At 38.4% G+C, this 123,928-nt stretch overlaps 4 protein-coding genes across 4 annotated transcripts; 1 reads left to right on the forward strand and 3 right to left on the reverse strand.

Moving 5' to 3' along the window:
* Window positions 1-477: 477 nt before the first annotated feature.
* RAB36 (RAB36, member RAS oncogene family) lies at window positions 478-9,864 on the reverse strand. Its single transcript, XM_008502787.2, has 10 exons — window positions 9,796-9,864; window positions 8,824-8,912; window positions 6,231-6,296; window positions 5,267-5,368; window positions 4,154-4,218; window positions 3,511-3,562; window positions 2,033-2,114; window positions 1,410-1,500; window positions 767-886; window positions 478-542 (listed from the first exon to the last, which is right to left on the reverse strand). The coding sequence occupies exons 1-10, from the start codon at window positions 9,862-9,864 to the stop codon at window positions 478-480; spliced, it is 801 nt and encodes a 266-aa protein (XP_008501009.1).
* A 4,508-nt stretch (window positions 9,865-14,372) lies between these two features.
* RSPH14 (radial spoke head 14 homolog) lies at window positions 14,373-76,169 on the forward strand. The gene is made up of 6 exons (XM_008502789.1): window positions 14,373-14,571; window positions 16,002-16,104; window positions 16,281-16,399; window positions 73,264-73,489; window positions 74,855-74,988; window positions 75,928-76,169. Exons 1-6 carry the CDS (start codon window positions 14,373-14,375, stop codon window positions 76,167-76,169), a joined length of 1,023 nt encoding a protein of 340 aa, XP_008501011.1.
* Window positions 21,441-44,663, reverse strand: GNAZ (G protein subunit alpha z). The gene is made up of 2 exons (XM_008502788.2): window positions 43,797-44,663; window positions 21,441-22,680 (listed from the first exon to the last, which is right to left on the reverse strand). The coding sequence occupies exons 1-2, from the start codon at window positions 44,517-44,519 to the stop codon at window positions 22,336-22,338; spliced, it is 1,068 nt and encodes a 355-aa protein (XP_008501010.1). The 5' UTR covers window positions 44,520-44,663; the 3' UTR covers window positions 21,441-22,335.
* An 8,696-nt stretch (window positions 76,170-84,865) lies between the features above and the next one.
* Window positions 84,866-110,592, reverse strand: SLC5A1 (solute carrier family 5 member 1). Its single transcript, XM_008502790.2, has 15 exons — window positions 110,506-110,592; window positions 108,323-108,394; window positions 101,100-101,204; window positions 99,079-99,138; window positions 98,624-98,728; window positions 93,634-93,739; window positions 93,326-93,406; window positions 92,002-92,222; window positions 91,131-91,266; window positions 90,256-90,363; window positions 89,045-89,195; window positions 88,283-88,451; window positions 86,739-86,954; window positions 86,328-86,430; window positions 84,866-85,514 (listed from the first exon to the last, which is right to left on the reverse strand). Exons 1-15 carry the CDS (start codon window positions 110,590-110,592, stop codon window positions 85,291-85,293), a joined length of 1,944 nt encoding a protein of 647 aa, XP_008501012.1. The 3' UTR covers window positions 84,866-85,290.
* Between the last annotated feature and the right edge of the window lie 13,336 nt (window positions 110,593-123,928).

Raw genomic sequence — 123,928 nt, forward strand, 5'->3', positions numbered from 1 at the left:
TGGAACTGGTAAAAGCAACTCAGAGCTACTTTATGGTATGATCTTAAAAAGGCAAGAAGATATGGATAGCACCCTTTATTCTGAACTGCCATTTTTTTTTCTACTCCCATGAGGAAGCAACTTCACTATCTAAGATTTCTTGAGAACTATCAAAAAGCAGCACACTAAAATTACATAACTTTTGACTGTAACTGTTTCTGGCAGAAAGGTGAACACATTGCACTGGCAATGTCTTTTTGCATTAAGACAAGGATGTTACATTTCCACTACACAGAGAAAGGTTTACATAGCAATTGTGCAATCCTGCACAAGTGAGCCTGCAGGGCAAGGGAATTCTCAGAAATGAAGTTTGGATAACTTTATCCTCTCTCACTTCCAAAAATAAAAGCTTTCATTTCTGGTTTGAGAGCTCTCATTGTTGCAGGTGCTCTGTGCTGGACTACAGAGAATCACAGTGCTTGCAGAAACACTTGACAGTTAGCAGCAATTCATGCTCACTGGAGTGTTGCCTTCTGGGATTTCCAACATGTTCTTTTCCAGTTCTGTAGAAACAAAAAAGTTATAAAAATGGTAAGAAATTATACCATCAAATACTAAGAGTAACAAAAGCTGGATGCAGCCCCAGTCACTCCCATATGCTAGAACTCAGACAATAACATGAAAATGCTCACAGGTGTTTGAAACAGGCTTTGCAGCTTGAAAAACCTCCCCAGTTTATCAGAGAGGAAACAAAATAACAAGACACAAAAAGAAAAACTTAACATACGGTTGAGGCTTCCCACCCCAATTTGGGTCATGCACTCTGCAGTTTTCTCCAGCTCCTTTATCATGGACTGTTCAAAGGCCAAGGCAGCAACTCGGGAAAATAACTCTTTGACATTTTCCCCTGGGAAACAGGACAGGAATTGTGTGTTTTTACAACTGCATATCAACACATGACTCAGCATAATAAGCACATAGGTGAACAGATCAGTGCTCAATACTGGGACAGAACAATCTGCCCTCTATTCTGATCAATGCACAGAGAATATCTCATTTTCTTAGTCTGGAATACTGTACCTTTATTTTTAGTCAGCAACAGAGAGAATTAAGTTTGTGGTATAATCTTTTTCCATTGCTAATGTTGAGTAACAGTGCACACGTGCATTTATGTAACTACCTATGAATTAAACATACTTAAGACATTGTGCAGAAGCTCAAGCACTCCTTTCCATGCACATGACAGTGGAAGCACACATACAAGCACTTTAATAAAACCAACCATTAACAGACCTCAAGATTGCAATAATAAAGTGCAATAACAAAAAAATCCTGCACGAGAATTGGGGGATAAGGAACTTTACCTTCCTCCTACCTTAACACAAGCCTGTGTAGGTTAATCTATTTTTACATCATTTGCATTTACTTACCTGTTCTGGCTGAAACTGACCAATATTCTGCCTGCATCTCATTGGCAAAGCGGATGGCATCCAGCTCTGTCCTTTCACACAGAGCATCTGACTGAGAAAATAAGATAATAACTCTAACATAAGAAGTGTGTCTGGGCTATTACATATTGGTAGCTAGAGAAAGACAAACACAAGACAAATATTACAGCATGAGTGCATTATAGTCTGTTCTTCTGAAAATGCTCACAATTAAGCAAGAATTCTTCTCTGTTCCTGAATAATGAATACAAGATCCCATTAAAAAACAAACAATAAAAAATACCCAAACCTAAAACAAAATTAGCACCAATCTTCAGGATCATTATGTACTCTGTTCTTTTGGGCACCCAAGTTTTTTCTGCCTTCTCAGTTGTTAGTTAAGTGTTTGGAAAATTGTAATGCAGAGAATGTAAATAGTATTTCACTAACTATCCATGCAAGTGGTTTAAATTGGTTCAAATGTCCTTTTCTATTTACCTGTGAACTTCTTTACAAGTTATTCCCTCAAGATTTTTTTCTAAACAAGATTGTGTAAAACTTGTAAGGGAAACCTCTTGAGGAACAAGGAGAAATCTGGTTTCCTTATCTGCATTCAATTTACTTACCACCAGATCTTTTTTTGTTCCAACTAGAAAGATGAAGCTGGAATCTGGCTCATTCTCCCTCAGTGCATCTTCTAGCCACTGTCTGAAATATAAAAGAGAATCAGTCAGAAGGACTGACAAGTACAGGAGAAAGTGGCAGATAATAGGGTCACAAGAGAAGTGAGAGGATGAATTTATGTGAGTGTCAAAAGCCTTTTATTCTAGCCAGAAAGAGACCAGGAGCTATTCCACCTCCTTTCAATACATATCTTCCACAAACGAAAAGTTCAAAAATGCCCACTACAGAGTGCAAACTCAACAATTATTTCAGCTCCCAGGGAGAGTACTTATTTATCAGTATGATGGAGGGGGCAAAGTTTTGATTGAGATAAAGAATATAAAACCAAGAAGCAGAGTTAAAAATATGAGCATCATAGCAGATTAGATACCAACAGGAACACAGAAGAGTGAAATAATCTATTCAGCATTATAAAACAGCTCTCTATGAAGGCTGCATGATTCTTGTCTCACACGCTTTTATAGTTTTGTTACTCTGGCAATCAAGTTCCTCTTGAGTCATCCAACACAAGCCAAGGAAGGAAGGGAGTGTGTGTGTGTGTGTGTGTGTGTGTGTGTGTGTGTGAAATCATGTTCACAGGCTTCAATTATTTTCAGCCAAGCAGAGACACTAATATAAATATTATTTTACAAAGTCCTATGTAAATGAGCTAAGTACCACAGTAGTACTCCAAGGAAATAGTCTCATACACATTCAAGTAAGACAGAGTACAGGTTGTAAAGAAACATGTACCTGCATTACAGTCAGAACAATGTGCTAGAAACACACACGTTCTGAGTTGGTGACAAGAAGGTGTAGCATAGTTTTATGTAGAATTTTGCAGCCTGCACTAAAAGCAGAACACTTTAAGAATGAGCATGATGTTGTAACCAAACCATTTCAAGTATCTGAGCCAGTAAGTTCACCTTTATCTACATATATTGTTTGTAATTTTCTCTCCTCCTTTTGACAGCCTATCAACCAACAGAATCACTACAGAAACTAGAAAATCTTTTCAAGCTAGCAGTGCACTTAGAAAATAAGAGGCTCTTGAGACATTATGCATGAGCTGCATCTCATCAATTTTAGCTTTTCTATCAGATGCCAACCTGTTCTTCTGTGCAAATGGAAAAAAAATAGAACACTTTTGGGGTACACTTCACCTCTGCATCCCTGGTTTTGGAAGGCTCAAGCTCTTACTGAAGTGTCTTTCTCTCTCCACTGACTACAAAGGAAGTCAAGGCTAAGTAGTTCAATTTTGTATCTTTGTTTTCTTCAGAAAAATCCCACCCTATGTCTTCAAACAAGTGTCTCTCTTTGTTTCTTAACTCAATGGGAAATACACTCATGATCCAGAAAGTTCTCAGCAACTACAGGCTATCCAAGGCAATTAAACCTGCTGTAAAAGATCTAAAGATTAAGTCAAAATAAAAAAACTTACTTGGTATGATCCAAAGTCTGGATATCAGCCAGATCAAACACTGTTATTATAACTGCAATAAAAGACAAGAATAGAAAAAAAGTAATTAAGTTAGAAAGTGTGTCAGAATTCTCTCCAACTCATCCCATTAAACAGAGCCAACATTTACATATAAAGCGTATAAAGTGCAAGAGCAGATTTAACACAGAGCAACTGGAAAACTCCATTTTAATTATTTTTCTGCCTTCTCTAGCACATAAGACTGAAGTGTTCAGTCTTCCACTTTGGTCTTTACCAGTAGTCTGCAGTCTGTAGTGCCATTACTCCTCTTACTTCGGCACCACTTTGATTCCTGCATAAATTCTCTCTTAACAAAGGGAATGACAGAAATATCCATTCCTAACTTCAGCAATAATCTTATCCAAACCCAAAATCTTTTTCCCCTAGATACAAGTGCCAACATTTATCATGGCTCCATTTGGGGCTTGCAGGTGCAACAACATATCAATTCATGAGCTTTTTAGTCCCTTCTCTCCAGTAACAGACAATCCATTCCTCCATACTGAGTTTACAGGTCCCCTTCCAAGGAGCACATATGCATATATGTTTCCATATAAAGTGAAACCTCCTGTCACAGCCAGGATCAAATTAATATTGTTCTCACCCTCTGCTCCTCTGTAGTAGGCAGATGCAATGCACTTGAACTTTTCCTGACCTGCTGTGTCCCATCTGTGCAATGGGAGAGAAAAGGAAATTTCAGGTTAATGAAACCCAGAGTAACCTGAGTAAATGCACTAATGAAGCAGCAGCCTGGTACAAGTTAGAGAAGAATGTGATACCAGAGAAGTGTTATCAACTGGAACATGTTATTCATTAACTACTGATAGAAATATGGTGAAGCTCTCTTACTGAATGAAGACACTTGAGCTTGGTTTTTATGTTTGTTTTTTTTTTTTTTTAAATACTGATCATTTTGGAGACACAACTAAAATATTTGCATTCTACATGGTAATAGCCTTTTCTTTAAGTATTTTTTCCTCATGTATGTCATTTGTATGTATTTCTAGGGCAATCTGATTTTGAAAATTTTCTGTGCTAATATTAGCTAAATCATGTATTACCCCATATTAGAATCTTGCAACTGCTAGATCTATCCATATCTATCTATCTAGATCTGGCCATAAATGACAAATTAGAGACCTACAGCTCTGTCCACCACACAGTCATGACACCACTGAAGAAAATCAAAAAACATTTCCTATTAATGAACATGATATGCAGTCCTCTTGACTGCTGCTTGCACTAGAGAGGTTTGGGGTTTTGTTAGAACCTAGAACAACCAATCATGGGTACTTCCAGATTTATCTCACACAGAAGTCTCTCAGCAAGAAGAACCACTAATGCTTATCATATGGAAATTTTCTACCCAGCCACTGAAGATTCTGCAGATAATGCAACCTGACTTTTAGTAGCTCATGAACATTACTGCATCAGCTGGCAAAATACTGACACATTAATCTACATTTTTAGAGAAACTCAAGTTCCAAAAGGATAGTGCCTGGCAAAATTATTTTTTAGTGAGAAGAAATCCATGACACTAAAATTTTTAATAAAACTTCAAGTCCAGGTACAGACCCTGTTTTTCAGATCAGATTATTCTTTGTGTAATTTTCTTATTTTTAAAAAAATCTCTATTTCACTAGAGCCTGCAGCAATTCAAGAGATTGTACAAGAGATTGTACTCTGTGCAATTCTTAACCACACTGTTTCAACTTACATCTGCAGACTGTATGGCATTCCAAATATTTCAAAACGTTCAATTTCAAAATCCACTCCAATGGTTGCCTTGTAGTCTCTGTCAAAATTACCTTTACAAAATCTGCAATAAAATAAACAGGCACTTGGCTTCAAGTAAATGCAAAACTAACACTATCTAAGGTGAATTTTTAAAATCTGACATACTGGCTAACAAAGTAGGGAGCATATCCATCTAATAAGCTCTCAGGATGAGATGCGAATCAGAACAAAATATCTTTGGACTGTCAAGGAAGATACAGTATTTTATAGTTTTCCTTACAAGGAAATATATTTTTCTGTAAAAAATAATGACCAAAATGATTAAACAATGGGATAAAAAAGCTTACCATATCTACTTAAGAACATGGAAGAAATAATGAAACAACAAACATAGACAGAATGCTGTCATGGTGATCATTAGCTAAAGAAATTCAGTGATCTGTTTACTGGACTTAGATACAAAAAGAATAAGAATTCTTTTAAACATCCACTAAATAATCAATTAACAATTTTTAAGGCATTCTGCCTTTACCTTTCTTATAAAATAAGGTAGGTGGAAAAACTGAGCTTCCTCTACAGTTTCAGAGCTCTAGAAATTAGTCCCCACACAATGACGACTTTAAAATGTTTCAGCAAACAATCCTACAAGTAAGGAAAAATCATGAAGCCAAGACTCAGCCACTGGAAAGTTTGTGGAGGATTGTTTTTGGTTTTTTTTTCTTTACCTTCTGTTTGCTTAGCCTTTAGCCTGGCTTTCTTAAGGAAACACTATCATATTTGACTGGATAAAAATCGTTCAGAATACAACAAACATTGACTGAATTGCCAGAGCATGACTTTCAAATGAGAACCATTAAGCACTACCCTGCAGGGACAGGAATAGAAACATTGCAATGTTTATTTGAAAAGGGGAGAATCAAACTATCTGCTGGGATGTTCTGTACCTGTTGATTAGGCTGGTTTTCCCAACATACAGGTCTCCCACCACAACCACTTTGGATATTTTCAGCCTGTTATAAACATTTGAAAACATTACATGGTTTTAGTAACAATTTCAACATTCTCTCTCCTAAAATTGTGATTCATATCCTTAAATTGCAGGCAATAACCACACTTACCTGTTACTCCCATTCACCTAAATGCAGTTGTGTTTCTTAATTGTAAGAAAAAGGTGGTCACAAAAAAAAACCAACTCTGGAGCAGAAAGAGTCCATTTCTTACTCTGCATATTTTTTTTCTTAAATATAATAAAATAAGACATAAATTCTATTCTATTAAAATTGCTTTGATTACAAATATATACATTTGGCAGTTTGCACACAGAGAATCTGTTAACATTTCATTAAAATTAATCATAAGTTTCTCATTGAGTTTAATACTACAAATCAATTTCTAAGTGTATAAAACCCAAGCAATTGCTTATAATAAAATAAACTAGTGTAAACTTGTTTCTGGGGAAAAAAAACCCCACATGGTTAGAGCTAATACATTTTCTGACTATCTGAAATAATATTAAGCTGAAACTGGCTTCATACAAATAATCCTCTTTGCTCTGGATCCTCCCACAGGGTACAGCAGATGGGCCTTAGGTGACTCAGCCTGCATTCTTAAAATTGAAATGCAGTGTCTCTTTTAGGAGATACAGGTGGATAAGTGAATGTAAGTGTATTTGTTGTCTTAAACTTGAATTGACATCTCCTGTGCACATGCTATAAAAACAGCTTAAGAGGTTTAATGTTCTCTGGCTTAAAAAAAAAGCAATGGCTTTTTAAACAAATAAATTAATCTTCTACTGAATACTATTTCTGGTCATGCCAGGCTTCTGTGTGATACTGATTCCAAATTACCTATTCTAAATAGTCCAAACATTGACTGGTAAGCTGCAAGACAAATATTTGGGGGGAAAAAAAAAAAAAAAGGCATTTTGTGTGGAAGTCAATGCTGCCCAGGTGGCCACGGGACTCTAAGCTGCTGACCTGTACCTGCCTGCTTAACTGTTACTGATAAAATACTGAATAAAAAATTAATAAAATTAACAACCTTAAGAGAAAAGCAAAAATGGAAGTAATGGTTTAGAAGTATGTGTTCCATTAATTCACACTGAAGCAAAAGTGTCTAGATTAGACAATTTAATACACTGATGGAATATCAAGAGTCTGAAACACAGCCATTAGCTCCTGAATTTCTCAGATTACCTTTTCAATTGACAAAGAAATATTCCATTACTTGGGATAATGGAAAACGAAGATAATGGCTACTCCTGTCAAGCTTTACAATTACTGTACAAAACACTCAGTTGCCTGTCACTCTTATCCATGCCCCATCAAAAAGAATTAAAAAAAAACCACCTAATAATATCTCAAGAGCAGTAACAGTGAAAAGTTTTAATTTTATTCACAGAGCTAAACGTAAAGCTTTTGAGCTATATTCAGTTACCTGAATAAATTAACTGAAGAGCTGGTTTACTTTAAAATTAAAGGACAAATACATCTTGATTACAGAGCAGGAAAAATGCCTCAAACTTAAAGGATACCTTGCTAACAAAAAAAGTCTGGACACCTGTAACAAATTTGCATGTAACTAAGCATGCTTCTAAAAAGCAGCAAACTCACTGGTGTCTCTCAGGGCTTCAGTTTTTTGGTATCAAGACTGTCTCATGAAATTAATAAAAAGTTGCATTTAAAGATGGATATGATGACAAGTGTTGTGGCATCAGCAACTTCAGATTTGGAGGAATAGTAAGGTATTTGTCAGTATTCATAGAAACTCCACTCTGTGAAAGATCCTTTACACTGGAATACAGAACCATTACTCACTAAAGTATACAGCTATTAAACTGAATAGTGGTGATTTCCAGCAGTTTAGCTTTCCTGCTTTCTTTCAGGAATAAAATTAGCACAAGAATTTTGCTCCACTTTTAAGGAAACATTTGAAAGAACTCAGCTTGTATATTTCTAAAAGACTACAGCTAGATTCTTACATGTTTCAAACAGTGTAAAACTGCTGTATGTTTAAATTCCTCCAAAAGTCTTTATTAACTGCTCATGTGGAATAGCAACAGAGAACACAGACAGGCTGGATCTGCCCTATTCCTTGTAATTGCTTTAGAATTTGGTTGGTCTACTTGAGCTTCACATGCAAAAGTCACCATGAAAAGTCAATTGAACTAAATTCCTAGTTCAAAAGATTAAAGTTGCTAAACAACTATTTATTGCTAAGCAACTCCACTATTTTTTCAACACTACTTATGCCAGCAGAAAAAGTATGTTTGACACTAATGGGAAGAAAAGGCACTTTACTAATTTACTGTGAAACAGGTTGGAGAACTCCCACATGCACCCTAAACATACTGGAGTGAGGCAGATAAGGAATGAAAGAAGAAAAGCCTATGAAAGAAGCAGGCTATGAAGATCTTCAATACTTTTTTCATAAAATACTTTCTTTTTGTAAAGGGAGGGTTAGACTAGATGTTCTTTCAAGGTCCCTTCTAACCTGTAAGCTTTTATGATTCATTGCACAGGTTTATTATAAACTTACCCAGCTGTTCCAGTGCTCTGCTGACAAGCAGTCCTGACCTGTGCATGGAAGTGCTCTTTGAACTGCAGACAGGCCTCAGGTGTGTACCACTGAAAGTAGGAGAGAACAGCTCCTGGAATGAACTGTGTGATGTCTACTTTGCAAATAATCAAATCAGCAAGGAAAAAATAGCTAAGATTCATTCAAGGAGTCTGTCAAGCACATGGATATCCTGGCATAAGAAAAAGGACAGCCTGGTTAGAAGGAAGTAAGGCTTCCTCATAGTCATGTTTGCTAACACTGCTTTGGGCAGCACCATCAACTGACCACCTTTCTGAGTGCCAGCATCTGAGCACTTGCTAAACTTCCACATTTGCTCATCATTCCATACAGTAGCAAGTACCCTAAATTATCCCAGTAATCTGAAACATACAAGACAAACACAGATGGGAACACACTACCAGTAAGTCTTTTAGATCTTTCAGATTTTAGATGTATGAAACACGGTTTTTCCTATTAGTTTTTAATTAGGCATTACTTAAAAATAAGGAAAATGTATTTTGTCATGTATTTGCTTAAAATAACTGCAGTAGTTTACATAAAATTAAAAAAAAAAAAAAAAGTGGCCAAGATCATGCACAGAAAAAATGCTAACTCTCTTAAAAAGATCTTTTGAACAACTGAAAGAAATGGCAGGATCATTCCTGGTCCTTCCTCATCCTTAATTCTATCACACTTCAAGCACAAAACTCTCTGGGGACATGAGTGATCTTTTCTGCCTGTTTATACAGTGCTGCCTAGTGTATGACTAAGGTTCCTATACAAACAGAAAATTAAAGTTGCCTCAAAAATGAGGTCACATTCACCTTTGAAATAAAACCTTAAATAATTTGTGATTTTAGCAGAAGACAACTGTACTTGAACCTAAAATACTATTAGGACAACTCAATGTAGCAGGTGCCACAAACTGTGGCCAAGATAAGGAATGCTCACCTTGGGAAACTTGGAGATTATTCTGTCCCTACTCACGGGGGGAACCAAATCCATTAGGTTGGCTTTCATCCTCCAAAGACAATGAAATTCTACCAGACAGGAAACACATGAAGAGAAACACAGTATTCAGGAATTACCTCAATAGAGGGGAAACATGAACAAGAAGAAAAGTCAAAAAAAGCCAGTTCTTAAAGACTCAATTTTTTTGTTGTTGTTTGTTTTGTTTCAATACAACTGGCAGTTCTTTCACTTTATATGTGTTAAAGAAAAACCTTTTTCTGAGGTAAAATGAGCCTCTTTGGGACGCATAGCTATAGCAGCAAACAGTGGCTTCCTGAAACTACAGAGCATCAACTCTAATTCCATGGGAGGGCAAAGAATTGTTCACTTAATTCAACATAAGTTCTTGCAGTTTACCCTTCAAAGAATTTTGCAGTCTTTAATTTAAAAATCTTGCTCATTGTTTGAAATGCCTCTGCACTAAGCTCATTATTAAATATTATGGGATACCAGATTTCATTTGGTCAGAAGAAAGGAGGAAAGATGAAGCTGCCACATTTCTTGGCACAACATCAAACTTCCATCCAAGATCAGCTCAGAAAGAATTAAATCAGTAGATAGTCTGACTTGGAAAAAAATAATGTTCACATGAAAATCACAAATGCATTTAGCTATCCCACTTGAGACATACCAATTTGGTTATGCAATGAAACCTCGTGGGTTGTTGGGGGAGGGGACCCTTAATAGGGTACCAATTTCTTACTGGCATTCAAAAGAATGTTTCTAATAAGAACGTTCATCATGTAGCGAAGTGTAAGGAAGGACTCACCGCGCAGCAGCTGATGCAGCAGGATCCCAGCCACACAAACAGCTCAGCCTGCTGCTGCGTGGCCATAGCAACAGGCTCGAAACGCTCCCTTCCTCCCCTTCTCTTACAGCTTGGGAAGGCGGAGTTGCAGTCATTTAACCATACACAGGGCCCTGGATTTGAAAAACAAACTGGTTTTAGTGACCACACAGATTCCCTTGATCAGAAGCTGCTCCCTAATAAAACAAATGATCTCCTAATGCTGTATAGGAAAATAGTTTCATTTTTTAAAAAGTAGTTTGTATATATGGATACAAAGAACAAGATTAACCCAGCAGACAAGAATCTAAAGGAGTGGGGAACTGCTACATTGCTGATGTTCAGCACAGAAGCAATGATAAAGAAACTCCAGAGGGTCATTTTTTCAGAATTTCAACTTGATTTCATTTCAGGTTTAACACCAGGATGTGCATGCCACCAATGAAATATCTGAATTATATAAATGTCTTCCTAGTCATTAGTGATCTTGCTTTTTAGCATAAGAAACACTAAAGACAGGAATAAGAAACCACATAGCTCTTTGATACTGTCTAAGTATTGTTAATCAACTCATTAGTTCAGATAGCACTTAGTATGCTAGACTGTAATTCATAATGCTAGAAGATTTTGCTATTTATTTAATTACATTTAAATTTCCAAATTTCAGTACAAAAGGAAGCTCCCTCATTGTAATATTCATATTTTTTTAAATGATGAAACAGGTTTGGCCCTCTTAAGAACCAGGAGAGAAGCCTCAACCCTTCCTGCAGCAGACTAAAAATTCTACAGGAAAACTCAATATGGACAAGGAACTATAAACAGTAAGTAAATATGTAACAAACCAAACAACAAACCAAACCCTACAGTTGTGTTTTACAACCACATGCTAAGAATAATGCTTAATAAAATTGCTAGTCCACTTCTCAGAATTAATGTATTTTCTCTTTTGTGAGGCACTTCACTTCAGGCATTCAAGTAATCTCAATAATAATGAAACACCCACTTCTCCCCAAAGAATCCAGTTTGCAGCTGATGGGTTATTTACCAAAGAAGGTGACATTACAGATTTATTTATTACCATATGCATAGTTCTATTTATCATGGTACTTGTGACATTATAAAATTAGAGAGACTAAACCTTTTTTTATTGTGTGCTCCTGCCCTTTTGGCAAGTTAACATTGCCAAAAAAGCATTCAAATGTCATAAAAAACAGTTCTGAAAACAAAAAGGAAACCCCTGCCAGCTAGTAAGGTTTTCAAACACTAACTTGCTCTCTCCACATTCTCCCACTTCTTGTTCAACACATCCTAAGCATGTAATAATGATGTGTCTCCTATAGCTCTTTCACAAATTAAGCTTAAAAAAAAAAAAAATCAACTCAACAATCACAGTGAATCCAAAGTCCAGGAGGGACCAAGGCAACCAAACAAACATTTTAAAACAGGGAGGCCATCAGCACTTTCATTTAGCATATTTAATCTAAATCTTACACACAGAAACATAAACTGCCTTATCAAATCAACAAATTAGCCACACCATTGGAGGAAAAAGATAAATTATTTAAGAAATAACAAGTTGCTAGAAGTAGTGAGAATTATTAGTCCCAAGATTTATGCTTTCTCTTCTGAGAGAGCTGAAGGGCATTCAGTCACCAGGGAGGACTAGGAATATAGTGTCTCCATGGCACCACAACCCGCCTTACATCAGTGTTGCTGGAACAGAATTACCAGCAGATTCTGTAGGTAGACAATTATCTAAGGAAGGTATCCAAAAGCTGTTCATAAAATAATTTCATGTCATTAACACTAAAATCAGTATTCCAGATTATGATGAAAGACAAGACAAAAAACTCACACCACAAGGACTAGAGATAGCACTGAAGGATAAGTGCCTGAACCCACCCATTCTACACTGAGAAAAGTTCACATTCTACTGAAAAATAGGGTGAAACTTTAAATATATAGTTAGTGGGAGTCTAATCAAATTCAGGAAAATAATGCCTACTTTAAATAATCTGCTCTAAGGGGCTGCAGAAAAATGAATCCTTTCCGGAAAATACTTATTAAACAAGTAACTTTTCTTTTATGGATTTTGAAGATCAACAAACCAGAAGCTATTCCTGTGTTTTATTTTAATCTGGTCGATCAGAATGACTTTGGCTTTGTAAAATCCAGTTTAAGAACTTTGATTATCGTAATTGTCACTCAGAAATAATGAAAAACATCTCAATGACTTCTCTACTTACACAAAGAACCTTTCGTATCACAAGCTGTTCAGAGGGTTGTTTTTCTTATGTTTTATCACATCTGACAATCCAGAACTCCCTTCAGTTGTACTAACAACGTTGCAATGATACACTCTCCCCATCCTCTGAGCGGCACCATACTTTCTGGTAGATTCATGCTGAAAAAGATGGTAAATCTTTAATTACAGTTATGTGAAATTACCTGATGACATGGGAAGCCTCTGCTATACATTCTAGCTGTTTACAGCGACATTCTGGAGACTAGGAAAGCAAACCTAGTCCAACACTACCAAGCTCCCTTCAAGCCCTGTACCTCATGGAACTCCCCTGCTGACCTCTGCCATCAAATCCGCCACCATTTTGTCCAATCTGAATTTTTTTCAATTTTGTTGAAATTACTTTGAAAAACGGGCGTGGGGACAGAGCCACCCTCCACGCTTTAGCAGAGAAACGAGGTAAAACGGCCTCCTCACTGCAAGCCCATAACAGCGTTACCCCCATTTCCTCACACGCTCCCTTCCCTGAGGGACCGCGCCTCAGCTCCAGCTCCCGCCGCTCTCCTCAGCAGCGCTCCGACTGCCGCGCAAGCAGCGGCCCCGGCTCCGTATTCGCCAACTACGCCACTAACGTTACTGCCCAACGAGCACCACCGTCAAACGCGTTTCTTACGCTGTTGGCGCAGGGGAGACTCAGTATCCCGGGGCCCGTAGTTTTTATTCACAGAGCGGGGCATACGCAGAGGTGGTTGCTGTGGCATCGGGAGCAGGCGGGCGCGAAGAGCGGCAGCGTAGCTGACAGGGGCCGGGGAGCGGGAAGAGGGGACGGCCTGAGGCGGCGGCGCGTTGGTGGAACAGGGCACCTTTGGTTATTCACTCTGTTTCTTCTGTTCTGAAGAGGGACTTGTGGTTGTTTAGCAGTGGTTTTAACTTTGTAGCTCGTCTGTTTGATGTGTTTTTTCTTACGTTGTTTTCAGCCTTGGCGGTTGTGTGCTGGTCAGTCAGCGCGCCATGTTCCTCACTGAGGGAAGCGGGAGGTCAGCGGTCACCGGTTCTCTCAGTAGTTAAGGGATTCTGAGGGCGGGCTAAAACTAGTTTAAAAAGAATGCCTTTTTGAAAAGTGGAGTTTTGTTTGCTTTTTGCTTTAGCATTATTTTGAAACCCTTCTCTGGTTCAGGACACTGGACTACTTCACTTTAACCCTCTGAAGCACATTCCCACTCTTACCTTGCAATTTTAAGCTTCCTCTCTTTTTTTATTTTTTTCTCTGTTCATTAGAGAATTGAGCCAGATCAGACAATTCAGCTACTGAACAGGCATTAATACTCATGACCATGAACCATTCCAGCCTTTTTCCTAGCTTCCTAACAATGAATGTGTGCTAAAATAGCATTTCTGGAACACAGAGCACTGGAGTTGTCTTTTTGGTACATTAGCTGTCCAGTTGGCAGGTACAGTCATTTTAGAGCATTTTTAGGAAAAATTGGGATGGCACATGCTCGTATCTCGGCCAACCTCCCTCCTGATATAGATCCCACAAAAGCTCCCATTGCCTTTGGGACGAGGGCCCTTCCTAAACTAAATGAGGAGTTGCAGTCTCCTGAGCTGCTGACGCAGCAGCGGGCACTGATGGCACTCTGCGATTTGGTCCATGACCCAGAAAATGTCTACCAGGCACTGAGAATAGGTAAGTAATCTGCTGTTGTGAGCTTGTATGCTACTTTCTTCTTTGCAATATCTTTGATGACACAAAATATCCCTGAAGATTCTTTTGGGTTTACCCTCTACTTGTTTTGACTTAAAAAGGTGAATATTACCATGTCATATACATGGACAGCTACTTTAAGAGTATCCTCACTTTAGAGTTTGTCAATGGCTGTTGTCTTTATCAACCCCTAAATATAAAACTAGCACAGGATCTTTGTCTTCTGTGTATTCTGAATTTTAGGTAACACCTATCATAGACAAATGAAATTTTAAAAGCTTAATTAGTCCAGTTAGAAAATTACACCTCCCCCACCCACGTGCCACTTAGTTGAATTTCATCTGCATGGAATCTTTTCTAATCCTATTATATGTGAACCTTTCAATTAATAATTAATAAATTAATATTTAAACACAGTTTAAAAGTTAATTTGCGAAATCCATGAAGTCACCCTTAGCCTTTGATTCCTTCGTCAGTGGCTAGCACAGCACATTCCAATATAACTGCATATTTCAATATAAGTGCACCAGAGAGACAAAACGTCAGAGATTTTTATGCAAAACTTCTCAGAAGTAACTTAATTGTAGAATGAGTCTGTAACAAAAAGCCCCAAACCCTGAGACCCAAACTTCATGAGAAATTAGGATACAAGACAATATAACCAAATGTATCATACTCATCAGGGTGCCAACTGGGCACTACTATTTTCAAAAGCTTTTACTCCAGCATTTGGCAAAGTTCTAAGTTTGGATTTTGAAAACAAACAAAGCAAAACCAAAACTCTCCACAAAAAAACAAACAAGTTTATCTAATTTTCAGCTGGTTGTTGGGTATCAACCTAGCTCTATGTAGATACTGTGTAACTATGTATCTATGTAAGACTGAATGAGTCCTCAGGTTTACAACTGATTTTTTTCTCTATTTACTTCCTTCATATTTTTTTCCTCATAAAATATAGCAATAATAAGCGTTCAAAACAGTAACTGCTGAAGCAATGCAAGATTGTTGTCCAGGTTTTGGTTTTTGTGCTATGTGTGTAAGCACATCATCGTTAGTGGTTTACTAAATTTGTTTCCTTGTGTGAAAAGCACCACTACATGTTTTTACATGGCCTACAGAAAGTTTTTAAGAAATGTAGGTGTCAGCCTCTAAAAACTTGAAGGAGTCATGTCTGTAGGATGCCATGACTGTAGTGTGGCATTTTTGCAGTAGGCTTTGACATCTGCAAGTTTCTTCCCAACTTGAGCTATGATAACAAGTCACGCTGTAAAGACAAAACAAAAATTCTGATTCTTTGCACTTCAAATTGAAGTGCAAACTAATAGAAAGATTAGTATTACTATTACTAGTATTACTATTTTCAATTAATGCTAAAGCTAAGAAATAGTAAAATGAACCATTGTATCCCATAGGATTCTTGGATACCTTGAAGACTTTGGTGCAACATCATGACAGCACTGTTCGACAAAAAACAACAGAAGTCTTCTCTATAATGGCTATGCATAATGTTGGCAGGTGGGTTTCAGAGTTTACTGAATGAAGCAATAAGGATGTTTCAGTGAGAAATAGCAACAGGATTCTGTTTTGCAATTGCAATGTAAATAAGCATATTTAGTTAAGATTAAGCTGCTTGCAAATATACTTGAGTATTATTAAGCTTAGTTAAACCTGTTCTCCAATGTTATCTGTAGGCAAGGGCTGATACACAATGGAGTAATTGCTGCCCTTGGTGACCTCTTGGATGACCCAGTAGATATCTGTCGGAAGAACACACATAAGGTTTTTGAAATGTTGGCAAAATTACCTGAAGGTAGGGACTTTTTCAGTAATTAAGTATTCAAAAAAGCAAAGCAGATAAATTTTACCTGAATCCATATTTAATATCCTCCAGATTTATTTTATTCTGTTTTCCTTGAAACTAATCTTTTTAAAACAGTATATTTTCTCTTTTTCAATCGTCTTAATTTTCTTCAGTTAGTTTTCTTATGAGAATTTATTCTTTTGGTTCTTTCAAAGGTAATATCTTTTATTCATGGAGACAAATATGTTTTCTAAAGATGTGTTCACTCTTCTAAAATTGGCAAGTTACTGTAGTAATAGAATACTAAGCCAAAGTACAGAAAATGCTTTGCACAGACAACAAGTGCAATATCTTGGGTTAAAATAATACATCTGTGAATAGTCCTTTCTGTGTACTAGGGGTGTGATCCTGCTAGATCTGTTGATTTTCATAGCTCTTACACAAGTTAAGGTGACCTGCTCAACACAGGTTGTGTGGACTGCACACTTAAATTTGTATTTCAGAATGTTGCATCAAAAATTCCCTTTGTCCTCTTCTATTCAAATGCTGTTCATCATGGTGCACTGATTTCACAGCACATGGGGTTTGTAGAAAGTTTTTTTTGTTTCCAGATGTAAAAAATCTGTGAAATTTGTTTTATGCCTTCCCTGCTTCTTACAAGTGCTGGTGTAAGAGGAGACAAAAGAGCATGTAAAGGCACCATCCCTTATGCTGTGGGTTCCACAGATTACCTGTTTCAATGTGTCTTTGACCTCAGGCTCATGCACAATAGTTCTTAAATATACACTTTGACATTGCTTTCAAAGTGATAACATTTTTTAAAAAGCAAACTTGTGTGTTATGCAAGAAGTAATGAATAAGTTCACATTTCCTGATATTTTAATCAAATATTGCCTTGGGTAAAAATTGTTAAATAGAATTGGTAGGCTATGAAGTTAAAAGTTTTGCCTCCAAAAAGCAAAAAAAGAGTAAGTGGTATGAAATGAGGTCATGGAAATAATTGTGAAATTAGTTACTTGTTAAATTTTGTGCACTGATGCACAGAAATGCAAAAAATGCAATTTCCTTTTATATCCAAGTAAGGAGAATTTTATTAGAAACCTGGAATTTATGGTATTAATACTTCCAGAAGAAATAAGTTTACTGGCAAGAATTAATGGGCATAAGGACAAAAATAAGACCTATATGTGTTCAGTAGAGAATAGAAGAGGGAGAAGAACCACCAGCAGGGGAAACTTAAGTACATTGGAAATACTAACAGCAAAACTTTCACTCTTGTCAAAATAATTAGTTGGCACACAATGTTTAACAATGTTAGTGAAAGGCTGTTATGCAATGAGAAATGAGCTGGGCAATAACAACAGCAAAGGTAGATCTAGGAAAAAAAATAAATTAAACTTTACCTAGAATATGGTTAATACTGGAAAAGTTTAATAATTTTAATAATTTAATAATTATCTTGTCTTCTATGGGCACTTAATTCTTTTAGGCAAAGATTGAGGTGGATTGGATGGGGCAATGGATTTTTAAGCTTGCCAGAACCTCTATTTGGGTTTTGGTCCAAGAGATAGTATTTCTCCTACTTTACTTACCCTTGGTACCTCCACTATTCTACCCTTGGAAAATCATAACTGAATGGATCTGTGGGTAAGGACTGTTGAGGATACTTATTCCTTTGAAACTTATTTTGCTGTATGGAGTGCAAAAAAACCCCCCACAGATGGCATTTTTATTGCAGCAGATGGAACATCTCTTCTGTGAATGTCCTTGTTACCCAGGTGAACTGTATTAATGCAGTTCTTTCAGGTGGCAATGTGCTGCATTACTGATAAACCTGAGAACTGAGAAAATAGATGCAAATTTAATTGCATGATTTATCCAGGTGAACAACTAAGACTCAAGGGTTTTCATTACAGCACCTGTCCTTGGACCAGTTTTTTAAGTTTTAACATGCCTGGGCCTTGAGTTTCTTATTCAGTCAGAAAATAATTATCTTACTTCTTTGTAAACCATGATTTATTTTAAATTTTGAATTCTTTTCATAGAAAACAGAGTAACCATGAGTTATTCAGAATACCAAGATGAAAAAGGAATTACATAGGTAGTTAATAGCAGAGAACATGATTATGTGAACTGATTACATTTAACTATTTATTGCTTTATTCTTTCTTATACCTATGCTTTTTTTAAGTTAAGTAGGAACACATGGCAGTGCTTCAATTTCTCTTCTCCTTCCCAAGCTGGCCACCATTCAATGAGAAATATAAATCCCTCCTTTTCCTTAGAAATACCCTGAGGGCTTTGTTAAACTATCTGAGGTTCTCTACTTCTGTTGTAGGTTGCCTGTAATACTTGTATTGCAAGGACCTTCTTAGTTGAATAGTCAGTTTTTAATGTAAAATATTTCTCCCCATCCTTATAATTGACTATGCTTTTGGTTTTTAGTTTTCTTACTACACTGTAATGGATGCTGGTGTTTTCTTGCCACTGCTTTCACTACTCTGCAAAAGCCACAGTCCCATAAAAACTCAAGGAAAAGAAGGTTTATCATCTAATAGTCCGTTCACTGGAAAGGAAGCCCTGACTCATTTTATACATTTTTCACAATTCAACTGGTTAATGATAGCATATTACACCATAGAAAGCAATTTAGACAAGAAATACTGTGCAATTTCTCAACTAAATGTTAGCAGCTTAATAGTAAATGAAGTTTATAGAATCCTGTAATAGCTCTCTGGACTGTACTAGCAATTACCATATATAGCTTTTTGTAAACTCACCAGGGTCAAGAGGCTTGGCTGCAGACATCACAAGTGGGCAGGAGTGTCTTCTCATTTCAAGTAAAACCCAAATACTCCCTTTGTGGCATGAAGAACCTTTATTACCTTCAAGGCACAGCCTCATTGGCTCCCTTGCCTCTCCTTCAGGTGAAACAGTTAGCAGGGCCTGCTTAAAGGGGCCCTGTATCTCCAGTACAGACATAAAATACCTCATTCAAATTAGACAGTTTTTTCTCCTTTATCAATTATATCTGAAGAGTTTTGACCCTCAGAAAATACTTTTGATTATGGTTGCATTAAGCTAGCAAGGCTGAAAATGATTATTGCTTGAGCCACTGCCTTCAAAAGTATTGTAGTTATCTTGGCAGCCCCACATCATCATTAGCTTAAGTCTCCAGTTACTTAGAAAAATCCAAGCTTAAAATTTGACATGCTTAAACAGACCAGAAGGATTCCTAAAGATGAGGTAAGAAAAATTAGGAGGTTTTGATGCATTCTGTAGAAACGCTGAGAACCAAACAAAGGAACAAAATATTTTCAGATGATCTCAGAAATGATTAATGGTGTGGAGGCTTCTTAGTCAAGTTCTGCTTAAACTTCAGGGATATTATTTATCTAGTACCCCCTAAGAAGTTTTTAAGTTTACACTGCTTGTAAAAGAGTTGAATCTTTTCTTAATGTACATCCAGACTTTTAAAGATTTCAGTAAGAGAATGTTCTGAAGAACCTTGTTACAATCTGAATGGATTTCAAGAAAACTTCAATGAAAATCCATCAGTAAGACCTATGGGGATAAGATCCCCTTATATAGTAATTTAAATTTTTTCAAATTTTCTTATGGCCTAATTTTTCACAAGCATGAGCTACAAAGAATTTCATATTGATTCTTGGAGACTTGCTGAGAGCTCAGTAGTAGAAAAAAAAAGTGAACCTATTTCTCATGGGGTTTTCCCAGTTTTTAGATAGAAGTTTAGGACATCAACTTCAGACACTATTAAAAATTTTCCGTCCTTTACCTATACATGAATTTCTAAGCATAGACATCTGTGAAAAAGTGTCTGTTTGTGTACAGCAATATGCAGATAGGCTTCTTGTGTACTTTGCAGATTCCACAGAAGTTTCTTTCCTGATATTTCCTGTAGATTTTGATCTATATTCTTTCCTATAGTGGTTACTGACCACCTTCCAAAAAAATATAACAATAACATTTATTCAGAATTTGTAAAGATACTAAATGGAAACACATCCCTTAAATCTGAGACAATCTTACTTAAGATGTTACTCTCTCAGGCAATCTGAGAGAATCTTAAGTTTGAAATTGGTGAATGTTGGTGAATAAACTGTGGAAAAAGCTCTTGAGGAAATAAAATTCAGTAGTCTGTCATGAAGGAAAGGAAACTTCACAAACTTCTAATTAACTCTCAAAACACCTATTAATGAACACATTAAAGACACGTTCAGTATCATTTGAATTATTTATTTTTTTAGTGAACAATTTAAATGTTGGTGGTATTAACCAGTTTGTTTTAAATTTCTTAGAGCCCTTGGCAGAGATTTCTTGCACTAATCATAGTACATAGGGGGAACAAAAGTAGAACATTATTTTCCAGTGTGCATGTGTCTGTGTCTCTGTGTACTTATGTGCTTTACAATTATCAAACATATATTTACACACCAACTTTACAATTAAGTCTTTAAGTAGTCTTTTTTTATGGCAGGGGAAAGAATCAACTGACCAAAGACTTAGGTCTGTATGTTCCATTTGAGATTTTCCAGTATAGTCCCACAGAGCTTCTTACGAATTCAAACTTTTGCTGGGATGTTACTCCATCCAGTAGTGTTTCTTTATGAGATGAGACCTAGAGCTGAGGAATGCATCTCTTCAGTTTCCTTAACATCACTGAACTGTAAATAATTTAAACTATTAAATTGAAATATCCAGACATTTAGTTATTGTTCATATCGCTCATCTTTAACCTTCTAATAATACATCACATTTAAAAAATAATTTTAAAAAACAACCAAAAAAAATACTTTGGAGGATATATACTACACAATCTCCATGGCTCCTGTTTCTTGGGAAATCTGTTACAATATTACAGTTCTCAGAATGTATTTGGAGCAGCAAACACAATTGTCCCTTGGCAACTTCCACATTAAGCAATCCAGACAAGACAATACAATAACTTTAAAAATTGCATCATGATTTACTTTTTTGAATGTATTAAAAAAGGAACACTAACCTGCTTCATAAGTATAGTTTGTTGTTTGTGAACCACAAGATTTGGCAAAAAAAAAGATGTAAAAGAAGACTGTTCTGATGTATAAAACTGTTTACCAGTAGAAGAAACACTGACCTTAATTTGGCCTATCCATAGACTCATTTCATGTAGTATTACTGCATATTTGAAGCTTTAAGGAGCAGACAGAGCTGCTGGTCAATTTGGAACTCACAGAACAGTTGTGCACCATCATTCAAGGTGTCCATGATCAACAGTAAAGCAGAAGTGTGTACATAGTATATGCTGTGAGTCATGTGCATACATGATGTATGTGTATATACTGTTTGGCTGGGTGTACCAATATTGTGGGTGCATGCCTATTCCCTACAACTTTAGGTAGCACTTTGCTTAAACTCTCCTGTTCTGTAGCTTTTGGTTTCAACTAGCTTTTCTCTCCAATCCAACCATTCTGCTCCACACCCTCCTCACTCACCAGCTTTAAATCTTCATGTGAGCAACATTTTAGGACAACTGGATGAAGAATTATTTCTCACACAGAATATGATTACACTCCCACTGTAGGAAATGGAATGAAACAAATGGAATAAAAGTGCAGTGACTGTGGTGAAAACATCTCCACAGACTTATGCCTCAATCTTTTTTTTTTTGTTTCTTTTTTGTTTGGGGTTTTTTACTTGTTGGGGGATTTTTTCCACTGGGTGTGTGTAGTTTCCTGGAGAGAAGGCTTTCCCTCTCCAGTATATATATTTGTGAAAAATTATGTAGTGGGTTAAGGGGGCATAAGAGGAAATGTATACATACATCAGATTCCCCCTTTTCTCTCCTTGGGCTACTAAGCATTGCCTCATTTTTTTCCACTAGAAATGGATGTTGTTAGCCCCTTTTTTATCACTTCAGGAGAACAGATTAAGCTCAAGGATTCTTAGCAGAGGCCAATGTATTTTAGATTGTTCTGAATGATGACATCTGTCACTGCATCAAAGACAAACTGGATGTTACTGGTATCAGTGGCACAGGTGAAGTGTGAGTAGATTTCCTTGGTCTCCTTGTTACGATTTAAGTCCTCGAACTGGCGTTGGATGTAGACTGCTGACTCCTCATAAGTGTTTTGGCCTTTGTATTCAGGAAAGCAGATTGTTAAGGGGATGCGTCGGATTTTTTCTGCCAGCAGATCTTTCTTATTCAAAAAAAGGATGAGGGAAGTGTTGATAAACCAGTTGTTGTTGCAGATGGAATCAAAGAGACGCAAACTTTCTGCCATTCGACTCTGTAGGGGAGGAAACAACAGTGTCAACTACAGTGTTTCAGCATAACTTTGGAAAGCATGCAAAATACATTAGTGAGAAAAATCTGCTTTTAGAAACAGCTTTTGTTTTATTTGGTGACTGTCTCACCTGATCATGAAATTTCAGGGACAATAATTCACTTCCTTTGATACATTTCTCCACAGACTGTCTCTTTATTTTAAAAAGTATTTGGCAACTATGCAGGAAAGTCTAAAACTGAAGATTTAGAAACCATAGGTGTAAGCTGGAAAAACATGGTTGTGTTCAAGCTTAGGTTAGCACTAGAAACAAATTCTTTAAATAAAAGGGATAAGTAAGGATTTCACACTATAGAAATATTCTCCAGTTAATTTTTTTAAAAAAAGATGAAACTGCTACAGCACAACTGCAGCATTGCATCATTAGATGTATAGTTTTTCACACCATACACAATGAGAATTTTTCTCTTTTGTTTGTTTAATGGCGAGCTGGAAAGAATACATTCTGCTATAGTGGGACAACTTGTATGTTTATAGGTGCAAGCTGGCACATTTAAATTATTTTTATCTGCTGCTTTGAGCAGACAGACTCCGTTTATGAACAATTTAGGATGACCACTACAATTATATGTTTGGAAATAACAATGCAGTGCTGCTATAAACCGAGGGCAGGATCGGGGCCGCTCAGAGCTGTCCTGCTGAGTCGCTGCTGGCACAGCCGGAGCTGTCCATGGTACCCAGGGCGTTTGGAGGGCTGGGTTTATTGATGGGTTTACACCTAGAAATAGGTGTAAATAAATGTAATGTTTTGAACAGAAAATATAGATTATTAAAATAAATATCACTCAAGTACTTTCAAAGGTAGATGCAAAAAGATTATTGTGTGTTTTTGCCATGGTTAATCAGTATTATCCAGTTTTTACAAGAAAATAATATGAAAATATAATTTAAAATTTACTTTTGATTCGGTTCTACTAGGCAATTAAAACATATTTTACTGTTATCACTTCAGAAGAGATTTTCAAGAGTGTTGATCATTATTGTTACACTAAAACATCCTGAAAAAATTGCTCATTAAAAATGCTGAGTTGCTGGAGTATAAACAGACTGTTTTGCCTAAGACTTTAAAATTTCCCCTTATACTTTCCTCATTTTGTGTTAATATTCCTTTTTATTTGCTATGTATTGAAATGGTCAGTTACATCCTCTGCTCTCAGAGTTCCATGAAAGCACAGACTTATTTATTTTAGTGAGTAAATCTTTGTTTATAGATTAAAACTAGGGGTTTTTGGCAGTTTCTGGCTATTTCAAAAGCCCCAGGAGCACTGGGGCACACCACCATGGCTGGCACTGCCACAGAAACAGCATGTTGCCATGTTGGAAACTAACACAGAAGCCTCTTGAGGCATAATGTCATATAAGCAAAATGTTACAGTCTTCCCTTGCAAAGGTGGAGTTTTTTGACTTTTGAGCCTACTTTATATATAGGTAGATTTAAAGGTGTAAAAACAAGGCTTTAAAAATCTCCTTGAGGGATTGTTTTTTTATTTTCATAATGCAAATCCTAACAAAACACATAATCCCCCTAAAAACTTGATAGATCTGTTTCCAAATGATCTTGCTCTTCTTTCCTTCCCTGAATTTGTACCTAACAATAAAACCATGAAAAAAAAATTAGCTCAATTGAAATGCCACTAATTGCCTGGAAAAAAGGTGTTCTAGAGCTAATACAGGTTTTTGGCACAACTCTCAGAACATTCATGCCAAGAGGATATTGCATTTTAAGAGGTTTGTGTTTATTACTGTATTTTGTAGTGAATCATAATACTGTCCCTCTACTACCAAATCCTCAGTTGGAGTCTGCAGTCCAAGGGCAAAAATCAGAGGGATAAAAACCTTCCATAAACTGTGAAATGTAATGAGCATCTACAAGAGGACTGATAGTTTTAAATTAATATAAACTTGGTCATCTCCTACATACATGAAGACAGGCTAAGTAAACTCTTGTAGCTGACACCAATGAAATATCCTTTTCTATGTAATATCATTATTCTATTGGTGGGTATTTGAAACACATAAAAGTTAAACTAAACTAAATGGAATTTCTTTTCATTAAAATGCAAATAAGGAATGATTTCCAACAAGATGCAGGCTATATTACACCGGTGCAAGAAACTACAGTTGTGTGGTATAAATGCATTGAGAAATGAACCCCTGATATCAAGTTCATAATTTAACTATAAAAGTAGGAAAATACATCACTAGACAATGAGGAAATTAATCAGAAAACAAAAGTCTTCACATAACAGTAAGATGACATCCATATGATTATTAGAGCTCTAGGGAGAGAGAAACAGGCAGCATCTACTTCCATTTGAAGAGCAGAACACTAATTGAAGTAATTCTCAGAATTTAACTGTTAACAAGGAGCTACAAAATACACTGTTCCATCTCACTTTCTATGTGGAATTAAATGACAAACAAGTAAATCCAAAGAGAAAATAATATACATTTATAAATATTCAGGGGTGGCTTATGATCTCAGTGCATCTCTTGCTTTTTATAGCCAGATAACATCTTAATATGGCTGAAAATCTTAAATAAGTAATATGTCCACAGTTCTAAGATGAAGACTGACACTGAAACTGAACTTAAAGATACGTGATGTACAGACTCATGTGCTCCTGTCCTAACATGACAGGCTTGCCTCTGGTGGTCTTCAGTATTGTAAAACTACTGCACATATTGCAGGGGAATTGAACTTGAAAGGGTTATGGCTTATACTAAAATGTAATTTACTGTACAACTCCCAAAGGAGTTGAAGAAAATTCTCTTAATATGAAGGAAAAATAAAGGTAGGAAAAGGCATTCTTCTCTGCAGTGTCTTTTCCAGTTCAGGAATCCTGAAGAGCGTAGCTAGTCAGGTGGTTAGGAAAATGTGCTGCTGTAATTTCATAATTATACACAAACTGGGGTATAAGAAAGATAATGTCACTGACTTATCCAGATGGCCTTGGTGGGGGCTAATTGCAAATTCTTCTCTGAGCGTGAGAACAAGGAATTGGTTGCTTAAGGGAAAGAACATGCTAAGGAACAGATGGCTGCTTCTCTTCTTCCAATAATTTGCAAACATACAATCATCCTTGGTCATCCTCTGGAACAGGAGGAGTGTGCTTAGCAGCAAAGAGTTCCAGAACAACTAAGAGTTTTCAAAAGGGAAAATTCTATTATCAAGATAGCAAGTAATCAGAAAAATCACTTGGCAAATAAAGCCAAGTTGGAATGTAGGAACTCCACAGGTTTCACATGAAAGCTTTCTGGTCACAGGAAAGCTTGGAACTTAAAAGAGAGAAACTATCACAGATAAGGGAATTAACTGTCATTTCTACTAAATACCTAGGATCTTTCAATCGTTATTTTATAATAATGATTTATCTTATTTTCTACTATTTTAAAGCTGGGGTTTTTTGGGACTGTGAAACCTAAGCAAAGTCATATTCCTCTTGTGTAAAAGTTAAACAATGATGAATCAAATTGGTGCAGTATTGGTAGTGTTTGCTTTCCAGAAAATCTTTAAATGTCAGTAAATCTCAGAAGACCCAGTGGAAGCTGTTGCTGTTTCCCTGTGATTGTGGTTGGCATTTAGCATATGCAGGTAGCTAGGGGCTATTTCACCAAGTGGCATGAATCTTTTCTTCCTGTTTCAAACGTGGTGTTCAGACATCCATGACTCAATGCTTTCTAAGGAAACCAGGAGAAGCTTAAGTATTTGATGAAGGGATGGTGAGGTAAGAAAGTAATTGAATCCATTGGATGTAAACATTATTTTTTCCTTAAGATTATTATGCAAAAAAATCAAATCAATCCTGAAGTAATGACAGTCTACAAAATAAACAAAGGAAATACCATTTCCCAAGACAGTCATAACCAGAGCAATTCAGGAATGCAAACTATGTTTGAATAAATACATAATGGAAGGCTGGAAGAAAGAAGAAGCATTTTACAGAAAAACATACAGAGAAATAAGATAGCAAGAGGTAGCCTGGGTAAATATATAAAAGCCTAGGTTGGATGCAAGTTGAAAGATCCTTTCAGCAGTAATGCATTCCTGTTTGAGTGCAGGATGAGAGACACTCAATTTTTTAGAAGAAGACTATTGTATGATTCATCTTTTGTTCAAAGAAAGAAAACTCCTACAAAAATGCTCAGGTGGCTGTGGGTCTAAATGGGGGAAGAGGATGATAATTTCATGAGTTACAAAAAATAATTGCCTTCATCTAAAAATCAAAAAAGAAGAAGGCACATCTGTTGGAGAGAAGTTAATAGAGTTAGTCCAATCCACTCTCAATATGTATTCTCAAAGAAAGCAATTAAGAAACTCACTTAGGTAAGAATAAAAAGATCCTGTGTATATAGATGTTTCTGGCACTTCCCAGAAGGCTCAGAGTAAACAGACAGAAACAAGACAGAATTGTTTTGCCTTTTCAAGTCCTTTCTTGCCATTCCTAGGATCCCAGGATTTTCCTGGAATATGCTGGCAATTCTAAAATGTAAAAAATAGAAAGGGTGACATAGAAGGGTAAGTCTCGTGTTACTAGCAAGTAACATTTATAAACTACTGATTTAATTCCTCACGATTTTAAAGATTGTTTATATTTACAGTTTCTATATGAGAATGTATAGCAGGTAGAGGAGCCAATAGCCAATATCTCCTCAGAGAAGAAAGGGAAAACAAACCTGGCAAAGTGGTTCTGCAGCATCCTCTCCTTCACTGGTTTTCTGTGGAGTATTACTACTGTCTTTACAGAAAACTTTAGATAATCAAGTCTGGCAATATGAACAAGAAGTATGTGAGGACCTCTAGTCTTGGCTATTGTATAGGATGACAGTGAAAGCATTATGAGTATTTTATCATGTAGGAGCTCTGACTGGAAAAACAGTGGTAGTGTTACTAAGGCTTACTGTGGACTAGACGAGACAAAGCAGATTTAATTGGGAATATTACTTAAAGAGAGACTTTAAAGAGAGACTTAAAGAGAGACTAATTGGGAATATTACTTAAAGAGAGAGAAAGTTTATCTCTGAAAATTGATCCCTGCAACTCTTCAGGAGTGCACTGAAACAGCAGGTTGTGTCTGGAGGAGTACCTGATAAGTGCCAGTGCCAGAGTAGGGTAAGCCACTCTTTAATACTACCAAAACTGTTTAATATTTCTGTACCAGGAACATTACAGATTTGATAATCTTAGTAAGTACAGTCTGACACCAGGCTATGATTATACTAAGGACAGTGCCTGAGCTGGGAAAGAAATCTGATTAAATTTCCTGACAGAAGAATTAGAGTTTGAGCCAGGTGATTTCCAAGTAAAAGAGCAGAGCAACAGATGCTTCTGCAAGCACTTATAAACTAAAAGAAACCTAAAGGAAAGATATATAGAAAACTCTTGGAAGAAAAGAAGAAGAAGTTACTGAGTTCAAGGATCATGAAGAATGGGACACTTCATCATTTAACAGAAATGTTAGAAGATCCAGATAAAGGCTACTCCAGTGTGTCTGCCCACACAGGGTTTTAAAGGCTGTTCTACAACATGGAATGGGGCAGAAAAAAAGTGAAGTAGTTGGAGTTACTGCTTGTGACCAGCTACACGTAGCTTCTAAACAAGCTGAAGTACAGGAAGTCATAAAATGTGCAGAGGTGTGATATTTATAATTTCTCATAAGTGAATTACAACTCCAGAAGAAAATCCTAAAAAAAAAAGGTGTGTTCAGGAGAACAGAGATACGGAGCAGTCAGTGTTGGTCCTGTGCCTGATAGGAAAGCAGCAACGTTTCTGGGAAACAGCAATAATGATAGACTGGCAAAAGAGATGCTGCTGCAACTGAAGCAGGCCAAAAGAAAGTTAAGGTCACAATGGGCCAACATTTTGAAACAGGCCTCCATTTAATCACTAAACTGGGTGGATAGCTTGTTTTTTCTCCTTAAAGGAAGCTTGCTGTGTTTCAGTTGCTCAGTAAACAACTGTTACCACTCTCCTACTGCCTCACAGGTCAAAGCTCTGTGTTATAGAAGCTTCTTGACATAAACAGATACGAGTGCCTGCATTGTGCTTCTCTGTATGTTATTTTGAGCAAATAGCTTTAAGAGGACAGGTATGCCATACAATGAATTTAAGAGTAAATCTTCTGTCTTTGACAGTGACAGAAAGTTTTTTCTGACTACGAATTAAGATAGTTACTAATTTAGTTCTAAGAAGTAAATTAGCAGCATATAATACCTGTACTTGCCTCAGGGAGTGGGGTTTTTTTTTTATAATTGTACAGTATTCTAAGCAATTCTATTATAAAATAGTTTTGTATTAGATCATGCTCATTTACAACCCCAAAGTTCTTGAAAGTATATCCAGGTAGAATGAACATCCATACTTCAGTTGTAAATACCTGGATTTATTATCCTTAAACTGAGTAATATATATGATAATAGAGGCCAGCTTTTTTATTCCTGGCATCATATTTCAATTGACTTAAATGCTTACTCATTGTTTCCAAGTGAAGTGGGTTTTTGCTGTTGTTTCTTTCAGACTTCGAATTATTTGCTTAGCTCAAGGGCAAAAGGAGCATGTCAGGTACATATCCAGCATAGCTGAAATGTCTCACAGTTTTACAAATAAAATAGTCCAGGATTTCTGCTGTCCACATTTGAGACACTTGGCAAAGAGGAGGCTAAAGGATGATCTAGTAACAACCTACAATTACTTGATGCATAGTTCAAAGGTGATAACACTAAACTCTTCCAAGCAGTATCAGATGAAAGAGTTAGGAGCTATGGACATTAATTGCAGTTTAGTTGGTTCAGGTTAGATTTTTTTTCAGGGAAAAAAAATTCACTAGAAGACTAGCACAGCACTGGAACAATTTGCCTAGAAATTTTGTGAACTCTCCATCCATAGAGGTTTTTCTCACCCAAACAGATAAAGCCATAGCTGGCCTGATTCACTGTTGGCAATATTCCAGTATCCTGGAATAGGATAAGTGACCTTCACAGATCACATCCAGACTACATTTCTATAATTCCATTAATTGAAAAATCATATTTATAGATGAATCCATAAGTGAGAAGTCAATTTTATGCATGCAGTTCTGAGCAGATCTCAAACTTTTCATCCTAAGGAGGCCAACTCAAGCATAAGGGCCATCCTTTTTGTGGAAAGTTAGTCTATGCTGACACCATCCTGTTAGCGAGGTAGGATAAAAAATAAATGGTCAAAGAATGGAGTTGTGGCCTATGTGGAATAACCACTTTTTATTGTTTTCTGTTCTCTGCAGCTCCCTGCACCTTACAGTAGCCCCTAAGCTATTAAAATAAAGCAGAAATCTGCATGAGGACTACATAAGGATATACAAGTAAAAAGAAAAATGTTTACTCACTGTTCCAGCCTATCTACTAACCTACCTTTTCTATAGTTTATGCATAACTTAAGCTTTGGCTGATAGATTATGTGTAAAGAAACAATGCTTTTCATCACACCTTCTTTGAAGTGTGCATTTTTCTTATACATTGGAGCAGCAGGGGAGGGAAGGGTGTTAACAGGCTGAATATTCGTTGTAGTCACCCAGGCAATTGTTTGCCTTAATTGAAGAGAAGGAATTCATTGCATACATAAGAGAAATTGTTGTGGGTTTTGGTTGGGTTTGTTTTTTTTTAATGAGAGAACTCCATTACTTTTTGCCACTAGAATGCACTAGTAAGCTTAATAATTTGTTGTAACAGAATAATGGCAGGGGGACAGAGTGCAAAATCCAGGGCCTATGAAAGCTCTTTGGATAAAAAAAAATATTTGCAATCTGAAACATCAGTGAATCAAGAATCCAACTTGATATCCTATGTTAAAAAGAGGAGTTTTCATTTCAACACAGTCAAGTTCAGCTTTAAAGCAGGCTTCTGGATATTTAAGACAGCTAATAGGTAAGACAACTAATAGGTAGAAGTAAAATGAAGGATCATTTGTAAAAGTAGAATTTGAAGACACAGAACTAAAAATCAGACAAAATAGGTTTTTCAGCCTGGAAATAGAAATAGCTGAGAGAGAACATCACAGAGGTCATAAAATCATGAATGATGTGGAAAGAAACATCCAATTCACTTATCTGACAGGAGACAAGTTTTCCTTTCCTACAGGGCATAATTGAATGTAAAACTATCATAAGGTGTTAGAGAATAATAATAATAGTGAAAGCCATACAAGTGTAATCAGGTTCAAAAAGCAATTAAATGAAAAGAGCATTTAAACAGAAAGATGCTGATGCCTTCCTTGGCTCAGTTATCTGGTAGGGCATACTGCAGGAACTATTTGCTTGATCTGTTCCCATATTCTGTTCTAAACTTAAATGCTCAAGAGTCAAATGCTGAAATGATAGTTGCCTATATAGTGTTACTCCTGTAAACCTCCTGCTACATGAACAGTTTTTTCTTCACTAAACTGTCTCATTCATTTTGCAAGACAGATAATGTCCTGCTCTAGTCAGGATTTTTCATTATTGTCACAACTCAACTTACAGACTCATGCTTTACTATAAATTTACTATTTATGAGCTACTCAAAATGCAGAATTACCAGTTTATTATCAAGCTTATAATTATTGTATTTGAGTATTTCATTGGCTACATTTGTCTCCACAGCATGTTGTCAGATCAAGAGGTGCTGTTAACAGCAACTTGTACATAGGGAGCAATACAATGTGTACCATGAGAAATCCTAGTGAGAAGGAACACAGCAATTCCAGACCAATTTTCTAGAACCTAATTTTTCAGCACATGTACCAAGACTAATTGGGTTATACATGTTGAGGGCCTGTTCATAAGGAGGTGTCTCATGGGTCTCTTCTGCTCTCAAGAGGCAATAAAAGCAGTGCTGTTATCTTATTTTAAAAAAATAAAATAATCCCTGTTGCTTGGATTGCTACTTGTGGGGTAAGAGGAATTATGGTCACATCATAGGAAGTGCTGGTAGAGTTATGGCAGTGGCAAAAAAAATGGAAGAATAGGGAAGAAAAAGGGGAAGTCGTCTGAGCATCTGATCTATTCCATTATTGCACAATTACAAGTCATAGATTTATTTATTTTTTATAAGGCTTTTAACTTTTTTTTAAGGCTTACTCAGTTCCAACAACAACGTCTTAGCACTCTGCCTGGTGCCTTTTCCAACAAATCAACTTTTAGTGTTGTCTCTGTAAAATAACTGCTGTCTGGCTGGTGAGCTCTTAATGGATCCTCGATTCAATCAAGAAAGAGACTTTCTAAGAATGAGTTATACCAGAACAAGAGGGATATAGTAACAAAGTTAATAACTTTTGCAAGCTTGAAGGGACTTCATTTATTTGCATGGCTCCTTATCACTTACTTGTCCATTTCTTGGATTTCTTAAAAAAAACTTAGTGTAGTTTTCTATTCAATACATTAAAATGGAGAAAGTTATCTTTTGAATTTTTGGTACTGCTTCTCTATTTTCAACTTGGTCTTTATACATTAGGTCAGAATTGCATTGGGTATGCAATTACAACAGAGAATAATTTTGGTCCAGTGAGTCCTGAACTTCACCTAAGCACAGTGACAACTCATAGATGCCTTTTCCTCTAACTTCTCTTTTCCACTGCATTCATTTTCAGTTCATCTTCAGGTTTCCATGGAAATAGCAGAGAAGTGGGCTCATAGTCTTGGCATTAAAATATTCATAAAGAGAGATAAGGAGATGGTTTATATGGCAGATGCTGTATTGCTAAGCAAGCAGTTAAAAACTAATCTTATGTGTAAATGATCATATATATAAGTGAATGTATTCTGGGGAGAATAGGCCCAAAATGTATTCTTCACAGGGAAAGGAGGAGGAATAAGTACTATAAACCTGACTTGCAGAGAAAGCAAGTATTTCCATCTGCAGTGTAAGACTTCCCAGAACAATGCAAAATAATATGCTGCTAAGATATTACCATTAGAAGTTGAAATCTTTCTCAAGGGAACAGAAGATGATTTGAACTTCCTACAGAGGCACTTTATACTAACATCACATATTTTAACCAAAGCCTCTTCTCTAATAAAAACCAGTATGATACTTGAAAGAGAAATTCTGTGGTTGCTGTCAACAGCCAGTACATTAAAACCTCTCAACCCAAAGTAAAATCTATCTTCTTCAGAAAGAAAACTATTTTAAAAACCTGATGTTTGAGTGGGTTTGGGTTTTTGTTGGTTGGTTTTAAGGTAAGAAGGGTACTTCTCAAAATATAGATTTCCTTGAGTGCTCTATTCACCTATTCACGTCAAGACTTTTTGCCAGTGCATTTTTCTGCTTTAAATATTCATGATTTGGAGAAGGAATTGAATGATCTGAGTATAGAATGGCTTTTCTTTTTCAGGGCAAGGTAATATTTCTTTGACTTACTGTGTGGCCTTTTAATTTTAAATTTTTTCTTGAGCAGAATAGCAATGGTAAGATTTTAGAAAAGCTGCATCATTCTTTTTTTATTCAGGGCACCTCCACCTAACTTCTGGTTAACTGTCATCTTAACAAGAATTTATTAAATGACTTATTTACAACTATAATGGACCACTGTGGGGCATAACTCATGTCTCAGCCTGGATAACTGGATGTGTTGTGGAATTTAATGTCTGAATGCAGTAGACCCACTCTGGTCATTGAATCCCATGGATTAGCCAATTTAGCAGAGAGTATCAAGAAGAAATTACAGTAATGTCTGTGTTCTAGTCCTATTATGGTGTGCATTTGTTGGGGGCTGTTTGTTTTTGGTTTTTAATAGATGTCCTATCATTTGCATTAATATTGAGGAGAGGAGCTAGTACATATTAGTTTCTGAAATACACAGTTTATTTGGTGACTACTAGTTTGAAAACAGGAACATTCAGTGGCCTAGAATTTCTCACTCCTCCCTCTATTAGCAGACAGAAGGTATAACTGCATTCAGGGTAGTAATATCTCCAGTCTCAATTGCAGATTAAAACAGCAAGGGCTGTTTAAACAAGATAACAGGCTGAACATGAAAATATAATTCAAGAGCCTAATATTTTTATGGAATTGAATTTTTCTGCTGGAAAAAGACCAAATAATTATTTTTCCTCTTATACTACATTTCATGTTGGTATTAAAACTTACCACACCATTTCCTCTCTTAGAAATGCTTGCAGCATACAGTCAACAGCTAAACATCACCAGGAACAAATATACCTCCCATATTTTCATGTCTCATTCATAAACTAGTGTTTAAATTTCATAGAATCATAGAATCATAGAATTAGCCGGGTTGGAAGGGACCTCAGAGATCATCTAGTCCAACCCTTGATCCACCGGAGCAGTTGCTAGACCATGGCACTGAGTGCCACATCCAGTCTTTTTTTAAATGTCTCCAGGGACGGAGAATCTACCACCTCACCGGGCAGTCCATTCCATAGCCTGATCACCCGCTCCGTGAAGAAATTCTTTCTAATATCTAACCTAAACCTCCCCTGGCACAACTTAAGACTGTGTCCTCTTGTCTTGTTGATGGTCGTCTGTGAAAAGAGTCCAGTTCCCACCTCGCTACAGCCTCCTTTCAGGTAGTTGTAGACAGCAATGAGGTCTCCCCTGAGCCTCCTCTTCTTCAGGCAATTTGATACCTAATTAAGTTTTGTTAGACTTATTCTGCATTTTCTTCAGTTTTTAAGCTTGTTTTTTTTTCATGACATTGAACTTCATTTTATGTCTTTGGGAACTAAAGCTGTCACCATAACCTGTGGAATACAGATCCATGGCAATCAGCTTCTCAGAGCACTTGTCTTCTAGCTACAGTCAGAGCTGCTCCATATCAAGGACACATGACTTTGATCAAGTCCTTGTTTTCATAGTATGATAATAATTAATCTTGTATTGAAAGGGTACTGGAAAAAAGCTGTGGATGTCTGTTTCATCTGAGGCTAGCTGCTAGCCAATGACAAATTAAAATGTCATAGTATTGGATTATAGCTCCCTGATAAGCTGACCTTGCCAGTGAAACTGGAAAAGGAATTACCCTACTCCTGCAGTGCAGTGGAATGTCCCTCCCTTAAGCCATCACATCTGTTTGTGAGGTCACACTGTAAATGCGATCAGCAGGACTGATCCAACAAAGAAATAGCTCATTTTGGAGGAAAAAAAAAAGAAAGAAGGCTTGGAATTGCCAGTTAGACTTGTTTGCAAGGCTCTGGTCAGGCTGCTTCTAAGCAAGGCATGAAACACATTGGTACATAGTAACATGAACGTAAGATTAAAATCAGGTCTCTGCTGTGTTTGTACAGTGTGGTGATAACTGTATTGCATACATAGTCAGCAGAGAAAAAAAAAAAAATCTCACCTTCCACCCACACAACCAGCAGGATTTCTTCATGCTTCTGAAAATAATAACTGGGGAAGAAACAGCCTGTATTCCCACTCTCACTTGCACCAAGTACAGATACAAGATATGGATTTGAAAAGGAAAAGTTGTTCCCCGAGGTCTCTGCTGCATAATTGATGCACTTTTGGAAGGAACTATTATAGGTCTATGTCAATGAAAAAAATGTAATGTAGTGATGATGCTACAGATTAGGTATTAATTCAGTGTACTGCAGTCATTACAATAATCATATCAATGAGAAAGATTGGCTTTTCCCAGTTTGACTGGTAAATTAATTTTTTCTTCATTTTTTAGCTGTATGATGCCTCATTTATCCTGAAATGTCTGTATCTTTAATACATTCTTAAATACTTTTTGGCACAGTAATGATTTTCATTTTTTATGGTACAGATGTGACACCATAATTTAAACATGGCAGTGTTTCTATTCACACAGTCTACTTGTTGAACACGTGACAATGAACTGAGAGTTGTAAGATGCATGTTAAATATCTCTTGAAGCACTATGCTAGATAAATGCAGGAAATCTAGAAGGTGAATTTTCTAGCAAAAATATTGTGTAGAACTCCCTAGTGAGGTTTTTACAGTGAGTTGCTGTTGTCTTTTTCTAATCTGCTTTAGAAAACTAAATTTAATTCCTTTTTGCTGTGGGCATTATTTTGTCTAGAAAACAACCAAGACTGTCAGAGGATCTTGAGGAGGAAAACCTCCCAAAGCATTCTTTTTTTACATTATTTTACATTGTTTCTTTTGACTAGATGGGCAGCAGAAGAGATTGCCAGTTCACACCATTCTAACTGAAACCTCATCCTATTTCACTTAGTCAGTGAACAAACAAGCTGATATGCTATATTAAGCCTGTTCTAAATATCTACACAGGCAAATGCTTTTTAAAGTGCCCTTTAGAAGCATTAAATAATTTGAAAGGAGCTCTGTTACCCTGAAAAAGAGTATCAAAGAAAAGTCTGCCAAAAGAAAAGTAAAAAGTACAAGAAAAATAGCAATTAAAATTATCCATATGCATTGAAATTCCAATTTAGTATAAGAACTGAAATACAAATTTAAAGATAAAACTTTTTCAGGTTTTTGTATTCTTCATTTTGGGGGAGACAGGGCTGCATATTTATGTTTGCATAAAATTAAATCATCACCACTGGCACCTCCCCTAGTTTCTTTAAATAAAAAACGAAGTGGTTTGTGTCAGGCTTATTGAAAGATGATGTTTTAGAAAATGTTTGTAGTATCTGACATGATTTCTCTGACTTATAGATTTATAAGAGCTTTGCCTCATGAACTGTACAGAAATTGTAGAAGGCTGTTGAATACAAGAAAACTATTTTTCAAGACAGAAAGCTATAATCTGTAATGGAATTGTGTAATGGAAAAGGATTTTGAAAAGAATATAGAAGTGAAAAAGAGGAGATTGAGGAAATAATATGCAGGGTTACCAAAAGTGAAGATTTCTCTGCATAGAATAATACATTGCAAAATTGTGAAAGGATGAGCTTGTTTCAGTGTACTTTTCTGTGAAGCAGCTTTCTCTTACAGTAAGATTCAGTTATACAGGAGGAGTTCAGCTGTTCTAGTAATTCATATATCAGAATGGGGAACTCTGACTCATCTACCTTTTGCTTTTCCTCTGCTGAACATGGGATCCTACTTCTGCCTTACACTGATCTGAAACTCACTGGACTCCTCTGCGAGTTACATACTTGGGATTCCAGCAGAAACTCAACCACACTGAAAGATTGGATTATTTTATAATAGGTTTGTAGTTACATTTGTTAGTAAGGGCCCAAAGAACAGTAGAGCTGGCACAAGTAATGAGGTAGAACCATGCAGAAGAGGTAGCAGTGGTTGACAGAAGAGCTGAAGAAAAATCAGGAGTGAGACCTCCCTTTCTTCCTAAGCAGGGAGCTTATAGATAATCTCAGCACACTTATATAATTTAATATATGCATTCAATATGCAATTTCTCCCAATGCCTGTAATTCTGCTTTCCATATCCTATGCTGCTTCAGAGGAAAGAAAAAAAAAAAGCCAACCCCACACATAATCACTTTGTCAGAATGGGAGATTTTAAAATGGAAGGAATTTGCAAAAATGTGTTAATTTATAAATTAACAAGGCTTTATTTTGAATCTTTATCCCTGTATAAATAGGTATTAAACAGAATATCATGATAATTGGATCTTTTGGTCTAACTTCTGTTTATCACAACAGTGGTAATTTCCATCTAGTGGGTTTTCCCTGTTTTGAGCCTGTAGCTGATATCTGTCTGCCTAAACCCTGTCTTTCAGAAAAGCTACTTCAACTTGCTCAGCCTCCTTCCTCAGTTTTTTAAAAAGAAGCTATTTCAAAGATGTATCTATCTGACCTAGCTTCTACCCAACTGTTCTTATTTTGTGTCTCACATTACGTGTTTCCTTAAATATGAGCATTTTTTTCTCCTTCAGGTACTTATGTCCTAAGCAGGATATAAGTTAGACTTCAAAATCTTTTTAGTGAAACAAAACAAATTAACCTTTTGAAACCTTTTTAAATGCTGTAAGTCTCAGTCTGGATGTCTGGATAGCAATGGCAGCCAGATGCTCTGCAGAACACTGCCTCCAGGACATTTCAGGCACAGCCACACTGCATTTCGTTTTGTCAGCCTTTGATTTCTTTTCTTTTTAACACATCTTTAACCTCCTTTATTAACCTTTCACTTTTCCAGTTCATTCTGATTGTTTTTCTTTCTCCATGTATGGGTTGCTGGGTTTTTAAGTTTGTTTCTAATTACTGCTTTCATTTGATCTATCAAGAACAGCAAAGGCACAATGCAAGCTGCTATTAGAAACACCCCTCTCTGTATCACTGCCAGGGCAATTCATACTATTGGATTACACCTGGTCCTAACAGGCATTGTAAAAATTCATCTACTTTGACAAGTCCAATGACATCCTGAGCCAGTATTTTTAGGGTGCTACTGCATGTACATCTACACCAATGGAAGTCCAACTGATTTTGGTGAGTATTAATGGAAAGAAACTCTCATGACTACGTCAGAGTTGGAGTGAGAAGGCTGAAATTGCTAGAAACACTGCTAGCTTTGGCAGGACACAGCTGAAGCACAGCTCATTGTTGACTGATATGACACTGTACCATGCCACGTTGCCAGGGAAACATAAGACAAGAACATAAGGTTGTTAAACTGGAGGGGTTCTTAAAAAAAAAAAATTGTAAAAATGTTCAAGACCAGACTGTCCTAAAGCAAATGTAGCACATGTGTGACATACCATCATGTTATCCTGTAAAATTAGTTTAGTCATAGCCTTTCTCCCCCACACACTGATGGACTGAAGGGTTCTTGCTTCTAAAAATGCTACTTCTGTTACTATTATTATCTATAATTTATATCTACTGATATGAAATAGTTGGGGGTTGATTCCTGTTTGTAAACTGAAGTATGATAATCAGTAAATAATGAGGAAAAGTACACAGAGAATTACTAAATTGTGTATTTTGAAAGCAAGTTGTTCCAGTTACTTTAATAATGAGGGAAGTATCAGGATTAAATATCTAAAAAATAAGTGACAGGAGTTAGAGTACTGAATTAATGGGAGTAGAAGAGTTATTAATTGTCTGCTAATTTTAAAGTATAATCAGGGGGCACTGTCATTGGTTGACAGGTTCAAAATTTAACTAAGCCCATTAATAGCTTAAGAAGAATGAGTCTGTGCTAACAAGGACATCTAAGTAGTGAATCTTATCAGCACACAATTAGATATAAACAAATAAATCCATGGAACATGCACATACATATAATTTGTGGAGGGGTAGAAAATTAAAATCTGGGGAAACACAAGTATTTCCCTTGTATTTTATCCCAGCTTCTCAAGATTTGAACTCAGAACTTCCAAGTCAAATGAACTATCATGATATTTAATAGTCCTTAATATTTATTTTTCTTCTATACATTTTTCTATTCCTTCTGAGCTCGTGCAGAGTTTTGGCACCATGACATAATCTGCAAGCTCCAAAATTCCACTGGATATTGTGTGGAGCTTCACTGCCTTTACCTTGTTCTGACCAATTTAGCTAATGGTGTCATTCAATATCCTGAGTTCTTAAGAGAGACTAAATGATTTCTGTATTCCAGTTATCACTTCATGAGACCATCACATTGCCCTGCCTAGGACCATTTTTTTTATCTTTGGGGAAAATGTTCCCACCTATTTGTTATTTTTATAGAAAATATTCAGTACTTTGTCATGCTTTGCTCTAGTTCTAACATATTTTCTACAAAATGGAAGAACAAGGATCTACATACCCTTCTGAGAACAGACATGCTTTGTATTTTATATGATTTTCTGGTGTTTCCTTAGGCCTTTTGTAACATTGTTTGCTTTTTTGACAACTATAGAACATCAAGTTGATATTTTCAGAGCTGTTAAAACTCCAGAATCTCTTTCTGATCTGTGCACTGTATGACAGTGAGTCAATGTGATACTGAAATGGACTAAACCAGAATCTTTAAAGAAATTAAACTTCCCATAAAGGCCTTGTCACACTTCCAGAAAGATTGCAGTTACCTAAGCACTCACAGGATTAGTTTAACAATCTGCTGGAATGGCAACAGTGTAATACAAACATAGAATTATTTTTACTTGCATACGATTTCCTAGCAACCAACCACCTCAAAAGAGGGAGAAATACCACATAATCAAAAAAGTTATGATACAAAAAGAAATATTAAAAGAGAAAAAAAAATAGAAAATAGGCTCCTTAAGTATGTGGTTTAAGGAAAAAAAATTACTTGATAAAACATTTATTGGCAGAAACAGGATTTCTGTTCAAAATTCATACAATTAGTGTATGAGAGAGATCTTTCTAGGTAAATTATTATTATTAATTGAGAGGTTCCATTATGACCATTATGTAAATAGTTTTACTTGAATATTCATATTTATAAAATTACTGAACTAGTGCCATTTTTAGAGGAAAGCAGACATGTACTGCCTTTGCTTGGTCTTTCCTGCACTATGTGGATCTGTTGTAACTACTGACCCCAGGAATTCTCAGTCACACATTCATCTTTAAAGAATCTTTCTAATGGTCTAGAACCTGGTTGCAGCAATGCACTATGGAAGGAAAATGAAATCTGCTCATCAGAATGTACAACAGGTATAAAACACAAAACTGAGTGCATACAGGCAGACAAGTAGGGAGATTTGCAAAGAAACTGCAAGATTTCTTTTCAAACTGAAAGGGGGGAGGGCTAACATAAGAGAACAGAGATTATTAGCATTCTCTAGCACAGATTAATTTAGGGAGAAATTTAAGTAAAGATGAGACACTTGGTATTTAGAGGCAACTCCTCCTAAGTGCAGGGTGCAACATGAAAGAAGGCCAAAAAAAAGATCACTGGATAATTGAACATTATTGAAGGCCAGAGATATCATCTTAATATGTAATAAAATACAAGATGTGTCAATCAGGTGCTTAGTACCCTGAAAACTAAAACAAATTTGACATAATAAAGAAGAAATGAGCACAGGGCTATAGAACCTAGGGCACCCTCAGAGTTCTGGTCAGGAATAATAATCTTATAATAAATCAATAGCATTCCAAAACCAATTTTGCAACTCTGTCAAAAGAAGAGGCAGCTGTTACCTAGTTGAGTCATGCTAGCTATGTGCATGGAAAGATAAAGCTATATTTATTAAGTTAGGCAGAAAAAAAAGTGTAGGACATTGTGGAAATGAAAACAGACACAGATCACATTTGCAGATAAGATAAGCAGGGAAAGTATTGTTACAGACAGATAAAAGAGGAAAACACACATGGTGGAGGAAAAATAAGTGAAGAATTAGAGTTTTCACTGTCTTGCCCTTTGCTGAGCAGCTGAATATCTCACATTTTGAACAGAAATGTCAAAATACTGCTTATGCCAGATCTACAGATTTTTAACTCGGGTGATTTTGTACCTGCAAGTGATGTTACTCAGACTAAATTATAGCAGGAGAAAGACAAAAGCCCAAGAAAAAGATAGGTTTTCCCTTCTCTCATTTGCTTCCAAGCATCATAAAAGCTTAACTTTTTTTTTTCTCTCTTAAAATTACATACAAAGGAAACATTTTCCAGGCATCTGGCATTTTGAGCATTATTTTTATTCTCCCTTCTCTACATTAGTGTCACTACTACACTCACCCTGAACACACTTCACAAATAAGCTATATTTAGGACTAGCTCATTTTCCCCTCAATTTTTACCATATTTGTCAATCATTATTTTAATGCACCTTCACTCAAGCCAGTGCTCATGCAGAGCCTTCAGTCAGTTCTGTCAACAGAAAGTACAGAAGTCACCAGACTTACATCGAGCGTTTACTCAGCGTTCACAGTTTATGAATCAGCCAAATCCTTACATGCTCTGTCAAGCAGTAAGTTATGCTTGGCAGTGGACTAGTTTTATTTAATAATTCTCTTCACTGGAGATACTACTTCAGGAAGCATTTTAGACTCAGCAACACTATTATTTGTAGGGCTTTTTTCACAAGTGGCAGTCTCAGAGTTGCAGTTCAAGTGATTTACCAGTGTTGGTAATGCTCATAGTTCAGCTACTGCAGCTGTTTAATCCTGTATCTTCAGCATGCCTGGAACACACTGTGCTCTCCACAGGAAAATTACGGATATGTTTATGGATAAAGCATAATAGTCAAAGGAAGATGGGCCACAGGTAACCTGTTCTTTCTGATGATGCAGTCTGGTTCCTCCTGAAATGCTATTAGTGTCCCTGTCCTTTTTGCCACGTAAGTAGGAGTGTCAGGAAGATGACTCTTCTTGCATATTTAATCTGTGTTCTAATTTCTCAACATGTAATAAAGATGTCTGCAGAATTTATTTTTATAGATAGGCAAATACTTTGACAGTGGTTACATACACATGGAAGCTGAGGGATGATAAAAGTCTGACTTTCATTGTTGATTACCCTCTTTATTTAGTAGTACCAAACAACAGCAGACTGCAAAAAAGTACAAACAACCCTCCAGGTTGCTAAAAAGCACTGTAAAAGTGGGCTACAATGTCACTCATAAATAACCCAAGTTATTACTTAGCTTGATTTTAGATAAAGGAATCAATATCAGCATACATAAAGTTTTTTTTGCTATTATATTATGGGTTTTGCACCCTTTGGCCTACTTCCTTTTGGGTTTTAAATCTGAAGAACAAGCAGGAAAGGTCTAAAGAAAGCAACTAACTCCTAGTCAGGGGCTGGATATAAATAAGATTCATTTTCCTAATGCTTCTGAAAACAAATCGAAAGAACTAGGGACAATGCTTCTTGCTTGTCAAGTGGAGGTTACTAAACAAAAATCAGACAGAAATCTGTCACAATAGGAAGGCACCAATGCCAAGTCAAGAGAGTTGAGATAATGAAACCTAAGTCCATATGTGGGACTGCAAATGGTGAATCAGCAGAGTAAGTGCAGTGAATAAGCTGTAAAATGACTACAGAGGATGAGAATATTATATGTGATAATCTATAGCAATGAAAAAGGGCCAGTGAAACAGTGCCAACAAGGATTATTGAAAATACTGTATCTTTGCAAAAAGTATTTAAGACATAACTCCATACCTGTAGAGTTGCCTCAGCCCCTTGCCTGCTGCTTCTGCTGTAAAAGAACAATGATTCTGGTGTTCTGGGCTACACCAAGAGCCAATACTGGTGAACAAGCTTTCTAAATAAGTGACAACTGAAGCTTTGTAAGGGAGTACAAGAGAAATAGGAGCACTTTAAGGTTAACTTTCTGGGTTTACATTAGAGATTTTCATTCTTCCTGAAGGCTGTTTTCAAACATAAATACACTATGTTTACAAACTGCCAGAAGATAAAATCATTGTGTTCCTACCCACAAATTCCCATCTCTTAAGCATGATGTTTTACAAGGCTGACAAAAAATGAGTTCCAATTAAAACCTGTAAAGGTTAATTCAGGAACTTAAATGTGATAGTAAGCACATAGTTGCATATGTGTGTTAATGTATTTTTCTGTAGTTACTATATTTGCATTCTGTTAAAGCCAGAAGATTAAAGAGAATTAAACAAGAGTAGTTATTCATTGAACAAGACAAATCAGCCATATAATCAAAAAGAAAGTCTTAAATTTAATAATTCCATACTAGTGAAAAATATTCTTTTTTTTTTTTTTTAATTAATTTAATTCCAAATTCCTATGGACAATCCTCAAAAAATTAGGGAGAAAACAGTTAACTTACTACTAGTTTTAGCTTCAAAAAAATTTGAGGACTTTTCCAGGACTTGGAAAACATGGTGTCCAAATGAACAGTCCCTCTACTCCAGGATGTCACTGCTGTCTGCCTTTTAAAATCATGTTTGGAGTAACACTTAACCAGGTAAACATCAAGCAGAAGGGCACAAAAAAAATCTGCTGTCATGTGAAGAATGACAGTATTTCCCAAAAGTATCATTAAATAAATAATTCCCTCCAGAGCAGAAAACTATCCAAATAAAATAATCATAGCTGTGTTACAGCTATGGAGCTACAGCTTCACAGATTGGAGGTGGGAGAAAGGAATCACATTCAGTACTGGGAACACAGGGATTGCTGCCTTGAGGGTGAAGGGAAGTGAGGTAAAAATGAAGGCCAAACAATGTGGTGAGGGAAAGGAAGGGAAAAGAGGAAGTAGAAGGTGTACTTACTGTTTGATTATCTTCATACAGCTTCAAGTCATACCCACTGAGCTCCACACAGAAAATTATTGCTGTAACCCCCTCGAAACAGTGGATCCATTTTTTGCGTTCAGATCTCTGTCCACCCACATCCACCATTTTGAAAGTCAGCTCTTTGAAGGTGAATTTATTTTCTACAATCCCTGTGGTCATGTCCCGAGAACGCAGAATATCTTCCACTGTGGGGATGTAGTCCAGTGCTGCAATCCTTTCTAGGTCATTTAAATAGTAGGCAGCATTATCCTCTAGGTGGTACTCATTGGAGCGGCAAAAACACTCCTGCACACCAGGGTCCACCCAGAGCCGTTTCATGACTCCCAGCAGCTCAGGAGTGATCTCGCCTTTGCTCTCAGCTGGGCCTGTCAGAGCAAAAAGCTGCACAGCATCATAGGCTCTGTCAGGATTGTGGAATTCTATCTTAAGTGTGGCTAGAGCCCGGATGATCCGGGTGAGGGAGTCAATTGCGTTGTAGATAATCAGAGGTTTGTATTCCTTGCAAGCCTCCAAGTTAAAGCCACCGCTATGAATGATTTTCATCTGCTTTACAATAGTGCTCTTCCCAGAATTGCTGGTACCCAGGAGAAGGAGCTTGATCTCTCTTCGTTGTCGCTGACTCTCAGAGCGCAGGTGGCGGTCAATCCTCCGGGACCGCCGCGCTGCCTCTTTCTCCTCAGAGCTTTGCCGACATCCCATGGTATAGCAGGCAGGTACAGAAGGGAAAGGTTGGAGACTGTCACGCTCTTTTTGGGACTCTGGAAAAGATCTGTGGTGTCTTTCAGTCCTCGTGCCAGGTACGCCTTGAATAATAAAAAAAGTCACTATCCAATACCTGATGATCCAAGATGCCTGTACCACCTAATTCAGTCCCAGCACGGGTGCAAACACATGTAGATATGCAACCATGGAAATAGTCTCTTCAGTAGATCTCATGGCACTCCCCTTTCCAGTGTATAAACATTGGCACATTCCTGTTAATGAAGGGACGCTTCCCTCTGCCACACTTTGGCTAGATCCATCAAATAGTCTTTTCTGTTCTGCATAATTATTTTGCTGCCTTCTGTCCGGAGCTAAGGAGCTGCACTTTCACCTTCTCTTCTGTAGCCCTTGTCTTTTAATTGCGTTTTCTGGTTGCTGTGGTGATGCTGCTAGATAAAGCTGAAGCTCTTTTCAATGGTGCTGTACTTGTTTTGTTTCTCTTCCCCCACTTCTTCAGCTGATCCAGTTCAGCTTTGTAAATCTGTGCCTTTCACCTGCCAAACAATGAGAAAAGAAATGAATGAACTGGGTCTCTGCTTCCTTGCTGCAAACGACTCACTCTCTTCTGTTCTAGACTCTAAACCTTTTATTACCCCAAGCAGAAAATACAGGTGGAAAAAATATGTCAAGAAAAACAAAAATCTTCGCAAAAACTCAGGGACAGCTGAGGCTTGCCAACCTAAGAAAATGTGGTTTCTGAACAATGGTAAATCAAATCTCCCTTTCAGCCTTCTGTGTTTTATTATCTAAACCTACATGAAAACAAACAGTGCTGAGCTGTGCCCCAATTTCTCCCTCAGCAAGAGCTTATGGCACTGCTTTTTCTGCACAGTCCTGTTCTGGCTGGTTTTCCTAAAGTAAAAAATGAAAGAGACAACTACTTTTCCCAGTCTCTCTATTTAAAACAGTACACTGTTCTCAGACAGATGTCCTCCTGAGTTTTCTTTCATCTTTTCTGTTTGCTCTGAATATTTAAATAACTAAATTAGGAACCAAAAGGTGGTAATTAACTTTGCTTCAATTTTTTTTTAAAGGGAGAATTACTGATCTGTGCAGAATACAGTAACAGATCTCTCCCCTTGGAGAGCAGTACTGTTAAACATAGTACCTGCATCCTGCTGCATTGATGAAGGGATGCACTACAACAAAATTCATGAACTTCTTTCTATAGCCAAGCTAAGCATCAATAAACCTCATCTCTTCCATTTTCAATACAGGAAAACCTGAGATGCAGTAAAAGTGAACAGTGACTACTACAAGGCAAATGTTTAATAAAAAAGCACAGGAAACACCTTTCCAGGGCTGAAAGCTTTTCAGTGGCTGTTACAGCAATTATTCTTTCCCAGAGCAGGGGTTAAACCACTAGTTGGAGCTCAGCAGAAGGCAACAGCAGGAAGCATTTACTTCTCACAGGGGGAAAACACATTACTATTAGCTGATTGGTGATAACTTGCCTCTTTTCTAGGAAGGCCTTGCTGCTCCCACCAAGCTCAGAGCACAGTGGGCAGCAGAATCACAGATGCTTCCTCACTGTACACAGGTCTCAGCCCCTTTCTCACTGCGTGTTTACTTGTGTCTAGAGGGTCTTCAGTGAGAACTTTTTACAAATTAAGTGTGTGCCACCGAGATACCCTTAGAGGTAGGCTTGAGAAAAACTTCTGAGCCAACTAAAGGAATATAACTTCTATTAGATTTTAGTAAGACAAATTCCATTTTCAAAGTTCCCCTAGAAGCCTTTGGAAGTTTTTCCTGCATGAGTTTACTGGTATTTCAATGTAGATGTGACAAAGCATTGAAATACACATAGAAGAAAATAATTGTGCACTATCAGGAGAGGGACAGATTTATCACAGCCAGATGTTGAACCTCTAGCTTTTGTAGAAAAGACACTGAACTACAACTACTTGCAGACTCAGGTATTTTACTTCACTCTTTCCTAAGCATCACAGCAGAAATTTTAATTACCAAAGCAATTCAAAGTAGCAATTTGTAATCATATACTTAAAATGGGGCACTGGATTTATCAACAGGTACTCTTGGTTTCCCCACATCACAGGGTAAGATCCACTTACATAGAGACCCCAGTAGGATGGGGTGGACCTCATTCCTACTACACACAGTGCACATAACAAACTGCTAGCAAGCTCAGCTGGCATTGTAGGCACATGTAGTGATCTCCCTCAAATGCAAGTGGTACCAGTAGTTTAATAATTTGGCTTCACCACCACCACCCCCCACACACACAGAGCTTGAGGAGCCTCATCTTACCCAGCTCTTTACAATATGTCCTAGTATCTAGGTAATTCATACACTTCTTCTTCAGTAATACCTCATTTAAGAAAGTAAAGTGAAGTTCAGAAGGTTGCAGTAAACTTTCCACAGTAGTTTTAGTTATAGTTGCCAGCACTCTTGGTTAATTCAGGACTGTTATTCTGTTTAGTATTATTGAACCTACACTATGAGAGGAAGAAAACAAAACCTTACCCAAGCTGTACTTTCTGAGCTTATTGGGTTTGAGAACTTCTTTACTTATCTGAACGTTTAGAGGAAGCAGACCAGCCTGTCTGAGCACTCATCCATGTGAAAGAAAATACAAGCAAACCCAGGAAGAAGTAGCACAGCACACATCTAAAACTGAGAAATGTAACCTAACCTAATGTAATCACCTTCTAATGATTATACACATCCACAGAGGATTCCAGTACTTTTTAAAAAAACCAAAGCCATCTTATTTTTACAGAGTTTAACTTTCAATCACTTCTTACACTATTAACAAAAGAGAAAAAGGCATGAGGGAGTATGATATATCAGGCAATACCCAAGGTGGTTTACTGAAGAAATCAAATGTTCTACTAAGCAAGCATCACTTTTTTTTTTTTTTTTTTTTTTTTTTTTTTTTTCATAAGAGGAACCAAGGCTAATAAGGAATGGGGAAATTAGTTCAGATTTTTTAATCCAGGAAAGCAGTGAGAAAGAGTCCCAAACCTGCCTGCAGTATAAATGCAAGGTTGAAATGATGTCAGAGAAGTTAGTTTACTGTTTAATGTATGGTGATTTAAAGTGTATTTATTACAGAATAAAGTTGTATAAAAATAGCAGCCACAACATTATTAATATTCTCTTTAGGCAATCATTAAAAATTTGAAAGAAGAGGAGGGAAAAAGATGACAGAGGAATAAAAAGATTGGATTTGGTTTTTTCTTAATACAAGCTCCTAGTTGGTACTGCAACTTTTTGTGGCAGTTGGATGACAATATTATGTTGCTATTTTCCACTGCTTAAAGCCTCTGGAAAGTAATTACACTGAAAGTATCTCCATCAGAAATCTAAATAAATTTCCTTGAAGAATACAATATTCCAGGAATATTACAGTGGCTCTAGCAGTGGGTGTGCAGAAAAGCCTGGCTGCTTGACAAGGGCAAGAGGAGAAACACCACACAGAGCATCTGCTTTGGGGACATACAAACATCAGACTCATTTAAAAATCTGTAATAAAGCAACATAAAAAATGCAGTACCCACTCAGTGTTTTGTAAGCATTTAGGTGATGACAGTAGTGTAGATTATGTCTTTATTAGAATTGCTGTTTAGCTTTTGTCATCAGTGTTGCCATAATTCTTATGTGCATGATTCAGGAGCTAACACATATCCCAGGGTTACTGTTTCATGGGTCCTACAGAGCTTAAAGAGATGACTTTTACATTAAGGAAAAGTTCATGACTATAGTGCCAAATTCAGTTTGCTCATGACTATAGTGTCAAATTTCCTATCACACATTCAACCTTATTGCACATAATACTTCATGAAAGTACACGTTTGGTACTTATCATAGCAAAAGAAAGTTGTGGAGGGATTTGGAACAGGATAAGAATGTAGTCTTGTAAAAGGTATTTTCTATTTCTGTGCTTAAAAGGTCTCATAGAGCAAAACCATGCTTTTTTTCAAGTGTTCCAATGATAGGTACGAGCTAATCAGAGGTCAAAATCAGAATCTCTGTAGTAAGAACCTGACAGCCTAGGTACAGATAAAACTGTCTTGAAAACAAGAAGTTTGTTTAATGTGATAAGGAAAAGCAGCCACTGCAGATTCCAAGATTGAAGCTTGAGGCCAAACAAGAAACAGGAAGAAGATGGTCCAGTAAATGGGAACCATGCAAACAATAGATGATGGGTAAGATGATGGGTAAGAAAGCCTCTTTTAGACTCTGTGCACAAATAAATCACAGTAGTTCTGTTTCTGTCTTTTAAGGGAAAGAAGCAGAGAGACATAAATTAAGGCAAAGAATGAGAGAGTTAAGTCAGAAGCTAGGTAAGTTTTCTAACATGAACTGAAAGGATGTATAAACAAAGGAACCAAGAAACTTCTGTATCTAAGAAAAGAAAGGGAAGGAATAGTCATAGAGGAAGGAAAGATAAGCTGAGAAAAGCAGATGGGCACATCTTACTATATCATACTGGCAGAAATCAGAATAAATCTACATAGAAAAGAAAAAAGGCCAGTGGAAAAGGATTGACTCAGAAGTTGTAAAGACAGGTCTGCACATGTTGGAATGTAATTACACTAAAAGAAGAAGAAGAAAAAAGCAGATAATAAATCTATAATATAAAAAGTCACTCAGGTCATCAGATTTCCACCAGAATGGTTTTGTTAGAGAAAAGAAATTGTTGAGAATGAATCAAGGCTGAAAGAGTTCCAGTAGAATGATGAATGCTGACTTCACAGAAAGGCTGAGCAAGAGCATGGGAGGAGTGGACTAGCAATGTGATAGTTAATGCTGGGAACCAAGCAACAGAGAATGAGTAATATTTCACAGAGAACAAATCAAAAGAATCTTGGTGAATGGAAAAACAGAAAAACAGATGTAGGTTGAATGAGCATGCAGGAGCAGCAAGTTGTCAACATGAGATAAAGTCAGAAAAGGAATATAGATCTGTGTAAGGAGAGAGTAGTTCAGAGTGAGGGAGTTCAGAGAGAGTGGCTTAAAGAAACTGTGAGAGGAAAGAGTGACATGATGCAGGAAAAGCATCAAAGAACTGTTCAAAATGGAAAAGAGGAGGAGAGGAAAGCAGGACTGTGAAACAAATAAGGCAAATAATTCTCATGATGGTCTAATTTAGGAAAACCAGACAAACCTGCTGAAGTTGTCAGCATAACAAAAAGTCATAGATGTGGATTAAAATGCTGTTCCTAATACAACAAGAGAAAGAAAGGAAGAAAGAGTGTGAATTATCAGCATAAGAGGCAGGGCTATTATCAGGGATCGATTTGGTACGTCAGGTAGAGAGCAATTTCCAGCCTTGGGCCACATATTAAATGAATCATATGAACTACTTCAGAAGATGTCTGCATCAGAACTGTGGATTTCACTTGTTCCATTTTAACAGCTGAAATTAAGCCTCATTAGATCCACGGAAGGGTCGATGAGGAGGGGAAGAAGTATTAGGCCACAGCCCAGGCAAAAAAAAAAAAAAAAAGAAAAATCCCCAAAGGCTACACAGAATCCACAGTGTTCTCTGAGTGTGACTCATGGGAGAGCACTTGTGTGCTACTAAGTACAGATTGCAGCTGCAGCCTACGCCAGGTCTCATTCTGCTTCTCTTTTGAAATTCAGAAGCTTTGGCAGTCTTGCAGTCCTGCTGTATGCACCAGATCCAGCAGGTACATCTCAGACAGCTGAGCTGTGATCCTAGTTACTCTCTAATTCTTTCTCATAAGCTGAATATGAAGGAAGTTGTCCATGTTCTTGTTTTGATACAACATTGCTTTGGGCCCAATCCAAAAACCAGATGTACTTCTACTTCACAAAACATAACTCTTCAACCAGAAGCACTTAAGTACATCATTGTACAATGCTTAATTAGCTCCTGGTTTCAAAATTTAAGCTAATACCTTTTTTACGGTATTTTTCCATCTACACATATTAGACCAGTAGCAGCTGGCTTAGATAACTGCATTCAGCACTAAATTGCACACAGCAAATGCATCATTTAGTACTCCCTTTACTGAATAATAACCTCTCCACTGAGGTTGTGTACAGACCTATATGTATTGGAGGGGAGGGGGCTCACTCACAATAAAACAAAAAGACCTTGGTAACCAAATACATCTACTTCTTTAGCTGCAATTTCCCCTCCAACAACACAACACCACCTCTCCTCTAAAAAAGAAAAAAAAGAAAAAAAAACCAAACCCAAACCAAAACCAACTACACTAAAAATTCAAAACCACAGATTGCTGCTAACCTAAAGAAGCTACCATCCTTTTCAAGGTTTGGCAGCTACTAGGATTTCTCTTCAGTCTCTGCTTTCCACTTCCCTCTCTTCAGAGGGATGATCACACCTTCTGCACACCCCAGCTGCTGTTGCTGCAGTTACACACCCACCACCACCAGCCAGAGGAATCCCAGTCACTTTGTGGAGAAGCTCTGCTAGCTTGTGGTGTTAAACACACACACAACATTAGAGAGCATTGGAGTGGTTAAATTCCTTTTATCAGGCTTCACAAATGTCTTTTAATAAGCAGATAAAAAGAGAGAAGGTGCAGTTTTAATTATCTGAAGACACTGAAAGCCTAATTTATCCTGAGTGTGCAGGTAGACCAACAGTGCAGGCATCTCTTGCAATACCAATGTGTTTTTCAATGCTTATCTTCTTGAGAGGGTAGGTTTCTTAAAGTAATGATAGTTTTTTTCAGTGTATTCAATGTTTTTTTTTACTGAGATCAAGAATATTTCTACTTGGCACTAAATGAGATTGCAATAGGAGCTGGAGGAACTCCATTTAAACAGTTGTGGTGAAATGGCAGGCTCTAAGTGACACTTTGGGGTGTGAATATTCAGAATAAATGCCACTGTAATTGACTAAAGGAAAAATAAGATTAAAAAAACCCAAACCCTGCAAAGTGCAATGGCTGTGATTCACTTAAGGGAAGTCTTTTAGTTGGCTTCAGTGGGTTTTGAAACAAGCTCGTGTCCTGTTTTGAAAGGATGCAAGTAAACATAATGTATTTAAAAACACTGCAAGCAGGAAAACTGCCAGCAATGTGAACATTTTTACTGATGAAAACTTAGTGTTTAGTGAGTGATTCATACTCCTCTTGTATATGAATATCTACAGCTGAAAACTTCTGTAAGAACAGATATGAAATTGAATAGTTTTAACTTTCAGCTCCCTGTGCTTGTATGATCTCATCACTACTATCTCACTCGTAGGTACTGAAGCACAATCAGAATCATTGCATTTTAAGAGTAATTTCTTCTCTATATGTACATATTGTAGCCTGGCTTCTCTTGGTATCCACTGTGTGTGTGTTGGTCACAGGTCTAGTCAAATCTTTTAAGAACAGAAGCCAGATTTGATCACAAAGATTTTGAGTCATAATTTGACAAAACTAGGACAGATGACTTCACATATTCATAGGACCATACAGATTTTGTCAGTATTGTGGACTACTTCTGTATCAAGTTGAATATTCGAAAAAATTTTTTTACTGTAAGGGTGACAGAGCCCTGGAACAGGCTGCCCAGGGAGGTTGTGGAGCCTTCTTCACTGGAGACATTCAAAACCCACTTGGACACGTTCCTGCGCGATGTACTCTAGGTGGCCCTGCTCTGGCGGGGGGGTTGGACTAGATGATCTTTCGAGGTCCCTTCTAACCCCTAGGATTCTATGATTCTATGATTCTATGATCCTTCTAAGAATAGATTTTTGTCTATAGCAAAAAAACCCCAAAACAATAGGTGTTTTATGGTCATTAATATTAATTATTTTACAAATGAATATTTAACAAAATGAGCTCGTCAATGTAAGTCCATCTTCAGATGAAGGTTGGAGGGGTTTTTAATCTGGATACATACAACAATTTAAGAGTGACATGACTTAGATTTGGCTGGGCAAAGATGGTTTTTTTCACCCTCAATTTTTTCCCCAAGCCTGCAATATATAAATAATAGATGGATTTATTTTTATTAGAGATAAACCAAACTCCATTCACATTTTTTCTTGGTCTTTTATTTCTCATCTGTGCATTGGTAACTGTACTACTACTAGTATTAGCAGTTGTAGCTCCAAATTTTGTAGCACATCCTGATTATTGTTTTGGTGTTTTAATAACACTGCTTGTACTTGTGTGTGTTTGTGTGTGCATGTGGAGACAGAGGGGAAGGAAGGTAATTATGACTCCTATTCATGTTTGTGTGGTATATAAGGACATTTCCAGCATTTTAATTTTTTCTCCCTGTAATCCTGCAAACTCCCAAGCTGTGCAACCCAATTTCTATATTTTTACTAAAATTTGTGACTGATTCTTACTAAAACCTGACTAGTTCTGTATTTTTACTGGTTCTTTAGACCTAAATTCTGTCTGTAATAATCCATCTCTTCTGCTGTACCATTTCTCCTATGTTGAGGTCAGAAAAGCTTCCCTTTTGTGTCACACCTCAAGTAGCCTTGTCTCCTTTTATTTAAGGTACCTAGTTAATTAGCTCACCATTTTGTGAACTTCATTGTTTTATTCATTTTGTTTGAAGCAGGGTCTTGAATCAAATACTAAAATCCCATAGGCTGATTTATGATGGGACCTACATGATCTACTGCTTCTCTTAAGAGTAATAAAAACAAATTTTGTTGCTTTTTCTGCGTGAGCTCAGCAGCCTAAGTGAGAGTTTCACAAACCAGACAAATGTATGACTATAACCACACAGTGCAGGTTTAACATCAGCATTTCAAATGGTTGCTCTTTTGTTCTCTTTACTCTCAGTGACATCTCTTCTTGACTCAAATAGCTGTGGCACTAAAATTATCTTAAAGCTGAAAGGTGCTAATCGAGCCTTTAGTTTATTCATTATTCAACAATGGATCCTTAGTTATTCATTTCTCATTTCTAGTATTACCAGAAAAAATATACTTATGGTAACACTGTATCCTACTATTAAGATGGCAGGTAAAGCTGAAGTTCTACCACTGATAAAAAGCCACAGCTTCCTAAATATTCTAGTTAGCATTCTAAATTTCACACACGACATATGCAAGAAAAAAGTTCATGACTTATAATTTTATTTCTTTTTTGCTCAATCTGCTGTTGATACTGTTGTAAAAACAGTTATAAGAAACAAGGACAGCTCTGCAATAAAAAATACTTTATATGCATTGGAGATTACTCAGAATGGATCCATACCTTAGGGGAAAGGATTTCTCAACAAGTTCAAAGCAGTGCAAAAGCTGCTGGAGATGTGTGCACACCAGTGACCAAATTCACCCTGAAGTCACAGAACATGCTGACCAACTGGGGGCCAACATCTACAGTGCCTAGCAGGACAATAATTTATCTTGAATACTTTGGAAAAAGAGTTTGAGGACACCTCTGAGATCACCCATAGAGGGAAGAGGTGGGGATCTGTGTTTACAGTGATCTGCTCTCAGGTATATAGGCTGCTAGGAAGTAACATACCATTTCTTCCCTGATAACAACCTATAGCCTTCCAAGATAATTGTGCTTCACATCGTAAGTTTTGTTTTGTTTTGGTTCAGTTACAGCACTTTTAAATTGCAGCATTGGAGTCAGTATTGTAACCAAGATGACAAGGGCTCTGCCTCCCAATGCCATCTGTGACTTTTGAACAGCTTTTGCATCTTTGTTATTGCAAGGCTGAAAAAACCACCTGCAGAATGCATCTGAGTAGTAAAAAAATAACTCATTACTTAAAATCAACCCAAAAAACTACAAACATTTCAGACAGCAAGGCACATAAAATTTCTTACCTCTTAACTCCAGGAAAACACCTGACAGGGCATCTTCCCCCAACACATTCCCAAATGCACACATGAAGGAAAGAGATAAAGAGCTCACAGCTGACAGTTTTCAGCCCAACACACCTTAAAGGAATTTTAATTTAGTTTAAATTTCTTCCAGCTGGCAGCAATTCCATTAAGATGCAATGCCACTGACACACAGGCTTACTAGCAGTCTTCTCCTCCCAAAATTTTTTTTGCCCCAAATACTTCAGGAGCAATAATGTAAACAATTTGTTTTATCTTTTTGCCCACACAAGACTGACTGCATTAGGAGAATATCCAGTAAAAGTTTTAAGTACTTTTGCTCTTTTAAAGATGCAGGCATGGCATAGAAATAGCAGAAATGGGCAACAGATCATCATCATAACACTGATTGTATCTCCTCAACTCTTCTGAGACCTATTTTTTTTCCAGTTCTTAAAAATTAAGTACAATTTCAGTTTGTATTTAAGATTCTCATACGTGCCATTCAGTGGAAATGTACAAAAATAATTTTAACCATCCCTTCCCATCTTGTGCATTGGTTGCAGGAGGGAGCTCATTCAAAAAGGTGATATTTCTAAAGGCTTTTGTGTAAATTAAAAGGAAGAGCCAAATCCTAGGAATTTTGCACACCTGCATTATTTTCTGAACTCTCTTAATCTTGACCTTCTAGTGTTTGTATCCTGTTGATCTCCATTTGCCTCGGGTCATTCCTAGTACAACCTGGATAAATTATTTTTAGTGAAAAATTGGATTTCATGTGGATTTTATAACTAGATAACTGAAAAAATACATAACTTCAAATTATATCTTACAAAATATGGAATCTATAATTGATTATTCTGACAAAACATGCAAGACACTAAAAAATGAGATTGCTACTCTTAATGTAACTTCATCAAATCTAAATTTTCTTCACAACATAGGTAGATAGGTAGTAAACATGTCTAAGAAAAAGTCATATTTGCACATCATATCTCATAGCTGAATAAAACCAGTGTTGCCTAGATTGACACTCTTCTGTATGGACTTTTTTAAAAATAGTTTACAAGCACTTTATTATTTTTCCATTTGATTTTTTTGATGGGTGTAAAATTATAGAGACTATGTAGATTATAGGATCATGAGAAAGTACCTCACTGTCTTTGTACTCACCTGAATTTCTCTTGGCTGAAATTCTTCCAAAGGTAATATAATTAGGAGAACTACTCAGAGAGGTAAGAAGGAAGGTCATTTTCCTGCTCACTGAGAAGTTCTCCCATTTGCTAATTAAATCGAGAGGACTTAAAAGTATTCTCAGAGTTTCATGTGACTCTATGCCTAACTTTCCCCTTAAAGCATTCTTTTGCTATAATAGGCATCACCCATCAGATCAATTCTTACAGAAAAATATCATGCCTAAATAATTTCTAAATTAGGATATTGCATTATTTTCTACTTGGGATTCATGGCTTTCCTGGGTTAGAAGACTCAGTTAGAAGAGCAACATGAATTACCCCAAAATACAGAAAAGCTCAGACACTGCTACTCTTGATCCAAACAGGGGATCTGAGGTTTAGGATCTGAACAGGGAGAAATGGTTTTTCATGACTGAACCTGCACTGGAGAGCCAGGTTAAAGCAGCCTAAATCCCAGCAGGATTTAGAACAGTTTCCAGGTGTGGTCCCAAGAGGCCACAATATCAGTGGCTGTTCTTGGTTTCCTTGACTGCAGAAGTGAGGAAAAAGGGCAATGTTGCTAGGCCAACATCACAACAAGGAGAGAGGCTTCTCTGGTCACAGACCAGGGCAATATCCTCTGTAAACATTTAATTTTAGTTTATAACCTGCTTGCACTGGCAGAAACTGGAACTAGAACACAGCCAATAATTCCATTCTTTGTCTGTGTGGTAGGTTATTCCTTTATCAGTGTTTTAACTTCCATTAAATTCTCTTGCACTGTTCAGGACTGCAGTATAAACTCACTCCTCTCTTGGAAAATGAAGAATTGTGATTTGCACTCTTTAAAGTCAGAGATTCCACCTTGTGTTTATTTCTGATACTTTCCATTGTTTAGATGGATTGCCAGGAAGCTGAACATGAGCCAGCAGTGTGCCCAGGTAGCCAAGAAGGCCAATGGCATTCTGGGCTGGCTCAGGAACAGCGTGGCCAGCAGGTCCAGGGAAGGGATTCTGCCCCTGTACTCAGCCCTGGTGAGGCCACAGCTTGAGTCCTGTGTCCAGTTCTGGGCCCCTCAGCTCAGGAAGGAGATTGAGGTGCTGGAGCAGGTCCAAAGGAGGCAACTGGGCTGGTGAAGGGACTTAAGCACATATCCTATGAAGAGAGGCTGAGGGAGCTGGGGGTGTTCAGCCTGGAGAAGAGGAGGCTCAGGGGAGACCTCATCACTCTCTACAACTCCCTGAAAGGAGGTTGGAGCCAGGGGGGGGTTGGGCTCTTTTCCCAGACGGCTTTCAACAAGACAAGAGGGCAGGGTCTCAAGTTGTGCCAGGGGAGGTTTAGGTTGGATATTAGAAAGAATTTCTTTACGGAGAGGGTGATCAGGCATTGGAATGGGCTGCCCAGGGAAGTAGTGGATTCTCTGTCCCCGGAGATATTTAAAAAGAGCCTGGATGTGGCACTGAGTGCCATGGGCTGGGAACTGCAGTGGTAGTGGATCAAGGGTTGGACTTGATGATCTCTGAGGTCCCTTCCAACCCAGCCAATTCTATGATTCTATGATGTCTATATACTTATTTAACCTGTGATATAAAATAATATTATGCTGATAAAAGATGCACTGAAGTCCGTATTAGGCTAAAATCTTGCCACATTTAAACAATTGCCAGTCCCTTGAATTAATACATTGTTGAAATGAGTAACCAAGATCTTGTCCTGTAACTTAAAAAAATTATGTGAAGTCTTCATTATTCTATTTCTTTTTGTGTACGCACTTCCAAAAAGCAAACTTGACACACCCATGTAATCACAGTCATGAGGTGAAGTTCAGATTGGCTTTTGGTAACATTCACAGCAGGAAACAATCAGAAGACTTATGCACATCTAGTCAGGGAACAGAAACAATATGATAATAGATCAATTGTTCAAATTTGAAGTAAGCTAGCCTTAGAATTTTAAATACCAACATAAATGTCACTGAATTACAAGTGAAGGTAAGTTTATCTGTTCATGGACATAAATGCATTGAAAAACAGATTAAAACCACATCTGAAATGATGGATTCAGGTGAGATTCTACCATTACTGAGCCATACAAAATGAAAGCTCAATAGGTGCTTAGCAGTTGTAAGAATATATAAATATCTGCCAGCTACAAAATGGCTTCTATTATACCACCCTGGTTCTGCCAAATTTAGAAGAAAGGTGTCTTGAGAGAAAATCTTCCTCACAAGACCCACTTGCAAGAATGGTTTTTTGTGGGACACTGTCAACTTGGTGGCAGTACAGAGAGAAGCTCCAGTACAACAGTGTTTACACTGGTATATTTTAGTTTAGGATGGATTTGGTTAGCATCATATGCATTAATTTACTGACAGATTTTAATGCTTTGAACGATACAGGAAAAAAAATGTAGCATTAGTTTTAATCCTCTCTCATAGATAAACACTAGGGAAAGTAAGCAGCTAATATCCTCGACTTTCCTCATAAAGCATCCAGACTGGCAAAAAACCTCTTAATTCACATATATATATAAATGGATATTGTATACCCAATTGATATATTTCATTAATACATTCCAAATAGTTGGATTGTATGACTTGGGCTGGTAAAGATCCAGAGAAGAAACTTTTTATTTTAAAAACAAACAACTTAATAAGTCAAGTTGTATTATTTTCAGAAACATTCTCCCCTAGATGATACATATATATACTTTAAAATCATACATATATTTCTCTTTCAAAGGAAGAAGTGTAAGAATCAGGTGCACACCCATCTAAACTGCAAGCCCCTCCATGAGCTGAACATCCACCTGGGTTTTTGTTTATATGCCATGACACTTTCACCTGAATTTATTGCATGCTTTTTCCTTCCCAGACACAAATGCATCAGCCCTATTTGTGCATCAGCACTTGATATGTTGCTTAATTGTATTTGCATTAATTAACTTTTTGAAGATCTTCCACATAGTCTCAATAAGGCTTGGAAATATAGAAAGCAGGCATACAAAATATGAGTATAAACAGATGGGGAATGTCTGCTAGAGTACTGCCTGGGCTACTAGGAAAAACAGGGCAAAAGATTTAGATTACTTGTACCATTTCAGTGGAATCTTTTATCCACAATGCAGTAGTAATGTTAAGATACAGTTATAGGAAGAAATCAGCCTACTGGTCACAAAACCAGGATTGGTAGGTCAGGGGTAGCAACTGTATTATTATTATTTACAAGTGTTTATGGTGAACCATGAAAAACCTTCATAATTAACTAGCTAAGATTGGTTAAACATTAACAAACAGACAGTAAGAGTGGGATTCATCTGTCCAGATGTAGGATATTCATGTGGGTGGCTACCTCTGAGCTTGTCACTCAGTGCTTCCTTTGTAGGCAATGAGAGAAATAACTCTTCCCAGAGGTCAGTTCATCTCTGTCTAAGATAGTGGTCAAAACCTGGTTTGATTAATTGCACTGTCAGAAGCTCTTTTTCTCCCCGTTAGCTGTAAGAAGGGAAGCCCTTCCTCTCCATCTATATAAACATGTCTGTTATAGCTATCTGAAAGTCATGAGAATAATTCCTCACAATTGCCAGCTCCAGGGAATTACAGTTTCATAAATCTGTAAAAATATCAGATTAGGAAGTTGTGGTTCCTAAGAAATAATTATTCACATTCTGGTCATTATTACCCATATATGTAAGCAAAATGGATACTTAGAACTTTAATTCAGTTTTTCAAATTTGCCTCTTTATATTTTACTACTGGCCAGCATGATCACTGGTAATTTCATGGGCTGTTTCTGTGACACAGAACTGTCTGGAAATGTTACCACACTTGTCTTTTTGATGTGATGACTTAGCAATCCAGAGGAGAAACAGCCCTCCAGTGTAAGGGGCTTAAAGAGAAAACAAGGGCAAAGGAAAGTAGGATTTGTTGGTAAAACTGTGTTCTGTAATGATACATTGGATATCCAGTACTAAATAATAAAATGGGTTTCTGGGGAGAGCTGAGTTTCTGCTTAACCATAGGTAATGCTCTGAGAGACAGAACTAAAAAAACACATGGAAAGCTGTTACCTTCTGAAATTTTACCATGTGTTTTGTTAGATGTGATTTGAAATGCATTTCATAGTAACAATTGTTTATAGTCTAGAGAACACACAGGAATGATGGCCCACATCAGTCACTGGTTCCTTCCATCCTACTTCACCAATGCCCTGCAGTGCTTGTGGAAAGCAACAGTTGAGAGAGAGGAGGATTTCCTCTGGAGCTTTCATTTCAAGGGTTAAATTTTGTCCTTGGTTACACTGGCATAAAGCTGAAAAAGCTTAAATGGCTGATATGTACCAACTCCAGATTTAATAACAGAATAAATAAGAGCTGAATTTAGCCCTTCTCTGTCATGTTGTATATTCCACATACCTTATATTGCCAGAGGGCTTGGAGAAGAGAATCAATGTGTTTTGGATCAGTCTAGTTTTTCCCCTTTGTGATTATTCTTTCATCAATACTGTAGTTGAAATTTGGACTTCTTAATCACCAGTCTTGAATTCTGGAAAGTTTAATAAAAATGTGAATTTTGCATATAACATATAAAGTATAAGTCAAATTCTCCTCTCAAGTAGACTAAAGGGAATCTCTTGGAACTATCAATGGATATGGATTAATTCTGGATACTTTGAGGATTACAAAGAACAAAACTTTGCCTTTTTTAATAAAAATAGGATTATTTTTCTCACCATGTATAAATAACACTACTTTATTTAAGTGTGCCAATATTCTTAATTTTAAGGTCTTTGGTTTAAAAGTTCTCTCAGATAAAACTGGTAACTGCTTGTGCAATAAGCTGCTACTGCTGAAGGTGGGTTACATCAACCTTAATGGCATTTGGGGGAATATCACTACAGTTTTCTCAGTAAAAACCATATGATTAAAATCACTGGTAATTTACAAATTAGAGTTTGTGCTGCAAATAGAGAGTGAATTTGTCATTGAGTCTGTCTCCCCACTGGAATCATCTATAAAACTGTTCAACATTGTTGTTCCTAGAGGGCATGGGAGAACCTGATCAGTGAAACTGTGTGCTGGTATTGAGCCTGGGCTCTCTCCCACTGAAATTAGCAACAAAACTTCCAATGACTCCTGTGAGAGCAGGACCAAGGCTTTACACTGAAATAGTCAGATTCATCTGTCTTTTCCAGTTACATAAATCTGGAGAATCTCTTCTGAAATAAGTGGAATTACAGTGACTTATCCCAAAGGAATTGAGAGCATTTTCTTTAATGGGAGGGAAGAGAGAAAAAGGCATCATCCCCAGATATTGCCTTACCACTGCATATCAACCAAGACTCTCTGCTGTCAAAATCCTTATCTGCTTAAGCTGGAGAGGAAGAGCTGACTTCACCATGTAAGGATTTAAGCTTTTATTGTCTACTGAAACGTGTGTTATCTTTTATCACTCTACTTATCCCCTTCCCCACCACGTAACATGTAGATGCCTTAAGAGGAAGGGACAAATTTCTGTTTTCTGGTTCTGTCTAGGTTTCTTAGAATGTAACATTCCTCATGCCACCAATGTATAATCTGGACTGAGGCAACCAGAACAATTCCACTTCAGTCCTTCAGATCTACCTGGCAGGTTATTTTTAAATGATCCATAGGTAAATTCAGATCCAAGGCCTGTAGCTGAAAGAGGGAGCTGTACTGAAGGCATACTGAATTCAAGGTAATATCTCCTGAAGAGTCATTCAACTCTGTTCACCAGTGGCCAATGAAGGGACAAGCACATAATCCTCAGCTGGAACACACAGAGTTTATTCAGCCCTGTAGGATCCATTGCCAGAATGAAATCTCCATAGCCTTACACAGAATTAATCTGCTTCTCTTTCCTTAAAAGCATGCATATGCACACAGAAGTGGGATTCTTTCTTGAAAATACAATTCAGTTCTTTGGTAATGGGTGATATTAAGGGCTTTTTTCCTAAATGTGCCATGTAACTAAGATGTGATTGCACCCATAACTGGCTTCCAGAAGACCAGAACTTCATTCTTCTATACACATAGGCCTATCCTGTAATAATGTCCTCTATCCAAGGGCAGGGATCTGTGCTTTTTGCATGACATCTTCCAACCAAATGATTTGATGGAGACAGCCAAGTTAATGGCAAAAAGCTCTGTTCTGCAGAGCTGTCTCTTCAGCTGGAAAATATGTTCCCTGTTGAAGAAAAGCCTCCGTGTCTTCCTTTAACAGTATCTAAGCCATCAGATTTAAATGCTTATATCCATAAAGCCAGAAACAGTTTCTCCTAAGGAAGTAGAAAAATACACACTCATTTTTACTCCTTTGTGATCCACAAATAGATGTTCACAGTACGGTTCTACCTGTCCAGCTGCTGTAACCTTTGTAGACAAAATTTTGACAGCCAGACTAAGGGTGTGACCCACAATGGCACGAAATATGGAGCCAAAATAAAAAGCAAATTCTGTGTGCAAGAGTACCAGTAAATAGATACAAAGAAATGCTGGACAGAAAACTAGTGAATTTTTCTCAAATCTGGCACAGGAAAAGATTGTTGAGATTGGTCAGTAGCCTACAGAATAAATGTCCCAAGAACACAGGTTAAAATAGCTTCCACAGGGCAACAACCAAACCCAGCTCAGATTGGTACTATTAGCAGAAATTAAACTGACGTATGTTAGTCTGTGGCTCTCCCAGCCAACACTGAAGGGTTGGGTTTTTTGGTTTTTTTCTGTAAGAATCACTCACCCAACATGCAAAGATAGAAAAAAAAACTTGTGGTTCACAACTGCAGATGGGATCTGTCCACAGGTGCAGATTACTGTAACAACACCTCCCTGTTGCTCACACGGACAGGCACACATGAAGAGGTAGAGCATCCAAACTCTGCAGAGCCCTGCATCCTCAGGATGAGCAGATGTGACTCTTACAAGCAGCGTTTATTAGAGAAATCTGGCAGGCAGGAGCCTTTCTGGTGGAACGTTAGGCAGCCTGCATTTCCCTGGGAGGAGGTGCTACCTAGCGTGGAGGTTCTCTCAGCAGGCGGAATCTAACAGATTATCTTTCTGAATCATTAAGAGAACGCAGAGGGTCTCAGTAATGCTCAGGTATTGGACACTAATGGGTTACAATCTGGCAAAGAAAGGGAGATGACAATTTTGTGAAACGGGATTGAGCCGAAGCAGCAGTTGATAGAAGGCCAGTATCCCTTGAGAAGGTCATTTTCACTGTCTCAGCAGCCTGCCTCCCCTTACTATTTTTTCCCTACACACAGTGTATATTTCTACCTTACAGTAACACTCATCTTTCCGTTCATCCAGCAAAAAAGCACAGCTTACTGTTTCAAAATGACATCTTTTTCTTCTTGCTTTAGAAGTCCCTTTCTATTTTGGGAATACACAGAGAGGGAAACATTCATCTCTAAACTGCTTTAAGAGGACAGAAATGCGGAATATTTCACTCACCTCTTCAGCACCAGGCAGGCAGCCTCCTCCTCAATCCATCAGTGCAACCGCTCGCATCCACTGACGCTTCTCCTCTCAGCTTTGGCCCTTTTTCACATCAGCATCAATGATTTGCAGCGAGCAGACACAGCACGGCTGCAGGCAGACACTAACCCCGCAGCCCCAGCAGGAGCGAAAACCTGCCCTGCCTCATTTTCTCCCTAGAAAACACCATTTATCAAAGCCCGGGATGGTTTTTTTTTCGTCAAGGCGATAACGGCAACACTTGTCCGGTGGCCCCGGCGGGAGACAGGGAGGTGCTCGGCGCTCCGGCCGGGGCTGGCTCCGGAGGAGGAGCCGCCGGTGCCGGCCCGTTTCCACGCCAACGCGGGGGGTACCGCGGGCGGGGCGGCTCCGCGGGGTGGGCTGAGGGGGGGGCGGGTTGCGGGCCCCGTGCCCCGCCCGCTCCTCTCCTCGCTCCGGGCTGCGGGGCCAGCGGCGGCTCCGCGGGGGGCTCTGCGGGAGGTTTGCCGGGGCTCCGCGGGGAGTTTGCGGTTCCCCCCGGTGCGTTCCGCGGTGCTGCGCTCAGGCCTTACATAAGGCGCAGCCCCGGAGCCGCGGGCTCTGCCTGCCCGCACAAACGCCTTCATTCATCTTGGCGGGGGGATGTGGCGGTTCCATGTTTTCTGCAGTGGTGCCGTCCGTGGCCCTGCCAGGAATCTGATTTTTGATTATTAATTTCGCCATGCGTATTTTAGGGGACCGATGAAGTAGTGGGAACAGGTTACTTACGTGTTAGCATGATGCAATCAAGGGAAAAGGGAGAAGAAGCCGTTCATATAGTTACATGGGATTTATCGACTCCTTACATTCCACCTTTTCCATCACTCAGTTTCTCTCAGTACTGTACATATATTTTCTTGTTTTTCACTTTTGCCCTTTTCCTGTTGCATTTTGTATGTGTAATTTACTACAGTTTAAGTAATGATGAGTGTCATTTCCTTTTTGTCTCATTAATGGATTTACACTTTTCATATTTCACTTTTTTTTTCCTAGTGTCTTTTTCCTTTTGGCCATACTAGAATACTAGCTGCATCATTGAATCTGCAGCCCTGATCAGATAGCCATGAATTCTCCTACATTGCTGATTTTATAAACATAATTTCTTACTGATACACTTCTGCAGGAGATGGCAACAGAGACTTACAGACACAGACAGCATCCAGGCATTTTTTCTCCACATTAAAGCCAACAATACAGTGCAGAAAACATCTGATTCCTGTAAATAATCTCACTCCCAGTACTGATATCATCAGAGTATAATAAACTATAATAATAAAATATTTTAATTTAAAATGCAATATAGCAAGATTGGGGGTTTTTAGTGCAGGACTAAGAGCCATGAGTAAGTATACACCACATGAGGGAAATTTCCCACCTAGTAATGAGTCCTGTTCACCCTAGAAGAGTTTGTCAGTACCTTTAGATGAGCAAAGTTGTTCTGGTAAACTCCTAGCATTTAAAAAACAAATGTCATATACATAAAAATTGCACTGGTATCCCAAAAAAATAAGGTAATATTCAAAGCATAACATTGCCCCACTTTATATAAAAAACAACTCTACAGTTTTATTTTGAAATTTTAGTTTCCAGCAGGTGTCTTTTGGTTCATTTATATTAAATAGTGGTCAATTTTAAAATTCTTACAGTCTGTTGTTTCTCAGATACACTGCTTACTTGCAATTGCATAAATCCCTGATACAGTTATGTTGGCAAGGGAATAGAACAAAAAAAAAATTGTATCTGTGGTAACTGAGTAGTCTAGATAATAGGATAAAAGAACAATAACAGGGTGTACAGGTTTGATCTGATACTCCAGAAAACCCAAGTAGTTACTATAGAAACTGTCACATTACGTGTGCCTTCAGTATAGTGCTTCATATGTGAGAAAAAGCATCTTCTACACATCAGCCAACTTTGGCAGAAATAACAGCATCAGCTGCCATCAGCCTGTGTAGGAAGATCATCGTTCACATGCTCTCTCCAGGTTTCATCATGTTGAGGGATTTTTCAATTGGCTCCACCAAAATCCTTGCTTCCTTGCAGTTTTAAGGGAGGCACTTAATTGTAGATCAGATTTTGTCAGTGGAGGCATGATGAGCATGCAGTAATGGATACAGCACTAATGGAACTTTCTCTGAGAAGTTTAGGTGGTGGTATTTCCATACCCCAGCATGGGTGTGCTTGCTGTTGATTAGTGGCAGAGTTAAAGCCCAACTCATCTGAAAAACAGGCAGCTTTCTGGAATCCTTAACTGCACAAGATTCACTCAACTTGCCAGTGCTACTCATCAACCAAAAGCCAAATTCTTGCCTGTTTACTGCTGCTTTCTGTTTGGGATCAATCAAAATAGATGCATTCATAGATGTTTAGTTTGGAGACAATAGTGCTAAAACAGAAATCTGCTCTTAAGTGGAAAATCCCATAGGGATTTTTCTAATCAATTACCCTTTATTATACCATGACAACATCAAAATATTTATATGCACACATGCAATGTTCTTGGTGAATGTACATCTCCAAATGATAGAGGGTAAATTGAGAGGCCGCATCTGGTCTGTAATAAAAATATAATAAAAGACATTTTGTATTTCATTCAATTTTCTACCAAACACCCTCTTTTTAACAAGCAATTGTAGATCTGGGTTAGATATTTATAGATGGGTCTGTGATTCTCTTTGAGCATGAAGAACTGAACAGAACATTTAGAGAAGAATAAAAAGGCTGTATTTTTATTTTTAACCATTTTTCTCACGTGGAAGAGTTTAAAATAGCATCAAGTACAGATGACTGGGATCTGATATTTATAGCTATATGGCATGTTGTTGCTTTGTACCAGTGACTTGGAGATGGGGGTGAAAAAAAAATGATGAATGCACCTTCAAGCAGGTGGTATCAGCCTGACCTCATTTAGCTTGATCATTTAGTGTGAAAATTCACTTTCTACCAAGATTTTGCCCTCCTATCTTCTCACATCCTTTAAGTAACTGATGATTCACTTATTATTGAATGTTTACTCTTCCTAAGAGGCCAAATTATGGGAGACATTTGAAAATGTGAACCTAGATAACAAGTTACAGCTAATACCACAATCAGCTGAAGAGAAAGACTCCTCTAGTGTTTCAGCAGACAAAAATTTTAAAAAGAACAAACCAACCCTAAAAATTATAATTATCTTGCATACAGTCCCATAAGGTTTTATTATGTACCTACTGTACCTGCAGCTCTCAGTCATTGGCTCAACTGCTGAGTTAGCATTTACCACTGAAGCCAAGTTTATTAAAACAGGCATTAAATCAGCAGCTGGTGGACAGCTGCTTGAAGGTTTGTCTGGAGTCTTGGAAGATGCCCTGGCTTTCCTGTGCGGGGAACTTTCCATAGCAGCCCTCCCTTATCATAAACTTTGTGCTGGATACATGGACCCCAAGGCCTTCAGACTCCACGAAATAGGATGGAGGAATGTAGCTCTTGGTAAAGAACCCATTCCCCAAGGCTGTATTATTTTATTTACAAAAAAACCCCACAGAATGCAAGTATTCTGTCCTCATTACTTTCTATTAAGGGCAAAGGAATGGGGAAAACACACACACACCCAAACTCTATCAAAAAAGAAAGTGAGAATCTTTCAGTAAAGTACACAACAAAAGATCTGTGAAGAGTGAACAACTGACAATCCCTTAAGATCTAAATAAACAGATTCTTTGGGAATTACACCCATGAAGATGCAATTAAACAGGGCCAGGAATTTTTTTAAACAAAAGTTTTGAAACAAAAAGTACCAGCTTCAGATCTCCTTGTAAAGAAGATCTTGTAAAATGGTCTGAGCAGCAGGCTACTGGTTACTTCTGGGATACCCTCTTCCCTCCTGCAGTCTTCCCATTTGAAGATGTCATTCGTTTTCCATTTTGTAAGATTTAATATTAAAATTACCAAAAAATTAATTTGTTAAGATTAAATATTCATTGAAGTAGTGAGTCAAAAGTAGTTTTCTCCCACTTTAGGGCACAGGTTGGCATTTGGGTTTTGTGTAATTGTTGCAATAAAACCAAACAAACAAGAAGAAGAAGGATATTAATTTTAATGTTTTAGGTTTGTCCATCTGAAGAAGTATCAAACTGGGCCTCAAAAGAATGAGATGCACTTTTAATAGGTACTTAGAAAAAAATGTTATTATCAAATTTCGTATTTCTTTGTGTCCTTTACACAGGATAATTCTACTTCATGCAGGAACCATGAGATATAGCTACAATATCAATACACACAGTATTATTTTTCCCTTTTACTACCTTGGCTCTGATAAACAGGAATATAAAAAAAAAAATATGAAAAAAATTTTTGAGGACACAAAGGTAATTCTGGGAGGCTGTGAAAGAAGAACTGGGAACATTCAGGTAGCTTTACTGTAGGGACTGTAGATGTCAGAGCAGTTCTGTAAACATTTGCAATACTGTAATTTGGCAATATTAAGTAATTAGTTTAGATAATTGTACACTTATTCCATGTCAGACCCTTGGCTAATTTTGAATCTGCATAACAATAAAGCTATTCCATACATACCATTATCAACCAGTGGTCCTTTATGAAGTACAAAGTAGATACACAAAGTTGTAGCTTTAGCCAGTTACAACTGATCACTATCTCTTTTGTGAAGCATTTTTAGACAGAAGGGTGAATAACTGCAAAAAACTGTTAGGTCACTGACTACATTAGTGATAAACTCATAGAAAACTGCATAAAGATGACTGCTGGGTTTTGTGATTTACCACTCCCCTTTTAAAATTTTGCTCTATCAATGACATGCACAGGGTCAGCTCAAATAACAAATGACTTAGGAAACAATTCAGCCTCCAGACATAAGTCTTCAGGACCATTTTCAGCTTTCAAGAGTATCCCAGCTGGCCTCCAGCTGTGCCCTAGAACTGTTCAAGTGTCCTGTAGCTCTTAAGTCATATCTGACACTCCCAAGCAATACCTCAAAATGCCACTCGAAACCTACATTTAGCCATCTGGATCACTTTCTTACTAACTGGATGAGGGAATCAATTAAATGGGCAAAGCACATTGTGCTAGCTTCAACTAATAACTGATTAAATTGATAAACATTTTACCAAATCTTTTAATTAATGTCATTCAGACTTACTAAGAACAACGTTACTTTGAAAGCATATTAAAATGGCACTAATTTCTATCAGTTGATGAAATAGTTTCTGGTATCTGTTATAACTGTTACAAATATGGTTCTATTTAACTGTGTTTTGATTGCACAATATACAATGTTCTCAGAGATAAGCATATTACTAGCACTGTTGAAGGGCTTGTGCTCAACCTGGCATGTTCACAGAAACTAGACCTAATATTTTGGTCCAGGTTAAGTACCAGGTTCATTTCACTGTTGTGGCTTGGGTCCTACTGCACTAGTTTACAAATAAATGATAAAAGTCTTTTTGCAAGAACACCTTCATTCCTTCACTTAGCCTCACTCAGGATGCACACAGTGCATCTCTAATGAGAAAATATGTACACTGCTGAGGCATGTGACTATTTGTGACAGGCTTCTCTGCAGCCAACGTCTGTGATTTACAGCTCACTGGAGTAAAAAGGCTCTCAACCCAAGAGCAACACGTACTGGAGAGGCACCTCAAAAACCAAACACCCTGAAAGCAGCCCACGCTCTGGCAGTCTGGTGTTCAATTAAGATTTAGGAAAATTTCACTGCAGGAAATAAAATATAGACTGAAAAATCCTAGAAAGCACTACTGCAGAACCTCAGAACAGAGTGCAGTTTTCATTGAGTAGTGTAAGTATTTTTCCTGAAGAACATGGCTTCCTGTGGAAAACAGGGAATCTGCAAAGTAGCAGATTTGGGAGGGAAGTGGACACTGGGTTTGCCTTCCCATAGAGCTCCACACACGTCGTGCAGCCATCTGGGCCTGTGGTTCTAATCAAGATGTGTTTCTTCTACTCTCATTTCAACTGAGGTTGCCAAGCCAGACCACCTGAAGCAGAAAAGGATTCCACCCACTTCTGGTGCTGTATTCATTCCTAGGGATTGAGCATTCAGCTGTGCTCATCTTGGCACCAGCAGAAGCAGTGTGAACTCTAGGATAAAATTGACTTACTGCAGCTTTGCCAGCATTCTAGATCAGCAAATATAAGCAGTGGGTTTGTCAACACTACAACTGCTCCAACATATTCTTGGAAATTTTCTATCAGGTCATTTTTCAAAGTAGCAAAAAACCCCAGCACCCTTCTAACAATGAAGAAAATGTAAAAAAGTGCTTATACAGTGACATGAACTAGTGTTCCCTTTAACCTTTTCATGTTGTCTTCTACCATTATTTGCAATCTTTCAGTCTGGACAATGATTCATATGTTCAGAAACGTTTGTTAATTTGCCAGACTGCATTCCTCAGCATCTGACACACAATACTAGATACTTTCTTTGTTTAAGTCTCTCATTTTTATTTGTTGTTTGATAGTAGTATAATCAAACCTATACAGGAAGCCTTCTTTATATACCTCTGTTTCTGATTGTGAACCAGTTATACTGCAGAAATTCAAATAATATTTTCAGTATCTTCATTACATATTCCTCCTAAGGAAAAAACCTGACAAAATGAATGCTCTTTTGTATCTGGCCACATGTGAAGTTAATGGACTGGTTGCAAAAGGTGAATGTTAAAGATAACCAAAATGTTATCATGGTCATTTTGCTGGGGAATATCATTTGGTAATGCAGCATTCTGGCTGTACAAATACAGCTCCCAGATACACAATTTAATATAGTTAGCAAAACTATTTCTTGAACTTCATTCACGTTGCTTTAGCTTCTGCCCAAAGGAGGATAAGATTTTGTAAAAAATGTATTCTCTCAGTAGAAGTTCTGAAAACTTGCAGTTGTGCATTTCCCTCACATTAAGGTAAGGCAGTTAGACTTACAACTTTAAAACTTTTTTTTTAGTGTAAAAGGTTGCCACAGTCCCCTGAAGTCTTTCTGAACAGTCAGGCATTTTGGGACACCACAGTAATGTGATTAATACCAGGACATATCTGGGACTGTGAGGAATCTGTCTGCTCTCCAACAACTTCCCACTGAGGAAGCCTCCCCCATCCAGCTGATCTGAAATGGTTTGACATAGAATAGTTTAATATTTTTAGTCCAATACCAGTATCTGTAAGGTATTCCTCAGTTCTCTAATGTCCTAGGACTTTACACCTCTAAGTCCTTTAAGATAAGAGGCATAGGAACCCTCTGGGACAATGCTGTTTATTCTGGGTAAATTATTATGAGAGACAGGATTACTGTTGAGAAGAGCAGGAAAATATTCTGACTTTCAAACACATCATCAGAATTTTCCTCTTCAGTTAGGATAGAGCTGCCATAGGCAGGTGAGCTCTGTTTCATTTAATGTGGTTTACCTCCTGCTCCAAACTTATCAGAGAGAAATTCAAGCCCAGTTTTATATATAATCTATATATATAAATCTATATATTATATTATATATTTAATATATAATATTATAATATATATATATATTATGTAATCTACTCCTTGACACAGCCTTAATGCTGGAAGCACTGAGACTCACAATACTGAATCTTAACATTAAATTAGCTACTACAGGGTTCTCAAACTTTGCTCTTGTGACTGGTTACTCAGAAATCTTCTCAGGGAGTCTAAAGAATAATTCTTTTTTCTGATGTAAATAGCAGTGAGCAAGGAGTTATCAAGGACAGCGTGCTGGGGACTGACCTGCTATGGTCACCTTGTCACTCAGGAAGGCAACCTTAGACAGACACTGCATTTTTAAACAGGATATGTAGTTTAGTAAGCACTTTCTTACCTCTAAAATGGTGCTAAACTGTTGCAGTGCTAGCTAGAGAATTGATAGGTCTAAAAAGTTTGTCAGGATCACTTGGCTACTCACAGTTACTGAACTCCCACCCTGGGATTTCCCAGCCCCTCTGCACTGGATGTCTTGATAGCAAACCATGAAGCCAGGCAGCATTCTTCCTTCTGATTTAACTGGCTCTGCTTTGCCTTGTGTGCCCCTTCCTAAGCAGAAATGCTGTTACTGAACATTTCAAGTAGTTCTGTGAGCATGACAAAGAGACATCTAAGGTGTCCACAAAACACTCATATTCTACAGAATCTGTGTTTTACTCTGCTGTACTACACTGTATGTCATGTTGCAGCCATTCATGAGGTATATGCTTTTTACTAAAACAAACATTTAAATGGCTTTTGGGTTGAAACCTGACATTTGTAATGAAAAGGAGTTGTAATGTGATGTAATTGATTTATGTAATTGAAAACCAAAACAAAATGCCATTGTTACGTACTATAAATGACTCCTTTGTCTTCTACAAAACTTAACTTGATTCCATGCCCTGCAGCTATACTAAGAGAACAGAATAAAGGGCAACTCCTCTGTGGACCTATTTGGAAAGAGCCAGGAAAGGGAGAATGAGAGTGGCCAGAGGGTTATGAGAAGAAAGAGATGAGTGCTCAGATAAAAAGCAGCCCAGGGGAAGATTACAAGTTCTCAGAAATACTGATCAATAATACTAACTATGCAGCTGCAAATGCAACTATTTGCATTATGAAAACATTTTCTGCTGCTGCTTCATTATGCCTGGGGTATCTAGAGAACTCTCTGCAATAGATTACCCTTGAAAGAACAGTATTTTAATGAAAAGCCAAGATCCTGAGTGTGCCTCTGCATTTTTCAGTGTGGGACTACCAAAAGCATCAGCTTACCTTCCCATCCTTTGCTCAGTAAGATAGATGCAAGGATCTGAGACTGCTTTAATGCACAAGTAACTCTCATCTTTCCACTGATTGTTTTTCCTCCTTTTTTCCCTTTCACCTCCCTAGAAGTTACACCCTTTGGTTCTCTTGGGAAAACCATAATGGATTTCCACCTGGAGTTTAGGGGCCAATGCCAGCAGTCCTCTCTAGTTAAATGTATTTGTTGAATGTATTAGAAGATGAGTGGAAGAAACAAGAGAAGTGAAACCTAAGTGCTGATAGGAGAAATCCTTATTTTTAAAATGGTGTTGGCCTTCAAGAGTGAATTATCTGAAACTGTTTTGCCTTGTTATTTATTTGAATTCTCACAACAACTGACCTCTAAATGCAGCACAGATAGGAAAAGCTGTGTTCCTATCAGCCCTAGGCATTTCTTTGTATTTGTATTAGTAAAATGGCTCCTGATAAGTTACTAAGATAAGAAGTTACAAAATATCAGCAAAACCTCAGAAATATGTACAACAGCAAAACCTCTTGATTAGAGTCATGTTTTTCACCTGATCATGAAGTTGAAGGATTTCTCCTCTGCACTACCAAGGGCCACTAAAATCTCTTTCCCACCTGTCATTTTATCCCTGACTGTGGAGATTCATCTGAAAATACCTTGATGACTCTTACCCACAAAACTTCCTTATCTAACCATATATGAATCACTTTGAAAGGAGCCACATTTCTCTTAGCAACCAAAGAATCAGTCTTAGCAACAAGACAGCTGGAGAATTTGTTTTCACATAGTTACTCATGGACAGTACGTTCTGATTCTGCTTTCCCATGGCATTGCTGTTTCCATGTCGACTTCATATTGTGTAAGAAATGGTACAAATCAGACACTTTCTCACAGCACAGAGATTGTTTGCAGGGCAGATGACAATCGTTCTACCTTTGATGCCATTTCCTTTCAGACATAGTGCAAGAGTAATAAGTGCTGGAAAGTTCAAAATTTAAATCTTCCCCACGACAGAATTACTGCAAAGAAACGTGTGAGGAAGAGGAGAGTTTCCAAAACCTTGACTTTCCTGACAGAAACCACAAGGGAGAATCAGAGTCTTAGCTCCAAAGGCTCACATCTCCCTTCTCAGCATCTGTTCATGTTGAGAACAGTTAAAAAGGCTTGACATTAGGTGACATGTACACATATATTTCCTATATTTTCTTAGAAAGAATAATTTTAGGAACAGTATTATAATGGGGGAAAGTGGGAACATCAGAGTAATTGCCATCATTACCTGAGCTGATGTCTTTATAGGACTGTTGGGGAAGCTTTCTGAAGCAGCAATGATAAGATGGCATTTATGAACAAATCAGTGTTGTAGTAACATCTAAATAAATGAATTATCTATGTATTTTTATCCTATTGAGGAATTCAAAGAGCAGGTAGAAATAGTAAATGCACACACTTCACACCTTCCCTTCTGTCTCCTCCTGTAGGGGCTGTTGGCATAGTGACTGCTGGTTTGATTCCCTCCCTTGTACTCAAATTGAAGACTGAGTTGGATGAAATCCAGGAGCTGATCCTGGATACACTCTCCAAGTGTCTCCATGTGGAGGCTTCTGAAGCTCTAGCAGCTGATGCCATTCCTATCCTGAAGGAGAAGCTCACACACTCATCAGTGGCCATCATAAGCAAAGCAGCTTGGGTCCTGTTAGCAGCTGGGTAAAGTAATCTGTCTACAATACTTTAACCCAAAAAAAAAAATACTCATTTCATGAGTGAATCAGTGTCATTAGTTTACAGTTGTGTTCCACTGCACACTGAAGCCATCACATTTCACATGTAAAGCAATATCACCCCAAGGTAGCAGTCTTGTAAAAGTCATAGCTGTTATAAATCACTCAAGAAGCAGGTGCTGATCAGCAAATGTCATTCCTTCTCCTTCTATTTGTCTTCAGTATTGCCAGTGAAACCAGGATTTTTATTTCCTGGCACAGCACTACTGAGAAAAAATTTTTGCATGAGAAATCATGTGAAAACAAGATTCTGACCACTATAGAGGTAGAAAGAAGATCCCTTAATTTTTTTTGGACAATCACTCTCACTCAAAAAAAAAATGAAAGGCCCTGGGGCAATTTCAGTATAATTGAGAGCAGAAGTAGTTTTCTGACACAGGCTGCTGAATATGTCAGTGATGGATCAGAAAAAGCTACTCTTGTATAAAATTTGTGTATCAAATGCTGGATGAAAGGAACAACTTAAATCCACTGTCCTGCAACCACAAAATATAATAAAAGAGTTCATCAAAGGTCTAGTTTAAAAGGTCTGCAGACCATGTAGTTTACACAGCACCTGGCAAGGTCTTCTAGAAGAGAGTCTGGATAACTTGAGTCTAAAGAAAGCAGAAATGAAACTAGAACATGGACAGTGGGCACATTTGAGGTCCCTGCAGTAGCTGAGCCATGTTAAATATTCCCCATATCAGAAAGGATGGAAAGAAAGAGAGAAAAAGGACCTGGAAGAAAATTAACTGCAGACCCCTAATTTAAAATCTGTAAAGGGTTCAGCAGCCAGGTTTTTAGCTAAATTGCCATTAGGACCACCAGCACACTTAATTCTACATCCTGCTACATGCTGCTGCCCATCAATCTCCACTGTATCACAGAAAGTTAAAAAAAAAAAAAAATAATCCAAAAACTAGTAGCACACCATAATAACACTAGTTAATAATACTATTGTATTTATTTATTAATACTAATAGCCTTATAGCAAAAAAAATTGTTAAGCCCACACACATAGGTTAATATGATATCATCAGTATTGTCTCAGCAAGCAGATTTAATAGACACCAGGCACAAACAAACATCCCCTTTCTTTTCTTTGTGGCTGGGTACTGGTGCTTGCCATCTGTCCAACAGTCAGAACATTGTGACTCGAAAGAGAACAGAGAGGAGGCTGTGTCAGCACTGCTGTCATGAAACAGAGGAGGGCTGCAGGGGTCCAGGCATGGGGAGAAGCTGTGGGCAGCTGCATGGTTAGCAGATGCAGTTCAAGAAGGCAGCCTAACCAACCACCTTTCCTGCACAGCACCCATCCAGAGGGAAAAACTGCCATCTGTGAAGAAGTTACTCCTGTGCTGGTGAGCCTGCTGGAAGATGCAGATCCTGAAGTCCAAGCTAGTGCAACAGGAGCACTGATGTTTGCTACTATTAAACCTCAGGGTGAGAGACAGGCAGTTCTGTTGGGATACTTTCTGGAAATCCAGTTCTAAAGCAACTTAGTAACAAAACTTCTGCTCCCCTACCCCTAAAATCCTCAGTTTCTGATAGTGTTAAAGCTCTTCAATGAATTATGAGATGAGGACATTTCTTTAGTTGCTCAAGACAGATCTGTTGTTGCTCCCCCACAGTGTCCAGGGGGTACAGTAGATTCCACATCAAGAAGTTATTTATCTACCTCACCTGCATCATTGCCCTCTGGAGTGCTGCTCCAGAGGGGAACATGTTCTGTTCAAGTCCAGACCACACAGAGCTCCACATACCTGAAGCTACTCTGAGTCACCAGTCCTCAGCAGAGGAGCATTACTTTCTGGAAACTCTTTTCACACTTAGAGGCAGCTGGGAGAGGAATGAATGTTAATGAGGTCTGTAGTTCTCCCAGGTAACTTCCATGACACTGAAAATACTAACTGCTAAATTTTCAGTGTGGTGAATGAGTAATTAGACACATAAGACTCCTAACAACAGCAGCTGTGTTCCAGTCCTCCTCTGCAACTGTCCCCTGGGCTTCTGAAGACACCACAGGAGTGGATTGAAGTAGCTTTAAAAATAAAAGAATGGAGGGTGTTTTAAAGGGCATCTGACCCCCACAAAATTGTTTTATCTTATCGTTCAGTGCCTCATATATTCTTACATAATTTGTTGCAAATGAAATAATAATGTGCAAAACAGATAAAGTTAAACAAGAAAGACCTTTCTTTAAAAAAATAAACAGCTGGCAGCTCACCTTGGCCTTCAAAAGGAAAGCATAACCTGGCTCTTTGCACTGCACCCTCTGGGGGTGTTCAGAGCTGTAACTGGGCAGGGAGTCGAAAGAGGCAATTCAAAAGCATGTGGATTATATGTAATAACACACTTTAAAGCCAGTTTATTTCTCTTCAGGGAGATTCTCAGCCCTACATGCTGGAGCCATTCCACATCTACTGAAGCTGGTTGCTGAGGAAACCAGCAGAGCTCGTCTGAATGCCATCAAAACCCTCACCATGCTGGCTGAGCTACCCCTGGGCCGCCAGACACTCCTGGATCATATTGATACATTTCAGCAGTGCCTGAATGATCCCCGTGAGGCAGTGCAAAGGGCTGCTGAAACTGCCATCAGTGTCATCAAATGGAAACCTTTCTGAAGAGATGTTTCATAGAGAGCTATTGCCCTCTGTTGTTGTCTGGCTGTAAAAGTTACATGATTATACAAGACCTTCAAAAACAAAACTCTCTTCCTCTGTTACTCTGGATCACTTCCTCCTGAAATGTCATTTGTCAACAGTTTGACAACTATATTTCAAGTCACTAACAGAATAATGGGGCAAAAGAAAAAATTTAGGAAGTCTAGATTTCTCCACTATCAAATATTAATCAATTACTAATTATACTAGAAAGGTTCATAATTAACCTCTCCAGCAGTCTTTTCTACACTGAGATGACAGTAATTTACATGAATTTTGCTGCAAACATTTGTTGAATGTGGGATTAAAACCATTCAGAGCATCATCACAGAAAAAGTAAGGGCAGTGTGACAGAAGGGCTTCCCCAAGGGAATGATGAGGTTTTCCCAGCCCAAAATATAATCAGGAATGCTCTCTAATTTTCAAGCTGGTGAGGATCTCAACACACTGGTTTTCTTCTTCCATGCACTCAGGGCTGCCATGTGCAGTTGTCTGCCCTTAGGGTAAAAGGAAAATAAGCCAGAAAGACTTAACTAGGGCAGCCCCTGGCAAAGCTCTGTTGGGGACAGACCCCATTGTCTCTAGCTGAGGAGGGGGCTGACCCCCAGCTGAAAGTGGTTATGAAAGTGCCTGTTTGTGCTAAGTGTTGGTGTTTTAAAGGGTAGATGACAGCTGCACAAAACTACCAGTACAAAAATTAACAAACATAATGGGAGTGAAAGGGTTGTGCCAGAACTGAAGAGTTTTGCTATTGTGGCTCACTTTTGGGGCAGAAGGAGAGATTGAGAGGAAAGCTGATCCTAAGGTTACCATCTAGACCAGTTAGAGTCAGACAAGATGATCTCCAGAGGTCTCTTCCAGCCTCGAGTATTCTGTGATTAAAAGCTGTCTAAACAGAGAGGTGAGGAGGCAAAGAGAACTGACAACTGAAAATGTCAATTCCCCATTTTGGAAAAAAGTGTTTCTTTTTTTTTATTTATTAAAAAACCTCAACATTTTTCTTAAAAAACAAAACTTTTACCTCTTAGAATAACATAGAAGATTCAAGCTGTTTGGCAAAGGAAGCCTATGCAACATGACATCAATTGCCAGAAGAAAATGAGGCAATTCCTGTGTTTAAAGCTGGTGGGCAGATACAGTGGTGGGAGTTCAGTAGTGTTTTACTCCCTCTGCACGTCACTGCAGATATGTTGCAAATTTCTCTGCCTGGAGCTTCAAGTGTGTATTTTAAGAGGCTTCAAGAGAAAGCTTGGGCAAAGAAATAAAGCAAGCTGGCAGGGCAAGTCCTTGCCATTCTCTGCAACCAAGAAAAGTGTCACAGCACAGCTGACTCAGCTGCACAGGAAGTTCCATTTGTTTTCACTCACATTTTACTTTCACATGGTGTTTTTTACATCTAGAAGTTACCACATTGTAGCTACAAAGAGGCTGCAACATCTGTATAAAGGGATTATTTGCCAGGGCTGCTTTTCTGTTGCCGAAACCTGCTGTCAGACTGCAAACTGCATTACCCTTATATGAAGCTTAAAATTACCCTGTAGGAGTGATTAAAGTTAAAATATTTCTCTTCCATAACCTAAGCAAAGGGTGAATTTCCTCTCCTATAAAGATGAGATTTAAAAGTATTGACTCAGTTGCATTCGTTCCCTCTGGGCAGGATCTTGGAGGAACTGTGCCTTTTAAACACACTTACCATACATAAGGCACTCATATGTTATACATATTGATGCCAGAGTGCATCCAGTTCAGTAAGAGAGAGCCAGGCAGCTTAATAACATGTTAAATGTTCAGTACAGGACTAGGGAACAACAGGGAATGGTCAGCTTGCGTACACTTAGGAAACTGCTGCAGGAAAATACGGTAACAATGATCACTTGAGCTTAGCTCCAAACTTCTGTCACAGCCTTGCCCAGTAATCCAGATATCACACTTCAATGAGTTAGCCAAATAATTAGCTTGTTCAGATGTAGAAATAAGACCATCCAGACTAAACTGCTCTGACTAAAAGAAATTTAACTGAAAGCTTTTGAACTGAACTCTGAGCATCAGCCTGATGGTTGCTTTAAAGCTAATGTAAACTCTTTCTGAATAAGCCTCTCCATGGTACCAGTGTTCTTGTCTTATGTACACACCCAGTTAAAAAATGAAACAAAGCCTTAACTGGACACTGAAATCTGGATGCTAGTGGTACCCCTTCCTCATGTCAGCTTTTGGCTCTGCAATTCTTTGGCACTGTTATATCTCACAATGTAAAATATGATATTTCAATCACAGCAGTAAATCCATTGGGCTATCTTGACCATGTACTGCTTATATAAACACCAGAATTCAAAGTCTGCATCAGAATAACAATGAATTTTTAAAACTTATATAGCTATATTTACTGGGAAAAAAATACAGATATTTAATTCAAATGCAAATGCTTGGATGTGGTGCTGTTTGATGCAGTTTTGTAAGGACTGAGGATAAAGGTTTGTGTGAGCACAGCACAACATAGGACCATGGTGGCAGAGTAAACAGCCTATGGGAAGCAAAATGCTGCAGAGAACATGAGCTAATGCAGGAACAATCCCATTTCCTGCAGAACACTGCTGTGTAATCTATGGTGTTTCTAGAGGTGTCCAAATGTTTGATGTTTCATCCTGGGTTACACTGCAGGAGCGTATAAAGCACAAGGGAACAATGCACAGATCTACCTGATACATCAGAGAAATCCCACACTTTCTCCTTTGCAATCCTGACTATGCAGAACCTGAATCAAGAGGTAAATTCTCATTCTACAAAATCATTTTTAAGGGTATATTAAATCATAACACACAAATGCTCCCATGTGATTATGCTGATTCTTAAATCTCCTTCCTAAAATGAGTTTCTCAGCCACAGTCTGACACCCACAGTGTCCCTTCACATTCTCCATAAAGACCTTGGAGGTCTCCAATGTAATTGAAATAGGTAAAACTAAATGTCCAAATGTGGTTCTTTTTCCCTGGGAAAATGTAGCCATACTTTGTTTTTATGTTATTTGGCAGGAAATAACATACCCAGTTTTATCAGAAGATACAAAAAGCCATAAAGAATAACACCTTGAAAAGGTTTCCACAAATAGAGAAACTACTGGGGGAAAAAGGAAACTTCCAAGTTGACCCAAAACATATTTGGAAGACAGACAAAAAACAACCCAGCAGCATGAACAGAAATTATGGGGTAAGAAGAACTGAGTAGAAACTACACGGTATAAGCCTAGATTTTTAAGTATGGAATTCTAAGTACTCATTCATTGTCAAACTAACTGATTCTATAATTGAAAAAATAATAATTTAATGAATTTTTGTATCTAAGAAAACCCTTATGATTGAGTTTTTTCCTGGTGTACACTATGTCTGGAAATGAGAACAATGTGTACTGAGGTTGCAGTAACACTGATTTATAAATCAGGCTGGAGTTAACCTAAGCTATCCTTTGGCCCTAGTAGTATTTTGATTTCTGTCATAACAGAAGTTACTTAACTTCTGAGCACAGTGTTGCCCTTAAGACAACTCACAACATGAAAAATGCATCCTAAAATTCTTCTTGTACTGACATCTTGGTAAAATGAAAAGGTCACCTGTCCCAGCAAGTCCAAGGGCAGGAACAGTCTGGGGCATGTTCCCTATGAACTTCACCAGGATGGTGACACAGCCGTGACTTGATGCTAAATGGGCAACCTGCAGTTTTCTTTTTCTCTCCTTTCCAAAGTTAGGACATGTTTTCTGACCCAAGTCACAGATTAAGTCCTAGAGATGTGGGCTTTGCATTTGTCTTGGTGTTGAACATTCATTCAACATGCAGCCAAAATACTGAAATATGCCTGTGGGGAGTGCCATGGCTGTCTATAGCTTTGGAGTGAGAGAAAACAGTCCCTAATTTGTGAGGCTGGGCAATTAATTAGCACTCTAGGTGTCAGTAAAACAATTAGCTGCACCAGTGAAACAAAACTGATGAATTCTTCTCCTTGGACTTAGAATTCATTAGACATACTCCATAATAAAGCTGCCACAGACTTGGTCACAAAAATACTAAAGATCTTTTTTAATTGCTTCCTACACATTATGAACACTTAATTTAGCATGTCAGGGTCTGGCACTTTCATACACTATAATTAAACTCATTGTTTCAGAAGAAATTCTGTGTACACAGTGAGTCTTTGGTTTCAGCACTGTGTGCTCCACAGTGCTCTATGCTACACCGATATTGGCACCTTGAGAGGTTTTTAACATCAGTGAGAAACGGCTTTAAGCCAACAATTATTGAGGCCCAGATATAATTAATTTGGGCTTGGATCAATACCATAATCAATTCAGATATATTCTGGACAGTCCAAGTTTTCTAATCAGCTGCTTAACAACTCTGTGATACAGGAGAATACAGGACAGCTGCAAGATTTGCTTGTCTAAGTCCTGTGTCCCACCCTGGCAGAGCTCCTTTTGAATGCACACAGGTCTGTATTCGTTTTTCTAAGTTTCCAGAAAGTTAAGATCTTATGGCCCTCTTGTCTTGCACCTGCAGACTCATTTCCCTGTCCCTATTTGCCTTTAGAAGTCCAGGAACTGGAAGCCATTCTGGCCTGCTCTGGAAAACATCACCTTTTAATTCTATCCCTTCCTGTTCCAAAGGAGGGTGTAGTTTTTCTTCCCACCGTTCCATTTTCCACTTAAAAAAAAATATTGGAAATCACATTAAAAATGCATAGAAGCAAGAGGTTTGTCTAGTGACAAAGAGGCTGGCAAAGGCAGGTTTAGCTGATGACATTAAACTGGAAGGGGTGGATGTCTTTTCTGTGGCTACACACAAAACCAGGATGCTGAAAAATTCAAGCCCAGGTCCTATATTCAACATGACAAAACTTGCAGTCTGAATGAATCATAATCATTGTAACAATTTAAGATACTTCGAGTATACACTAAGTTTTTTGAAGTTATAGGCTCTGATACTGTAAATAAAAATGCTGCACAGATGAAGAACGAGTTCATACTTACTGAGGTTCCTCCAGGTATCTCCAGACAAGCAGGGGAGCTGCTGGCAGGGTGCAGGCACGGCTGCTCCAGCCTCACCACTGCCAGGGGAGGAGAGGCTGGCAGAGGAGCTGCAGGGGAATTCTTTTCACAGCTTCCCGTGGTAGATGACAAGATGGAGCACTCCTCAGGAGGGACAAAAAAAGCCCTGCAGTTGGTTGTACTGCCTTTCATCAGAACTACTTGTAACGATTGGAGTGCGTGCAGTTTTACTTCATCCTTTAAGTTCTCCAGCACAGGCCTGCAGCACACGCTCCCCGAACCAATGCCTTGGATCACCAAGTAAAAACTGGGGTGGGTTTTTTTTTGTAATTCTCATCTTCCTCAGTGCTGCATCGCCCTCTGCTGCCAAAGCTGTGATACTGTACTTGGAGTTGAGCACAAGGGAAGCTCTCTCTAACGCTGCTCCCTGCTCCGTCCCGTTCTTGCCACCGCGTAGTAACACTGGAGGTCCGGGACACAAAGGCCTGCAGCTAGGCTATAGCGTTATTAAATACCTTTAAAAGCAGCAGACTTCCTCAGAACAGCTCTGCTGTGACCCCCAGCCCGTCAGCAGCCCTTCTCTGAGCAGTGACCCTCTGTCCCCAGCAATATCAGCTTTAAACTTCCCCAGCTCAGTGCTTCGAACCAGTGCCAGTCACTGCTGGTGATATACGGATTTATCGTTATTCCTTGCTTCTCCTTTTTGTGTCAGCTTTTACTTTATTGAAACATCCCTAATTTCGCAGGTCAAGAAAAAGCTGTGAGTAGGAGTTGAGGCCATCAGCAAGGGCAGCTGCAGCTGGTGCTCTGGTGATGAGGACCACTTGTGCTATGTGCTCATTCCCCACAGCCAGACATTCTGGTTAAAACCAAGCCATGGTTGCTGCTGATGTAATTCCAAAGTAAGGCACAGACCTTCCCTCCTCCAGCATTTCAGTTTGTGAGCTTTTTCAGTAGCAAAATAGGGATAAAACCCAAATCTGAGTTCTAAGAACAAAGTGTTCTTATAATCATTAATAATTAACATTTGTGAGATACTTGGATACATGTTGTAGGTGATGCAAAAATATGAACACATTAATGAAGAGCAGTTACCCTTTTTTCAGGATGTGGCCTGAAAAATATATAGTAATTCTTAAATGGAAGATCTGATTTGTTTAGTGTGTGTTCTTCATATATCACTGTTGTAAATGGCTTATAGTGCTTCTGGGTCATTTTTAAACTTCATTTTATTTTGTGCAATGCATTAAAATAATTCTGAATATCTGAATGACGTCCACTAAAATAAGCTGTAACTCTGTATCTTACCTGACAGGATAAGCAGGGATATCTCAGGATCACCTGAAACAGAGTTGTTGTATCATGCTGTACATGCCATGCAGGTGTATTGTGCTGTTAGCCAGAGATGTATCTGGAGCCTCCTCACTACTCAGAGTATTTTAGATTTGCAGTCAAACATGGAGAACAAGACGTGCTTGCTGTTCCCAGTTCTAAAGCCTGAGAATGCCTAGGACAGTGTAAGCTGCTGCTTGGGTTTTGTCCAAGTGTCTCCACAACGACAGCTCTAACATGGACAGAGCTCCCCTGAGACTGAATATAAGTCACTTTCTTCCTTAAAATCATGGAACTGCCTTTGAATGCCATAGCTACCAACCTGAGCTGGCATTTAACTGTGAGTCTAAACAGAAGTTTTATCAGCTCTCCACAATATCTGGCATTCTTTTCTAAAAAATTCTACAAAATTAGAGGAGTAATCAAAGCAGCAAATGTTATGTAAACATTTGAACTCTGCCCTCTACAAAATCCAGTTTTTCAGGAAGGAAAGGAGATTGCTGAGTCCTCAGTGTTCAAACAGTGAACATCCCTAGGAAACTGAGTTTTTCAAAATTCTTTAATCCTAGGGAGAAAAATGAAGTGATGGTGTCTGATTAACCAGGCCATCTAAAGGCTGCTCAGCCAGCCAGGAAATCACTTGTGGTTTTTGTCTTTATCCAAATGGTTGTGTAATTTCACCATATTTTTCCTTGAAGAATGAAGAATGAATGAAGAATGTAATGAAGAATGAGAAAGAGGGATCTGGGCAATCTTCATTAAAGTCTTTCTTCTCTGTTTCTCATCCATTAGTATTACCCAGAGCCAAAATCTAGACACCAAACAAAGTTCCAGTGTCTTCCATCATATTATATAAAAACCCCATCATTTTCTGGACACCAAATACTTCAAAATATGCAAATACTTTAATACATACAAGTCTTCATAATCCATTAAATAGAATTAATTCCATGGTCTTTAAAATACTCTATCACTGTGTTAACTGTAAGAAAAAGCTTTGCACTGGTGTTTATCTGGTATTGATTTGATCTGGTCTATGCAAAACCTTTCAGTATACTGCAGGGATTATACCAAAGAGCAGCATTTTTGCTGGAATACAGAGCCTTTTGGTTTAGATCCAAATGAAGAAAAGACACTGTCAGAAGATTATGAAGTGACAGTGATTAAAGCTGCAGGAGTCAGCAGCAGTGTGGGGTAGCACACACACAAACTGTGCTGGCTTCCTATTTAGATGCACTTAGTGCCAGTCCAGGGCATCCTGCTGTAGAATTGCACTGAAATGCCTTGAGACAACACAGATCCCACCAACCTTGTGCAGTGGGAACCAGGAATCATGGTGCAGCTTGGCCACAGACACTGATGTCTTCTTTTTACCTCTGGTTCCCAAGAATTAGATGATAAGATCTGTTGCTTTTTGCTTTGAAGTGTTAAATCTATCTTTTCCTGCATCTCCAGCTGGTATCAAACTTATCAAGTGGAGACACTCAGGCTGGTTTAGCTGATATCCCACAGCTGTGACTATTCTCCTTCAGGAATTCATACTGTCACATGGCCTGAATTCTATTTCTCAATGGAATCTTCAGAAAACAGATATATAGCTGTGCAGAAAAGCAGGACAGAGCCCTCAAATATGCTTGAAAGAAAAATGCCAACCCAGCATTGTGATGCTTTGGACTTTAACCATGTGCATGGATTGTTTTGTAGTACAGTCCATAGAAAGAAGCACTCACTACATTAACAACAACCCTACAAATAAAGAGCTCCTAGTAATTGTGGGTAGGGATTAACTTTGACACATCAAGATGGGAACTGATCAATAAAAAATAAATATATATATATACACATACATATATATTTTAAACATATATATAATATATAGTGCATATATATAATACATTGCATGTGTATATAGAATATATGTATTTTGTATAAAAAAGCTTCACATTCAAGTAGTGATACATATCAAAATATAAAGAGAGGAGGACTTTTTGAAGCTAACTATAAATAGAGAACCTATCATAAGCATAATTCTTAAGAAGCTCATGGAGACATTTTCTCTAATTTCAAAATGTGATCAATTCAGAGAGTTGGTGTTCCACTGATTACTGAGAAACACAACACAATGAAAAGTGAGGAAAAGGGGGAAAAGTTATCATGGGAAGTTAGATATAGTGTCAAATGCAGCAATAATACAGCAATATATACAAAGATCCTTTAGTTGAAGTATCCCATGCTTGGAGGGAACAAAAATGATTTTTTTAATTTGAATTCATAATATGGTCCCTCAATTGTTGTGAGGTTTTGCCATCAAATTATCATAGCCAAAGGAAAAAGAAATTTGAATGATCAAAAGAAGTAGGGTTGAAAATCAACCCTAGAATGTAGTTCACAAACCCTGACATGAAATATGGCTTATGCAGCCTTGTTCTGCACCTAAAATATGAAATGCATCACAAGAAAAGAGGACATTGGATGGAAATTCTGAACCTCCATTAGCCCTGCATTGATTGATTCTGAACAGAAATTCTCTCTCTTGAAATCCCAGTGGCCTTCATCTTGAGATTGTTGAAATTATGATCACAAAATCAGTGAGTAAATGACCCTGATTTTTTACAAACATAGGCAATGAAAATACTAAGTGTATCTAACTCTGTAAATCCACAAGTTGTCATCTTTGCTTGAAAATACAGTACAATTTCAGAACTGCAATCAGAGGTTTATGCAAAGAAGGCATGGCAAAACACAGCCACAGTCAATAGGATGATGCCGTTGACATTCACAATGTTCCTCCAAAGTGGCACTTCACTTGTGTCAGTCAGTTTCTTCTTCAGTGCTTCCTCTTCTTCCTTGCTCAGTTTGGGTCCTTTTTGTTGGTCTATACCACAGAACCAGTTATAGGCTTTCTTCAAGCATCCTACTTCCTCTTGAGTTTCCTCATTAACTGGAAGGAATAACACACTGGTCATGAAATGTAAGCATGGGCCACTGCAGGCACCAGATCTCCATGACTGAGGATATTCCTGTATTTAATACAGCAGTTCTGATTTATGGTCGTGGTTACATGGAAACATTTCAGTACAAGAATCAAGTTAATAGCATCTTTTCACAGCTCACCTGGAAAAAGAGTGATTTCCTACATGGTGCAAGAGAGCCTTTTGCAGCAAACACTTGTGCCTTTTGCAGCCTAAAAACTTGGTCTGGTACTGGAGAAGTGAACCATGCTGCAAAGCTTAAGCTCAAAAATTTTTCAATACTTTCTACATTTTTAATTAAAAGAGAAATAAATGAATTTGAGGACACTCATGAAAAGATACTTGGCAGCAGAACCAGGAGAGCAGGTGGCTTTTCCCAGATGGATGTCTGGAAATTCACTTTCATGGTGCCTTGCACCACATCCTTCTTCCTTCAGACCAGGCTCTTACTCACTGTTTCCAAGTGATTTCTTGTTCTCACAGTTCTGCAAGTGCACACAACCTCTGACCTAAGGCATCTCCACTGTTTTAGTCCTACAACTGCCACATAGCTACCAAGAGAGCAAGATTTTTCTCCCTCCAGATCCACTTCACTTCTGATTTACCCCAAGCCTGACAGATTGGTAGAAGGCAGCTTATTAGTTAAATATGTGGGGGTTGAGGTTTTCTTTTAGGGATGGAGGAAGTGTGCCTTTGAATATCAAACACATTAGTATTTTTTCTAGGAATGAAATAGGGATACTCAAATATATTGATAGAATCTATTGAAATCCAACAGTTACCTGATTCCTCATCTTTTTCATCAGCTTTCTCCTGCTCCTCTTCTGCATCAAGATCAATCCGTTCTTCCTCGCTGTTCCGCAAAGACCAGCACAGGCGGTAAAGCTGCCAGGAAACAGAAGAGTTGGTAAACCTCCAACCTCACTGCACAGACACAAGTCAGGCTGGCCAGCACAGGAACAAGCTGCAAGACCATGGTATCCAAAATGTCTGCTAAGCAAATGACTACAGTGATTAGGAATCACTGAATATCTGTGAAAGATAAGTGAAGATTATTTCCTTTCCTTTCTTACAAGGACTTTGTGACTTGTGTAGCTGCAGTGTCAGGAGGTAATATGCCAACTACCAGTGTATAAAACTTGTGCCTGCATTGAGTTCCATTTCTTGAGGAGCAGAGCTGCAGTGATACTCACATGTACATCAGGAATGGGCTTGGTCATGAAGGAGACTGCCAGGATGACGATGGCAGAAACCCCGAAAAGAATCATTGCAAAGTAGAGGTAGTGAATCCCACAGATGATGTATGGGCAGTTGGAAGGGGTCACACAGTTGCCAGTTCCATAAGCAAACTCTGCAATCATTCTGCCGAGTCCAGCCAGCAGCCCAAACATCAGGCCCCAGAAGGCACCCTGAAGACAAAATGGCAAGTTATCAAAATGAGTAACTTCAGGCATGGAAATAAGCTCTAAGCTCTGCAAAGTAGCTGGGGGAAACATGGAGGTGGTGACCCTACCTACAGCTCATTGTATTTATACAACTGAAAGGGGCAATGAGCTGTAGCCCAGAGAAAGAATATGGAGGACACCTTGCACAGCTCATTTCCCAAAGCTCCTCCGTCTCCACACAATACCACAGACAACACATCCCAAGGGCTGTTCTCCTACATTTTTATCTTCGAAGGCTAAATCCCTGATAGTTCTAGAGTGACAGAACCAGCTAGCAAGTGTGTGACATTTCTCCTGAAATATGTGTCTGGTTTATTTTCTAATGACCTTGTTAGTAATTAGTAAAAAGTTGATCCTTTATACTTTTGGTGAATGTTTTGCTGCCAGGTATAGATTACTCTAGCCTGAAGTACAAAGGACACACAGCTACATCTGGGCACAAATGGAAATGTAGGAAATTCTGTTTAAACATCATTTGGTTTTGTTTTACTGGGAGGGTGATTGAACATTGGAACAGGTTGCCTAGAAACACTGTGAAGTCTCCATCCCTGGAGATACTCAAAACTCAACTGGAAAGGACTCCAAGCATCCTGCTCTTGTTAGCCCCACTTTGAGTGCAGGGGGGTTGAACTAGTCCAGAGGTGTCTTGCAGTCTCAAGCACTCTCTGAGTTTGTGAGTAATGATGGCAACAGAGATTTATAAATCCTGATAAAAAATATTCTAGGTTTAATGCTGGGTTTAAGAACAAAACAGTTTTAATTACTCAGTAGTCAAAGTTATAAAAATGTTTTTGAGTCAGAGAAGATAATTAATTCCATTTCTGGCAGAAAAAAATTAGTCTGAGCAAGAAATATTGACAAAACTTGTAAGTAATTACCATGAGTAAAAACCTGCATGTTTTGCTTAAAAGAGTGTTGACAAAATTTACAGTGGTCAAGAGGAAGGTGAAAGGTATTATGTTTGGCAAAGCAGCTTGGTGACCAATTTTTAAGGTCCCTTCCAACCCAAGCCACTATGTCTCCATAAATTATCAGTTGGACACACTTCATGGCAAGGTGACAGATAACCTAAATTTCAGGAATTCCTAGATGATTGTTTTTCTACAGATTATCAAAGACCTTTTTCAAACTCATCTCTGAAACCTCAGGCCCTGGGCTATTGTAACACAGAACAGGCCATAGTAGGATTAAAATAGAGAGGGAAGAGTTGCTAACCACAGACACCAGCACAAAAGAGCAGTTCTGATGCCTAAAAGAGCATCCAGCACACCTGTTTTCTAATTTGTACCTACCTGCTCATTGACCCTCTTGCAGAAGACAGCAAGCAGGAAGAGAGCAGCAATGGGAGGTCCCAGGTAGCTTGTAATTGACTGGATATAATCAAAGAGCTGCCCACTTTGAGCTGATTGCACCACAGGAACCCAGGCAATGCTGATGCCAATTAAAAGTAACATGAATGCCCTGCAAACATAGACAGATATTCAATTAGCCACTGCTTAGAAGCATTTATCAGAAAGAAAAAACCCCAGCAATTAATCAATAATTTAAATGCCATTTTGCATTTAAACCAGCAAAATCAATTATAATGGCCAATTGCCATTGAATAAAGAAAAGAAAGCTGAGTTGGATATTGTGTCAGTCAAATATCCCCCAGCACACAGGCAGACATGCAATCAGAACATAGAAAATAACTTTTTCTCCTTTGTTTGTTACGTCCAAAACCAAATCAACAGCAGATCAACTACAACTAGTTCATGGATGCTGCATTATGGTGTAGCATGAAGCTGTTAAGATGTTTTCAAGTTGTTACTTCTGCACAGCATCAGGAAGTGTTAAGAATTAGTTTAGCTACTTCATGCACCACTATCAATTAAACAGGAAAAAGAGTCTTTCTTTTTTTGTTCCAGGAGAGGGTCCAGTGGGACAGCCTGTCTGACCACAGGAGGACACTGCTGCACTGCCCACAAGTACTGACAGCAGGTTGTCACCCAGGCACTTGGTGCATTTTTGGAGGCTGCAGCCTGCAGTCACTGTGCCTGTGTGGCTGCTCTTACCTGCCAGCTAACATGAGCTCTTTCTCTGATGGCCGTGATCGAATTTTGGTGTAAATGTCCATGGTGAACAAAGTGCTGGCACTGTTAAAAATGGAAGTCAGGGAGCTCATGAGAGAGGCCAACATGACTGACAACATCAGACCCCTCAGACCTGAAATACAAAGATACATGAAGGAGATGAGCATTCCCTGCAGTGTGTCAGTGCACCACACCATCCACAGAGCTTGTCTGACTTGACCCCTCCAAGCCAGCTGTGTCTGGCAGAGCTATGTGCTGGTGCCTGCCTCATGTTCTCTTGCAATGCAAGGAGAGTGATGTCTGCTGAGCTTTAGAAAAGCCACATACAGCAGTGACAGGGCAGCTCTTGAGCTTTTAGAACATACGTACTTCTTTTGTGAGTGCTGCCTCATTAAATGCTGAAATAAGAATAAAAAGATACTAAGCAGACTTTCTGCAACAGTTATAAAAACAATTCACCTTGCTTGCTGGCAAGTGCACACTTGAAGTGTATTTCGAAACCAGTGTTGGTTAAAAAGTTGCTTTTACTGTTTGAGAGTCAGAGTAAGCAATTTTTCCAGATGGTATGATTAGGAAACACAGTATGGGGAAGTTTTGTACCATTTAAATAATTCTAGGTACAACAGTTATAATACAATGGGGAGGTGCTCGAGATACCAGGGCAATACAATGGTCTATATCATAATCTGTCTTTCTAGCCTTATGAACAAGCTCTGTGGGTTTCATCAGAAATATCTCTTCTATGTATGTATAATCCTCTCCAGAGTCATGCCTTATTCTCCCGCTGAACAAGTGTCCTATGGGACAATGTATACACTGAGTGTTTTCTCCTCCACCTCAGTGGGTTTAGCAGAAGGACTGCAGGTATATGCCCCCAACTCCAAAATCCCAGCCGGGAGAGTCTTTTATTAATCATTGGCAAAGTATGTAATTTTTTAACTTCACAGAACAGGACCTCAGTTACCTTTTCATCACCCAGTATTCACCAGCTGGGAGCTGACAGTCAGTGTGTGACTACACTGCACCTACAGCTACAAGTAATGCCTACTGTCCCTGTGATTAATAGTACAGAGTTTTAGCAAGAATTCTTTAACTAAATCTGAGACTTGGGTTCCCTCTATCACCTCTTCTTACAGGCTGGCAGTTCCACCCTTCCTAAAACAAACAACGAACAAATACAGAGAGCATCCTACCATTTGGCATAAGCTCCACTACCATTTTTGGATAAGCAATATTTGTACATCCAACTGCAGTGCCACAGTGCTGCTCACAGACTTCAGGAACAACACAAGCCACCACATCTAAGGAGAGAATAATGAGAGAAGGTTAGACAAGGTCATACAAACAACAGGTTACTTGCAATTCAGTAGAGCTTCTAAAATTTATCTCTGTGTTGAGCCATTGGACATGTTTGATACCATCCTTGGCCTGCCAGCAGCAAGGAAAGTGATTCTAAGCCTATGTCCTTCATTCCCTCCAAAAGGATAATAAGAAGTGCTGAAGGTCAGAAAAAAAAAATCAGTAGGGAAAAAAAGAAAATCAGAGCAGGACTAAACAGCATGAGGAGAGAAAAAAGAAGAAAAAAAGCAGATTACAAAGACCCCTCCCTCAACCTGAACATCTCTCCTCTGCCTGCTGTTGAGCACACTGATGGTTAGAGAGAAGAGAGACTGGCATTTCCCCCACACTGCCCTGGGATGTAAGACATTACTGCCTGTGACTGATGACCCTCTTACTCTGACTTTATCAGTCCTACACAGCATTTTTCACTCATTTAGCCAGAATGGGGCTGTAACAAACAGACAGATGAGGAGAGACACTGAAATTTCTCTCCTCTAAACCAGACAGCAATAATTAGCAGAAACCTGGGATCACTTCTTACAGTGTAGTTAGTTAGTTAGTTTTTGTGCATACATGTGCCTGAACAATTTGGATGACAAGGTACAGTCTAACAGGTAATTTGGAAGGGGCAGAGAACAGGAAATTGAGAGAGATTGGCAATGAAAGACAGGCAGGAAAAAGAAATTATTTTCTGTGTACATGCAATATATATATATATTTGCAATACCTGTATACAAAATTCTGCTGATCATTCCAGGCATCACTATAATAAACATGGGCAAGAGTTTCAGGTACCCACACATGACACATCCAGCCTTGACGTGGGACATGTTCTTGCCAGAAAGACATCTTTGGACAATGACCTGACAATGAGACATGGCAAGTGTGCATGACAACCAGGAACAGCATCTCCATGGACACAACATGCCCAGATACAAAGTGGTACTTAAATCTCCCTGACAGTGAAAGAGCTTATTTACCATTTCTTTCACTATGAAAAATAAAAGATACATGATAATCAAAGGATATATTTAAAATAAGTAGAGGAAATATATTCTTTATTCAGTGTATGTTTAAGAGCTAAGACTCTTTCTCACAAGATGTTCTAAAAGCAGGTAAATTAAAAAGCCATAAAGAAATAAAACATTTACTGAAGCAGCAGATACAGTTACATTGGGGTTTCTGTTCATTTGTTTGTAAATTGTGAAGATTATCTTCCTCACAAATCAGAATGCAGATCTATCACTTGCTAGAGACTGGACACATTCTCCTGTCATAGCTGCAGCAGCACATTTTCCTCTATTCCTGTCAATGTGATCCCTCAGGGAAACAGGGTTCTAGGGAGGAGGACTGGGGAATAGTCTCCAGACTGGAAGACCCCAGATGAGAACTGAAAGAACACCTGCTCCATTTTCTCACATGCAGGAAGGGTTTAGAAACCAGAAACTGAAAAGTCCCTGACCAATCTGGAAACATCTGCCATTTCTCTGACCCAGCTTTGAATTTCAGTGAGGATTCACTGTAAATTCACCCCTACATCACACGAGAATACAGAGTTTTGTGTTGTGCATTTCCAAAGCATGTGGCTTCCACATTACCTGATCTGTGCACCAGTACCACATAGCAAGGATGCTCAAACCAAAGACAAGCCCTGGCCAGGGCAGGTCTCCAGTGACAGGATCTCTGAAGATGTGGAAGGCATCCTGGCGAGGAGTGTAGCACTCTGGATTAATGGTAACATTCCCGTAGGAGGTGCGGGATGGAATTGCTTCCATGTACTTCTTCATAAAAGCATCATACCCTCCTACCTCAGAAAATGCTGAAAAATAGGAAGTAAAAGTAGCAATGAAGTGTTTAATACTGACATCTCAAACAGATGGCAGGAAAACCTCCTTAAAGTAAGGACAAACCCCCTAACCAGTGTACATCAGCATTTTCAGAACACAGTATACAGTGTTTTGCAAGTATTCACACAATCTAAATACCAAAGTAACCTTTCTTTTTAAGTTTTTGTACATCTTGCAAACGTTGGTTTAGGCTCCACTATCTCAACACCTCTTTCACAAGAAATGAAATGCAGATACTTTGTCTTTACAAACCCCTAACCTGGGGAAAACCTAAGGCAGGGTCTACCAGGTCAGGTCAGTCTGAAGTTGGATCTGTTGTGACAAAGGTGGAATAATCTAATTCCAGTGAAAGACCTAGCTAGAGGAAAATCAAGGGCTGAGTAACTAGAAGGATAAGGAAAGGACACTGCAAATTTAGGGAATCTTATCACTACTTCTTTCGTATGACCCCTACCTATTAATTCTGCTTAACAGCAACATTTCTCTTTTCAAATGTGATCTTCCAGACACACACATTGCCCTACTCATAAGCATTATGCTCTATATTTTGTCCAGCAGGCAAAATAATGACATCCAAATGTTATCTACAATGGCTGTTAGAACATTGAACTTCAAATGTTCATATGTTTGGGCTGTTTTAACACAAGAGCTAGAAACAAGGCAAAGCTGTGCAACCTGACCAATAACTTTTCATTTTGAATTAGAAATTTTCATGTATTAGCATCTGATTATCTGTGAAATTATAATCTTCTTAAAACAATATCTTCTCTGAACTTCTCAAGAGTAGCATCATCACCTGTAGACAATTCTGCTTTTACCTAATGATTCATCACAAGTACTGCTCTGGCATGGGATGCTGTACATAACCTTACACATTCACCTGTGCTTTGGAGAGGGAGTGGTGTCAGTGACCACAGGGCTTGGCAATACACCCATTTTCTTCCCTGATCAATAGGTATATGAACTGAAATCTGCTGGTTAAGATAACAGAGTTTCACACTGCAGGATCCATTTCCATGACTACTGTGGGATTTATGGTTGGAGCATTCCATTTTAATTCATCTGATTTACTTACCAAATCCCATGAGAATAAAGGATCCCACTACCATGATAAATGTTTGTAATGTGTCTGTGTAAATCACAGCTGCAAGGCCACCTGATGGCAAAGAAAAGTCAAGACAAATAGGTTAGCCTCTGTGCTAATGTCTCAGTAGAAATCTGTTTTCTTTTTTTTTAACTTTTCTCACTACCTCCTTCTTTTACCAAAGACCACTGGAAATAACTCCCCTTTTGGATTTTAATTTCTCCCATCTTACCCACCTTCTCTCATCTCTTCTGGGTCCCCTAACATTTGTAATTTATCAGAATGCTCTGCTAACTCACCTGTGATGGTGTAAAGAGCAGTAATAAGAAGCAGGATAATTATGGCCAAATAAAGATTCAGCCCAATGGCCAGCTGTATAAATACAGCTCCAGAGAATATGTCTGCCTATAAAAGAAAAAAAATTATAGATTAAACAATGTTTAACTTCATGAGGTTGCCATACTACACATTCACAATGAGGGTACTGAAATACACAACTCCACCCCCTATAGTACTCTACACACACACACAAGAAAAAAAAAATCAGAAAGAAAATAGAGGCCATTTTAGTATAACTGCCTCTCTCCTCTCAGTGACATGCTGCTTTTGGTACCAGAGATGTAGCACTGCACAAAGAATTTCCTGGCCTTTTTCAATGGAACATTTTAGCTGGACACAGACTCACCTCACTACTACATGCTTACTCATTGAGCTTAATAACAAATTTCTTCAAACTCAGGTTGTACTTGCTGATGTATGCAGGGATGGACTCTGTGGCACCTCCAAAACACAGCACAATTCTCTTTATTTCATGCCACTCTCTAAGTCTCTTACATTTTCTTTACTGCTTGCATACATGTGGTGGAGCTAGTCCTGCTGGTTCAGGACAAATGGTGTTTAAAGGTAAACATCTCCTATTATCTCTATTTTTAAGTTCCTCTCAGAATAATTGACATCAGTTGGCTAACAGAAGAGATCTTTCATTCTTGCGTAAGAAAGGAATTGTCCAGGTTGCAGAGTAACACTCTGGGACTTTAATCACATTAAACTGGTTCCTGATTTAAAAAGACTTTGCATTAATATTATTTATCCAAGTTTGCAGTTAGAATAATCTACCCCAGTGCATTTGTGATGTACTACTGTAAATTATGCTTTTGTTGGAGGTTTGCATCTGTACATATCTGCCCCTAAGCACCTAGTTCACCTGCTTACCCCCTTTCTGTACACCACACCACCTATAGAAGGGCTCTGTACAGGGAGATTTAACAGGGAAAGTCCTAGTGGCATTCAGCAAGCTCAGGAGCTGCAAAGTGCTACAGGAACTGCCCATGTGTAGGATCTGAGAAGGAAAGATAAACAACATTGCATATGCCCTGGGGTAGAGCCTGCACATGCTGTTACTGCAGGGCAGCTGCTGGGCAACAGCTTGCTGGAGGAGCTGGAGGTTCCATGGGCCAGGCTGTGGGACCATGGAACAGGCTCTTGCATCACTTTTGTTCAGGCTAGGCTGGGGTAAGGCAGGGCAGAACAACTAATAAGGAGTTATGCAGCCTGCATAGTTGGGAGATGCCTGATGAAGAAACCTTCTTCATTCCACCAACACTGAAACTGAGACTGCAGGGTATGATCTCACCCTTTGCTTACTGGGGAGATGGACCTCTGCAGCAAGAGGTCCTCCAACACTACTGCCCCAGCATGCAGAAAACAACTGTGAAACAGAGTGTGAATCACAGCAGAGGTCCCAGTCCAAAAACTGCCTCAGGAACAGCTTGAGATGATTTTATTTCTTATCAGTTTTAGTTTGGAACTAGGAACCAGAACTTTTAGCTCTTAGTGGCTGTTAGACCATATCCTTTGTCCCATCCCTCTATGAGAATATTTTTTTTATCAGTGTGTTTTCACAACACTGATCAGCTTATGTCCCAGACCTTCCTTTTTAGCCTACATCACATTAAATATTAATTGCCCTGAAAAGACATGTAAAAAAATGTGTAGTTAATTATTTAGCAACCTCAGCAATATATCAGCTTCTTAAAATTGCTGAGTTATCTTCCAGCTTCATTGCTTCTCCCTCCTAATTAGATTATTTCCTTCCAATATTTCCTTGTTTCTCCATTAATACTCTTTTATGGACACTATTTAATCCTTATCTTATCTCTGAATAGAGCAAATCACAGTATCTCTCCAAAGCCATTCACAGATCATGCAGGAACCACTAGCAGAACACATACCAACTGAGTGAAGCCAACTGCAGTGTTATCATCAGAGTTGGGGCACATTCAGCTTACCCCCTACACCACAGAGTTCTATAGCAGTTCTATAGGTTGCCCTTGTACCTCCTCTCCCAGTGGTAAGTCCAGACCCATACATTTACTACTGAAATTATGCACTATGAATGTAAAGAAAGTGCTGTAATGTGTTTAGGAAATCTGGTTTACAATTTCTAATTTCTTCAAAAGTATTCAGATCTTAATTCCTTTTTTTCTTGTCATAATTTAGGCAACTTTTCTCCATCAAGATTTTATTTTTACTAGGCCATTTTCTTTGGCATAATAACCAGTATCAGCAACACTGTGGCTCACAAACCCCTGAAAGCTGCTCTGGGCATTAGTGACAAAGCACTGCGTGCTTAGGGAGCACGTACACGTGAGGCACCTGTGCAAGAGAAATCCTTTGGGCTCAAAGATCACGTGTGTCCTGATCCCAAAGATCAACACCTTGAAGCATGTCCTTGTATGGCACGTGGTTGATTACCCACAAAAGCAAGCTGAGGAACCAATAAAAAAATACACAGAAAAAGAGACAAAGAAAGAAAAGGGAATGACCTTGTACAGAGGTGTGCAAAGAGAACCTGAACATCACATGGTGGTGGGCACTGTGCCAGAAAGAGCACGCCAGGAGGTCCTGACATGTGATATTGTTCATTGGAAAGCACCATAATATCTATATGAATAAGAACATTTGATAGTATTTTAACACATCAAGGAAGTAGTTCATGAAATAACAAGAGCCCACTCTTCTTTCAGGATAAACAGCAGTATCATGGCCAGTCAAACTAATAGGTGTGACTGCCAGGTTAGGGCAGGGCAGAAACCTATCCTTTATAAGCAAATCTCAGCAAGCCCCAAAGATGGCAGGGATTGTTTGCAAAGACAGCAGGCAGGGAAGTAAAATGCAAATCCCCAGGCTGGCTGTGGTATGGATTGTCAACACAGCTATGTTTGGATATACAGCATGCCACTGGTAAGAGACCTGCACTAGCTTCACACAGAATGTGGATCTCTGCAGCAAGAAGACACAAAGTGAGGTCCAGGATGGAAAAGCTCTTCCTCCTCTGCTTCTGGAGCTGGTTCATCTGGAAACAATTTGGGCATGGTGTTGCATAGTAGGGCATAGAACAACCTACATCCTCCAACAGTACCTGAAACCTCCAAGGACTTTGACTGCTCTGCCTATTCTGAAAAAGATACAGCAAGTAAATCAGACCTGGACAAATCCTGCCCTACCAAATCTAGTGACATAAGACAAAAAGCAGAGGGTATGTTTGGTGCTACAGAAATCTAAGCCACATTTGCACATGGGACAGACACTGTTATTCTGGGCTGATGAGGAAAACAACAGAAATACCTAGAGGAGCTTGTGCACCAGGTTTTTCCCCTGCATGGCACAGAGACACAGCTCCATGGCAAATCCCCATACGCATCTGGAATCATTGGGTTGACAGAAAGCTGGGAGGGACCACTGGTAGAGTGGGACCCAGGTGATCTATTGCTGTATAAATCTCTTGCCTATCACTATTCCCCCTGATAAGACAGGACCACAAGTGCAGGAAAGTGTGCTTCAGCCTCATGACCACACTGGAAGCTTAAATGGGGAAGCTGGCTTGCCTGGAAGCAAGACTCTCCAGCTGAAACAGTGTGAAATCCCATGAGCAGATCCTTAGGCATGATAGAGACAGAAATAAAAGATAGTATGTTCACAACCTATGTAACAACTTGATGAGCTCATTATAAACATGTGTTGCAGAATAGGGCTGCGAGTCATCTGACTGGAAGAGTTTCTCAGCTGCTGGAGCTGGCAGAGCTCTGTGTCAGATCTGGGATTTCTGATTATGATAGTTAGCACAAAAGCAGCAAATTAAAGAATGTTTTTGAATGATGTGGAAATTCAACTCTGAGGTCAGCTCCACAGTACCAACCTGTTTAATTTATAACCCTCCTAAGGACCAGTTATCGTGAAGATGTGAGAATGAGAGCAAAAGGCCAGTCTTTTGGCTTAAATTGCACTATTATCACTTAGCTCCCATTCAGAGGGCAAAGAGTAATCTGCCATGGCAACTTCTGCAAAACAACAGATTGAAGTATGCCTGAACTGTGGACTTCTTCAGAGGCTAGATGGTTTCAAGATGTACAAAAAATACCAGCTCCCTTCACTACTGCACAGCAGTACAACCACTGAACTAAACATTAACTTCATAGCATCTTAAACTTTATACCAACCACTTGCCCATGAAAACAATCTCTACTCTTCCTTTCACCTCAGCTGTTATCATTTCCCTTCTTTGCATTTCCCCACTCTTAATTTCTAATTCTAATTCCTATTATTCTCTTTTTCTCCATAGCTCTTTTGCTCTTTTCTTCAGCTATGTTGCTGATAGCATGTTCACCAGAGGATGTTAAACAGGTAAATATGTCTGGGGACTCTTCTCCCTATGTTCCTTCTCCCAAGAGCACACTTTTTCTTCTGTAACCAAGCAGAACTGTTCATTCCCCTTTGCAGAAGGCCCAGTTGATTGGAGTGGGATGTTATGTGCCCAAAGCAATACTAAAAAGTTTCTAAAACTATATGGTTAAAGAAGCAGCAGCTATTATTCTCAGGGAATTGAAGCAGAAAAAGGGTACAAACTAAGAGATTGTGACCTTTTTCTCTAAATGTTTCACAGATCCTTAAGATAACAGACTGTAATACAAGCAATTGTATTGCTTGTATTACAGACTGTAATGTAGAGGAGACCATAAATAGAAGTATACCTTAAAAATCTAAAAAGAAGGGACAAGCATTGAGAGACACTGCCAGGAGGGTAAAAAAATTAGATGGCAGGGCAGATCTGGATACACAATCTCACTAGGCAGAATAAAGAAAACACAAAATCATATTTTTACCAACATTAATCCAACCAAGAGCTGCAAATGAGAAACAACTGACCACTTGTGTTAGCAATACTGTAAACAGAAGTTTCTTTTCTTTAGATCAAGGTAGAATGGAAAGAATTCTGTCAGTTATACTTACTGAGATCTTTGTGAAAATATACAGCAACAGAGAAAGGACTGACAGGTAGATCTGAATCCGTTTCCCACCAAAACGTTTCCTCAGATACTCTGGCATTGTCACCACCTGCAGGGGGCATGGATAAGGTTTCAGATAATGGGAAAGAGATACAAAGCAAATCAGAGGAAGCTTTTAGCTACAGAGATACCAAGAGTGGAGGGCAAAGGGAGGGGAGCTGCAAATGCAGCTGCAAGGAACAGCAGCTCCAGGAATCAAAGGAGAACAAGGACAGAGTGCCAAGTACTTCTCAGCTCAGGTCTCAGAACAGAGAATCCTCATTTCCCAAATATAGACACAATGTAGTACAGATCCTGCCTGCTCAGATCTCACACCATTCATAATGCATTTGCAACATTCAAGACTCGATCTGCAAACATGAGCAGCAAAGAAAAGCATAACATGCTGCTTGGACTTACCCCAGCTTTGATGTAGATGGGTACAAACAGCCATCCCAGAACAACCACAAATATCAGAGCCTGTAGCCAAGACAAGATCACTCAATTAGCCTTGTCTCTAGATAGCACTCCTGAAGACCATTCATCAGACCCAACAGCAGCTACAGACCATTGAAACCACATAGACCTGGGTACTAAAGGGGTGGGGGAAGAAGGAACTGCAGCATCCTTTGATTTAACACTGAAAATTTGGGAATGAAACCTTAGCCAAAAAAATTGTCAGGAATTGAGCAGCCTGGATTTCATACCAGGTGTTCCAGAGAAGTACACATATTAATCATACATTTCCTAGAAAAACATCTGATTTTTACTTACAGGATTGCCCTCTAGTATCAAAGCATCACCAGACTACCCCAGCCCTCTTCAGAGCAGGCCCAGGGAGGCTGGTTTAACAATGGTTAAAATACAACAAGCCAGTAAAACTGCTTCTGGGAAATGTTAAGGAAGATGAAGCTTGCTACCTGAGACCTACTTGCTAGCATCTTGATCCCAGAGCCACTAAAGCAGGATACTTTCCCACTCAGAATCTGGTATGCTGCAATGGTATGTTGTGACATCTGCATATCTAGGTCCTGAGGAGAGTAGCTATTCTTTTGATTTATTATTTTGATCATTAACTTCCTTCTGCACTGGGACCCTCTGTGTTTATATGTTTATAGGTTTTACAACAATCCCACATGCTGCACAGGATGCATCCCATGCATTTTGTTAAATAATTTGTATTTCCAAATTACCATTTCATAATATATTTTGTGTTACCATGTGTACTTTGTGAATTATATATCCTATCATATTGCAGTGACACAATCTTCTGACAAACAGCTAGAAAATACTTTCTGACAGAGAGTTACATATATTTAAATATAGAACAAAATCCCACTCTGAACTCTGCATTTATTAGGTCCACAGGGCTTAGAGGGCTTTTTTAAGTTCTACTCTCAGATCAAAACCATAAGATGGACAGGAAATACTAGGTCAGCTTCTGCTGTCATACTAATACACATTAGAAATAATTTCAATGAAACAGTGATACAAAAGCATAACAGTCAAACTTAGTATTTCTTTCAAGAGGAGAATCAAATTATACAGTCAAAAGCAGTATTTCTACCACGTATTTAACCTGTACATCAGCCTCACTATGTCATAAGTAATGAACTCTGAAGTGAATCTGCTCAAACACACACATGCATCATTGCTTCTTCCTAAACAGCAGTTGTTGGGCACTGCGTATTGATGTTCATCCACAGAGAATCTCCCAGGAGATGAAGTGTCAGAGGTGGATGTGCTTGGAGAATAATATGGGTCCTAGAGATTTGAATACTATGACATTTCAAGCAGTACTTGTTCTGTTTTTGTTTCCTTAGTTTTGGTACACAGAGAAAGGGAATCAGGTTTGTTACAGTGTAATGAGAGAAAATTGACAGGTTAACTGTGTGCGTCTCAGAGAGTTCCTTTTAGCCTTTATCCTTCTCTTTAAATATTTATATCATATAAGTACTTGACTATTTGGCAGCAAACATCTCCTTGCTAAAGAAATAAGCCCAAACCCTCTGGGTAGTCTGCTTCTTTTACCATGCACAATTAAATGCAAAGAAAGTATTGACCTATGTATGCTCATTAAACCCTTTCTGTCAAAGTATAATCCTTTCCATAAGGTGAATTAAGCAGAACAAGGGCATTATTATCCACACCCACAGAGACTGGGAATACAAAGAAATGGACTGAATTAGCTCATGGGAATCTCTATGCAGCTGCCACTGCTCCTGGTACCTCAAGAAGTTCATTTAAAGTCAGATTGGACATGGACCAAGGAGGACAAGCTAAATAGTAGATTACATTGGCACTTACTGGTCTCTACAGAGAACAAGTGTTGCCAAGCAAGAAGTTTGGCAGTCCTAAATTACCAGGCAATGTTATTGTGATTAATCTCTGCAGAGAAATGTGATGTCACAAATTTGTCCATTTATATGCATCCCACTTACATTCCATTCATATCCTCCGATGGCAATTCCTCCAGCTGCTGCTGTTCCTGCTATGCCCACAAAATGTCCACTGCCAATGTTACTGGCAAAAAGAGAAGCACCAATCTGGAAAGAGAAAGAACAACATTTGGTTCTTTGGTTCATGTTAACTTGAAAAAAATCACCTTCATTTGGCATTTTGAACTCATGTCTATCTTCAAATGGTGATGATAAGAATAAGTGACAATCAGCTTCCTTAACAACTTTCAAAAAATCCTTTTATTGTTCCCTATGAAACTTGAGACTCCAGCCAACAGATCTACAACAATTCAAGGGAATATGATGTTGCATAGATGATCTCTTAGTTGAGTCAAGGAGGAAATGATAAGTACATACCCACTTGTCACACTGGCACTTCATATTCCACAATCTGTGGAACTAAATGTGTCATCCATAAGAGTTGTACTGACTTTGTACTTGGCTCACTTCTAATCAAAAGATATTCAATTAATTAAATTGAAAGCTGTATGGCAGAAATATCTGCTGAGAAAGTGTTTCTGAAGATACAAAAAATAACAAATCAGGGAGTTATATTTAAGAAGTATTAGATCTTTAAGGCCCTCAAATACTATGCTGATCATAGAAGAGTAGGACGAACACAGCAAGTGATGAACAAGGAAAGATTAAAAAAACCTGAAAGGTTCATGTTGGATTACAGACAGGACTCATTAACAAAAGACAGACTGTGCCAAAAGATCTAATTCTTCATTAAGTAGCTCAGACAGTAGAAAAGAAGAGAAAAGGAATAAGCTTCATATCTTCAAAATGAAGCCACTAAAGGCAGTGCAAATACCTAACAATAATTTACAAGGTCAGACTTTGAAGGATGCATGGTGAGAACTGGAGCATGAAAAAGAGGTTGGATTTGGTATTGTAGGCAGAAGACATGAGCTGGAGTGGTTCTGAGATGAAAAGAAGTGTGAGTGAACATTTTTTTATTCCCTTCTATTTTTGCTTCATGTCCTCTGAAAGCTACAAAGGCAAAAAAGAAAACAGGGTTTAAAACTAAAGAAAAGGATATAGAAAGTAGGCAAAAGAACATTTGCTGACCAGTTTCTAATGTTCTCATTTGAGGTAGATTTCTCATGCTGAAAGTCACCAGGGCTCTGAAAAATGTTTTCTTTTTTAGATGCATAAACACAAGACCTGCATCCAGCACGTTCTCTTATGTAGTTTCCAAGTACAGATGGTTGGAATATGATCAGAGTCACCTTACAAAAGGGAGAAATACTCTTTGCCTGCAAATCACTTGGAGATTTTCAAGGTCCTAAAATGTGTGTAAAGGGAACAGTTACAAATTTTCAGGTCTGCAGTCACTGCACTGAGTTCTCTGAATAGCAGTAAAAATTTAGTCAGTCTTCCTGGGACCACAGGGACAATTGCCTGAGATAAGAAGGATAAAAGGGATTTTATCATAGAAATCCACCTTGGATGATCAGATTTGTCCTAGAGAGCTATACCATATCCAGGAATAGCAACCAAGTTCTTCATCTCTCAGTTCTGATATCCAATCACAAAATGGATCTTCCTCCCCCATTTTTATATGCAACATAGGAATACAATTCATCAGAGGATTCCACTCTGTCTTTTCCAAGCTTTCTTTGCCTGTGACAAGAAACTTGTGCCTCTAAGTTCACTCAGTTCTGGGCTATTCTTCGTTTTTACACATTTCTAGAATTTAGTTGTGCCTAACCAGTTTGCCAAATGACAGATATTTCTACAGAGATGATAAATGCTGCAGCAAGTATTAGCAAATAAGCCAGAGAGTTCACTGGTAATAAAGAAAACTTTTTTTACCTATATGTGACAGCAACAGTGTTTTCCTAGCAATTACAGGTGAAGTAAAAAATACTGTTTATACCAGGCATTAGCACAGTTGTCTGGTGCTCTCCCTGGAGATGAATAATTAAACTTAAATCTAGATTACTAGAAAATGCAATCACTAGAAAAGATTAACCACATTAATCTCTGATTTTATTTCATGTGTTCCCTTTCCTGTTCCAAAAGCTTAACATGTACTGCAAGCAGATCCAAGTAACAAAAGCAACTAATGAAGAACTTTAAGAACTGACAGCTGTAGTGAGCTTTGGCTCAGTGCCTGAAACACCAGGATATATTTTAGCACTAATTGACAATGCTTGTGTACCCAATTTTACTCAGAGCACAACTGCATTGTAAGAAAAATACAAAACCAAACCAAACCAATGCAAAATTACCACCAGTTTTAGGACCAGCACAAGGAAGAAACAATGTGAATGCAGATAGCACCTCTATTTTCTACATTTTCTCCTCTGAATTAAGGAACACTCAGTGCTGCAGAACTGTAAGATGAACAAATACTAATAATGGATGCAGTTTAAAAAATGTTTTGTAGTCTTATGCATACATGGAAAGGGAAAGCAAGGCTTTATTGCTGGGAAAATGTGTCACTCTTAAAAATGCAGGCTGGTTAAAGGAAGAGAAGCATTTACCAACTACTTTTGCACCCTGTGAGCTGCTGATGCCAAAGGGGAGAAAACTTTCCAGTCTGCCATGGCATTACTTTAAGGATGAGGGAAGAAGTCAGATGGGCTCTGGGCCCAAGCTGTCTTGCCGAAGAAGTTATTACTGCCGTATTTTTATATTGAAAAGGATGATTACTGGAACTGTTTGATTTGACACCGGGAGATGCTGCAGGACACCTATCCATGACCTAAAGAACACTAAGCTGAAGCTGGGGGATGACAGAGAGAAATGATTTCCTAGAAGTTTTAACTGTTCTCTGTGAATGTGTTATTGGGTTGATTTTAAAAGCAGATATAGCAGGAAAAGTAAAGAAGAAAGCTGACTAAAAGGAACAAAAGCTGTCAAGGGGGAAAGAGAGGACAAAAAACTGAACTAATCTGAGGACAGTGTGGAATATTAACTCTATCTTTTAAGAGGTCAGATTTTAACAAGAGTACTCTGTTCAGGAAAAGTACCACCACACTGCAGGCAGATGATGATCACTGTTTTTTCCATGTTATTCATTAACAGGTTCACCTTGCTCTTTTCATTAACTTGAGGATGCACTGACATCCTGGCACTTGCTGTTCCCAAATCATATACGATGTACTTTCCAAATCAGTGACCACTGCAGCAGCACTGGGCAGATTTTACAGCTTATAGCTGCTCTCCCTCTCAGGACCTGCTAATACACATCTTATGCTCTTAATGTCCATTTTTCCATTTCAAAGTGTTAGCTCAGTATCAAGCTCTTCTCCCCAACCCAAGCAAGCCTTGCTTGTGGCTTCTAGCACCTTTACAGAGAACAGCAGAAGCTCCCTCACATCAGCACAGGGGCCTGAGCCTTGCCCTGAGGTATCACTCCTCATATGGGTCAGCAGAAGCTGCTTCTCAGACTCCTCTTACCTAAACAGATTTCTTATTCCCTTGTTTGAGAATTTATTCATTGACTCTGTTGTTGCCGTTCTTGAATTCATAAACCTTCCCTGCACTATGTGACTTTACTCTGATGAAAGGACATAGCTTTTCCTACCTGAGTTTTTGGGATCATCTCAGGTAAATCTGGAAAAATCAGTGTAATGCTTACACTGAAACATTACTGCCACCCTTTCAGGGCTCCGAGGTCCAGAGAAAGAAACACAGGCTTTTATTCTGCATTCCCAATTACTCTGCAAATGCTGTATATTAATAATTGCCAAATTAAACTATATTTATACACTTCCCAATTCATTAAGCAAGAGAGATTATTATCCAGTATACATCAAACAACATGTCTCTGTCCTTCAGCAAGCCTGATGGCACAGTTGCAAGGAGGCTGATCTGATACCTTTCCACCTTTGCCCTCTGAGGCATAAACACCTCCCAGCTGGCTGGAAAATTCTGACAGATTCTTGTAGAAATCTGTTTCACTGAATTTTCCTTTTTCCACTAGAGCTTTGCTTTGATTATTTTATTATTCTTCTTGTTCTGAAAACTATTGATTTCACACTATTTTTTGAATGGAACTTGACAAAGTAAGTTAATTTCTTGTTCTACTTTAAGTAAAAAAAGGAAATAATAATCTTATTGATACCAGAGTTGCCTTTCCTGGCTCCCCACAGCACTGCCAGATTCAGCAGATGGGGAGAATTCTGAGGAGATGTAAAACCCAACTGGATGCAGAGAACACAGAAATCATGCAAGTGGTCAGCTCTGATGGCCATGAAAATAAGCCATGGAGAACTGAAGCAAAAACCTGTTGGGTTTCTTCCCCTTGATTCTTATTTCTATCACAAAGATCAATACATAAACAACAACAAGCAAGCTGAGTTACATATCTGTTTAAGGTGTAACATGTCCTTGACTCTGCATGCTTTCTACTTCCTATTTAGTAAATCTTTCTAATCAGAGCTGAACTTAGGATGCCCAGCAGATACTCTCAGTCCTATTAGCACTGATGCTGCAGGAACTGAGGTATATAAGGTAACCCCTCATTTTGTACAGACAGCTCTGTCTGAAAAACCACAGGACCTGAAGAACAAAAATCAAAAGCAGGAAAGCTAATTAACTATTGGAAATACTGAGCTGGCTCATCCACTGCACAAGAGCAGTGATTTCAGTAAACTGGCACAGAAGTGACCTATTGCCTCAGCAGAACCACCAGAAAAGTAACTGTGGCCTTGCTTCTGCAAAACACTAAGCAAGCTTCATGGATTCTGCTGAAGCCAACAATCAGAGCCAAAGTTGGACAGATTTGACCCAGGATAACTGTCCTGCTTACTTGGTCTGTACATTCTGAAATTGAATCACATCAGGCAAAGCGACTAACAAACATGCCAATTACCTACCAAAAGCAGAGTTAACCTCCAGCCCTTGATTGCCTGTCTCCTCTAGTCTACTAAATCACACCTAAAACATCATTGAAGTGAATAGAATCCATTTCCCAAGGTTTTCAGTTAGAGACCCTAAAACACTGCTAATGAGCCTTTTGCCCTGCAGGGTCAGAAAAGCCACTTATGGCTGCCCAGTAGAGAACATAGCATAGCCACTGAAAAATACAATTTAAGGGAGTTCATTTAAGGGAATTAAGTTTATAACAAGTTTGATGAAGGATTATTTATTTATTTTGTTGCAGAAAGCAATTACCTGGCAAGGGTCATTATCCTGCAATTGCAGGGAAGAAGTCTGCTAAATGAGAGTCCACTTCAAAAACACTTCCCCAAACCTTGGCTCTCAGCTACAGCCAGTGGAAGTGTACCTGGGCTTTCCAGAACCATGCCAGGTTAGTCCCAACGTGGCACAAAAGAGAAGTCAAAGAACAGAAGCAAAAGCATTAGCTCTTGCAGAACTGACATCACGTCTTCAGCTGAACTTTCATTGGTTTCCTAGTCATTTCAGCTCAGATCCTGCTGGGTGATGGACATCCTATCTACCTGCTAAACTGCAGGAATAGGTGCTTTGGAATCTCTTTTTATCCAAGACAAACTTTCCAAGGTGCTGCTGCTGACATGCTGTTTAGTTTGTGGTTTGAGTGCTTGCTGTTTGTTTATTTTGAGTGAAGATACCATGAAGAATAGCAAGAAGGGTTTATTTTTATGGTGCAGAAAGACACTCCTGGCATTCCAAAGGGAAGGATTCAAGAGGTGGTCTTAGGCTGCACTGATGAACAGCACTTTACCCATGCAGATCTCTGAGTTTGGCCAGAGGAGAGAATGAGAACTTGAGTAGCAACCACTGCAATGTTTTTGCCTTTTGTCAATGTCCCTTTTGCCTTCCCACTGGAGGAAGGGAGCTCACTGAATCTGTTGGGTTTATGTTGGCAGAGAACTTAGTGTTAGATAATCTTCCCTGGGCCTTAGGGGAATTATTAGTTCTCAGTGCCACTGTAGCAAGACAGAAGATTTTATGCTGAGTCTTTCCTGCCTTGCTTCTTCAGCCTTCATTTACATCTGCACAACAGGGTATTCATATTCACCTTGACAGGCACACAGCATTGCACAAGGTTACAACCAGCCCACAGATTAAAGGGACAGCTAAGCAGAGAAATATGTTTGTATTTTTCCTCTCCCTCTAGAATAATGGGATTTATCTGAAAATAACTTGGAAACTCTCTTTACTGGAACCTGAATTTTCTTTGATCTACCATGCCAAATGTGGTAACCTCTTACTTTCATTGGCCTTCAATATTTTTATGTCATTTAAGAAGCAGTCTCAGTCCCTTCTATAGGCACTATGAGCAGCTTCTTGAAGCACAAAAAGACTGATGATGTGTAGGTATTTCTGCAGCCTACTTTAAGACAATTCCTAAATTTTTAGACAACAAATATTTACTCTTACTGTCACTGGTCCTGCAACTGAACACATGTGAATGGAATCTTGAATCAAAAATTGTAATGAAATGCAAAAACATTTTTGGAAACTGAATGCAAGATCAGGAATGTTGAGGATTTCCATTCAAGCATGTGGAAGCATGCACAGCAAAAGGAATACATAAAATGCAGGTTTATCTAAGTTTTTGTGGCTTTCTAAAAAGTCACAGTAAACAGACTGTATGGTCTGGAAGAAGTAGATAATTGTTATTAATATTTCTGTCACAGGCCTGATGGATGGCTGTGAACACATTTTTTGTCTGTGATTTCTTTTCTCCACCTTGGAAAAAAGACAGATGCACAGAAAACAAACAAGACACAGATAATCTTCAAATAAATTTCAACTATATTTTACCAAGAACTTATTGTAATATTTCCAGGATTTTCTCCTTGTACAGACCAGAACTTATTACCAGAAGTAAAAAAAAACTGAGCAATACAAGAAAAATTTTCAGTAAAAGAATTCTTCTGGTATAACCTCAAAATGAGCCAGGGTCTCTGAGTGCAGTGGAAGTAGTAAATTCAAAATATTAAAAAGTTTTCAAGCGGGCTGAATGGCAAAGGTTTGTCTACACTGACATCACCAATGTATCTAGGTTCAATCAAGTTGGTCATGTAATGAAGACAGCTCAGAGCTCACCACAGACAATTCCCCCAAACACTTTTCTTTATCTATCTGGTGATTTTTGTGCAGTTTGCCCAGTGTCACCATGACTACAGGAAGGGTTTGAAGTGCATCTACACAACATAGCCACCACAGTCTCCAGAGCACTGTAGAGATACTTCATATTTATGGATTAGATGCAAATACACACGGATATGGTTTCCATACACACAATATATGGTACTCACTGGCCACCAAACCATGCTCCGTCCAGCAAGAAAGAATCCACCGACTGTGCCTCGGTTGGTTGAGTACATAGCCTGGGCAAAAAGAAAGAAAGAAAGAAAGAAAGAAAGTTTTAATCATATTTTAAGTATAATAGGAAAGCTATACACAGATTCAGAACAAACAGCTAGACTGAATAGATAAAGTAAACGGGGAGGGTAAAGTGGAAGAAATAAACAGTGGCTAAAAAGAACAAGCTTATGATGAAGAAACCATGACAAAAATGACTTTTATCTAGGTCTACATTAACTATTCAAGACTTGTTGCTTCACCTTTTGTTACAGTGCGAAACATTGAAACAAAAATTTAATGACCAAAAAAAGATCACTCAAAAACTCATAATGAACACTTAATCAGGGGTGCAATACCTTTGATTTCAGGCCTCAAAAAAGACTAAGTTGCAAGTTTATTAATAGAACGTGTGTAGCTTTTTTACTCAATACTATCTAGGGCCAGGAGGTAACTACACAGATCTGTTTTCTTGTTCTGATATTGACATTGTACCCACTTCTCGATGAAGTTTTAGGAAAGCTAACAAATCTTTCCTTCTCACACATTCCTTTTGTATTTGTCAAGGGATAGGCTTTAAAAGGAAGTTTCATCCAAATTTTTGTAATGACATTGATCCAAATATTGGATTTGGACTTAGAACAGGGAAATAAAGAAAGACTAAGGAAAATTAGCCAGCTCCTCTTATGCAGAAGAAAGGAAATACATACAATAGATCTACATTTAACTACACACAGCAATTGAACAAGTGTTTGTCTAATTAAAAGGACATCATTGCTGGAATGAAAAGGATCCAGGAATAAATCAGCAAACAATTGCCTGATATGCCACAGATCAGCCCTTTCTTGTCACAAATCTTTCATACACAGTTCAACTACAATGGTAGCACAACTTCTGTGGCAAAGAGCCCTTCTGCAAGGCAGCAATGTGTTCAGGCATACTGGGGGCTTGAGATTTTGTGCTGGTTTTGGCATCTACTACCATGACAAAGAAGTAAAGAAAAGCTTTGTCTGTTTTTTTTAACACCTTAAATTTTTGGTGCTCTTCAAAACATTGCCAGGCTACTACTGGAGGATGAAGGAAGGATTGACTTCTCTGCACTGTGAAAAGGAAAATGGAGCCCTGGGCTGCTGCTGGCAAGCAGAGGATTGCTGAGGGACAATGTCTCCTCTCTGCTTGCTAATGGGCAGGTGTTCAGGTGACCAGGAGAGCTTGCCCCAAGGAAACTGAACTTTAGTGACATTCCACTGTTTACAGCTTTGTAGATCACAGCACTGGCCTATTATCTCCAAACACTTCAGCTCTGAGATTACACCAATGACAGTATCTGCCTTTCTCCATTAACAGAAAGCACTGGGCTTTCTTTTCAGATTAGGCACCAGGTTTTCCCTTGCAGTCCTCAGCATTGCTGGGGTGAGGGCAGGAGGCAGTGCTGTGTTTAGATCACCACCAAAAAGTCATTGCCACCACTTGCCACCCCCAAGATGTTCCTCATACTTTCAGTGATGCTGCACCCCAGCAGTCAAGGTCATGTTGTCAAAAAAAGCCACCATAACGCAGCCCTCAAATGGCATCCACAATCTTGATCCATCTCACCCCTTTCCAGTGCTCTGCAGTCCCTGGTCTGTCACACAGTCTCAGCTGCAGTGACACTACCATACTGCCCTCCCTGCACACTGACTTCACCTCCCTTCTCCCTGCAACTCCCTCTTTATCACTGTTGCCTACAGCATCACTTCACACCACCATTCCTCACCACAGGCCCTGTGTTCCTGGTGTTAAACCCCATCCCTTCACCTCCAGACTTGTTTTCCAGTCAGCACCCTGGCTGGCTTGACCTTTACTGATCAGATCTCTCAGCTCCTTCCCCACACAAACCTCACTGCTCCACCTTCTCCACTAGTTCCATTCAGCCACCTAAGCAGACGCTTCCCAGATCACCATCCCCTCTGCAATAAATACCCACGATTTCTCCACCATGCACTTATTAAATACCTAAGTTAAGCAACCAAATCTTTATACAATAATACATTTTAACTTACTGAGACATTTTCCCAAGACCATATAAACTACTTGTTCATTAGGTAAAACATTTTAAAAAAAATAATTTAAAAAAAAAATTAAATATTCAACATACCCATAGTCCCACTGCCAGGACTACCAAAAAATAAATAATAATAACAGAGATGTCCGCAGGGTTGTTGATCTTGATGTTGGTTTCCATCCTGGCTGCTTCTCTTGGCTTTCTTCTTTCTCTCCTTATATGCTTCTTGCAGAGTTCAGGTTAATGATAAACTGCTGTCATCCCCTACGTCTTTTATAATATATAACTTCAGATTCACTTGTCTCCCATGGGACATAAACTGCAGCTGCTGCTTTTCCTCAGACAATTCTTTCTTCCCAAATATTGCTCCTCTGCTACAGGTGCTGCAGATTTCAGAGTTCAATCCCCCTGCCAAAGGTGCTCAGGGTTTTAAAATCCATGAGCAGATGTCTGAGAAGGAATGAGCACAGAAAGGAGTGGCTTGGCTGCAATAAACCTGCATATTTACCTCACTGTTTGTGAATACTTTTTTTTTTTTTTTTTAAGTTGTTGTACCTGTAAATCTTGTCATGGAAGATGTAGTTCTTTTAGATGATGATGGTAAGCAATTATCTGTGTGGAGGAGTGACCTGACACCTGGGAAAAACCCAGGGGTCCAGGAGCTGGGACATCCTCTGTGTCATCTCTCAGCTCAGCATTACTCAATGGAGAAACAGCCCCATATTTCTGGGAAGGAGACACCTTGAAGCTGCTTCCATTTCTCACATGAATATATATAAGGATGCATGTGAACCACAGGAGCTTAATGTGCTGAATTTCAGGGGGTTTAGACTGTGGTGTTGGTTCTCTCTATTGTAGGTAATCAGCTTCATATTCAAATAAGTTCAAAGTTCATCAGAGCTTGGGTCTGCTCTCCCTGTATTTGTTCCTCTTACTTCAGAATAAAGCCAAACAAAATAAGTGGTCACAAAGATGTGGCACACACTGATTATAGATCTTCACAGCTCTTAATGAGGAAGCTTCCCCAAACAAATCCCTGAGCCTGGGATCCTCTGAGCCACAAGAGGTCAGAAAAAACCAGGATGTTTAGAACAACAGACACAGGTGCCAGGCACATTTGTGGACTCTCAGGATAACTGAAAGTCTTATTCTCTGCTCGGTACTAGGAAATCATTATTCCTTTACAGCTGACTAGTCTGACTTTTGGTAGTAAAATGTTACCCTGAAGTTATACTTAGCAGAATAAGCAGTACAGTTCACAAAAAGCAGTGGGTTTGACTGATCTTGCAGTGGTTATTTTCTCAGGAGCTGAAATTGAGGTCTGGCATTCTGTTCATTAGCAAAAATATATCTTAGGTAAACTCCCCTTTGGTAATTGTCAATAATAAAAAACATCAAAGTCTAAGAAGCTATAATTAATTGTGATTGTTTATAGGAATGAAAGAAAAATGGCACTATTGTTTGAGAACCTATACTCTTATAAACAGTCCTGTGCTCTGACAGTTCAGGCATTTCTCTCAAAACACATTCTTCAGTTTGTCCTACAGGACTGTGAAATGTTAGCTTTAAATCCAGCAGAGAAAAAATTAACCCTGGAAGCTGCTGAGCATCCAAAATTCCCATTAGCTGCAACCTTCCCTGCTGTGTATTTCAGAGGAAAATAAAAGACTTATTTACTGACCTTAATTATCAGGAAACAGTTTGCCTAAGATAGGCTGTAGATGGCACTTCTACAAAGATTGACATAGATTCCTACAGGTCCTTGCAACTAACAACAGTTTGGTTTTCATGAATTCCATTTCTGCCTCACACTACAGAGGCAAAGGAACTTATTTCATATAATGTATCTTGTTTTCTCATCCTAACTTCTGAAAAAAAGAGCTCAGAGGTTTAGAACAGCCTCCTCTCCACAGCTGCTAGTGTGACCATATCAACAAGAATCCAAGGTTTGAAAGAGCAAGGTAGAAAAAGTGTCTAAAAATTAATTATCATGGAATCCCTATATTTATACACAGTGGAAATAAACTTAATTCTGCTTTCTATCTGAAGACCACAAACCAAAACCAATCATTCTCTGCAAGACTCTCAAAAATGGGAGGCATTTTTGTCAAGGCTCTCACTGTATCAGTTCCACATCCTCATATCTGCAGTCCAAAATGATACCCAAAAGCATTACTCAGCAGATTGTGGGTATACTAAATGAATCATTTCATGAACTGAATGCACATAAATGATCTCTGGAAGGTCAGCCAAGGTTCCAGATTTGAAAAAGGCTGAACCTACCTTTGTATTAAAGCTTTTGAAGATAAGCAGTAGTAAACTACATCGTGTGAAGAGTGAACTTCACATGAACACAGTGATAAGTTCTTTTTCTCACATTCAGCTACTGCTTCAGTCTGTGCTCTTACCATTCTGAAGTATCTTCTCAAGTACAGGGCTCCATTTACAGAGAAAATGACAAATATATTGAAGAAATGTCTTTACTCTTTCCTGTGAGCCAGGCCAATTCACTGAAGTAAGAGAGACTTTAGTGGGAGTGTAAAAACCAATTAGCTTAAGTAGCATAGCATGGTGACTGTTAACAAAACAATTGCCAAGAGCACAAACAGCCACTGAATGGTGTAATAACTTATTGAAAATCACACACCAGATTACTGATGGAGACCAAACAGAATTATATCATGGATTTGCATGCCAGATTGTGTAACTGCGAGGGCTGACTTGAGGAACAGTCTTCAGGAGCACAGGGCAGGTACAGGAACTACAGAGAAGCTGTAATTGCTCTGTTGCCATTAGAAAATGGGGCAGTAGCATGAAAAAATTGAGAACCAGACCCCTCTCTGCAGCTTAGCCTACTCTCCTATAAACTTGAGTGTAACTCGTTCTCCTTAAGATGGAAAATGATAAAATAAATAGTCAGACAAACAAGCTACAAAGAGAAAAATGCATTAATATGCAAACTACCTCCCACAGGTGAACTCCTCTAATCTTTTCTCCAACATTCCTCCAAATTTCTTCTTGGGATTTCCTCGAGAAATGCTGATTTATACACAGGAACTCTTGTACAATTAATAAAGAGGAGGGGAAAAAAACAGCAGTTTTTTTCCCTTGCAGAAGGCTGTTTGCCCTGATTTGCAGGTTTCCTAGCCACATAGCATGCACTTAGTGAGAAGAGAGATTATACTTGGAAATGGACAAAGTATAAATTGAAAGGCTCTCAACAAACTTTTCCTAAGATGGTCCCAATACTAGAGGATGGCAGTTAGAGACAGGAGGATTATTTAGCACAGCTTGTTGAATGCTACAAGTCCTTTTTTTCTTGGTTCAATCCTGCTTAAGTGTGCAAAACATGGGTCTAACAAGAAGAATTAGCCACAGAAGAATGATAAAAACAATGGAAACTAAAAAGGGAAATCCACAGGAGGTACTAGAACAAAAAAAAGATCCAGACTTCAGTAGGTATATAGAGTGGAGAAAAAAATCAGTAGAACAGCAGGTGCCTTCCTAGAAGGTTATCAGAAAGAAAGCAAGGTCATTCTATTCTTATTCACTTAGGGAATCAGATCAAGAAACCTGGTAAAAAACCCCCATGTATTTGTCCACAGATAAAAAAGGTAACAAAATAAAATGAGCAATTTCTAGACCAATTTTCTAACAAGTATCACTGCAGAGAAGAAATATCAGAGGACAGAAAAACAGATTTATATGCAGATAGTCCAACAGAATTGAAGCAAGGAAATACATTCAGTTCTTCTGCAACTGACTAAGTTATCTCTATGTGATCATTAAGTACGCCCAACCCTGCAGTATCTAAGCATTGCAATGTTATAAAAACAATAGTCCAAGGACTGTACTCTTCCTATGAGATAGGATAACAGAGCTAATAATGTAACTTGAATTTATTTTTGTTTTATTAATGTTTTATTCACTCATGTAATTGAAGATATTAAGAGGGGAAAATAAATGGCAAAAGAAGAGGTAGAAATTTCCACTGGGATTAATAAATTTAACAGCAGATTGAAAAATACTCCCCCAAACCAACACAGACTGTCACCAGATTTACCCACCAGAGCAGGGCAAATTGTTTCCCACAAGCAACGTCTCATTAAAACAGAAGTATGATTATTATCTCATAGACTATAATATACAACATTTTTATTATCTTCCTTCTTGAAAGCTTTCTACCTTTCCCCTAAAACCATATTTCAAAAAAAATATTTTTAGGTACTATATATACTGTATAGATAAAATTAAGTAATAGAAGGAATTATTCAGAATGGCTGCACTATCAAGATCGATCACAACACTCAAATATTTTTGCCACTCAAATTACAGAGCTGCTTTAGGTAAACTAATGCCTCCACAGCATAAGAAAATACAGGAGAGAAATCAACAGCTAATGATGCCTCTCCAACTGAAATAAGTCTCCAGTTTTTCAGGTGACCTAATGAAAATCCCCATTGCTCATGGTCTATTTTGCTCAAAATAAATGTAATCACTCTTGAACAATGGATAGCCTCAGGCCTTGGGGATATGTTTTGATTGCCCTACAGCAATAAGCATATTATATTATATAAATAATAGTATTAGTATTATTAATATTAATTGTATTTGATGGGTTAATTTGATCAATCTAAGTGCAGGAGGGAAAATATAATGATCTACTAATGTAATAGTCTAATACCTATGTCCAATTTGCTCAAGAGGGTCCCAGGGGGTCTTCAGTTATGCATCTTGTTTGCACAGAGCTTGGTTGGAAAAATAAATCTGAATAATACTGCACAAAATACAATAGGAAGCTTCAGGAAAAACAGTAAGAACAGAAAACATTGTTGGTGAGAACCAGGGAAACATTCTTAAAGGAATATGTGTGGAATGAGACAGTATTCACATTTGGCACCAACACTATTTTGCTATTGGAACAATAAATTTATCAGAAACAATGAACATTGAGACACAGGAATCCCTGATCAGGATAAAAGTGGAGAGAATTACATGGAAAAAATTCTCTACTTGGGGAAGGAAAAGCTAACAAACAAAAACCCAAACCACCAACAAAAAAGATCATACACAGATTCCAGTTGAAAAAAAAAAGAGAGAAACTAAAATAATTAATGTAAATATTGTAAAAAATATACTAATATTATGTGAAAACAAAAAATATTGATAAATTACCAGAAACATTTGTGCAGAGGAATTTTTGGCCAGACCTTGAGTTGTGACAGAATCACTTTTTACAGTCAGGCAGTAGCCTGTACCTTTTCCCAGGAGAAATGGTAGTCTGGTATATAAAAGTCTGTAAATTTCCTAGCAGGTATGAAATGTAGTCTAGTCACAAGCTATGTATCTTGAACTAAAAGAACACATGATATAAACTGATGATTTATTTCCTTACTTCACTAATCAGAGGATAGAGCTTTAAAACTTCCCAAAATGCTATGCCCACAGGAATCTATCAGATCTCAGGATTCTTGTGCCTCTGATTGAACTCGTAGGACAAGAATGGAAGACACATTGCATTGCTAAAGTGAAGCCACAGAACAATTCTAAGGGAATATTGCACTTGCTTTTAAAAGACCTGTCCCTCAATTTTTAAATTCTGTGGAAATCAGAACTTAAAACATTAACTGAACTAGAATCTAGAAGGACACCAGAGGTTCATGGCTAAGCACAGCAGAAATTAAATATTTCAGTAACAAGTTATCACTCATTCATATGCAAAGCCTTGATTTAGACTATTACTTCACAATATATGTTTTTGCCAGCATATTCTTTTTATTTCACTCATAATTTTAATGATTGTACATACTTGATTAAAACCACATCTGCTCATGAGTTTTATAAGTAGTCTGGTGAATAACCAAATTCATTTAGCTACATGAAGCTTTCTGATACTGAGTGAAGTGACACAGCAAAACTTTGTGACTACTAAAACTGAACACTCAACATACAAGAATTTCATGGTTCTATTTGCAGTGCCAAAATAGATGTGAAGGTTTATCAGCTGAATTTAATAATAGACAATCATCACTTAATCTCCCCCCATAGTCAGTAAAAATGAAGTCTTTGGATAGACTTTAATTGTTATTTTGTACAAAGTCTGGAATATTTCTAAAATTCTAGAATATTAGTAGAAATTCTGAATATTTCTAGAAGGAATTTCAGTTTGTGGACCTCACAGATTAATGGTTTTATACACAAGACGTATGCTGTTTCAGTCTGTGGTGTGCCAGGACACGTGTATTTATTTGAGGATTTTTCCTTAAGTATTCCAGCACATGATGAAAAGAGGACATAATGATGGTTGTGGATATTTCTGGCATTTGACTGAGGCATAAGCTGGTCACTCACATTTTTAGAGAACTGTTGGGTGACAGTAGCACATTAAAAAAAAACCTCTTGATGTTTACAGGTGCTGTGAAATGTGTTTCCTCCCATTGTGACGTAAGGAACTAAACTAGAGAGACAGACAAACAGATAATTAAACATAACACTCCCTTTACAGTAAGGACACACTTCAGAATGTCTACAGCTCTTGCTAAAACAAATCAACTCTCAATTTTGACACTGCTAAATCCCTCAGGCAGACAGGTTGCTGATGCTTTAGACATCACGTTTAAAGCTTGCTGAGCTCACTTTTCATTTGAAACTGTGCTTAGAGCAGGGGCAATGGTGGAGAAGACATCAGCATTCTCCAGGTTATCACACTTGCTGCCTTCTTTGTTAAAGGGAACATAGAGGCAGATTACCACCTAAGAATGCACTACTCAGACACAAGAAGGAAAATATTTAGGAATACACTGGCTTCAAAAGCCCTATCTTTCCTGCTATCTGCCAATTCCAAACACCAGAAAGCCTGACTAACTGGATGAGCAGGTATTCCCCAAACCGCTACAGAATGTAGAGAATACAGAGGATGAAAGTGATCCTTTCACAGTTATGGATGTTCTCCACCACAAGATACTGTTTGTTCTTTGTGGAACAAGCCTCTGGGAGCTGGTCTGTGCATTCCTGAAATGGCCATCCCAGTAGTAGCCTAATGGAATTATTCAGTTCATCAGTGTTAAATGGCAACACCAACATATTAATGCACAGGATAACTACACAAGTACTGAAAGGTGGGCAGAAAAACTCCTGGAATGCTTTTTCCTTTCTTCTGATCCAGCTCCAAAAACCCCCCAGAAGAGCTGTCATATTACAATCAACAATATTACAATCAGCAATATTACAATCAACAATATTCAACATCTCTAGGTTTCCTCTTTAAAGCCAGAGGAGGATACTACTAGCAATTAGGAGTGGGAAATCAAAAGGAGCTTAATAAAGCATGTTTGTACCAGCCAGACACATCAACTTCACCTATTTCCCAAGTAATACAGACAGAAAGAACTCCGAGGGCCTTTGATAGCTTCTGACATCTCATTTATCTACCAGAAAGCTCAGGGCCCAGCATGACCTGTAGTTAATAGACAGAATAGGTCATAACCAAAGCCAACTGGCTCAGCATCTCTACTTATTCTATAACTTATGCTTGGAGTAATAATTTGTGCTTTTTCCCCCCATCCTTGCTACACCAGTAGCAGTATATAAACTACACCAGATGCAGTATATAAAACCCATCTGTTCCAGAAAAAAGTGCCATGGAATAAAGCTTGTGATAGCCTAGGATGTACTAAAGATTGGTATTGTGAACTGGGTGGTAACTGGGCAAGGAACTTGGCATTGATGACAGGTTCTCTATACCTGCTTACAGCAAGAGAAGGCAGATAGCTTTAAATTACTATTTACTTTCACAATACTCCAGGTGTGGAACTTTGGTGATTCAGATGGAGTTGCAAAGTGTAGCACACTATGTTTAAGAAGGGTGTGTAAAATTTGGAGGGTACTTTTCAGTAGCAGTTAAGAAGTTTCATATCATCAGGACATTGCTTACTGGAAACTATGTTGAGAATTGTAAGACTTGAGTACTGAAGTCATCCCAGATAGGAATGTTGCTTCCGTGTTCCTTCCATTGACATCCAAACAAATCACATCGAGGGGGACTACATAACACTGGAATACAAACTCACAATCTGCTGTCAGAGATTCCTCCAAGAATAGCTAAAATCTCTTCTAACTCCTCAAATGTGATCTTCTTTTAAGTTCATGCAAAATAAGTGTTTTGGGAACATCATGCAGAGATCACTGACAGAATGAGAGCTTCACATTCCAGGACACTGCAGGGGTAGCCCAGAGGGACAATTAAAGTTTGTGCTCACAGATAAAATTTGATCTGAATACTTTAGAGAGTAAGCAAAACCCTCCTCTATTGAAATAAATAAATTAATAAGTAATTTAAAGACTATGCAAATTAGGCCCTTAGATAGTCAGGAGAAATAGAATGAGTGTGAATAAACACATATGTTTGCTGCAAAGATAGATTTGTAACTTGTTGGAATTTTTTCCACATCTAGAAACATTTGGTTTTATACTATATTGCCAGCCAGAAAAATTCTAAGAGATTTCCTGCATACCAGTAATAGGAGTTTCTATAAGAACGCTGAGACTCCAAACTAGGAAACTCATAAAAAGATATTATGACATATTTGTTCATTGGAAATTACCTTGCTTGACCAAAATAGTACTTAAAACATGCCCTTCTTCCCAGAGAACTCAAGGGGCAGAAAATTCTAATCCTTAACAGTCCAGAACAACTGGCAATAACAGAGACTCATTTTACCATGTTAGACTCTTTTCATCATAATCAGATGCTTCAGTGAATTTGAACATAGGGTGCCTCAGACCATGTCAGAACTGAGGTGACCCACTGTTAAATAAAATCCATCAAGATGTACTTGTTCAGCATGGTGGGGACAGGAGGGGACAACTTTCCTAGTCAGAGGTGGCAACAGGAGAGATAACTCTCTACAGCTACACAAGGGAAGACTGCTACCAATACTTGTGCATCCATAACAGGGCGGCAAGAAATTTCCACATGGATGATATTATCTCTCAAACTGTGATGGTGAGTTTTAAGTCACAAACTGCTTGAAAACAGAGCAATGGAAGTCCCAGGTTCTAAGGATTCCCTTCTCACTGTTCAGTGACCAATTCATGCTGGTTCCTGCTTTGCCAAACATCCATTGCACTCCCGATCCAAGAACATAAATGTTGTCTCTCCCATTCCAAATTTCTGCTTCCACTGGCAGTTTCTGTACACTTGCAGAACAATCCTATACTCTGGGTGTTTCTGTCAGACCAAGACACTATTTAGATTTACAAATTGAAGCCCTTCAGGCTTGATTTGCATCTCTTGTCAGTAACTGAAAAAACATTCCATCAGTGCTGCCTTTTTCATCTGTTGCACCTCCCTTTCTGGCTTTTTTTCACTACATGTATTCTGTGGTGAGCAGGAACTTGCTTTCTCAGCACAGGGAGCTTGCATGCATCTTGCTTTCTTGCTTTCAAAGGAAAAGAGCAGCTTGTAAGACAGCTGCTAGGCAGTTCCAGGCTGGTTTTTGCTACAGCCTGGAAAAGAATGGTAGATCAAAAATGGCACAGTACCCAAGCACTCATGAAGCACAAGTATACTCACAGTAGCCCAGTGTTTTCCCTGACATTGAACATAAAGAAGTTAATCTCAATGAATAAATTCCTCCACCAACTTCCACATTATGTAAGGTGTCCTAATTTCTTACTTTATAGAAGAAAACACATGAATCTCAGGACATGGCACATTTGAGACTTGTATCCTGTGCTAGCAGCTAGCACAAATAGTGTACCTGTGCTCTGCCAGGTATGCACAGCTGTGAGATCCTGTTCACATGCCTGAGCCACAGCAAACTTGAGCTGCTGGTGATCCTGCTTGGCCACAGATCAAACTAACAAGAGGGATAATTCTTTCTTAGGGAAACAAAGCAGAATTTTCAAAGTCTTTGACAAACTTGATGTTTTAGCTCTAATATCTGCTACTGAAATGGGCTAAGAGCACACTGTAAAACATGGGAATTTTCTTCATTTGAACAAGGAACAAGTCATCCCAGCTGCCATTTCCAGGCACACAAGCAACAAAAAAAGTGACTGGGAACAGCTGCTGCAGATGTACCAGGGGAAAATTTTGCCTGATAAGCCTGACTGCCTTCTACAAAAAAATAACTGGTTCTGTGGGCATGGAGTGGCAGGCTTCTGACATGATCTCCTGCAGCATCACTACAGCCAAACTGGTAAGGTATGGACTGCATGAGTGAGCTTAAAAGGTGGCTGCACCACCAGGCTTAAAGGTCAGTAGTTCAAAGTCTGAGTGAAAGCTGGTTATAAGTTATATCAGGTTCAATATTGCTTAATAACTTCATCAATGACTTGGACCTTGACAATAGGACAAAATGCACCTTCACAAAGTGTACAGACAACATCAAATGCAAGAGATCAGTTCACGTGCTGGGGGTGAGGTAGCACCTCAAACCCTGCATCCAGTTTTGGACCTTTCAGCATGGAAGTGATACTGATAAACTGCAGAGTACAGTCAAGGATCACTGATACAGTTAAGTGCCTGTGATAGTTGAGGAGAGGCTGAGGGACCTAAGTTTGTTCAGCCTCAAGAAGAGGAATCCAGTTGTTATTATCAAATATTTAAAGGACAATTAGAAGAAAGACAGAGTCATTCTTCTGAAAGGTACACAGAGTGAAAGGACAAGAAGGACAAAGGTGACAGATTGCAGGAGGAGAGACTGTGGGGGGAAAAGTCAGTGTAAGTGGTTGTGCTGAAACAGGTTTCCCAGAAAGACTAAATCTCTTCTTGGAGATTTCAAAACCTGGCTGGACAAGGCCCTGAGCAACATGATCTAACAATGAAGTTAGCCTTGACCTTCATGATCTCTAGAGTCCATTTCAAACTATTCCAAACTCTTCAGATTACATTATCTGGAGATCTCTGACACATTTCTCCTGTTCTTCAAAGGCCACCTTGCTACACAAAGCTGTTGGCAAGCTCATCTCTTCATTCAGGTATAGAGTCACATGCTCACAAACTAGAGTTTTGGCACACATTTTCACAATTACACCACTAAAAAAGTCAATGTCACACACCAGTTTCTTAGTACTCAGTGACAAATCCTTGAGGTTGCTATTATGAAAAGTTCCATAAAACCCTGGAGAAAGAAGAGTATACCTCAATACTACTCTTTCATTGTGACTTATCTGAGCAGAAACGGCACATGAACTAACTGAAACTACATTAGGGCTGTAGGGGCAAAGTCTGAAACCTCCTAATCACTATTTGTTCTGTTCTTGCACAGAGCTCTCTGGACTTGCAGGTATGGTGCCTGAGTAAAGTTTGATAAAAGCTGACAATGGACTTCACCAATTGACTTACAATTAATTTATTACACTAAACTGTTGGTGGATGACTTGGAGCCTGAAGCTATATATTCCAGTATTTCATTAGCTTTACCCTGCTGTAATAAAATTAGCACTTTATTTTTTTTCCAGAGAGCAATGTTAATTTGCCTGTCAAATACAAAAAAGGATAGTTCAAAATCAGTGGAGCACGTGAGAATAAAGGGCAGCAATGACTTTGTCTTCCCTTTGACTTCCTGATCTCAAAGCTGAATGAGAGTGACTTCATAGTATCAACAATAATAGAGTGTCTTTATAACCTTGTGATCCTGACAGTCTGTGGCCCTGCAGAGCAGTAAGCAAGGCCAGCTGTTGAGACCAGTCAAACACCAAACCAGATTCACTTCCCTCTTCATTTTTTGCTAGAAATATTTCCTAGAAGTACAATGGCAATTTGGCACAGAGTGCCTGTGTAGCTGCAGTGGGTCCTTCACAAGAAATTGCCAGGTGCTTTGAAGTATTAGTATAAAATAGCGATTTAAACAATGTAATTACTAGAAAGAGAAGAAAAAAGGGGAAGAAATCAACTTCTAGATTGTAAGAGCAAATTGAGATTGACCAAAACACAAACATAAGAAAATGCTACCTATAACCATGTTTTGTGTTAACCTTATTAGGAGTTACCTAATTATAATGGAATACGCATATTAAATCCAGATAATACACATTTAAAAAAACTGAGACTTTATAAATTAAACCAACAGAAAATACTTCCTCATTCTCATTTCCCACTCCTCTTTTTTATTTTCATATTCTAAGCAGACCTCTTGGAAAATGTAGGCCTGATCTCTCTTTGATGGCAAAGTCTTTATTGTGATTCATACCATCCAGTAACACGAGCAGGATAAACAGGTGTTCTGTGGATTATCAACAGGAGAATAAAACATACCCAGCCCTGCATTCTCATTACTCTGGCCACTTAGAGCACAGGGAATTGTAATCCCTTGTGTCACCTTTCCATTCTCTAGTTCTGTCATTTCCATTAGCTAGGACCCTGCAAGGCTATTTCATGCAGGTTTCATGGCACTAATGGAGAAAGTAGATGTTAACAACTAATATTTGTTTCTTATGAATTATGTTTCTAGGGCTTAATGGCTTATGCTTCCTTGGCAACAAACACGTGCTTTTTAATAAGGTTTGCATATGAGCTGTGTACAGTACCACGCCACAGACCTGATCTGACAAGGTTTCTAAAACATAAATTCAGAAAAGTGATCTATTCTTTCACAAAGGGAGGCCAACACTGGTGATTTGGAAGGGGAGTGAGAGCCTGCCCCAGTCTTTATAAAATCTCTTAAACTGCTTTTAGTATCTCTAAGGTTCATACTGCACATAAGAGATCAGTCCTTATTCAAGCAAAGACTGTCCTTGTTTCTTTTACATCAGTAAAATTTAATTAACTTCCTGCTTATCCATTTAAATATTCTACAGTGAAATAAAGAAGGATGATATTACATGAACCAGGTTTAGCCAGAAAGGCTGCACTTCAGTTTATCCTGAAGAAATCTTGGAGGAAAACCAAGCTGCTTGTTTTGTTTTGTATTTTTTCTACAGAACAACTTGTTACAGGAAACAGGCTGTGATCTTTTTCAGAACTCCAACATGCTTTGTAAAATCATCTACAGATCACAAGAGGGTATCCCAGATCCACAGAAAACAAATTTTAAACTACATAAAGCATACTGATGAAAAAGACCTTCTGATTAATATGCAGAGGCACAACTAATTCTTATTACTGAAGTCAGCAAAGATCACTCAAGTGCCACTTTTAAGTGCTTCTGACATTCATTTCACAGTAAATATAAAAGCTCTATGTACAATTCTGAAAAAAAATAACTAGGAGTTGTTAAGAAAAATATAGTTATTGGTAAAACTTTGAATTACTATTATTATTTGATGCTATAAATGCACATACTTCCAGGTCTGCCCTTCATATAAAGAAATAATTGCATGTTATAGATTTCCTACTAAAATTCTCCACATCCTTTTTGTGTATTAATTCCTGGAAAAGGTAGTCACCTCTTAGTTCCAAAAAGCTTACATAATAAGTTCTGTACTCCAATATAAAAGCAACTACTGCTTTCTCTTTCCACTCTATTAGTAGTTTCAAACCTACTTTGCAAGGTACCAATCCCAGCAGAGA

Source organism: Calypte anna, chromosome 15 (genome assembly GCF_003957555.1).
Source record: "Calypte anna isolate BGI_N300 chromosome 15, bCalAnn1_v1.p, whole genome shotgun sequence".
NCBI classification, from domain to species: Eukaryota; Metazoa; Chordata; class Aves; order Apodiformes; family Trochilidae; genus Calypte; species Calypte anna.

Bases quoted from the DNA above. Each gene is read 5' to 3' on its own strand.
- RSPH14 (XM_008502789.1), top strand. From the start codon at position 14,373: ATGGCACATGCTCGTATCTCGGCCAACCTCCCTCCTGATATAGATCCC. The intron at 14,572-16,001 runs GTAAGTAATCTG...TGTATCCCATAG, and splicing joins CTACCAGGCACTGAGAATAG to GATTCTTGGATACCTTGAAG. The intron at 74,989-75,927 runs GTGAGAGACAGG...ATTTCTCTTCAG, and splicing joins TGCTACTATTAAACCTCAGG to GGAGATTCTCAGCCCTACAT.
- SLC5A1 (XM_008502790.2), bottom strand. From the start codon at position 110,592: ATGGAAACCAACATCAAGATCAACAACCCTGCGGACATCTCTGTTATT. The intron at 92,223-93,325 runs GTAAGTAAATCA...CCTATTTTTCAG, and splicing joins CTTTATTCTCATGGGATTTG to CATTTTCTGAGGTAGGAGGG. The intron at 86,431-86,738 runs GTGAGTATCACT...GTTTCCTGGCAG, and splicing joins AGCCCATTCCTGATGTACAT to CTTTACCGCCTGTGCTGGTC.
- RAB36 (XM_008502787.2), bottom strand. From the start codon at position 9,864: ATGAAAGCCAACCTAATGGATTTGGTTCCCCCCGTGAGTAGGGACAGA. The intron at 1,501-2,032 runs GTAAGTAAATTG...TTATTTTCTCAG, and splicing joins GAACAAAAAAAGATCTGGTG to TCAGATGCTCTGTGTGAAAG. The intron at 543-766 runs GTATGTTAAGTT...TTGTTTCTACAG, and splicing joins TGGGGTGGGAAGCCTCAACC to AACTGGAAAAGAACATGTTG.
- GNAZ (XM_008502788.2), bottom strand. From the start codon at position 44,519: ATGGGATGTCGGCAAAGCTCTGAGGAGAAAGAGGCAGCGCGGCGGTCC. The intron at 22,681-43,796 runs GTAAGTACACCT...CCTCCCCTACAG, and splicing joins TGTATGAAGATAATCAAACA to AGTCGAATGGCAGAAAGTTT.